Source organism: Acipenser ruthenus, chromosome 57 (genome assembly GCF_902713425.1).
Source record: "Acipenser ruthenus chromosome 57, fAciRut3.2 maternal haplotype, whole genome shotgun sequence".
In the NCBI taxonomy this organism is placed as follows: Eukaryota; Metazoa; Chordata; class Actinopteri; order Acipenseriformes; family Acipenseridae; genus Acipenser; species Acipenser ruthenus.
The window spans coordinates 3,753,774-3,897,188 of record NC_081245.1 but is presented as its reverse complement, the minus strand read 5'-3'; the positions used below and the strand labels follow the sequence as shown (position 1 = coordinate 3,897,188).

Here is a 143,415-nt window from a genome sequence, read left to right as displayed (position 1 = left end):
GATATTATATATACAACATTGTGAACGGTGCCTTCTTCAAGGAAACACAATCATTACAGTAGTGCTGTATTTAATTGTATTTTATTTTTAAATAACTGGAAGGCATACAAGAACCATAACATTATTAAACTCACCTTTAACTCTGGTGAATAACCCCTGGCTCTCAATCCTCGGATGGTTTTGTTTCTTACAGTCCGTGTTCATGTTTCCGAGGCCTTGTCTGATGTTTGCATCCGCAGCGCTGACACACAGACGCACCGCTTTCAACTCGCTCTCTGATATTTCCAATCTCAGCTTCAGACTTTCATTCTCTTTCTCCTTTCCAGCCATTTCCATTCGGAATTCAGTGAATTTGCCGCCGACAACTTTTGTGATTTGGCACAAGACGGTGTCTACAGCCGCTTTCACTGCGTGCTCGATGGTAGAGGCGAGCTCGTCTTGAAAGAACGACACGGAGACGCTGACGTCCATCTTCACTGACTGTTAGCTTGAGACTGATATCCTTTCTGTATTCACGCTTTTATTATGAATAATATTGGGAGCCTCTCTTTGTTATTCAGTCAGCACTTGACTTATTTAGCAAGTTTCTCTGCTGCTGCAGCTCAACAACCCCACGCAGTCCCACACACACAATGTAAACAAACCCGCACACACTTCCGCTTCCTCCCTGCTCCCATGGAGACGAGCGCGTCGTGACGTCACGTTAGCGGATTGGCGCCTCCTGCTGGAAGCACCCGGATGGAAGCTGACGGTCTCGTGCCAAATTTAACCCCCCCCCTGAGTCATGTGACATGTCAGCGTTCTGTTGCTATGCGCGTCACTGCTTTTGCTCCACAGATCTTGACAATGACAGTTGGAGTTCGTTGGCGCCGTCGTACAATTGTAATCAAATAATTTCTCTTTTTACAGGACAAATTTGTAATACTGTGTTTTTTTCCCCCTCAGAAAACTACATTTACCAATCGATATGGATCACTTGAGAGCGGTATATCGCTACCTCAGCACAGGTGAGTATCCTGAACAAGCCACCAAAGAGGAGAAGAGGGGTATCAGAAAGAAAGCCAGTACATTCGTTTTGAAAGGTAAAAAAAAATAGAGAGATATTGAAAATTAATATTAATACATTATAAGTTATTGAAGCCGCCCTGTATTTTTGAAGATGTACATCTAAATAAATGATAAACGTGTGTGTGTGTAATATATATATATATATATATATATATATATATATATATATATATATATATATATATATATATATATATATATATATAATTTTCATTTTTGATTGGTATGGTAGTCTTAGTTTCTGAACTACTGAATTACTGCCTGACTTGAGTATTTCCAGGGCAGAGATATCAAAAGTAAATTGGATGTCAGTTCTAACACCCACCTTGTTTAATGTAGTTATATTGAACCAGCTGGGGAGGGGCTGAATCACTGTATTGAAGTGATATTGTGCCAAATAAGGTGGGTGGAACATGATATAAAAGTACAGTAGATGTAATTCTGAAGTGATAAACAACTTCACATTTTACGTGTACATGTTTCAGACATTAATGCTTCAATTTCAAATTCGATTTCCATTCCTATTAACTGATATTAGACAATTACTTATTATAGAAGTTGAGAGTATGAAATGTCCATATGATTTACTGATAACACGTCACTATAAATTGGTGATGTCATTTTTAGATAGGCAGCCTCTTGAAAGTCCTTCTTTTTTTGTGGGTTATGTGAGAAGGCATTTTGAAGTTCTGTTAAACCTGCTCCTAACGCCCCACTCCATCGGTCAGGACCTTGACGTGGTGACGGGGCTTTTTACCAAAGCTGACCTGCAGTATAGTGTTTTTCTTTTTCACTAATGCTTACGCATTAAGTCCTGGATCGCACGTTACAATGGAAATATGCAATCTGATCATGTACTTGTTTTATTGTGAAGAATACAGAAAAAAAAGTTTGCTACATTTTTCAACATGTGCCTTTTTTGTGAATGTCTTTCTGGTTTGGACAACTACACCTGATACACAACCCACTAAAATGATTGAGTGCAGATTTCTGCTTGCCCTGCAGTGCTCTGTTAAGGGTTCCCCAGGACTAAGACTGGACAACTCGGATCTAGATTGACTTCTACTCGAGCATTTACACAAATCTGACATCTGTATGCTTCATTAGTTAAGAGCCTGAATTATACACACTAAAGTCAGGGACAATATGTTGTGGTTAACAATCATATTGCTTCTAGTTCCAAATTTGTACTTTTGAGTGTTTGAAGTTATGGAAGAAACATTCTTACTTTATAGCATATCATATAATTTGGCTTCATACATATTTAACAAATGCATATACAGTATTACTGATAACAAATGAACAACCACCAATCTGCAGACCTGCTTTGAGAATGACAGGCTCCATTCCAGGACGATGCCAATGATCTGACAAACACTGTAGGAAGTGGCAACACATACCATGAGGGTGTATTACTTCATTTTTTAATGACAAGTTATATGGTTAAACTAAGAGAAATGTGTTTGCAGATTTAGTGCAAGACCATGCATGAATAATGCTAAAGATTAAATCTTTTGACCTGTTCATTCCTTTAATTTTTGACATTCCCTAAATGTTTCTCACAATATACACTGAAGCTACTGTATAACCTATATTAATCATATTGGTGTAAATAACAATATTTGTTGATCACAAACTTATTGGCACATTTTCAATTAAAGTCTGTGCAAGTTAAGGTTAGTCTTAATTGAGTTAGTCACTATTAATCAATTAGAAACCACTACTTATCAATTTAGCAATATTATATATATATATATATATATATATATAAAAAAAACATTAATTGTAAAACACGCACAGAAATTGAAGCAAAGTAGTTTGTGCACTCAGCACAGCATGGTCAAAACAAAGGAGTTGGATCCAGATGCGAGAAAAGCACTTGTTACAGTAACTACTACAGCAGCAGGGGAATCGATAAAGAGTGTTGAGGGGAAAAAAATTGTAATACAAAAATCCACAATAATCAGGAAGTATTTGAAGACTAATTCAACTGAAAGGATGGAAAGAAATGGACGTCCCAGGAAAAGTACGACTATAGCATAAAGAACTGTTCGAGCAGCTCGCAAAAATCCACCATTAACAGCCAAGGATTTAAAGAAACATCTGGTATAGCAGTGTATGAAATAACTATACAAAGTCATCTAAACACAAAAGGCTTTTACGCGACCTTACCACATTTCACAACAATTAAAAAAATAAAAAGCGTCTTGAATGATCTTTAGTTAAGGGTGTCAATAATTTTGTCGGCAACTGTATGTGTAATCATGACAACTCCCTGATTGTGATCCATAAGTACAGCAAGACTATAAACATCAACATGACTACCCACAAATGAGTAGAAATTATTACCAGACTATACTTCTAACTTATTGTTTGTTATAAACATTTTTTTATTTGAAAAGTTACAATTGTAATATAACGTTTGCCAGTTGTGATCATTTAAGCTGTTCAACTTTATTATTATTATTATTATTATTTATTAGCATATATGTATATATATATATATGTAATTAAACAAGACTTAATGTATTTTATATTTACTGTAAAAGCTATTATGTAATCACGTGAAGAGCAATCAAATAAAATACACAACCATTTATGATACAAAAAACATTGATACAGATAAAAAAATTAATATAACAGGAATAAAAGCCAATAAAAAAGCAAACGTAACTTTCAGTAAGTAAAATGCCGATGTTTTACCCTATCATTTCTGCATCACGAAATCTGATCGTCACGTGACTCGTACGCTAATATGTCACATGACTCGGGTGGACAAATTTGGCAGGGGGGCGAAATTTGCCATGACAACGGCAATGGATTCCTTGACCAGGGTGACCAGACGCCCCGGTAAAGCCGGGCTTGCCAGTTTTCAGACTTCATGTTTTTGTCCCGGTCAGAAACAGTAACATTATCTTCCCGGTTTTGTTATTTTGTACTCACATTGCTTATAAGTACACAACTGTAGCGATGTGCTGAGCAAGTTCACAGCAGAGTGATTTTATTATACAATCAATCATGTGAATCACTTGTTTTCTGATTATGTGTTTAATAATTCATATTCTGTTTACGTCCTGGACCATGGCTATGTATTTAATTATTTATTTAATTGTATCTTGCCAGTGCCACAAGCTGTTCCTAAAATATACCTCCAATGAAGGCCGGATTAACCCATAATTAACTCTGACACTTTTGTAGTGAACATATGGCTCCCTCGATTTCCGTGTTAAATGAACACTTTGGAAAGTGTTAAGAAATTAACCCTGCTAGAGAGTAAAGTTTTCAACACTGTAGGAGTTTAAATGTCATCTCGTTCAGTGTAAGTTTAACTATATTGTGGTGTAAGTGTAAATGTCACACTGCTATTTAGTAATTTTAACTCACTCAGAAATATTCAGCTTCATAGATTAAATACTATGCTACAGGAATACTTGTAAGACAAAGCACTAATTAAATACACTTCATACAAATTCTAAAAAGGGATCCAGACACATGACTCTATTAAAACAAAGCATTTATTTCACAAAATACACCTTTTGGACACCAAGTACAGTTTATAATTTTTGGATGTCAGTTACTTTTAGAAAACAGTATTCATCCACAAGAATAACTGCTGGTAAAGGAAAAAAAAAGTACACTTGAATATCATTTTACAAATCAAAATGTCCTCACTGCCATCCTGGGTTATTTTGTACTATTTCTGTAGCCCAACTTGTAATTCACACAAATGCATTTAACTCCAGAACATCACATTGTGTTACTGTTTCACTTTAACTCAGGAGATTTTGATATCACAGTCAAAAGTTTGTGTCCACGGTGAGTGGTTTGGTTGCCTTTGGATCTCATATTTTGGACGTTCTTTGTGAACACACTTTTGGCTGCGATTTCTAAATCTCCTCAATTCAATGGAAGCAGTGACAAACCTGCACCTTCTGTGGAAGGAGTGATATTTACATCTTCCTTTATATCTCCATATTTATAGAAATTCCCATTGCATAACCAGCCTTCAAAGTGCCACGATACTTATTTCAATTCCAAAACTATAGAACTTAAAATCAAAATACAATGTTGTGGTTGGCATGTACATTAAATAACTCACTGGAACCGCATGCAAATCAGGTTCTTCAAAGCCCTATGAAGTCTGAAGATCAAATGGAACGTTTTTCCAAGTTCCTCTCGCATGAAATGTATGAAGATGTTCTACAAAACAATCTGTTTCAAATTCAGATGCCGCTAAAAAATTGTGTTCAGCTTCTCGAACAATTCCAGTTATTTTACTAAATACCGGCATTGGTGTTTTTGATCCAGTGATTTGGTAATAGTTTTGAAATTCTTGACACTGTTTTTAATAAACTTGTGCTTTGCCTCAAATCTCATTGCCCAGAAATGCAATAATGGATCTATTTCTCTGATGCATCTGGGATAATGGATCATGAAATGGTGCTTTGGAATCGAAATGCATTCTGGGTATAGCTCTCTGAAAAGCTTATGATGTTCTGCAATTAGGTGCTTGAGATACACTGTCATACCCTCAGCAATCACTGGTGAAAAAACAATATTGAAAATATTTAACAACATCAGAAGCAAGCTCCGATTTTTGTTTCCCTCGTTTACAATGTCTCCAAATATAAGAGGAATATTTTTAATTTAGCAGAATGTTTGAATATTATTACTTATTTCTTAGCAGACGCCCTTAACCAGGGCGACTTACAATTGTTACATGATAACACATTATTTTTTACATACAATTACCCATTTATACAGTTGGGTTTTTACTGGAGCAATCTAGGTAAAGTACCTTGCTCAAGGGTACAGCAGCAGTGTCCCCCCACCTGGGATTGAACCCACGACCCTCCGGTCAAGAGTCCAGAGCCCTAACCGCTACTCCACACTGCTGCCCGCATAGCATTGAGCTCTATCCCATTGCCAGACTGCTCTAGATTGAACCTTGGATGATTCATTCTCTCCAAGAAACCATAATTCTAAGAGTGAATTATATTAATGATGTCATGCTTGGAGATGACACTGTCAGAGAGAGAGCCAAAAAGCAACTTCATTTCATACTGGGGGATGCCTTCGAGGACATCGCGCATAATATCAAAAGCAAAATGATCAGAAATGAGAAAGAAACTGTAAGTCATTCAGCAAACAATATCGCTTCATTCCAAAGGAGGAGGGTCATGTAGGGTCTGCTAACAGATCATTGCAATGCTGTTCATGCAAAACTCTGTCACATAATATGATGTTAGAATCATCGTCGCTGAATACTGACTGAGACACATTCTTATCAATCAAGCAGAGTCGACAGAAAAAAACTGAACTGAAAAATTCCCTGAACCCCAGAAGTGTGTGCACCCCCAAGGTATCTCCTGTGAACTGAGCAACTGTGCCATCAATTGGTTCTTCAGAAAAAGGAACTTTAATTCCAGTACTTTCAAGAATGTTTTAATCATCAATGTGAAGTTGTAGTATAGCATTAAACCCATACTTTTTAATATCTTCTGTGTGGAACAGTGAAACAAGGTGAATATTCATTAGTGCTGAATTTACCTTTGGTGAAAGATTTCTAAGAATAAAATATAAGCTTCCAATTTGATGTATCCCTTGCTTGGATCCTAATGGGTTTGCAGTTTCAAAGTCATCCTAGTAAAGTTGTATTTGGAATGCATTTCTATGCCGAGAGAAAAGTGGATGATTTCTATAGCAGCTGCCGTCAACAAAAATCTTTATAAACCGCGTTTTGTTCACAGGGTTGTACAATAGGATTACAAATGTCTGGACTCCTAAATATGTACTTTAAAGTTTCTAACAATGGAATATAAATCCACTACACCTTGTTTTTCACTTAATTGTTTTTTCCATTTAGCTTCAGTATTAAAGTTTGTAAATGGATTTTCAAAGCTGTCGAAGCTTTTCTCCATCTTAGATCTGATGGTGTCATGAGAAGATACTAAGCTCATTACATCATCTTTTATATCTGAATGCAATTCATGCACAAGTTTTCAATGACATATTTCCAATGACAGATGTAAGTATCTCTGACCAGCAAAGTGACTTAAAAGATTTTTCTTTAGAATCACCGGGAACTTCACAAAGCTGCTACTTGACGAAGGAACTCACCCAAGAAATGTGTGCATCTGTAATTGCAAAACTGCAGGGTTGTTGTGTAGCTACTAATGTTCAAACATCTGTCATTGGAAATATGGACTCTTAAATTGTCAAGAAAATAGGAGGCGCTTTTTTTACACAGAGACTGGTGAGGGTCTGGAAGCCACACCCCAGTAATGTTGTTGAAGCTGACACCCTGGGATCCTTCCTCTCGTCTGCGGTACTTCGTGTGGCAGGAGGTGTCAGCAGTAGCATTTGTTTTAATATATATATACAGATTAAGATGTGTGCGGTCATTTCTACACGTTTCCCTGAGCTTTCTCAACCCCCCCCCCCCCCCCCGGATACATTCTGTGCCTCCCCAGTTTCAGAAGCACTGCTGTAGTAAACAGGGCTACAATCATTTGCATACACAGCAGGCTTGGGATTTTTTGAGTTGAATTTGTTTATTTTCACAGTTGCCTGCATTTGAAACCGACGAGAGAGACGCAGGTCTGCTTTGGTATTCTGGTGTGATTGAGATGCTTTCATTGAGTAAACTGAATTGTTTTTTTTTGTAAGTGTCCTACCTGACAACATCTCTGTGAACTAGACTGTGTTTCTTTAGTTTTTTTGACTCTACAAATCTCTTCCCACACTCACTACACTCAAAAGGTTTCACTCCAGTGTGGGTTATGTGGTGTGTTCTGAGGCTGTGTCTTCAACTGAAACTCTTCCCACATACTGGACTCACATACGGTTTCAATCCTGTGTGAGTTAGCTGGTGTTTTTGAAGGTTACATTTATGATCAAAACTCTTCCCACAATCAGCACAGTGAAACGGTTTCTCTCCCTTGTGAATTCGCTGGTGTGCTTGAAGTAAAGTTTTATGATTAAAACCCAAGAAATGTGTGCGTCTGTAATTGCAAAACTGCAGGGTTGTGGTGTAGCTACTAATGTTCTGACATCTGTCATTGGAAATATGGACCCTTAAATTGAGAAGAAAATATGAAGCACTTTTTTTACACAGAGAATTGTGAGGGTCTGGAAGCCACTCCCCAGTGATGTTGTTGAAGCTGATACCCTGGGACCCTTCCTCTCGTCTGCGGTACTTCATGTGGCAGGAGGTGTCAGCAGTAGCATTTGTTTTAATATATATACAGATTAAGATGTGTGCGGTCATTTCTACACATGTTTGCCTGAGCTTCCTCCCCCCAGGGTACATTCTGTGCCTCCACAGTTTCAGAAGCACTGCTGTAGGAAACAGGGCTACAATCATTTGCATACACAGCAGGATTGGGATATTTTGAGTTGAATTTGTTTATTTTCACAGTTAGCTGCATTTGAAACCGACGAGAGAGACGCAGGTCTGCTTTGGTATTCTGGTTTGATTGAGATGCTTTCCTTCAGAAAACTGAATTGTTTTTTTCTTTTTTTTGTAAGTGTCCTACCTCACTAAATCTCTGTGTGTTTCGTTAGTTTTTTTGAGTCTACAAATCTCTTCCCACAGTCACTACACTCAAAAGGTTTCTCTCTCGTGTGGATTTTTATGTGGTGTGTTCTCAGGTTGTCTTTCCGATTGAAACTTTTCCCACATACTGGACACACATACGGTTTCTCTCCTGTGTGAATCCGCTGGTGTGATTGAAGTACATGTTTATGATTAAAACTCTTCCCACAATCAGCACAGTGAAATGGTTTCTCCCCCGTGTGAATTCGCTGGTGTGTTTGAAGGTTACCTTTGTGATTAAAACTCCTCCCACAGTCAGGACACTCGTATGGTTTCTCTCCTGTGTGAATACTCTGGTGTGATTGAAGGTTACGTTTATGATTAAAACTCCTCCCACAGTCAGGACACTCGTATGGCTTCTCTCCTGTGTGACTACACTGGTGTCTTTTCAGCTTTCCCCGGTCACTGAAATTGGTGCCACATTCAGTACAGTGATACAAGATCTGCTCTGAAGGAATCTGCTGGGGAGTTTGTAGGGAAATGAAGTTGCCCTGGGTTGCAGAACTGTCGGGATGTGGAGTCGCTGTATATCCCACAGGAAGTGGACGCCCATCTTGTGCAGAAAGATTCTGAACCGAACGAGTTCTCAGTTTCTTCACATATTCATCTTGGGGTGTCGACTCTCTGTGTTTCTGCTTACGCTGCAGTTTCCCATCACAAGAGATTTTGCTCTGGGGTGCTGGAGTGGAGGTGCGTCTTCCTAGATCTGCTTTAGAAGCGCAGGAAACAGAAGCCAAGGTTACTGCACAGCATTGAATCACAGCCACTTTCCTGCAAGGCTTCACCTCACAGTCATCACTGTTAACAATCAGAACATTGAAAAGCAAGAAAGATGATAAACTCTTAATCCTTCACAAAACAATTGCAATTCTTATATAAACTGTATTTTTGACATTCTACTCACAGGCTGTGCTGCTCGTGGACGGCATCGCTCCTTCCTCCTTTCCATCTGCAGCTCTTTCCTGAGGGGGGTGATGTTTCCTCTGAATGGATCCCAGCACAGTGCCCTCTTCTCCAACACTAGAACCAGTGTCTTCAGAGACAGGCTGATTGGGTTTCATGCAGATCTGTTCAGGAGGATAATCTTCACAATGGCTAGATTCCAGCTTAACTATATTCTCCTCCAGTGTATCAAATTTATTTTCTTTACTAACTTCCTCTGTGATGTGATCACACTCCATCTCTACGGCCTCCTCTTTAATGTGGACAGGTTCAAGTTCAGGGATCTCTTTACTTTCTACAACTGTCAGGTCTGTAATCTCCATTATTCTTCCACACCACTCCTGATCACAGATTTCCTCTTTTGTGTAAACAGCTTCTATCACTGGCCCTTCCTCTGCTTCACTGAAAGCACGTCCCTCTCCAGAATCTGCGTGGAACAAAATTATACATGCTTTTAACTATCACTGTACAAATAAATACAATCATGTAATTCCGTGGAGTTTATAACTGTATGAAATAACACATCATGGATATTCATGCCAGAGAGAGTCGTTTTCAGATCCAGTTTCAAACGAGTCCCGTCAGTTACCTGGATATTACAAATCAGAATTTGGCCTGTGAATTGAAAATATTATTATTATTATTATTATTATTTATTTCTTAGCAGACGCCCTTATCCAGGGCGACTTACAATTGTTACAAGATATCACATTATTTTTACATACAATTACCCATTTTACAGTTAGGTTTTTACTGGAGCAATCTAGGTAAAGTACCTTGCTCAAGGGTACAGCAGCAGTGTCCCCACTGGGGATTGAACCCACAACCCTCCGGTCAAGAGTCCAGAGCCCTAACCACTACTCCACACTGCTGCCCCAAAATATGGTTAGGATAAAAAAAAAATGCTGATTGAGAGAAATTATTGATGACTAAAATTAACAGCCATATGTTAAATACAACACAACCCACACCCTGGCGTGTGTTATCTCTTACATGATACACACACACACACTGAGCATCAAAAGAAACGTATCACTTATATTTGGATAAAATTCACTAGATGTGATTGAAAAACGACAAACCCTGCAGTGACTTTTTATTGTGCTGATTAACAATTGACATCATGAAGATGCTGCAGAATGATCTGTCGATCTCGGGCAGGTGTTGTGACTCTTGGTCTCCCAGATGGTGGCGCTGTCATTGACAGAGTGTGTCTGGTTATACCGTCTCGCCAGGTTTGAAATCGCTGGCAGTGTGAGCACCCAAGATGGCGAGCCACAGCACGCTGCCCTAATCCAGCCTCCAACATGCCGATCGCACGAAGGCGCTGCTCTTGGCAGACGTGGCATATTGTTTTTTTTCTGTGATTTTCTTAATTACTTTTACTCAAGCTTGCAATTCAACAGCTGAAATCGCTCCATATCCAGTGTCCAATCAACTGTCTCACTAATTAGGTGATTAAGCGCATCTGCTTCAGTCACAGTCACTCAAGCGTGTCGTGGTCAAGGATGAATGATCGAGGGATTAAAAAGAAACGAAAAAACATGTTGTCAATGTCTATCATTTATATACCTTATTTTTTCGAAAATAAGAACATAAGAAAGTTTCCAAACGAGAGGAGGCCATTCAGCCCATCTTGCTCGTTTGGTTGTTAGTAGCTTATTGATCCCAGAATCTCATCAAGCAGCTTCTTGAAGGATCCCAGGGTGTCAGCTTCAACAACATTACTGGGGAGTTGGTTCCAGACCCTCAGAATTCTCTGTGTAAAAAAGTGCCTCCTATTTTGTGTTCTGAATGCCCCTTTATCTAATCTCCATTTGTGACCCCTGGTCCTTGTTTCTTTTTTCAGGTTAAAAAAGTACCCTGGGTCGACATTGTCCATACCTTTTAGGATTTTGAATGCTTGAATCAGATCGCCGCGTAGTCTTCTTTGTTCAAGACTGAATATTATTATTATTATTTATTTCTTAGCAGACGCCCTTATACAGGACGACTTATGATTGTAAGCAAATACATTTCTTTTAGATTCAATTCTTTTAGCTTCTCTGCATACGACATGCCTTTTAAACCCGGGATAATTCTGGTAGCTCTTCTTTGCACTCTTTCTAGAGCAGCAATATCCTTTTTGTAACGAGGTGACCAGAACTGAACACAATATTCTAGGTGAGGTCTTACTATTATTATTATTATTATTATTATTATTTATTTCTTAGCAGACGCCCTTATCCAGGGCGACTTACAATCGCAAGCAAATACAAATACTAATGCATTGTAAAGTTTCAACATTACTTCCCTTGATTTAAATTGAATGTGTTACAATAGTGATAAGTTTATTTTGTTGTTAATGTGTGTGTGTGTGTGTGTGTGTGTATATATATATATATATATATATATATATATATATATATATATATATATATATAAATAAAATAAATGCAAAACCAATGTGTTTTTTTTTTTTCAAAATCTCTTTGTAGATTTCCTCCTACAGAAGGAAACAAACACTAGGGACTGAAACCCTTCTTGCCGACTGCAGACATCCACATTTGAATTTCCTTCAGCCTCCCGCATTGTGAACACTTCTACCCAACCTTTTTTTTTTTCTTCTAAATTTCCAACCGCCCAAATGAAAAAGTTTATAAAATGTAAACAGGCATGCTGCTCATTTGGATAAGCCTCTGACGTAGTAGGACAAGGGACGCATCTCTCCCAGGAGGCAGAGCGCGTGGGGCATTTGGTATTCTACATTATTATTATTATTATTATTATTATTATTATTATTATTATTATTATTATTATTATTATTATTATTTGTTTATTTAGCAGTCACCTTTATCCAAGGCGACTTACAGAGACTGCTTGCGTGAGAAAACACGTCCAGGGCATATTATTATTACTACTACTACTAAAAATGATAATCACATATTTATGTATTAATGTATCTGGAAACATAATGTTGTGGGCAACTCGATACACGCGTTTATTATTAAGGAGTTGGCTTTAGTTACAGCTTTGCTAGCACGCTTCTCTCTCAGTTATGTTTCGTCCTCTCTAAACACTTTACTTCTGGCGTTACGACTCTCTGTTCCGTCCACAGCTGCGCCCCAATACAGAACAAATCTCAAAACAATATCTATATTTGACACACTTATGTTCCTCCTTACCGCTCTGTCAAAAAAAATAAAAAAATCTACAGAGCCACGTGAGGCAAAATTGACCTATTCTGTAATGGATTAAAAAAAAACAAGTATCCTAATTTTAAAATTGGTATGTTAGTGTTGTATTGTTATTTAATTTGTAATACACACAGTACATGGCGCTGTAGATTTTGTGACTAGAATGGAGAGGGTCTGAGGACGATCGGGTATGCTGTACTCGAGAAAGCCTCCCCTTCATAAAACAGCAAAATAACTTGCAGATTTTGTCAAATGTCCCAAACAAACGGCGGCCCCAATTCTGCTGGGGGTCCCTACGATATAGCGTTATCTGCGTGTAGATCAACCCGGCCCTGGGCAGCGGTGTATTTAATTGCATTTTTTAATGACTGGAAGGCATACAAGAACCATAACATTATTAATCTCACCTTGAACTCTGATGAATAATCCCTGGTTCTCGTTCCTCTGAAAGTCTTGTTCATTGCAGTCGGGGTTCATGTTTCTGAGAGGTTGTTTAATGTCTGCATCTGCAGCGTTCATGCATTCATGCACTGCTTTCAACTCGCTCTCTGATATTTCCAATCTCAGCTTCAGACTTTCATTCTCTTTCTCCTTTCCAGCCATTTCCATTTGGAATTCAGTGAATTTGCCGCCGACAACTTTTGTGATTTCGCACAAGACGGTGTCTACAGCCGCTTTCACTGCGTGCTCGATGGTAGAGGCGAGCTCGTCTTGAAAGAACGACACGGAGACACTGACGTCCATCTTCACTGACTGTTAGCTTGAGACTGATATCCTTTCTGTATTCACGCTTTTATTATGAATAATATTGGGAGCCTCTCTTTGTTATTCAGTCAGCACTTGACTTATTTAGCAAGTTTCTCTGCTGCTGCAGCTCAACAACCCCACGCAGTCCCACACACACAATGTAAACAAACCCGCACACACTTCCGCTTCCTCCCTGCTCCCATGGAGACGAGCGCGTCGTGACGTCACGTTAGCGGATTGGCGCCTCCTGCTGGAAACACCCGGATGGAAGCTGACGGTCTCGTGGCAAATTTGTCCCCTCCCCTGAGTCATGTGACATGTCAGCGTTCTGTTGCTATGCGCGTCACTGCTTTTGCTCCACAGATCTTGACACTGACAGTTGGAGTTCGTTGGCGCCGTCGTACAATTGTAATCAAATAATTTCTCTTTTTACAGGACAAATTTGTAATACTGTGTTTTTTTCCCCCTCAGAAAACTACATTTATCAATCGATATGGATCACTTGAGAGCGGTATATCGCTACCTCAGCACAGGTGAGTATCCTGAACAAGCCACCAAAGAGAAGAGGGGTATCAGAAAGAAAGCCAGTACATTCGTTTTGAAAGGTAAAAAAAAATAGAGAAATATTGAAAATTAATATTAATACATTATAAGTTATTGAAGCCGCCCTGTATTTTTGAAGATGTACATCTGAATAAATGATAAACGTGTGTGTGTAATATATATATATATATATATATATATATATATATATATATATATATATATATATATATATATATATATTTTTTTTTTTTTAATTTTCATTTTTAATTGGTATGGTAGTCTTAGTTTCTGAGCTACTGACTTACTGCCTGACTTGAGTATTTCCAGGGCAGAGATATCAAAAGTAAAGTCGATGTCAGTTCTAACACCCACCTTGTTTAATGTAGTTATATTGAACCAGCTAGGGAGGGGCTGATTCACTGTATTGAAGTGATATTGTGCCAAATAAGGTGGGTGTAACATGATATAAAAGTACAGTAGATGTAATTCTGAAGTGATAAACAACTTCACATTTTACGTGTACATGTTTCAGACATTAATGCTTCAATTTCAAATTCGATTTCCATTCCTATTAACTGATATTAGACAATTACATATTATAGAAGTTGAGAGCATGAAATGTCCGTATGATTTACTGATAACACACGTCACTATAAATTGGTGATGTAATTTTTAGACAGGCAGCTTCTTTAAAGTCCTTCTTTTTTTGAGGGTTATGTGAGAAGGCATTTTAAAGTTCTGTTAAACCTGCTCCTAACGCCCCACTCCATCGGTCAAGACCTTGACGTGGTGACGGGGCTTTTTACCAAAGCTGACCTGCAGTATAGTGTTTTTCTTTTTCACTAATGCTTACGCATTAAGTCCTGGATAGCACGTTACAATGGAAATATGCGATCTGATCATGTACTGTATGAAATATCACATCATGGATATTATATATGCAACATTGTGAACGGAGCCTTCTTCAAGGAAACACAATCATTACAGTAGTGCTGTATTTAATTGTATTTTATTTTTAAATGACCGGAAGGCATACAAGAACCACAACATTATTAAACTCACCTTGAACTCTGATGAATAATCCCTGGTTCTCGTTCCTCTGAAAGTCTTGTTCATTGCAGTCGGGGTTCATGTTTCTGAGAGGTTGTTTAATGTCTGCATCTGCAGCGTTCATGCATTCCCGCACTGCTTTCAACTCGCTCTCTGATATTTCCAATCTCAGCTTCAGACTTTCATTCTCTTTCTCCTTTCCAGCCATTTCCATTTGGAATTCAGTGAATTTGCCGCCGACAACTTTTGTGATTTGGCACAAGACGGTGTCTACAGCCGCTTTCACTGCGTGCTCGATGGTAGAGGCGAGCTCGTCTTGAAAGAACGACACGGAGACGCTGACGTCCATCTTCACATACTGTTAGCTTGAGACTGATATCCTTTCTGTATTCACGCTTTTATTATGAATAATATTGGGAGCCTCTCTTTGTTATTCAGTCAGCACTTGACTTATTTAGCAAGTTTCTCTGCTGCTGCAGCTCAACAACCCCACGCAGTCCCACACACACAATGTAAACAAACCCGCACACACTTCCGCTTCCTCCCTGCTCCCATGGAGACGAGCGCGTCGTGACGTCACGTTAGCGGATTGGCGCCTCCTGCTGGAAGCACCCGGATGGAAGCTGACGGCAATGGATTCCTTGACCAGGGTGACCAGACGCCCCGGTAAAGCCGGGCTTGCCAGTGTTCAGACTTCATGTTTTTGTCCCGGTCAGAAACAGTAACATTATCTTCCCGGTTTTGTTATTTTGTACTCACATTGCTTATAAATACACAACTGTAGCAATGTGCTGAGCAAGTTCACAGCAGAGTGATTTTATTATACAATTAATCATGTGAATCACTTGTTTTCTGATTATGTGTTTAATAATTGATATTCTGTTTAACGTCCTGGACCATGGCTATGTATTTATTTATTTAATTGTATCTTGCCAGTGCCACAAGCTGTTCCTAAAATATACCTTCAATCAAGGCCGGATTAACCCATAATTAACTCTGACAATTTTGTAGTGAACATATGGCTCCCTCGATTTCCGTGTTAAATGAACACTTTGGAAAGTGTTAAGAAATTAACCCTGCTAGAGAGAAAAGTTTTCAACACTGTAGGAGTTTAAATGTCATCTCGTTCAGTGTAAGTTTAACTATATTGTGGTGTAAGTGTAAATGTCACACTGCTATTTAGTAATTTTAAATCACTCATAAATATTCAGCTTCATAGATTAAATACTATGCTATAGGAATACTTGTAAGACAAAGCAGTAATTAAATACACTTCATACAAATTCTAAAAAGGGATCCAGACACATGACTCTATTAAATCAAAGCATTTATTTAACAAAATACACCTTTTGGACACCAAGTACAGTTTATAATTTTTGGATGTCAGTTACTTTTAGATAACAGTGTTCATCCACAAGAATAACTGCTGGTAAAGGAAAAAAAAAGTACACTTGAATATAATTTTACAAATCAAAATGTCCTCACTGCCATCCTGGGTTATTTTGTAATATTTCTGTAGCCCAATTAATAATTCACACAAATGCATTTAACTCCAGAACATGACATTTTGTTACTGTTTCACTTTAACTCGGGAGATTTTGACATCACAGCCAAAGGTTTGTGTTCACGGTGAGTGGTTTGGTTGCTTTGGATCTCATATTTTGGACGTTCTTTGTGAACACACTTTTGGCTGCAATTTCTAAATCTCCTCAATTCAATGGAAGCAGTGACAAACCTGCACCTTCTGTAGAAGGAGTGATATTTACATCTTCCTTTATATCTCCATATTTACAGAAATTCCTATTGCATAACCAGCCCTCAAAGTGCCACGATACTTATTTCAATTCCAAAACTATAGAACTTAAAATCAAAATACAATGTTGTGGTTGGCATGTACATTAAATAACTCACTGGAACCGCATGCAAATCAGGTTCTTCAAAGCCATAAGAAATCTGAAGATCAAATGGAACGTTTTTCCGAGTTCCTCTCGCATGAAATGAATGAAGATGTTCTACAAAACAAACTGTTTCACATTCAAAGGCCACTAAAAAATATTGTTCAGCTACTCAAACAATTCCAGTTATTTTACTAAATACCGGAATTTCGTCTTCTATTTTTATACAAATCAGACGGCCGGTCCGATATCCAGTTCCTGAGTATCTAATCCTAGAAGTAATATTAATGTCACAATCCAAACCAACTTGCAGTTTTTCTGCTATAATTTCACAGTCAGGAAAATCATTTAAAGCTCGTGTTTTAAGAGGTCCACATTCAATAGTCTTTATTGATAAAGACTCCCAGTGGCATGCTGTAGCTATTTGGTGTTTTTGGGCCAGTGATTTGGTAATAGTTTTGAAATTCTTGACACTGTTTTTAATAAACTTGTGCTTTGCCTCAAATCTCATTGCCCAGAAATGCAATAATGGACCTATTTTTCTGATGCATCTGGGATAATGAATCATGAAATGGTGTTTTGGAATCTAAATGCATTGTGGGTATAGCTCTCTGAAAAACTTATGATGTTCTGCAATTAGGTGCTTGAGATACACTGTCATACCCTCAGTAATCACTGGTGAAAAAACAATATTGAAAATATTTAATAACATGAGAAGCAAGCTCAGATTTTTGTTTCCCTCATTTACAATGTCTCCAAATACTAGGGAAATATTTTTAATTAAGCAGAATGTTTGAATATTATTTATTTCTTAGCAGACGCCCTTAACCAGGGCGACTTACAATTGTTAGAAGATAACACATTATTTTTTACATACAATTCCCCATTTATACAGTTGGGTTTTTTCTGGAGCAATCTAGGTAAAGTACCTTGCTCAAGGGTACACCAGCAGTGTCCCCCCACCTGGGATTGAACCCACGATCCTCTGGTCAGGAGTCCAGAGCCCTAACCACTACTCCACACTGCTGCCCGCATAGCATTGAGCTCTATCCCATTGCCAGACTGCTCTAGATTGAACCTTGGATGATTCTTTTTCTCCAAGAAACCATAATTCTAAGAGTGAATTCTATTAATGATGTCATGCTTGGAGATGACACTGTCAGAGAGAGAGCCAAAAAGCAACTTCATTTCATACTGGGGGACGCCTTCGAGGACATCGCGCATAATATCAAAAGCAAAATGATCAGAAATGTGAAAGAAACTGTAAGTCATTCAGCAAACAATATCGCTTCATTCCAAAGGAGGAGGGTCATGTAGGGTCTGGTAACAGATCATTGCAATGCTGTTCATGCAAAACTCTGTCACGTAATATGATGTTAGAATCATCCTCGCTGAATACTGACTGAGACGCATTCTTATCAATCAAGCAGAGTCGACAGAAAAAAAACTGAACTGAAAGATTCCCTGAACCCCAGAAGTGTGTGCACCCCTAAGGTATCTCCTGTGAACTGAGCTACTGCACCATCAATTGGTTCTTCATAAAAAGGAACTTTAACGCCCTCCTGGCCCGCGGGCGGAACATGGTACTGCAATTACACATTATATTTCATAAATCATTTGTAAAATTATTACAAAAGCAAAAGAGAAAAAAAAGCTGATTCAATATCAAAATCGTTGTTTCCCTACCGTCAAACAGCGAAGGAATTTTTCGAATCCGTCATTTCACCGCTGAGATATCCCCTTGGCAATGTGACTTGTATCACATGCTTCTAAAACAGCTGCTATCGACTAGCTGTGCGTTTTGCTGCTCTGGTCTTACAGCTGTCTGATGATGGTGAAACCTCCCTGATTACGTTGTAGGGGAGGTCACAAGCTGTCCAATGATACCTTGACTTTGTTTGTAGCCCAATCCATTACAGAGTAATCGATCTGCGCAGTAAACATACCCCTATCTATTGCAACCGAGCGCCCAGCGTTACGCACAATGGATCACGGTTTAATAACATTTTCTGATCATTTTTCAATTTATAAAATTTGTAAAATCGAACAAAATGTCGAGCAGTGTTCCAAAGCATCCTAAACAAAGTAGATTCAGTCTTTCTGAAGTTTTGGAAGAGATGGATAGGAGTGAAAGTGATTGCGAAAATGATCAACTTCCTGGTTTGGAGAGCGCTGATTCAGTGTCTGAAGCAGCATTTGAAGATGGATTGGAGCCTCTTCAGGATTTGTAAGTATAATGGATCCACACTACATATTATTATTATTATTATTATTATAATTTTATTTTTTTTTATTTATTTTTTTATTATTATTATTATTATTATTATTATGCATAATTTTCAATATGTATTTTTTACTGTATGTTATTAGAAAATGCAACCATTTGACTCTCAAGGGACACATAGAAATAACGTTTTTTTAATAATTTTTTATCAACACCATGTCTCAACTGTGCTGTGCTGCTCTATACAGTCTCTGATCTTTACATGCAATAAAGGTTGCAAGAAATAATTGTTGCTTCCTGACCGTTTTTATTATTTTCTCATTGATGTTCACTGATTTATTGCATGAGAGTGTTTAGCAAACTTTTTTATATATATATAATTCCATGATTACAAGGCGTGGTGTTACTCACCTAGAGACAGTGTAGGTTTTCTTATCCTTTCAAGATAAGCTGTGTGCCTCCCCCAACAGTCACTCACCCAGTTCCTTTGTTTGCCACATGTCAATCAAAGTAAAGATGAAAGGAACTGAGGTGTTTTTAGTCTGGCAGCTTGATTTGAGAGCAGCCAAGTTCTCTGCAATTTAATTATTATTAGTATTATTATTGTAGACATTTGGCAGACAACTTTATCCATATAATCAATGTTCACCTCTCAGCAGTGCAAATACTGTGCTTGAATCTGTTGCTCATTGATACTGATAATGGAAATGTTATTCTAATTTTCAATTCATTTCACTTTTTATTTTCAGTGAGGACACTGAAGAAAACCCTCCCCCCTCAACAAGTGAGAGTTTTGATGTTTCTCAGCAGAAAAGGCATACTCATCATGCATACTCATCATGGATACATTTCGGGCACCCCAAAGCTCTCCAAAAAGGCCACCTTTTTAATGAAATATTGGACAAAAAAAAGGGGGGGATTACAAAATCTAATTCATGTGGCAATGGATAGCATGTGAGGTGCCAGAAGTTCACATCCCTTTTAGAACTTGCTCAAGAAACTAGTGTATCACAGGACATAAAGATTTACACAATGTTCATTTTTGGAGAGGTTTGGGCACCCTTTGTAAACACTCCTGTAGAATTTGATCCCTTTATTCAAATAGTTCCAAATTTTTACCCAGTATAGTAGACATGTTGTTGAAGCACTGGAAAAAAATCTGGCTCTTTTCATATGCTACAAGTTGAAAAAATGACTATAGAACATAAAAAAAATGAAAAGCGTTTGTTGTTTTTTTATGTATTTTTTCTGGATATCTCCTTCCAGTGTGGTACTGAGTAAGACTTTTATCACACCTGAGGTTTTATTCTTGATGCCCAAGGGGTTACCTTGAATTCAAGCCCTGAACCATGCCTGTGCTGTCTATACTTTGGAAGATATTGTGATTTATTTAAGGGCACAGCCCCCCAGGCGGAAATTGTCTGTGAGGGGCTGGGGTTTTGAGAGGTTAATTCCAGTACTTTCAAGAATGTTTTAATCATCAATGTGAGGTTGTAGTACAGCATTAAATCCATACTTTTTAATATCTTGTGTGTGGAACATTGAAACAAGGTGAATATTCATTAGTGCTGAATTTACCTTTGGAGAAAGATTTCTAAGAATAAAATATAAGCTTCCAATTTGATGTATTCCTTGTTTGGATCTGTGACAGTCTGGCTCGCAGTGGTGTGGTGGATGACGTCACGGACCAGGAAGTAACTGACTCCAAACAGTGGATGGGCGGGTGAAACTGAGTGCAAAAGCACTCAGCGTATTTAATAACAAACAAACAAAATATTTAAACAAAATACAAACAAAAGGGCAAGAGGGCCAAACGAATAAATAAACAAACAAGTAAGTGCCGTGCTGGATTATCCAGCACGTATTAGCAATTGTTTTTTTAAATATTATTCCTTCTCTCCGCTCCCCGTACTCTCTACTCCAACACCCCAACATCAAGTGCAGAGAGCTGCAGGTTTATATACTCTGGCCGAGGGATTAACTAGTTGGCAATTATCTTATTATCCCCCGGCCAGAGTCTGCACGCGTTTGGTAAGGATGCATGACTGTCAGCTATTTAAGTAATCAGTAGCTGATCAGCCATGCATCCTCACGGGGTTTTTAAATAATAATAAAAGACGCGGCGCTTTTACCCGCGCCGCAAACAAAAATACAAATAATAATAAATAGGGGCGGGACACTCCGCCACAGGATCCTAATGGATTTGCAGTTTCAAAGTCATCCTAGTAAAGTTGTATTTGGAATGCATTTTTATGCCGAGAGAAAAGTGGATGATTTCTATAGCAGCTGGCGTCACCAAAAATCTTTATAAACCACGTTTTGTTCACAGGGTTGTACAATAGGATTACAAATGTCTGGACTCCTAAATATAAACTTTAAAGTTTCTAACAATGGAATATAAATACACTTGTCAGTTACAGGATCGTGATCATATGTGCCTGCATCCCGGTTTCTTCTGCTGTCAAATCTTACTCCTAGAGGGACCTCAACAGACTCCACTACACCTCGTTTTTCACTGAAATGTCTTTTCCATTTAGCTTCAGTATTAATGTTTGTAAATGGATTTTCAAAGCTGGCGGTTTCTATCCTGTGTGAGTTAGCTGGTGTTGTTGAAGGTCACATTTCTGATTAAAACGTTTCCCACAATCAGCACAGTGAAACGGTTTATCTGCAGTGTGAGTTAGCTGGTGGGTTTGAAGGTTTCCTTTCTGAGTAAAACGCCTCCCACAGTTAGGACACCCATACGGTTTCTCTCCTGTGTGAATTCGCTGGTGATTTTGAAGGACACATTTCTGATAAAAACCTTTCCCACAATTAGCACAGTGAAACGGTTTCTCTCCCGTGTGAATTCGCTGGTGTGATTGAAGGTTAGATTTCTGATTAAAACGCCTCCCACAATCGGCACATTGAAATGGTTTATCTGCAGTGTGAGTTAGCTGGTGTCTTTCAAAGCTTCCTTTCCGATTAAAACACCTCCCACAGTCAGGACACTCATATGGTTTCTCTCCCGTGTGAATTCGCTGGTGTTTTTGAAGGTTACATTTATGATTAAAACTCTTCCCACAATCTGCACAGTGATACGGTTTCTCTCCCGTGTGAATTCGCTGGTGTGATTGAAGGTTACATTTCTGAGTAAAACGCCTCCCACAGTCAGGACACTCATATGGTTTCTCTCCTGTGTGAATTCGCTGGTGTATTTTCAGCTTTCCCCGGTCACTGAAATTGGTGCCACATTCAGGACAGTGATACAAGATCTGCTCTGAAGGAATCTGCTGGGGAGTTTGGAGGGAAATGAAGTTGCCCTGGGTTGCAGAACTGTCGGGATGTGGAGTCGCTGTATATCCCACAGGAAGTGGTCGGCTATCTTGTGCAGAAAGATTCTGAACTGAGCGAGTTCTCAGTTTCTTCACATATTCATCTCGGGGTGTCGACTCTCTGTGTTTCTGCTTACGCTGCAGTTTCCCATCAGAAGAGATTTTGTTCTGGGGTGCTGGAGTGGAGGTGCGTCTTCCTAGATCTGCTTTAGAAGCACAGGAAACAGAAGCCAAGGTTACTGCACAGCATTGAATCACAGCCACTTTCCTGCAAGGCTTCACCTCACAGCCATCACTGTTAACAATTAGAACATTGAAAAGCAAGAAAGATGATAACGTCTTAATCCTTCACAAAACAATTGCAATTCTTATATAAACTGTATTTTTGACATTCTACTCACATGCTGTGCTGCTCGTGGACGGCATCGCTCCTTCCTCCTTTCCATCTGCAGCTCTTTCCTGAGGGGGGTGATGTTTCCTCTGAATGGACCCCAGCACAGTGCCCTCTTCTCCAACACTAGAACCAGTGTCTTCAGAGACAGGCTGATTGGGTTTCATGCAGATCTGTTCAGGAGGACAATCCTCACAGCAGCTAGATTCCATCTTCACTATATTCTCCTCCAGTGTATTGACTTTATTTTCTTTACTAACCTCCTCTGTGATGTGATCACACTCCAGCTCTACGGCCTCCTCTTTAATGTGGACAGGTTCAAGTTCAGGGATCTCTTCACTTTCTACAATTGTCAGGTCAGTAATCTCCATTATTCTTCCACACCACTCCTGATCACAGATTTCCTCTTTTGTGTAAACAGCTTCTATCACTGGCCCCTCCTCTGCTTCACTGAAAGCATGTCTCTCTCCGGAATCTGCATAAAACAAAATTATACATGCTTTTAACTCTCACTGTACAAATAAATACAATCATGTAATTCTGTGGAGTTTATAACTGTATTAAATAACACATCATGGATATTATATATGCAACATTGTGAACGGAGCCTTCTTCAAGGAATCACAATCATTACAGTAGTGCTGTATTTAATTGTATTTTTTAATGACTGTAAGGCATACAAGAACCATAACATTATTAAACTCACCTTGAACTCTGATGAATAACCCCTGGTTCTCGTTCCTCTGAAAGTCTTGTTCATTGCAGTCGGGGTTCATGTTTCTGAGAGGTTGTTTAATGTCTGCATCTGCAGCGTTCATGCATTCCCGCAATGCTTTCAACTCGCTCTCTGATATTTCCAATCTCAGCTTCAGACTTTCATTCTCTTTCTCCTTTCCAGCCATTTCCATTTGGAATTCAGTGAATTTGCCGCCGACAACTTTTGTGATTTGGCACAAGACGGTGTCTACAGCCGCTTTCACTGCGTGCTCGATGGTAGAGGCGAGCTCGTCTTGAAAGAACGACACGGAGACGCTGACGTCCATCTTCACTGACTGTTAGCTTGAGACTGATATCCTTTCTGTATTCACGCTTTTATTATGAATAATATTGGGAGCCTCTCTTTGTTATTCAGTCAGCACTTGACTTATTTAGCAAGTTTCTCTGCTGCTGCAGCTCAACAACCCCACGCAGTCCCACACACACAATGTAAACAAACCCGCACACACTTCCGCTTCCTCCCTGCTCCCATGGAGACGAGCGCGTCGTGACGTCACGTTAGCGGATTGGCGCCTCCTGCTGGAAACACCCGGATGGAAGCTGACGGTCTCGTGGCAAATTTGTCCCCCCCCTGAGTCATGTGACATGTCAGCGTTCTGTTGCTATGCGCGTCACTGCTTTTGCTCCACAGATCTTGACACTGACAGTTGGAGTTCGTTGGCGCCGTCGTACAATTGTAATCAAATAATTTCTCTTTTTACAGGACAAATTTGTAATACTGTGTTTTTTTCCCCCTCAGAAAACTACATTTATCAATCGATATGGATCACTTGAGAGCGGTATATCGCTACCTCAGCACAGGTGAGTATCCTGAACAAGCCACCAAAGAGGAGAAGCGGGGTATCAGAAAGAAAGCCAGCACATTCGTTTTGAAAGGTAAAAAAAAATAGAGAAATATTGAAAATTAATATTAATACATTATAAGTTATTGAAGCCGCCCTGTATTTTTGAAGATGTACATCTAAATAAATGATAAACGTGTGTGTGTGTGTAATATATATATATATATATATATATATATATATATATATATATATATATATATATATTTTTAATTTTCATTTTTAATTGGTATGGTAGTCTTAGTTTCTGAGCTACTGACTTACTGCCTGACTTGAGTATTTCCAGGGCAGAGATATCAAAAGTAAATTGGATGTCAGTTCTAACACCCACCTTGTTTAATGTAGTTATATTGAACCAGCTGGGGAGGGGCTGATTCACTGTATTGAAGTGATATTGTGCCAGATAAGGTGGGTGTAACATGATATAAAAGTACAGTAGATGTAATTCTGAAGTGATAAACAACTTCACATTTTACGTGTACATGTTTCAGACATTAATGCTTCAATTTCAAATTCGATTTCCATTCCTATTAACTGATATTAGACAATTACATATTATAGAAGTTGACAGCATGAAATGTCCGTATGATTTACTGATAACACACGTCACTATAAATTGGTGATGTCATTTTTAGACAGGCAGCTTCTTTAAAGTCCTTCTTTTTTTGAGGGTTATGTGAGAAGGCATTTTAAAGTTCTGTTAAACCTGCTCCTAACGCCCCACTCCATCGGTCAGGACCTTGACGTGGTGACGGGGCTTTTTACCAAAGCTGACCTCCAGTATAGTGTTTTTCTTTTTCACTAATGCTTACGCATTAAGTCCTGGATCACACGTTACAATGGAAATATGCGATCTGATCATGTACTTGTTTTATTGTGAAGAATACAGAAAAAGAAGTTTGCTGCATTTTTCAACATGTGCCTTTTTTGTGAATGTCTTTCTGGTTTGGACAACTACACCTGATACACAACCCACTAAAATGATTGAGTGCAGATTTCTGCTTGCCCTGCATTGCTCTGTTAAGGGTTCCCCAGGACTAAGACTGGACAACTCGGATCTAGATTGACTTCTACTCGAGCATTTACACAAATCTGACATCCTGTATGCTTCATTAGTTAAGAGCCTGAATTATACACACTAAAGTCAGGGACAATATGTTGTGGTTAACAATCATATTGCTTCTAGTTCCAAATTTGTACTTTTGAGCGTTTGAAGTTATGGAAGAAACATTCTTACTTTATAGCATATCATATAATTTGGCTTCATACATATTTAACAAATGCATATACAGTATTACTGATAACAAATGAACAACCACCAATCTGCAGACCTGCTTTGAGAATGACAGGCTCCATTCCAGGACGATGCCAATGATCTGACAAACAGTGTAGGAAGTGGCAACACATACCATGAGGGTGTATTACTTCATTTTTTAATGACAAGTTATATGGTTAAACTAAGAGAAATGTGTTTGCAGATTTAGTGCAAGACCATGCATGAATAATGCTAAAGATTAAATCTTTTGACCTGTTCATTCCTTTAATTTTTGACATTCCCTAAATGTTTCTCACAATATACACGGAAGCTACTGTATAACCTATATTAATCATATTGGTGTAAATAACAATATTTGTTAATCACAAACCTATTGGCACATTTTCAATTAGTCTGTGTAAGTTAAGGTTAGTCTTAATTGAGTTAGTCACTATTAATCAATTAGAAACCACTACTTATCAATTTAGCAATATTATATAAAAAAAAAACATTAGTTGTAAAACACGCACAGAAACTGAAGCAAAATAGTTTGTGCACTCACCACATCATGTTAAATCAAAGGAGTTGGATCCAGATGTGAGAAAAGCACTTGTTACAGTAACTACTACAACAGCAGGGGAATCGATAAAGAGTGTTGAGGGGAAAAAAATTGTAATACACAAATCCACAATAATCAGGAAGTATTTGAAGACTAATTCAACTGAAAGCATGGAAAGGAATGGACGTCCCAGGAAAAGTACGACTATAGCATAAAGAACTGTTCGAGCAGCTCGCAAAAATCCACCATTAACAGCCAAGGATCTAAAGAAACATCTGGTATAGCAGTGTATGAAATAACTATACAAAGTCATCTAAACACAAAAGGCTTTTACGCGACCTTACCACATTTCACAACAATTAAAAAAATAAAAAGCGTCTTGAATGATCTTTAGTTAAGGGTGTCAATAATTTTGTCGGCAACTGTATGTGTAATCATGACAACTCCCTGATTGTGATAAGTATAGCAAGACTATAAACATCAACATGACTACCCACAAATGTGTAGAAATTATTACCAGACTATACTTCTAACTTATTGTTTGTTATAAACATTTTTTTATTTGAAAAGTTACAATTGTAATATAACGTTTGCCAGTTGTGATCATTTAAGCTGTTCAACTTTATTATTATTATTATTATTATTATTATTATTATTATTATTTATTAGCATATATATATATATATATATATATGTAATTAAACAAGACTTAATGTATTTTATATTTACTGTAAAAGCTATTTTCTAATCACGTGAACAGCAATCAAATAAAATACACAACCATTTATGATACAAAAAACATTGATACATATAAAAAAATAAATATAATACGAATAAAAGCCAATAAAAAAGCAAACGTAACTTTCAGTAAGTAAAATGCCGATGTTTTACCCTATCCTTTCCGCATCACGAAATCTGATCATCACGTGACTCGTACACTAATATGTCACATGACTCAGGGGGGGGGGAGACAAATTTGGCAGGGGGGTGAAATTTAACATTCAATAGTCTTTAAAACCCTGTTTTTAATAAACTTGTGCTTTGCCTGAAATCTCATTGCCCAGAAATGCAATAATGGACCTATTTCTCTGATGCATCTGGGATAACGGATCATGAAATGGTGCTTTGGAATCGAATTGCATTGTGGGTATAGCTCTCTGAACAGCTTATGATGTTCTGCAATTAGGTGCTTGAGATACAGTGTCATACCCTCAGTAATCACTGGTGAAAAAACAATATTGAAAATATTTAACAACATCAGAAGCAAGCTCCGATTTTTGTTTACAATGTCTCCAAATATTACGGGAATATTTTTAATTAAGCAGAATGTTTGAATATTATTATTTATTTCTTAGCAGACTCCCTTATCCAGGGCGACTTACAATTGTTACAAGATATCACGTTATTTTTACATACAATTCCCCATTTATACAGTTTGGTTTTTACTGGAGCAATCTAGGTAAAGTACCTTGCTCAAGGGTACAGCAGCAGTGTCCCCCCACCTGGGATTGAACCCACGACCCTCCGGTCAAGAGTCCAGAGCCCTAACCACTACTCCACACTGCTGCCCCATAGTATTGAGCTCTATCCCATTGCCAGACTGCTCTAGATTGAACCTTGGACGATTCTTTCTCTCCAAGAAACCATAATTCTAAGAGTGAATTCTATTAATGATGTCATGCTTGGAGATGACACTGTCAGAGAGAGAGCCAAAAAGCAACTTCATTTCATACTGGGGGATGCCTTTGAGGACATCGCGCATAATATCAAAAGCAAAATGATCAGAAATGAGAAAGAAACTGTAAGTCATTCAGCAAACAATATCGCTTCATTCCAAAGGAGGAGGGTCATGTAGGGTCTGCTAACAGATCATTGCAATGCTGTTCATGCAAAACTCTGTCACGTAATATGATGTTAGAATCATCGTCGCTGAATACTGACTGAGACGCATTCTTATCAATCAAGCAGAGTCGACAGAAAAAAACTGAACTGAAAGATTCCCTGAACCCCAGAAGTGTGTGCACCCCTAAGGTAACTCCTGTGACCTGAGCAACTGTACCATCAATTGGTTCTTCAGAAAAAGGAACTTTAATTCCAGTACTTTCAAGAATGTTTTAATCATCAACGTGAGGTTGTAGTATAGTATTAATCCATACTTTTTAATATCTTCTGTGTGCAACAGTGAAACAAGGTGAATATTCATTAGTGTTGAATTTACTTTGGTGAAAGATTTCTAAGAATAAAATATAAGCTTCCAATTTGATGTATCCCTTGCTTGGATCCTAATGGGTTTGCAGTTTCAAAGTCATCCTAGTAAAGTTGTATTTGGAATGCATTTCTATGCCGAGAGAAAAGTGGATGATTTCTATAGCAGCTGCCGTCACCAAAAATCTTTAGAAACCGCGTTTTGTTCACAGGGTTGTACAATAGGATTACAAATGTCTGGACTCCTAAATATAAACTTTAAAGATTCTAACAATGGAATATAAATACACTTGTCAGTTACAGGATCGTGATCATATGTGCCTGTATCCCGGTTTCTTCTGCTGTCAAATCTTACTCCTAGAGGGACCTCAACAGACTCCACTACACCTCATCTTTCACTTAATTGTTTATTCCATTTAGCTTCAGTATTAAAGTTTGTAAATGGATTTTCAAAGCTGTCGAAGCTTTTCTCCATCTTAGATCTGATGGCGTCATGAGAAGATACGAAGCTCATTACATCATCTTTTATATCTGAATGCAATTCATGCACAAGTTTTCAATGACATATTCTCAATGACAGATGTAAGTACCTCTGACCAGCAAAGTGACTTGAAAGATTTTTCTTTAGAATCACCGGGAACTTCAGAAAGCTGCTACTTGACGAAGGAACTCGCCCAAGAAATGTGTGCGTCTGTAATTGCAAAAGTGCAGGGTTGCGGTACTTCGTGTGGCAGGAGGTGTCAGCAGTAGCATTTGTTTTAATATATATACAGGTTAAGATGTGCGCGGTCATTTCTACACGTTTCCCTGAGCTTTCTCAACCCCCCCAGGATACATTCTGTGCCTCCCAGTTTCAGAAGCACTGCTGTAGGAAACAGGGCTACAATCATTTGCATACACAGCAGGCTTGGGATTTTTTGAGTTGAATTCATTTATTTTCACAGCTCCCTGCATTTGAGACCGACGAGAGAGACGCAGGGTCTGCTTTGGTATTCTGGTGTGATTGAGATGCTTTCATTGAGTAAACTGAATTGTTTTTGTGTCCTGACTGACAACATCTCTGTGAACTAGACTGTGTTTCTTTAGTTTATTTGACTCTACAAATCTCTTCCCACACTCACTACACTCAAAAGGTTTCTCTCCCGTGTGGGTTATGTGGTGTGTTCTGAGGTTGTCCCTCCGACTGAAACTCTTCCCACATACTAGACACTCATACGGTTTCTCTCCTGTGTGAATTCGCTGGTGAGTTTGCAGTCTACGTTTCTGTTTAAAACACTTCCCACAGTCAGAACACACAAATGGTTTCTCTCCCGTGTGAATTCGCTGGTGTAACTGAAATTTACATTTCTGATTAAAACTCCTCCCACAATATGCACAGTGAAATGGTATCTCTCCTGTGTTATTACGTTGGTGTAGTTTTAATCCAGTTGGAAATCTGAATGTCTTCCCACAATCAGCACAGTTAAACGGTTTCTCTCCTGTGTGAATTCGCTGGTGTGTTTGAAGGTTACATTTCTGATTAAAACTCCTCCCACAATCAGCACAGTTAAACGGTTTCTCTCCTGTGTGAATACGCTGGTGTAGTTTTAATCCAATTGCAAATCTGAATGTCTTCCCACAATCAGCACAGTGAAATGGTTTCTCCCCCGTGTGAATACGCTGGTGTATTTTCAGCTTTCCCCGGTCACTGAAATTGGTGCCACATACAGTACAGTGATACAAGATCTGCTCTGAAGGAATCTGCTGGGGAGTTTGTAGGGAAATGAAGTTGCCCTGGGTTGCAGAGCTGTCGGGATGTGGAGTCGCTGTATATCCCACAGGAAGTGGTCGGCTATCTTGTGCAGAAAGATTCTGAACCGAGTCAGTTCTCAGTTTCTTCACATATTCATCTTGGGGTGTCGACTCTCTGTGTTTCTGCTTACGCTGCAGTTTCCCATCAGAAGAGATTTTGCTCTGGGGTGCTGGAGTGGAGGTGTGTCTTCCTAGATCTGCTTTAGAAGCGTAGGAAACAGAAGCCAAGGTTACTGCACAGCATTGAATCACAGCCACTTTCCTGCAAGGCTTCACCTCACAGCTATCACTGTTAACAATTAGAACATTGAAAAGCAAGAAAGATGATAAACTCTTAATCCTTCGCAAAACAATTGCAATTCTTATATAAACTGTATTTTTGACATTCTACTCACATGCTGTGCTGCTCGTGGACGGCATCGCTCCTTCCTCCTTTCCATCTGCAGCTCTTTCCTGAGGGGGTTGATGTTTCCTCTGAATGGATCCCAGCACAGTGCCCTCTTCTCCAACACTAGAACCAGTGTCTTCAGAGACAGGCTGATTGGATTTCATGCAGATCTGTTCAGGAGGACAATCCTCACAGCGGCTAGATTCCATCTTAACTATATTCTCCTCCAGTGTAATGACTTTATTTTCTTTATAAACTTCCTCTGTTATGTGAACACACTCCAGCTCTACGGCCTCCTTTTTAATGTGGACAGGTTCAAGTTCAGGGATCTCTTTACTTTCTACAATTGTCAGGTCTGTAATCTCCATTATTCTTCCACACCACTCCTGATCACAGATTTCCTCTTGTGTGTAAACAGCTTCTATCACTGGCCCCTCCTCTGCTTCACTGAAAGCACGTCTCTCTCCAGAATCTGCGTGAAACAAAATTATACATGCTTTTAACTCTCACTGTACAAATAAATACAATCATGTAATTCTGTGGAGTTTATAACTGTATGAAATAACACATCATGGATATTCATGCCATAGAGAGTCGTGTTCAGATCCAGTTTCAAACGAGTCCCGTCAGTTACCTGGATATTACAAATCAGAATTTGGCCTGTGAATTGAAAATATGGTTAGGATAAAAAAAAAAAATGCTGATTGAGAGAAATTATTGATGACTAAAATTAACAGCCATATGTTAAATACAACACAACCCACACCCTGGCGTGTGTTATCTCTTACATGATATACACACACACACACACACTGAGCATCAAAAGAAACGTATCACTTATATTTGGATAAAATTCACTAGATGTGATTGAAAAACGACAAACCCTGCAGTGACTTTTTATTGTGCTGATTAACAATTGACATCATGAAGATGCTGCAGAATGATCTGTCGATCTCGGGCAGGTGTTGTGACTCTTTGTCTCCCAGAAGGTGGCGCTGTCATTGACAGAGTGTGTCTGGTTATACCGTCTTGCCAGGTTTGAAATCGCAGGCAGTGTGAGCACCCAAGATGGCGAGCCACAGCACGCTGCCCTAATCCAGCCTCCAACATGCCGATCGCACGAAGGCGCTACTCTCGACAGACGTGGCATATTGTTTTTTTTCTGTGATTTTCTTAATTACTTTTACTCAAGCTTGCAATTCAACACCTGAAATCGCTCCATATCCAGTGTCCAATCAACTGTCTCACTAATTAGGTGATTAAGCGCATCTGCTTCAGTCACAGTCACTCAAGCGTGTCGTGGTCATGGATGAATGATCGAGGGATTAAAAAGAAACGAAAAAACATGTTGTCAATGTCTATCATTTATATACCTTATTTTTTTCGAAAATAAGAACATAAGAAAGTTTCCAAACGAGAGGAGGCCATTCAGCCCATCTTGCTCGTTTGGTTGTTAGTAGCTTATTGATCCCAGAATCTCATCAAGCAGCTTCTTCAAGGATCCCAGGGTGTCAGCTTCAACAACATTACTGGGGAGTTGGTTCCAGACCCTCAGAATTCTCTGTTTATAAAAGTGCCTCCTATTTTCTGTTCTGAATACCCCTTTACCTAATCTCCAATTGTGACCCCTGGTCCTTGTTTCTTTTTTCAAGTTAAAAAAGTCCCCTGGGTCGACATTGTCTATACCTTTTAGGATTCTGCTTGAATCAGATCACCGTGTAGTCTTCTTTGTTCAAAACTGAATAGATTCAATTCTTTTAGCCTGTCTGCATACGACATGCCTTTTAAACCGGGGATAATTCTGGTTGCTCTTCTTTGCACTCTTTCTAGAGCAGCAATATCCTTTTTGTAACGAGGTGACCAGAACTGAACACAATATTCTAGGTGAGGTCTTACTAATGCATTGTAGAGTTTTAACATTACTTCCCGTGATTTAAATTGAATGTGTTATAATAGTGATAAATTTATTTTGTTGTTAATGAATTTATATATATATATATATATATATATATATATATATATATATATATATATATATATATATATATATATATATATATAAATATAAAAGCAAAAACAGTCTTTGTTTTTTTCCAAACCTCTTTGTAGATTTTTTCCTACAGAAGGAAACAAACACTAGGGACTGAAACGCTTCTAGCCGACTGCAGACATCCACATCTGAATTTCCTTCAGCCTCCTGCATTGTGAACACCTCTACCCAACTTTTTTTTTTTTCCAACAATCCAAATGAAAAAGTCTAAAGAACGTCAGCTTTCTTCTACGTGTTTAAATTCCGCTTACTTTTCATAATGATGTGGGCAACTCGATACAACTTTAACAAAACAACACACGTTTATTATTCAGGAGTTGGCTTTAGTTACAGCTTTGCTAGCACGCTTCTCTCTCAGTTATGTTCCGTCCTCTCTAAACACTTTACTTCTGGCGTTAGGACTCTCTGTTCCGTCCACAGATGCGCCCCAATACAGAACTAATCTCAAAACAATATCTATATTTGACACACTTATGTTCCCCCTTACCGCTGTCAAAAAAAAAAAAAAAATCTACAGAGCCACGTGAGCCAAAATGGACCTTTTCTGTAATGGATTAAAAAAAAAAACAAGTATCCTAATGTTAAAATTGGTATGTTAGTGTTGTATTGTTATTTCATTTGTAATATACACAGTACATGGCGCTGTAGATTTTGTGACTAGAATGGAGAGGGTCTGAGGACGATCGGGTATGCTGTACTCGAGAAAGCCTCCCCTTCATAAACAGCAAAATAACATGCAGTTTTTGTCAAATGTTTCATACAAACGGTGGCCCCAATTCTGCTGGGGGTCCCTACGATATAGCGTTATCTGCGTATAGATCAACCCGGCCCTGGGCAGCGGTGTATTTGATTGCATTTATTTTTTTATGACAATCAATCGTGTGAATCACTTGTTTTCTGATTATGTGTTTAATAATTCATATTCTGTTTAACGTCCTGGACCATGGCTACGTATTTATTTATTTATTTATTTAATTGTATCTTGCCAGTGTCACAAGCTGTTCCTAAAATATAACTTCAAAAATCAAGGCCGGATTAACCCATAATTAACTCTGACACTTTTGTAGTGAACATATGGCTCCCTCGATTTCCGTGTTAAATGAACACTTTGGAAAGCGTTAAGAAATTAACCCTGCTAGAGAGTAAAGTTTTCAACACAGTAGGAGTTTAAATGTCATCTCATTCAGTGTAAGTTTAACTATATTGTGGTGTAAGTGTAAGTGTCACACTGCTATTTAGTAATTTTAACTCACTCATAAATATTCAGCTTCATAGATTAAATACTATGCTACAGGAATACTTGTAAGACAAAGCAGTAATTAAACACACTTCGTACAAATTCTAAAAAGAGATCCAGACACATGACTCTATTAAATCAAAGCATTTATTTCACAAAATACACCTTTTGGACACTAAGTACAGTTTATAATTTTTGGATGTCAGTTACTTTTAGACAACAGTGTTCATCCACAAGAATAACTGCTGGTAAAGGAAAAAAAGTACACTTGAATATCATTTTACAAATCGAAATGTCCTCACTGCCATCCTGGGTTATTTTGTAATATTTCTGTAGCCCAATTAATAATTTACACAAATGCATTTAACTCCAGAACATGACATTGTGTTACTGCTTCACTTTAACTCGGGAGATTTTGACATCACAGCCAAAAGTTTGTCTCCACGGTGAGTGGTTTGGTTGCCTTTCGATCTCATATTTTGGACATTCTTTGTGAACACACATTTGGCTGCAATTTCTAAATCTCCTCAATTCAATGGAAGCAGTGACAAACCTGCACCTTCTGTGGAAGGAGTGATATTTACATCTTCCTTTATATCTCCATATTTATAGAAATTCCCATTGCATAACCAGCCCTCAAAGTGCCACGATACTTATTTCAATTCCAAAACTATACAACTTAAAATCAAAATACAATGTTGTGGTTGGCATGTACATTAAATAACTCACTGGAACCGCATGCAAATCAGGTTCTTCAAAGCCCTATGAAGTCTGAAGATCAAATGGAACGTTTTTCCGAGTTCCTCTCGCATGAAATGAATGAAGATGTTCTACAAAACAAACTGTTTCAAATTCAGATGCCACTAAAAGATATTGTTCAGCTTCTCGAACAATTCCAGTTATTTTACTAAATACAGGCATTTTGTCTTCTATTTTTATACAAATCAGACGGCCGGTCCGATATTCAGTTCCTGAGTATCTAATCCTAGAAGTAATATTAATGTCACAATCCAAACCAACTTGCAGTTTTTCCGCTATAATTTCACAGTCAGGAAAATCATTTAAAGCTTGTGTTTTAAGAGGTCCACATTCAATAGTCTTTATTGATAAAGACTCCCAGTGGCATGCTGTAGCTATTTGGTGTTTTTGGGCCAGTGATTTGGTAATAGTTTTGAAATTCTTGACACTGTTTTTAATAAACTTGTGCTTTGCCTCAAATCTCATTGCCCAGAAATGCAATAATGGATCTATTTCTCTGATGCATCTGGGATAATGAATCATGAAATGGTGCTTTGGAATCGAAATGCATTGTGGGTATAGCTCTCTGAAAAGCTTATGATGTTCTGCAATTATTATTATTTATTTCTTAGCAGACGCCCTTATCCAGGGTGACTTACAATTGTTACAAGATATCACATTATACATTATTTCACATTATACAGATATCACATTATTTTACATACAATTACCCATTTATATAGTTGGGTTTTTACTGGAGCAATCTAGGTAAAGTACCTTGCTCAAGGGTACAACAGCAGTGTCCCCCACTGGGGATTGAACCCACAACCCTCCGGTCAAGAGTCCAGAGCCCTAACCACTACTCCACACTGCTGCCCGCATAGCGTTGAGCTCTATCCCATTGCCAGACTGCTCTAGATTGATCCTTGGACGATTCATTCTCCCCAACAAACCATAATTCTAAGAGTGAATTCTATCAATGATGTCATGCTTGGAGATGACACTGTCAGAGAGAGAGCCAAAAAGCAACTTCATTTCATACTGGGGGACGCCTTCGAGGACATCGCGCATAATATCAAAAGCAAAATGATCAGAAATGAGAAAGAAACTGTAAGTCATTCAGCAAACAATATCGCTTCATTCCAAAGGAGGAGGGTCATGTAGGGTCTGCTAGCAGATCATTGCAATGCTGTTCATGCAAAACACTGTCACGTAATATGATGTTAGAATCATCATCGCTGAATACTGACTGAGACGCATTCTTATCAATCAAGCAGAGTCTACAGAAAAAAAACTGAACTGAAAGATTCCCTGAACCCCAGAAGTGTGTGCACCCCTAAGGTAACTCCTGTGAACTGAGCAACTGTACCATCAATTGGTTCTTCAGAAAAAGGAACTTTAATTCCAGTACTTTCAAGAATGTTTTAATCATCAATGTGAAGTTGTAGTATAGCATTAAATCCATACTTTTTAATATCTTCTGTGTGCAACAGTGAAACAAGGTGAATATTCATTAGTGCTGAATTTACCTTTGGTGAAAGATTTCTAAGAATAAAATATAAGCTTCCAATTTGATGTATCCCTTGCTTGGATCCTAATGGGTTTGCAGTTTCAAAGTCATCCTAGTAAAGTTGTATTTGAAATGCATTTCTATGCCGAGAGAAAAGTGGATGATTTCTATAGCAGCTGCCGTCACCAGAAATCTTTATAAACCGTGTTTTGTTCACAGGGTTGTACAATAGGATTACAAATGTCTGGACTCCAAAATATAAACTTTAAAAGATTCTAACAATGGAATATAAATACACTTGTCAGTTACAGGATCGTGATCATATGTGCCTGTATCCCGGTTTCTTCTGCTGTCAAATCTTACTCCTAGAGGGACCTCAACAGGCTACACTACACCTCGTTTTTCACTGAAATGTCTCTTCCATTTAGCTTCAGTATTAATGTTTGTAAATGGATTTTCAAAGCTGTCGGTTTCTATTCTGTGTGAGTTAGCTGGTGTTTTTCAAGGTCACATTTCTGATTAAAACGCCTCCCACAATCAGCACAGTGAAACAGATTCTCTCCCTTGTGAATTCGCTGGTGTGCTTCAAGTAAAGTTTTACGATTAAAACCTTTCCCACAATCAGCACAGTGAAACGGTTTATCTGTACTGTGAGTTAGCTGGTGTGATTGAAGGTTAGATTTGTGAGTAAAACGCCTCCTACAGTCAGGACACTCATACGGTTTCTCTCCTGTGTGAATTCGCTGGTGTGATTGAAGGTAATATTTCTGATTAAAACTCTTCCCACAATCAGCACATTGAAATGGTTTCTCTCCCTTGTGAATTCGCTGGTGTGTTTGAAGGTTATATTTCTGATTAAAACTCTTCCCACAATCAGCACAGTGAAACGGTTTCTCTCCCTTGTGAATTCGCTGGTGTGCTTCAAGTAAAGTTATACAATTAAAACCTTTCCCACAATCAGCACAGTGAAATGGTTTATCTGTACTGTGAGTTAGCTGGTGTGATTGAAGGTTAGATTTCTGAATAAAACGCCTCCCACAGTCAGGACACTCATACGGTTTCTCTCCTGTGTGAGTTCGCTGGTGTGTTTGAAGGTTACCTTTATTATTAAAATGCCTCCCACAGTCAGGACACTCATACGGTTTCTCTCCTGTGTGAGTTTGCTGGTGTTTTTGAAGGTGACATTTCTGATTAAAACTCTTCCCACAATCAGCACATTGAAACGGTTTCTCTCCCTTGTGAATTCGCTGGTGTGTTTGAAGGTTACATTTCTGATTAAAACTCTTCCCACAATCAGCACAGTGAAACGGTTTATCTGTACTGTGAGTTAGCTGGTGTGCTTGAACGTTACTTTTCTCAATAAAACTCTTCCCACAGTCAGGACACTCGTATGTTTTATCTCCTGTGTGAATACGTTGGTGTAGTTTTAATCCAGTTGTAAGTCTGAATGTCTTTCCACAATCAGCACAGTGAAATGGTTTATCTGTACTGTGAGTTAGCTGGTGTTTTTGAAGAGAAACTTTCTGATTAAAATGCCTCCCACAATCTGCACAGTGAAACGGTTTCCCTCCTGTGTGAATTCGCTGGTGTGTTTGGAGGTTACATTTCTGATTAAAACTCCTCCCACAGTCAGGACACTCGTATGGTTTCTCTCCTGTGTGAGTTTGCTGGTGTAGTTTTAATCCAGTTGCAAATCTGAATGTCTTCCCACACTCTATACAGTGATTGGGTTTGTCTCCTGTGTGAATACGCTGGTGTGGAGTCACTGTAAATCCCACAGGAAGTGGTCGGCTATCTTGTGCAGAAAGATTCTGAACAGAGTCAGTTCTCAGTTTCTTCACATATTCATCGTGGGGTGTCGACTCTCTGTGTTTCTGCTTACGCTGCAGTTTCCCATCAGAAGAGATTTTGCTCTGGGGTGCTGGAGTGGAGGTGCGTCTTCCTAGATCTGCTTTAGAAGCGCAGGAAACAGAAGCCAAGGTTACTGCACAGCATTGAATCACAGCCACTTTCCTGCAAGGCTTCACCTCACAGCCATCACTGTTAACAATTAGAACATTGAAAAGCAAGAAAGATGATAAACTCTTAATCCTTCGCAAAACAATTGCAATTCTTATATAAACTGTATTTTTGACATTCTACTCACATGCTGTGCTGCTCGTGGACGGCATCGCTCCTTCCTCCTTTCCATCTGCAGCTCTTTCCTGAGGGGGGTGATGTTTCCTCTGAATGGACCCCAGCACAGTGCCCGCTTCTCCAACACTAGAACCAGTGTCTTCAGAGACAGGCTGATTGGGTTTCATGCAGATCTGTTCAGGAGGACAATCCTCACAGCGGATAGATTCCATCTTAACTATATTCTCCTCCAGTGTATTGACTTTATTTTCTTTACTAACCTCCTCTGTGATGTGATCACACTCCAGCTCTACGGCCTCCTCTTTAATGTGGACAGGTTCAAGTTCAAGGATCTCTTTACTTTCTATAATTGTCAGGTCTGTAATCTCCATTATTCTTCCACACCACTCCTGATCACAGATTTCCTCTTTTGTGTAAACAGCTTTTATCACTGGCCCCTCCTCTGCTTCACTGAAAGCACGTCTCTCTCCAGAATCTGCGTGAAACAAAATTATACATGCTTTTAACTCTCACTGTACAAATAAATACAATCATGTAATTCTGTGGAGTTTATAACTGTATGAAATAACACATCATGGATATTATATATGCAACATTGTGAACGGAGCCTTCTTCAAGGAAACACAATCATTACAGTAGTGCTGTATTTAATTGTATTTTTTAATGACTGTAAGGCATACAAGAACCATAACATTATTAAACTCACCTTGAACTCTGATGAATAACCCCTGGTTCTCGTTCCTCTGAAAGTCTTGTTCATTGCAGTCGGGGTTCATGTTTCTGAGAGGTTGTTTAATGTCTGCATCTGCAGCGTTCATGCATTCCCGCACCGCTTTCAACTCGCTCTCTGATATTTCCAATCTCAGCTTCAGACTTTCATTCTCTTTCTCCTTTCCAGCCATTTCCATTTGGAATTCAGTGAATTTGCCGCCGACAACTTTTGTGATTTGGCACAAGACGGTGTCTACAGCCGCTTTCACTGCGTGCTCGATGGTAGAGGCGAGCTCGTCTTGAAAGAACGACACGGAGACGCTGACGTCCATCTTCACTGACTGTTAGCTTGAGACTGATATCCTTTCTGTATTCACGCTTTTATTATGAATAATACTGGGAGCCTCTCTTTGTTATTCAGTCAGCACTTGACTTATTTAGCGAGTTTCTCTGCTGCTGCAGCTCAACAACCCCACGCAGTCCCACACACACAATGTAAACAAACCCGCACACACTTCCGCTTCCTCCCTGCTCCCATGGAGACGAGCGCGTCGTGACGTCACGTTAGCGGATTGGCGCCTCCTGCTGGAAACACCCGGATGGAAGCTGACGGTCTCGTGCCAAATTTGACCCCCCCCCTGAGTCATGTGACATGTCAGCGTTCTGTTGCTATGCGCGTCACTGCTTTTGCTCCACAGATCTTGACACTGACAGTTGGAGTTCGTTGGCGCCGTCGTACAATTGTAATCAAATAATTTCTCTTTTTACAGGACACATTTGTAATACTGTGTTTTTTCCCCCTCAGAAAACTACATTTATCAATCGATATGGATCACTTGAGAGCGGTATATCGCTACCTCAGCACAGGTGAGTATCCTGAACAAGCCACCAAAGAGGAGAAGAGGGGTATCAGAAAGAAAGCCAGTACATTCGTTTTGAAAGGTAAAAAAAAATAGAGAAATATTGAAAATTAATATTAATACATTATAAGTTATTGAAGCCGCCCTGTATTTTTGAAGATGTACATCTAAATAAATGATAAACGTGTGTGTGTGTGTAATTATATATATATTTTTAATTTTCATTTTTAATTGGTATGGTAGTCTTAGTTTCTGAACTACTGAATTACTGCCTGACTTGAGTATTTCCAGGGCAGAGATATCAAAAGTAAATTGGATGTCAGTTCTAACACCCACCTTGTTTAATGTAGTTATATTGAACCAGCTGGGGAGGGGCTGATTCACTGTATTGAAGTGATATTGTGCCAAATAAGGTGGGTGTAACATGATATAAAAGTACAGTAGATGTAATTCTGAACTGATAAACAACTTCACATTTTACGTGTACATGTTTCAGACATTAATGCTTCAATTTCAAATTCGATTTCCATTCCTATTAACTGATATTAGACAATTACATATTATAGAAGTTGAGAGCATGAAATGTCCGTATGATTTACTGATAACACACGTCACTATAAATTGGTGATGTAATTTTTAGACAGGCAGCTTCTTTAAAGTCCTTCTTTTTTTGAGGGTTATGTGAGAAGGCATTTTAAAGTTCTGTTAAACCTGCTCCTAACGCCCCACTCCATCGGTCAAGACCTTGACGTGGTGACGGGGCTTTTTACCAAAGCTGACCTGCAGTATAGTGTTTTTCTTTTTCACTAATGCTTACGCATTAAGTCCTGGATCGCACGTTACAATGGAAATATGCGATCTGATCATGTACTTGTTTTATTGTGAAGAATACAGAAAAAAAAGTTTGCTACATTTTTCAACATGTGCCTTTTTTGTGAATGTCTTTCTGGTTTGGACAACTACACCTGATACACAACCCACTAAAATGATTGAGTGCAGATTTCTGCTTGCCCTGCAGTGCTCTGTTAAGGGTTCCCCAGGACTAAGACTTCTACTCTAGGATTTACACAAATCTGACATTCTGTATGCTTCATTAGTTAAGAGCCTGAATTATACACACTAAAGTCAGGGACAATATGTTGTGGTTAACAATCATATTGCTTCTAGTTCCAAATTTGTACTTTTGAGTGTTTGAAGTTATGGAAGAAACATTCTTACTTTATAGCATATGATATAATTTGGCTTCATACATATTTAACAAATGCATATACAGTATTACTGATAACAAATGAACAACCACCAATCTGCAGACCTGCTTTGAGAATGACAGGCTCCATTCCAGGACGATGCCAATGATCTGACAAACACTGTAGGAAGTGGCAACACATACCATGAGGGTGTATTACTTCATTTTTTAATGACAAGTTATATGGTTAAACTAAGAGAAATGTGTTTGCAGATTTAGTGCAAGACCATGCATGAATAATGCTAAAGATTAAATCTTTTGACCTGTTCATTCCTTTAATTTTTGACATTCCCTAAATATTTCTCACAATATACACTGAAGCTACTGTATAACCTATATTAATCATATTGGTGTAAATAACAATATTTGTTGATCACAAACTTATTGACACATTTTCAATTAAAGTCTGTGTAAATTAAGGTTAGTCTTAATTGAGTTAGTCACTATTAATCATTTAGAAACCACTACTTATCAATTTAGCAATATTATATATATAAAAAAAACATTAGTTGTAAAACACGGACAGAAACTGAAGCAAAATAGTTTGTGCACTCAGCACAGCATGGTAAAAACAAAGGAGTTGGATCCAGATGCGAGAAAAGCACTTGTTACAGTAACTACTACAGCAGCAGGGGAATCGATAAAGAGTGTTGAGGGGAAAGAAATTGTAATACAAAAATCCACAATAATCAAGAAGTATTTGAAGTCTAATTCAACTGAAAGCATGGAAAGAAATGGACGTCCCAGGAAAAGTACGACTATAGCATAAAGAACTGTTCGAGCAGCTCGCAAAAATCCACCATTAACAGCCAAGGATCTAAAGAAACATCTGGTATAGCAGTGTATGAAATAACTATACAAAGTCATCTAAACACAAAAGGCTTTTACGCGACCTTACCACATTTCACAACAATTAAAAAAATAAAAAGCGTCTTGAATGATCTTTAGTTAAGGGTGTCAATAATTTTGTCGGCAACTGTATGTGTAATCATGACAACTCCCTGATTGTGATCCATAAGTACAGCAAGACTATAAACATCAACATGACTACCCACAAATGTGTAGAAATTATTACAAGAATCTACTTCTAACTTATTGTTTGTTATAAACATTTTTTTATTTGAAAAGTTACAATTGTAATATAACGTTTGCCAGTTGTGATCATTTAAGCTGTTCAACTTTATTATTATTATTATTATTATTATTATTATTATTATTATTATTATTATTTACTTATTAGCATATATATATATGTAATTAAACAAGACTTAATGTATTTTATATTTACTGTAAAAGCTCTTATGTAATCACGCGAAGAGTAATCAAATAAAATACACAACCATTTATGATACAAAAAACATTGATACATATAAAAAAATAAATATAATACGAATAAAAGCCAATAAAAAAGCAAACGTAACTTTCAGTAAGTAAAATGCCGATGTTTTACCCTATCCTTTCCGCATCACGAAATCTGATCGTCACGTGACTCGTATGCTAATATGTCACATGACTCAGGGGGGGACAAATTTGGCAGGGGGGCGAAATTTGCCATGACAACGGCAATGGATTCCTTGACCAGGGTGACCAGACGCCCCGGTAAAGCCGGGCTTGGCAGTTTTCAGACTTCATGTTTTTGTCCCGGTCAGAAACAGTAACATTATCTTCCCGGTTTTGTTATTTTGTACTGATATTGCTTATAAATACACAACTGTAGCAATGTGCTGAGCAAGTTCACAGCAGAGTGATTTTATTATACAATCAATCATGTGAATCACTTGTTTTCTGATTATGTGTTTAATAATTGATATTCTGTTTAACGTCCTGGACCATGGCTATGTATTTATGTACTTATTTATTTAATTGTATCTTGCCAGTGCCACAAGCTGTTCCTAAAATATACCTTCAATCAAGGCTGGATTAACCCATAATTAACTCTGACACTTTTGTAGTGAACATATGGCTCCCTCGATTTCCGTGTTAAATTAACACATTGGAAAGTGTTAAGAAATTAACCCTGCTAGAGAGTAAAGTTTTCAACACTGTAGGAGTTTAAATGTCATCTCGTTCAGTGCAAGTTTAACTATATTGTGGTGTAAGTGTAAATGTCACACTGCTATTTAGTAATTTTAACTCACTCATAAATATTCAGCTTCATAGATTAAATATTATGCTACAGGAATACTTGTAAGACAAAGCAGTAATTAAATAAACTTCATACAAACTCTAAAAAGGGATCCAGACACATGACTCTATTAAATCAAAGCATTTATTTCACAAAATACACCTTTTGGACACCAAGTACAGTTTATAATTTTTGGATGTCAGTTACTTTTAGACAACAGTGTTCATCCACAAGAATAACTGCTGGTAAAGGAAAAAAACTACACTTGAATACCATTTTATGAATCAAAATGTCCTCACTGCCATCCTGGGTTATTTTGTAATATTTCTGTAGCCCAATTAATAATTTACACAAATGCATTTAACTCCAGAACATGACATTTTGTTACTGTTTCACTTTAACTCGGGAGATTTTGACATCACAGCCAAAAAATTGTGTCCACGGTGAGTGGTTTGGTTGCCTTTGGATCTCATATTTTGGACGTTCTTTGTGAACACACTTTTGGCTGCGATTTCTAAATCTCCCCAATTCAATGGAAGCAGTGACAAACCTGCACCTTCTGTGGAAGGAGTGATATTTACATCTTCCTTTATATTTTCATATTTATAGAAATTCCCATTGCATAACCAGCCCTCAAAGTGGCACGATACTTATTTCAATTCCCAAACTATAGAACTTAAAATCAAAATAAAATGTTGTGGTTGGCATATACATTAAATAACTCACTGGAACCGCATGCAAATCAGGTTCTTCAAAGCAATATGAAGTCTGAAGATCAAATGGAACCTTTTTCCAAATTCCTCTCGCATGAAATGAATGAAGATGTTCTACAAAACAAACTGTTTCAAATTCAGATGCCACTAAAAGATATTGTTCAGCTTCTCGAACAATTCCAGTTATTTTACTAAATACCGGAATTTCGTCTTCTATTTTTATACAAATCAGACGGCCAATCCGAAATTCAGTTCCTGAGTATCTAATCCTAGAAGTAATATTAATGTCAGAATCCAAACCAACTTGCAGTTTTTCTGCTATAATTTCACAGTCAGGAAAATCATTTAAAGCTCGTGTTTTAAGAGGTCCACATTCAATAGTCTTTATTGATAAAGACTCCCAGTGGCATGCTGTAGCTATTTGGTGTTTTTGGGCCAGTGATTTGGTAATAGTTTTGAAATTCTTAACCCTGTTTTTAATAAACTTGTGCTTTGCCTCAAATCTCATTGCCCAGAAATGCAATAATGGATTTATTTCTCTGATGCATCTGGGATAATGGATCATGAAATGGTGCTTTGGAATCGAATTGCATTGTGGGTATAGCTCTCTGAAAAGCTTATGATGTTCTGCAATTAGGTGTTTGAGATACACTGTCATACCCTCAGTAATCACTGGTGAAAAAACAATATTGAAAATATTTAACAACATCAGAAGCAAGCTCCGATTTTTGTTTCCCTCATTTACAATGTCTCCAAATATTAGAGGAATATTTTTAATTAAGCAGAATGTTTGAATATTATTATTTATTTCTTAGCAGACGCCCTTAACCAAGGTGACTTACAATTGTTACAAGATAACACAGTATTTTTAACATACAATTCCCCATTCATACAGTTGGGTTTTTACTGGAGCAATTTAGGTAAAGTACGTTGCTCAAGGGTACAGCAGCAGTGTCCCCCCACCTGGGATTGAACCCACGACCCTCCGGTCAAGAGTCCAGAGCCCTAACCACTACTCCACACTGCTGCCCACATAGCATTGAGCTCTATCCCATTACCAGACTGCTCTAGATTGAAACTTGGACGATTCTTTCTCTCCAACAAACCATAATTCTAAGAGTGAATTCTATTAATGATGTCATGCTTGGAGATGACACTGTCAGAGAGAGAGCCAAAAAGCAACTTCATTTCATACTGGGGGACGCCTTCGAGGACATCGCGCATAATATCAAAAGCAAAATGATCAGAAATGAGAAAGAAACTGTAAGTCATTCAGCAAACAATATCGCTTCATTCCAAAGGAGGAGGGTCATGTAGGGTCTGCTAGCAGATCATTGCAATGCTGTTCATGCAAAACTCTGTCACGTAATATGATGTTAGAATCATCGTCGCTGAATACTGACTGAGACGCATTCTTATCAATCAAGCAGAGTCGACAGAAAAAAACTGAACTGAAAGATTCCCTGAACCCCAGAAGTGTGTGCACCCCCAAGGTATCTCCTGTGACCTGAGCAACTGTACCATCAATTGGTTCTTCAGAAAAATGAACTTTAATTCCAGTACTTTCAAGAATGTTTTAATCATCAACGTGAGGTTGTGGTATAGCATTAAATCCATACTTTTTAATATCTTGTGTGTGGAACAGTGAAACAAGGTGAATATTCATTAGCGCTGAATCTACCTTTGGTGAAAGATTTCTAAGAATAAAATATAAGCTTCCAATTTGATGTATCCCTTGCTTGGATCCTAATGGGTTTGCAGTTTCAAAGTCATCCTAGTAAAGTTGTATTTGAAATGCATTTCTATGCCGAGAGAAAAGTGGATGATTTCTATAGCAGCTGCCGTCACCAAAAATCTTTATAAACCGCGTTTTGTTCACAGGGTTGTACAATAGGATTACAAATGTCTGGACTCCTAAATATAAACTTTAAAGTTTCTAACAATGGAATATAAATACACTTGTCAGTTACAGGATTGTGATCATATGTGCCTGCATCCCGGTTTCTTCTGCTGTCAAATCTTACTCCTAGAGGGACCTCAACAGGCTCCACTACACCTCGTTTTTCACTGAAATGTCTTTTCCATTTAGCTTCAGTATTTATGTTTGTAAATGGATTTTCAAAGCTGTCGGTTTCTATCCTGTGTGAGTTAGCTGGTGTTGTTGAAGGTCACATTTCTGATTAAAACCTTTCCCACAATCAGCACAGTGAAACGGTTTATCTGTACTGTGGGTTAGCTGGTGTGATTGAAGGTTAGATTTCTGATGAAAACGGCTCCCACAGTCAGGACACTCATACGGTTTCTCTCCCGTGTGAATTCGCTGGTGTGTTTGAAGGTTACATTTGTGATTAAAACGCCTCCCACAGTCAGGACACTCATACGGTTTCTCTCCTGTGTGAATTCGCTGGTGTGTTTGAAGGTTATATTTCTGATTAAAAGTCTTCCCACAATCAGCACATTGAAACGGTTTCTCTCCTGCGTGAATTCGCTGGTGTTGTTGAAGGTCACATTTCTGATTAAAACTCTTCCCACAATCAACACATTGAAACGGTTTCTCTCCCTTGTGAATTCGCTGGTGTGCTTCAAGTAAAGTTTTATGATTAAAACCTTTCCCACAATCAGCACAGTTAAATGGTTTATCTGTACTGTGAGTTCGCTGGTGTCTTTGAAGATCACCTTTCTGATTAAAACTCCTCCCACAATCTGCACAGTGAAACGGTTTCTCTCCCTTGTGAATTCGTTGGTGTGTTTGAAGGTTACCTTTGTGATTAAAACGCCTTCCACAGTCAGAACACTGATACGGTTTCTCTCCTGTGTGAATTCGCTGGTGTTTTTGAAGAGCACCTTTCTGATTAAAACTCTTCCCACAATCAGCACAGTGAAACGGTTTATCTGTACTGTGGGTTAGCTGGTGTTTTTGAAGATAACCTTTCTGATTAAAACGCCTCCCACAATCAGCACAGTGAAATGGTTTCTCTCCCTTGTGAATTCGCTGGTGTGTTTGAAGGTTACCTTTGTGATTAAAACGCCTCCCACAGTCAGAACACTGAAACAGTTTCTCCCCCGTGTGAATACGCTGGTGTCTTTTCAGCTTTCCCCGGTCACTGAAATTGGTGCCACATTCAAGACAGTGATACAAGATCTGCTCTGAAGGAATCTGCTGGGGAGTTTGTAGGGAAATGAAGTTGCCCTGGGTTGCAGAACTGTCAGGATGTGGAGTCGCTGTATATCCCACAGGAAGTGGTCGGCTATCTTGTGCAGAAAGATTCTGAGCCGAGCGAGTTCTCAGTTTCTTCACATATTCATCTTGGGGTGTCGACTCTCTGTGTTTCTGCTTACGCTGCAGTTTCCCATCAGAAGAGATTTTGCTCTGGGGTGCTGGAGTGGAGGTGCGTCTTCCTAGATCTGCTTTAGAAGCGCAGGAAACAGAAGCCAAGGTTACTGCACAGCATTGAATCACAGCCACTTTCCTGCAAGGCTTCACCTCACAGCCATCACTGTTAACAATTAGAATATTGAAAAGCAAGACAAATTATAAAACTCTTAATCCTTCACAAAACAATTGCAATTCTTATATAAACTGTATTTTTGACATTCTACTCACATGCTGTGCTGCTCGTGGACGGCATCGCTCCTTCCTCCTTTCCATCTGCAGCTCTTTCCTGAGGGGGGTGATGTTTCCTCTGAATGGACCCCAGCACAGTGCCCTCTTCTCCAACACTAGAACCAGTGTCTTCAGAGACAGGCTGATTGGGTTTCATGCAGATCTGTTCAGGAGGACAATCCTCACAGCGGCTGGATTCCAGCTTAACTATATTCTCCTCCAGTGTATCAACTTTATTTTCTTTACTAACTTCCTCTGTGATGTGATCACACTCCAGCTCTACAGCCTCCTCTTTAATGTGGACAGGTTCAAGTTCAGGGATCTCTTTACTTTCTACAATTGTCAGGTCTGTAATCTCCATTATTCTTCCACACCACTCCTGATCACAGATTTCCTCTTGTGTGTAAACAGCTTCTATCACTGGCCCCTCCTCTGCTTCACTGAAAGCACGTCTCTCTCCAGAATCTGCATGAAACAAAATTATACATTTATTTGTACAAATAAATACAATCATGTAATTCTGTGGAGGTTATAACTGTATGAAATAACACATCATGGATATTCATCCCATAGAGAGACAGTTACCTGGATACTGCACATCAGAATTTGGCCTGCGAGTAATCATTTGGTTATTTATTTAGCAGACGCCTTTATCCAAGGCGACTTACAGAGACTAGGGTGTGTGAACTATGCATCAGCTGCAGAGTCACTTACAACTACGTCTCACCGAAAGACGGAGCACAAGGAGGTTAAGTGACTTGCTCAGGGTCACACAATGAGTCAGTGGCTGAGGAGGGATTTTAACCGGGGACCTCCTGGTTACAAGCCCTTTTCTTTAACTACTGGACCACACAGCCTCCGTGTTGAAAGTTGAAAATGTGTAAAATATGGTTTCTTTTTAATTATATATCCATTCCACCCACCCCCAAAATAATTGAAACATGATTACTTGTTTGTGGGATTCTAAACAGCTACTGTATCATAAATGAAGCACGTAGCGTTTTAACCACGATGCTACCATGCGTGCTGACGTAAAAGCGTTCTCACGGTGTAAATATTATGGGATGAACGGCGCCTTCTTAAGTATTAACGTTTTGACGCTCCTATTACGTACAGTACGGTAACCGTGTATTTAATTATAAATATTTTTTTAAATGACCGGAAGGCATACAAGAACCATAACATTATTAATCTCACCTTCAACTCTGATGAATAATCCCTGGTTCTCGTTCCTCTGAAAGTCTTGTTCATTGCAGTCGGGGTTCATGTTTCTGAGAGGTTGTTTAATGTCTGCATCTGCAGCGTTCATGCATTCCCGCACTGCTTTCAACTCGCTCTCTGATATTTCCAATCTCAGCTTCAGACTTTCATTCTCTTTCTCCTTTCCAGCCATTTCCATTCGGAATTCAGTGAATTTGCCGCCGACAACTTTTGTGATTTGGCACAAGACGGTGTCTACAGCCGCTTTCACTGCGTGCTCGATGGTAGAGGCGAGCTCGTCTTGAAAGAACGACACGGAGACGCTGACGTCCATCTTCACTGACTGTTAGCTTGAGACTGATATCCTTCCTGTATTCACGCTTTTATTATGAATAATATTGGGAGCCTCTCTTTGTTATTCAGTCAGCACTTGACTTATTTAGCAAGTTTCTCTGCTGCTGCAGCTCAACAACCCCACGCAGTCCCACACACACAATGTAAACAAACCCGCACACACTTCCGCTTCCTCCCTGCTCCCATGGAGACGAGCGCGTCGTGACGTCACGTTAGCGGATTGGCGCCTCCTGCTGGAAGCACCCGGATGGAAGCTGACGGCAATGGATTCCTTGACCAGGGTGACCAGACGCCCCGGTAAAGCCGGGCTTGCCAGTTTTCAGACTTCATGTTTTTGTCCTGGTCAGAAACAGTGACATTATCTTCCCGGTTTTGTTATTTTGTACTCACATTGCTTATAAGTACACAACTGTAGCGATGTGCTGAGCAAGTTCACCGCAGAGTGATTTTATTACACAATCAGTCGTGTGAATCACTTGTTTTCTGATTATGTGTTTAATGATTGATATTTTGTTTAACGTCCTGGACCATGGCTATGTATTTATTTATTTATTTAATTGTATCTTGCCAGTGCCACAAGCTGTTCCTAAAATATACCTTCAATCAAGGCCGGATTAACCCATAATTAACTCTGACACTTTTGTAGTGAACATATGGCTCCCTCGATTTCCGTGTTAAATGAACACTTTGGAAAGTGTTAAGAAATTCACCCTGCTAGAGAGTAAAGTTTTCAACACTGTAGGAGTTTAAATGTCATCTCATTCAGTGTAAGTTTAACTATATTGTGGTGTAAGTGTAAATGTCACACTGCTATTTAGTAATTTTAACTCACTCATAAATATTCAGCTTCATAGATTAAATACTATGCTACAGGAATACTTGTAAGACAAAGCAGTAATTAAACACACTTCGTACAAATTCTAAAAAGTGATCCAGACACATGACTCTATTAAATCAAAGCATTTATTTCACAAAATACACCTTTTGGACACTAAGTAGAGTTTATAATTTTTGGATGTCAGTTACTTTTAGACAACAGTGTTCATCCACAAGAATAACTGCTGGTAAAGGAAAAAAAGTACACTTGAATATCATTTTACAAACCAAAATGTCCTCACTGCCATCCTGGGTTATTTTGTACTATTTCTGTAGCCCAACTTGTAATTCACACAAATGCATTTAACTCCAGAACATGACATTGTGTTACTGCTTCACTTTAACTCAGGTGATTTTGACATCACAGCCAAAAGTTTGTGTCCACGGTGAGTGGTTTGGTTGCCTTTGGATCTCATATTTTGGATGTTCTTTGTGAACACACTTTTAGCTGTGATTTCTAAATCTCCTCAATTCAATGGAAGCAGTGACAAACCTGCACCTTCTGTGGAAGGAGTGATATTTACATCTTCCTTTATATCTCCATATTTATAGAAATTCCCATTGCATAACCAGCCCTCAAAGTGCCACGATACTTATTTCAATTCCAAAACTATAAAACTTAAAATCAAAATACAATGTTGTGGTTGGCATGTACATTAAATAACTCACTGGAACCGCATGCAAATCAGGTTCTTCAAAGCCATATGAAGTCTGAAGATCAAATGGAACGTTTTTCCGAGTTCCTCCTGCATGAAATGAATGAAGATGTTCTACAAAACAAACTGTTTCAAATTCAGATGCCACTAAAAGATATTGTTCAGCTTCTCAAACAATTCCAGTTATTTTACTAAATACAGGCATTTTGTCTTCTATTTTTATACAAATCAGACGGCCGGTCCGATATTCAGTTCCTGAGTATCTAATCCTAGAAGTAATATTAATGTCACAATCCAAACCACCTTGCAGTTTTTCCGCTATAATTTCACCCTACTTAGCTCAATCCAGACGGTTGTCATGCTGATGCGCTGGGGAGGCCGCACTTTGGTTGATCCCCGGAGCCAGCATCGCAGCCGTTGTGTGTGCTGATGCGCCAGGGAGGCAAAATAAGCTGATCCCTGGAGCCAGCATTACACTTCAGCCATTAACACCAGACAGAAGGATATCTACATCATCATATGGAAGGAAACGTAAATGGATGGAGACACATATGGATCACATTAGCTTACTGTAAAGCTACGTCTTAGTTGGTGCTTATCTTGGCGAGAGCCGAGTTCAAATCAGCATGAAGTTTTAACATCTACTCTCGTGTAATGGAAATCATGAAGATCTGGATACGTCCAGTGACTGCTGTGAATAGTGCAGCTGGCAACAAGGGAAAGACCTTGTGACAGCCTGGAGAGACAGCTGACAGGAGGAAAGAGACCCCATTGGGGCTGGTAAGGGTTAGCTACCCTTGTCGGCAGTATCCAGCTCTGTGTTTACAGGATGCTGGAGACACCCGCCCAAGGCTTCTAAGAAATTAAAGAGAAAAATACCCCTAGAGTCTGCGAGAGCGGGGGCGGAAGATGACTCAACGTTGGACAACACGGTTAACGACTTAGGAACGGAAACGGATATGAGTATGGAGAGTACTTCACAAAAGACTAGTTCAAGATCTGCAGTTAACAAAGACATGGAACTCCAGGTTTGTGTCTGCGGCTGGAGCAAGGCGACAACGGTCAGGGGTTTGAAGATTCATCAAGGGAGAATGAAATGCTTGAGGGAGAAGGGACAAGGGCCTCACATTGATCAGTACTTCTTACGAAGTCAGTCAAGTCAGTCGAATGAAATCCAGCGACAGGAAGCAAACCACAGTTCGCAGGATATCAGCACCCCTGTCATAGATGTGAGGAGGACTTGCATGGACACAGTTAGTGATGAACCTAATGATCCTTGTGAACCCGGTCAGACAAACCAGCATAAGAGAGAACCTCAACGGGCACAAGCCTGGAGTTAAATGGCCAAGAGCTTGTGAGAAAACTGCATGGGACACAGTAAACACAGATCTCTGCGTTGCATTGGAAAGATTAAGTGGAACAGTTGAAAAGAAGCTGGATAAATTTGGGGACATCATCTACGCATATGGAAGTGAGAGGTTTGGAGTTGAAAAAAGGAAGGAAAAAGTACAAACTATTCCTGGAAAGTCTAGACGGCAGCAGGAGATTGAACGCTTAGTTAGAGAAAGGAGACAGCTGAGGAACCAATGGAGAAGAGCAGAACAAAGTCAGAAGGAGGGACTCAATCTCTTACAAAAGGTCATAAAAGATAAGCTTGCAACATTGCGCAGAGCTGAGCGCCTACGGAAACGCTACAAAAAGAAGGAGCGTGCGAGAGCTAACTTTTATAAAGACCCATTCAAATTTGTAAAGAAGTTATTCACCAGTGAGAAGAATGGCACACTAAAAGCATCTAAGGTTGAGCTGGAGAGATATTTGGAGGAAACACATACAGATTCAAAAAGGCAGGAGCCTATGTCAATTCCATCAGACATCCCACCTATCAATCCACCAGAATACCAAATGGAGGACTGTGCACCTAAGTGGAAAGAAATAGAGCAAGCTGTGAAAAAAGCAAGGGCTTCATCATCTCCAGGGCCTAATGGAGTTCCGTACAGAGTGTACAAGAGTGCTTCAGGAGTTCTACGAATTCTATGGAAATTGATGAAAGTGGCATGGGAAAAACAGGTTGTACCAAGAGCATGGCGCCGAGCAGGTGGAGTCTTTATACCTAAAGAAAAAGATTCTACAAGCATCAGTCAGTTTCGTCCCATTTCCCTATTAAACGTAGAAGGCAAGATTTTCTTCAGCATTATTGCTCAGAGATTGTCAGCTTACCTATTAAAGAACTGCTTCATTGACACTTCAATACAAAAAGCGGGCATTCCAGGTTTCCCAGGTTGCTTAGAACACATCAATGTGATCTGGCAACAAATTCAATCAGCTAAAAAGGAGAGGAAGGAGCTCCATGTGACATTCCTGGATTTGGCTAATGCATATGGTTCAGTGCCACATGAACTACTTTGGGCAGCATTTGATTTTTTCAGTGTACCGATGACAATAACAAATTTAGTGAAAGCCTATTTTGGAGATTTGCAATTCAGTTTTTCAACTTCAGAATTCAGCACTACATGGCAATGCCTAGAGGTTGGAATAATGGCAGGATGCACCATTTCTCCACTGGCTTTTACCATGGCAATGGAAGTAATCATTAGGGCATCAAAATGGGTAGTAGGAGGAGAGCGCTTGGCTTCTGGAATGCGACTACCACCAATTCGAGCATATATGGATGACATGACAACCATGACTACAACAGTAGCCTGCACTAATCGATTATTGGGCAAATTAACCAATAACATTGAATGGGCACGAATGCAATTCAAGCCCACTAAATCAAGGAGCATCTCTATAATTAAAGGCAAAGTAGTAGATAAAACATTCTTCATTAATGGTGAGGCAATACCAACAGTGTCTGAGAAGCCAGTGAAGAGTCTTGGGAGATGGTACGACGGGGATCTAAAGGACACAGTTCGTGTGGGAGAAGTTAGACAACAAGCAGTGGAAGGGTTGAAGAGCATAGACAGCTGCGCTCTACCAGGTAAACTAAAACTCTGGTGCTTTCAGTTTGGTCTACTGCCGAGGTTGCTGTGGCCACTGACTGTGTACGAGGTTTCTTTGACAACAGTAGAGAAGCTGGAAGCTTTAATCAGTTCATACATCAGGAAGTGGTTGGGAGCGGCAAAGAAAGCTGTGGAAGATGCAAAGGCTGCCCTTCGAATTGGTGATATCATGGGGCAAGTTCAGCATGGAAGAGGGGGTCTTGGTTTCAGTTCAACTCCTCCTACATGGCACAAGGCGGCCCCAGCTCAAAGGAGGAAGCTGGTAGTCAACGAGGTGCAAAAGCAGGAGGAGAGGATGAGGTGTATAAAGGCCATTTCCCAGGCCAAACAGGGAGAATGGATGAGATGGGAGAGTGTGGAACAACGCAAGATTGGCTGGCAAGACCTATGGTCAATGGAACAGAGCAGGATCAGTTTCCTCATCAGGTCAACATATGATGTTCTCCCATCACCACAGAACCTAAACCTCTGGGTAGGAGAGGATCCCTCATGTCCTTTGTGTTCATCACCTGCAACATTAAGGCACATTTTGACAGGATGTAAGGTGGCTCTTAGCCAAGGACGGTTTACTTGGTGCCATGACCAGGTGCTGCGATGTTTGGCCTTAGCATTGGAAGACAAGCGTAACAAGACCAATAAGTTGCCACCTGTTCCATCAAAACATTACACACAAAAGACAACATTCCTCCGCCCAGGAGAGCAACCACCAAGAAAAGGTGTTAAAACCAATCCTCGCCCAGGACAACTGGAAGCTGCTAGAGACTGGAATATGCTGGCAGATGTTGGTCAACGGCTTATTTTTCCACCTGAGATTGCCACCACTAACCTTCGACCAGATATTGTCTTGTGGTCTGGATCAGCACGCCTTGTTCACCTGGTAGAGTTAACAGTGCCATGGGAGGACGCTGTAGATGAGGCGTATGAGAGGAAGAAACTGCGGTATGCTCAACTAGCCACTGAAGCGGAACAGCGAGGATGGAGAGTTCGGGTTTACCCAGTGGAAGTGGGTTGTCGAGGATTTGTGGCACACTCTACAACCCGGTTTCTCAGAGACGTCGGATTCAGTGGCCAAGAGTTGCGTCGCACAGTGAAGAACTTATCTGAAGCAGCAGAGAGGAGCAGCAACTGGCTGTGGTTGAGACGGAAAGATTCTGGCTGGGGACAGGTAAGTAAGCTGGGCTGAGTTGAGTGGGGGACGGAGGGGGGTGATGCTGGGACGCCAGAATCACCGTCGAGCCCTCTTGAGGTGTCGTGGGCTAGTCGACGAAACACTGAGGATGGAAGGTGCCCACTTGAAAACCCCAGAGATGTACCCTACTTAGCTCAATCCAGACGGTTGTCATGCTGATGCGCTGGGGAGGCCGCACTTTGGTTGATCCCCGGAGCCAGCATCGCAGCCGTTGTGTGTGCTGATGCGCCAGGGAGGCAAAATAAGCTGATCCCTGGAGCCAGCATTACACTTCAGCCATTAACACCAGACAGAAGGATATCTACATCATCATATGGAAGGAAACGTAAATGGATGGAGACACATATGGATCACATTAGTTTACTGTAAAGCTACGTCTTAGTTGGTGCTTATCTTGGCGAGAGCCGAGTTCAAATCAGCATGAAGTTTTAACATCTACTCTCGTGTAATGGAAATCACAGTCAGGAAAATCATTTAAAGCTTGTGTTTTAAGAGGTCCACATTCAATAGTCTTTATTGATAAAGACTCCCAGTGGCATGCTGTAGCTATTTGGTGTTTTTGGGCCAGTGATTTGGTAATAGTTTTGAAATTCTTAACACTGTTTTTAATAAACTTGTGCTTTGCCTCAAATCTCATTGCCCAGAAATGCAATAATGGATCTATTTCTCTGATGCATCTGGGATAATGTATCATGAAATGGTGCTTTGGAATCGAAATGCATTGTGGGTATAGCTCTCTGAAATGCTTATGATGTTCTGCAATTATTATTATTTATTTCTTAGCAGACGCCCTTATCCAGGGTGACTTACAATTGTTACAAGATATCACATTATACATTATTTCACATTATACAGATATCACATTATTTTACATGCAATTACCCATTTATATAGTTGGGTTTTTACTGGAGCAATCTAGGTAAAGTACCTTGCTCAAGGGTACAGCAGCAGTGTCCCCCCACCTGGGATTGAACCCACGACCCTCCGGTCAAGAGTCCAGAGCCCTAACCACTACTCCACACTGCTGCCTAATTAGGTGCTTGAGCTACACTGTCATACCCTCAGTAATCACTGGTGAAAAAACAATATTGAAGATATTTAATAACATCAGAAGCAAGCTCAGATTTTTGTTTCCCTCATTTACAATGTCTCCAAATACTAAGGCAATATTTTTAATTAAGCAGAATGTTTGAATATAATTATTTATTTCTTAGAAGACGCCCTTAACCAGGGCAACTTACAATTGTTACAAGATAACACATTATTTATTACATACAATTCCCCATTTATACAGTTGGGTTTTTACTGGAGCAATCTAGGTAAAGTACCTTGCTCAAGGGTACAGCAGCAGTGTCTCCCCACCTGGGATTGAACCCACGACCCTCCGGTCAAGAGTCCAGAGCCCTAACCACTACTCCACACTGCTGCCCGCATAACGTTGAGCTCTATCCCAATGCCAGACTGCTCTAGATTGAACCTTGGACGATTCTTTCTCCCCAACAAACCATAATTCTATTAATGATGTCATGCATGGAGATGACACTGTCAGAGAGAGAGCCAAAAAGCAACTTCATTTCATACTGGGGGATGCCTTCGAGGACATCGCGCATAATATCAAAAGCAAAATGATCAGAAATGAGAAAGAAACTGTAAGTCATTCAGCAAACAATATCGCTTCACTCCAAAGGAGGAGGGTCATGTAGGGACTGCTAACAGATCATTGCAATGCTGTTCATGCAAAACTCTGTCACGTAATATGATGTTAGAATCATCGTCGCTGAATACTGACTGAGACGCATTCTTATCAATCAAGCAGAGTCGACAGAAAAAAACTGAACTGAAAGATTCCCTGAACCCCAGAAGTGTGTGCACCCCTAAGGTATCTCCTGTGACCTGAGCAACTGTACCATCAATTGGTTCTTCAGAAAAAGGAACTTTAATTCCAGTACTTTCAAGAATGTTTTAATCATCAATGTGAAGTTGTAGTATAGCATTAAATCCATACTTTTTAATATCTTGTATGTGAAACAGTGAAACAAGGTGAATATTCATTAGTGCTGAATTTACCTTTGGTGAAAGATTTCTAAGAATAAAATATAAGCTTCCAATTTGATGTATCCCTTGTTTGGATCCTAATGGGTTTGCAGTTTCAAAGTCATCCTAGTAAAGTTGTATTTCAAATGCATTTCTATGCCGAGAGAAAAGTGGATGATTTCTATAGCAGCTGCCGTCACCAGAAATCTTTATAAACCGCGTTTTGTTCACAAGGTTGTACAATAGGATTACAAATGTCTGGACTCCAAAATATAAACTTTAAAGATTCTAACAATGGAATATAAATACACTTGTCAGTTACAGGATCGTGATCATATGTGCCTGTATCCCGGTTTCTTCTGCTGTCAAATCTTACTCCTAGAGGGACCTCAACAGGCTACACTACACCTCGTTTTTCACTGAAATGTCTCTTCCATTTAGCTTCAGTATTAATGTTTGTAAATGGATTTTCAAAGCTGTCGGTTTCTATTCTGTGTGAGTTAGCTGGTGTTTTTCAAGGTCACATTTCTGATTAAAACGCCTCCCACAATCAGCACAGTGAAACAGATTCTCTCCCTTGTGCATTCGCTGGTGTGCTTCAAGTAAAGTTTTACGATTAAAACCTTTCCCACAATCAGCACAGTGAAACGGTTTATCTGTACTGTGAGTTAGCTGGTGTGATTGAAGGTTAGATTTGTGAGTAAAACGCCTCCCACAGTCAGGACACTCATACGGTTTCTCTCCTGTGTGAATTCGCTGGTGTGATTGAAGGTAATATTTCTGATTAAAACTCTTCCCACAATCAGCACATTGAAATGGTTTCTCTCCCTTGTGAATTCGCTGGTGTGTTTGAAGGTTATATTTCTGATTAAAACTCTTCCCACAATCAGCACAGTGAAACGGTTTCTCTCCCTTGTGAATTCGCTGGTGTGCTTCAAGTAAAGTTATACAATTAAAACCTTTCCCACAATCAGCACAGTGAAATGGTTTATCTGTACTGTGAGTTAGCTGGTGTGATTGAAGGTTAGATTTCTGAATAAAACGCCTCCCACAGTCAGGACACTCATACGGTTTCTCTCCTGTGTGAGTTCGCTGGTGTGTTTGAAGGTTACCTTTATTATTAAAACGCCTCCCACAGTCAGGACACTCATACGGTTTCTCTCCTGTGTGAGTTTGCTGGTGTTTTTGAAGGTGACATTTCTGATTAAAACTCTTCCCACAATCAGCACATTGAAACGGTTTCTCTCCCTTGTGAATTCGCTGGTGTGTTTGAAGGTTACATTTCTGATTAAAACTCTTCCCACAATCAGCACAGTGAAACGGTTTATCTGTACTGTGAGTTAGCTGGTGTGCTTGAACGTTACTTTTCTCAATAAAACTCTTCCCACAGTCAGGACACTCGTATGTTTTATCTCCTGTGTGAATACGTTGGTGTAGTTTTAATCCAGTTGTAAGTCTGAATGTCTTCCCACAATCAGCACAGTGAAATGGTTTATCTGTACTGTGAGTTAGCTGGTGTTTTTGAAGAGAAACTTTCTGATTAAAATGCCTCCCACAATCTGCACAGTGAAACGGTTTCTCTCCTGTGTGAATTCGCTGGTGTGTTTGGAGGTTACATTTCTGATTAAAACTCCTCCCACAGTCAGGACACTCGTATGGTTTCTCTCCTGTGTGAGTTTGCTGGTGTAGTTTTAATCCAGTTGCAAATCTGAATGTCTTCCCACACTCTATACAGTGATTGGGTTTGTCTCCTGTGTGAATACGCTGGTGTGGAGTCACTGTAAATCCCACAGGAAGTGGTCGGCTATCTTGTGCAGAAAGATTCTGAAGAGAGTCAGTTCTCAGTTTCTTCACATATTCATCGTGGGGTGTCGACTCTCTGTGTTTCTGCTTACGCTGCAGTTTCCCATCAGAAGAGATTTTGCTCTGGGGTGCTGGAGTGGAGGTGCGTCTTCCTAGATCTGCTTTAGAAGCACAGGAAACAGAAGCCAAGGTTACTGCACAGCATTGAATCACAGCCACTTTCCTGCAAGGCTTCACCTCACAGCCATCACTGTTAACAATTAGAACATTGAAAAGCAAGAAAGATGATAAACTCTTAATCCTTCGCAAAACAATTGCAATTCTTATATAAACTGTATTTTTGACATTCTACTCACATGCTGTGCTGCTCGTGGACGGCATCGCTCCTTCCTCCTTTCCATCTGCAGCTCTTTCCTGAGGGGGGTGATGTTTCCTCTGAATGGACCCCAGCACAGTGCCCTCTTCTCCAACACTAGAACCAGTGTCTTCAGAGACAGGCTGATTGGGTTTCATGCAGATCTGTTCAGGAGGATAATCTTCACAGCGGCTAGATTCCATCTTAACTATATTCTTCTCCAGTGTATCGACTTTATTTTCTTCACTAACTTCCTCTGTGATGTGATCACACTCCAGCTCTACGGCCTCCTCTTTAATGTGGACAGGTTCAAGTTCAGGGATCTCTTTACTTTCTACAATTGTCAGGTCTGTAATCTCCATTATTCTTCCACACCACTCCTGATCACAGATTTCCTCTTTTGTGTAAACAGCTTCTATCACTGGCCCCTCCCCTGCTTCACTGAAAGCACGTCTCTCTCCAGAATCTGCACGAAACAAAATTATACATGCTTTTAACTCTCACTGTATAAATAAATACAACATTATTATTATTTATTTCTTAGCAGACGCCCTTATCCAGGGCTTAATCATAAGCAAATACATTTCAAGAATCACAGTACAAGTAATAATACAATTAAGAGCAAGATAAATACGATGACTTTGGTTCAAGCAAGTACAATCATGTAATTCTGTGGAGTTTATAACTGTATGAAATAACACATCATCGCGAGAGACGTGTTCAGATCCAGTTTCAAACAAGTCCTGTCATACACAGTGGCTATGTCAGTGTATAATCACCTGTACCTGTTCACACAGTGGCTGTGTCAATGTATAATCACCTGTACCTGTTCACACAGTGGCCGTGTCAGTGTATAATCACCTGTACCTGTTCACACAGTGGCTGTGTCAGTGTATAATCACCTGTACCTGTTCACACAGTGGCTGTGTCAGTGTATAATCACCTGTACCTGTTCACACAGTGGCCGTGTCAGTGTATAATCACCTGTACCTGTTCACACAGTGGCTGTGTTAATGTATAATCACCTGTACCTGTTCACACAGTGGCCGTGTCAGTTTATAATCACCTGTACCTGTTCACACAGTGGCTGTGTCAGTGTATGATCACCTGTACCTGTTCACACAGTGGCTGTGTCCGTGTATAATAACCTGTACTCGTTGTTACACGCCAAGTTAAACAGGTACTTTGTCATAAATGAAGCACACAGCCTTTTAACCACGCTGCTGCCAGGCGTGTTGAGGTCAAAGTGTTGTCACGGTGTAAAAACAATAGGATATATTCAACATTGTGAACGGTGCCTTCATAACAGTATTACCATCATTGCGGTCAGCGAGGTTGTTTGTATTTTTTTTTAAATAACTGGAAGGCATAGAAGAACCATAACATTATTAAACTCACCTTGAACTCTGATGAATAATCCCTGGTTCTCATTCCTCTGAAAGTCTTGTTCATTGCAGTCGGGGTTCATGTTTCTGAGAGGTTGTTTAATGTCTGCATCTGCAGCGTTCATGCATTCCCGCACTGCTTTCAACTCGCTCTCTGATATTTCCAATCTCAGCTTCAGACTTTCATTCTCTTTCTCCTTTCCAGCCATTTCCATTCGGAATTCAGTGAATTTGCCGCCGACAACTTTTGTGATTTGGCACAAGACGGTGTCTACAGCCGCTTTCACTGCGTGCTCGATGGTAGAGGCGAGCTCGTCTTGAAAGAACGACACGGAGACGCTGACGTCCATCTTCACTGACTGTTAGCTTGAGACTGATATCCTTTCTGTATTCACGCTTTTATTATGAATAATATTGGGAGCCTCTCTTTGTTATTCAGTCAGCACTTGACTTATTTAGCAAGTTTCTCTGCTGCTGCAGCTCAACAACCCCACGCAGTCCCACACACACAATGTAAACAAACCCGCACACACTTCCGCTTCCTCCCTGCTCCCATGGAGACGAGCGCGTCGTGACGTCACGTTAGCGGATTGGCGCCTCCTGCTGGAAGCACCCGGATGGAAGCTGACGGCAATGGATTCCTTGACCAGGGTGACCAGACGCCCCGGTAAAGCCGGGCTTGCCAGTTTTCAGACTTCATGTTTTTGTCCCGGTCAGAAACAGTAACATTATCTTCCCGGTTTTGTTATTTTGTACACACATTGCTTATAAGTACACAACTGTAGCGATGTGCTGAGCAAGTTCACAGCAGAGTGATTTTATTATACAATCAATCGTGTGAATCACTTGTTTTCTGATTATGTGTTTAATAATTCATATTCTGTTTAACGTCCTGGACCATGGCTACGTATTTATTTATTTATTTATTTAATTGTATCTTGCCAGTGTCACAAGCTGTTCCTAAAATATAACTTCAAAAATCAAGGCCGGATTAACCCATAATTAACTCTGACACTTTTGTAGTGAACATATGGCTCCCTCGATTTCCGTGTTAAATGAACACTTTGGAAAGCGTTAAGAAATTAACCCTGCTAGAGAGTAAAGTTTTCAACACAGTAGGAGTTTAAATGTCATCTCATTCAGTGTAAGTTTAACTATATTGTGGTGTAAGTGTAAGTGTCACACTGCTATTTAGTAATTTTAACTCACTCATAAATATTCAGCTTCATAGATTAAATACTATGCTACAGGAATACTTGTAAGACAAAGCAGTAATTAAACACACTTCGTACAAATTCTAAAAAGAGATCCAGACACATGACTCTATTAAATCAAAGCATTTATTTCACAAAATACACCTTTTGGACACTAAGTACAGTTTATAATTTTTGGATGTCAGTTACTTTTAGACAACAGTGTTCATCCACAAGAATAACTGCTGGTAAAGGAAAAAAAGTACACTTGAATATCATTTTACAAATCGAAATGTCCTCACTGCCATCCTGGGTTATTTTGTAATATTTCTGTAGCCCAATCAATAATTTACACAAATGCATTTAACTCCAGAACATGACATTGTGTTACTGCTTCACTTTAACTCGGGAGATTTTGACATCACAGCCAAAAGTTTGTGTCCACGGTGAGTGGTTTGGTTGCCTTTCGATCTCATATTTTGGACATTCTTTGTGAACACACATTTGGCTGCAATTTCTAAATCTCCTCAATTCAATGGAAGCAGTGACAAACCTGCACCTTCTGTGGAAGGAGTGATATTTACATCTTCCCTTATATCTCCATATTTATAGAAATTCCCATTGCATAACCAGCCCTCAAAGTGCCACGATACTTATTTCAATTCCAAAACTATAGAACTTAAAATCAAAATACAATGTTGTGGTTGGCATGTACATTAAATAACTCACTGGAACCGCATGCAAATCAGGTTCTTCAAAGCCCTATGAAGTCTGAAGATCAAATGGAACGTTTTTCCGAGTTCCTCTCGCATGAAATGAATGAAGATGTTCTACAAAACAAACTGTTTCAAATTCAGATGCCACTAAAAGATATTGTTCAGCTTCTCGAACAATTCCAGTTATTTTACTAAATACAGGCATTTTGTCTTCTATTTTTATACAAATCAGACGGCCGGTCCGATATTCAGTTCCTGAGTATCTAATCCTAGAAGTAATATTAATGTCACAATCCAAACCACCTTGCAGTTTTTCCGCTATAATTTCACAGTCAGGAAAATCATTTAAAGCTTGTGTTTTAAGAGGTCCACATTCAATAGTCTTTATTGATAAAGACTCCCAGTGGCATGCTGTAGCTATTTGGTGTTTTTGGGCCAGTGATTTGGTAATAGTTTTGAAATTCTTGACACTGTTTTTAATAAACTTGTGCTTTGCCTCAAATCTCATTGCCCAGAAATGCAATAATGGATCTATTTCTCTGATGCATCTGGGATAATGAATCATGAAATGGTGCTTTGGAATCGAAATGCATTGTGGGTATAGCTCTCTGAAAAGCTTATGATGTTCTGCAATTATTATTATTTATTTCTTAGCAGACGCCCTTATCCAGGGTGACTTACAATTGTTACAAGATATCACATTATACATTATTTCACATTATACAGATATCACATTATTTTACATACAATTACCCATTTATATAGTTGGGTTTTTACTGGAGCAATCTAGGTAAAGTACCTTGCTCAAGGGTACAACAGCAGTGTCCCCCACCTGGGATTGAACCCACAACCCTCCGGTCAAGAGTCCAGAGCCCTAACCACTACTCCACACTGCTGCCCGCATAGCGTTGAGCTCTATCCCATTGCCAGACTGCTCTAGATTGATCCTTGGACGATTCATTCTCCCCAACAAACCATAATTCTAAGAGTGAATTCTATCAATGATGTCATGCTTGGAGATGACACTGTCAGAGAGAGAGCCAAAAAGCAACTTCATTTCATACTGGGGGACGCCTTCGAGGACATCGCGCATAATATCAAAAGCAAAATGATCAGAAATGAGAAAGAAACTGTAAGTCATTCAGCAAACAATATCGCTTCATTCCAAAGGAGGAGGGTCATGTAGGGTCTGCTAGCAGATCATTGCAATGCTGTTCATGCAAAACACTGTCACGTAATATGATGTTAGAATCATCATCGCTGAATACTGACTGAGACGCATTCTTATCAATCAAGCAGAGTCTACAGAAAAAAAACTGAACTGAAAGATTCCCTGAACCCCAGAAGTGTGTGCACCCCTAAGGTAACTCCTGTGAACTGAGCAACTGTACCATCAATTGGTTCTTCAGAAAAAGGAACTTTAATTCCAGTACTTTCAAGAATGTTTTAATCATCAATGTGAAGTTGTAGTATAGCATTAAATCCATACTTTTTAATATCTTGTGTGTGGAACAGTGAAACAAGGTGAATATTCATTAGTGCTGAATTTACCTTTGGTGAAAGATTTCTAAGAATAAAATATAAGCTTCCAATTTGATGTATCCCTTGCTTGGATCCTAATGGGTTTGCAGTTTCAAAGTCATCCTAGTAAAGTTGTATTTGAAATGCATTTCTATGCCGAGAGAAAAGTGGATGATTTCTATAGCAGCTGCCGTCACCAGAAATCTTTATAAACCGTGTTTTGTTCACAGGGTTGTACAATAGGATTACAAATGTCTGGACTCCAAAATATAAACTTTAAAGTTTCTAACAATGGAATATAAATACACTTGTCAGTTACAGGATCGTGATCATGTGTGCCTGTATCCCGGTTTCTTCTGCTGTCAAATCTTACTCCTAGAGGGACCTCAACAGGCTACACTACACCTCGTTTTTCACTGAAATGTCTCTTCCATTTAGCTTCAGTATTAATGTTTGTAAATGGATTTTCAAAGCTGTCGGTTTCTATTCTGTGTGAGTTAGCTGGTGTGTTTGGAGGTCACATTTCTGATTAAAACGCCTCCCACAATCAGCACAGTGAAACAGATTCTCTCCCTTGTGAATTCGCTGGTGTGCTTCAAGTAAAGTTTTACGATTAAAACCTTTCCCACAATCAGCACAGTGAAACGGTTTATCTGTACTGTGAGTTAGCTGGTGTGATTGAAGGTTAGATTTGTGAGTAAAACGCCTCCTACAGTCAGGACACTCATACGGTTTCTCTCCTGTGTGAATTCGCTGGTGTGATTGAAGGTAATATTTCTGATTAAAACTCTTCCCACAATCAGCACATTGAAATGGTTTCTCTCCCTTGTGAATTCGCTGGTGTGTTTGAAGGTTATATTTCTGATTAAAACTCTTCCCACAATCAGCACAGTGAAACGGTTTCTCTCCCTTGTGAATTCGCTGGTGTGCTTCAAGTAAAGTTATACAATTAAAACCTTTCCCACAATCATCACAGTGAAATGGTTTATCTGTACTGTGAGTTAGCTGGTGTGATTGAAGGTTAGATTTCTGAATAAAACGCCTCCCACAGTCAGGACACTCATACGGTTTCTCTCCTGTGTGAGTTCGCTGGTGTGTTTGAAGGTTACCTTTATTATTAAAACGCCTCCCACAGTCAGGACACTCATACGGTTTCTCTCCTGTGTGAGTTTGCTGGTGTTTTTGAAGGTGACATTTCTGATTAAAACTCTTCCCACAATCAGCACATTGAAACGGTTTCTCTCCCTTGTGAATTCGCTGGTGTGTTTGAAGGTTACATTTCTGATTAAAACTCTTCCCACAATCAGCACAGTGAAACGGTTTATCTGTACTGTGAGTTAGCTGGTGTGCTTGAACGTTACTTTTCTCAATAAAACTCTTCCCACAGTCAGGACACTTGTATGTTTTATCTCCTGTGTGAATACGTTGGTGTAGTTTTAATCCAGTTGTAAGTCTGAATGTCTTCCCACAATCAGCACAGTGAAATGGTTTATCTGTACTGTGAGTTAGCTGGTGTTTTTGAAGAGAAACTTTCTGATTAAAATGCCTCCCACAATCTGCACAGTGAAACGGTTTCTCTCCTGTGTGAATTCGCTGGTGTGTTTGGAGGTTACATTTCTGATTAAAACTCCTCCCACAGTCAGGACACTCGTATGGTTTCTCTCCTGTGTGAGTTTGCTGGTGTAGTTTTAATCCAGTTGCAAATCTGAATGTCTTCCCACACTCTATACAGTGATTGGGTTTGTCTCCTGTGTGAATACGCTGGTGTGGAGTCGCTGTAAATCCCACAGGAAGTGGTCGGCTATCTTGTGCAGAAAGATTCTGAACAGAGTCAGTTCTCAGTTTCTTCACATATTCATCGTGGGGTGTCGACTCTCTGTGTTTCTGCTTACGCTGCAGATTCCCATCAGAAGAGATTTTGCTCTGGGGTGCTGGAGTGGAGGTGCGTCTTCCTAGATCTGCTTTAGAAGCGCAGGAAACAGAAGCCAAGGTTACTGCACAGCATTGAATCACAGCCACTTTCCTGCAAGGCTTCACCTCACAGCCATCACTGTTAACAATTAGAACATTGAAAAGCAAGAAAGATGATAAACTCTTAATCCTTCACAAAACAATTGCAATTCTTATATAAACTGTATTTTTGACATTCTACTCACAGGCTGTGCTGCTCGTGGACGGCATCGCTCCTTCCTCCTTTCCATCTGCAGCTCTTTCCTGAGGGGGGTGATGTTTCCTCTGAATGGACCCCAGCACAGTGCCCTCTTCTCCAACACTAGAACCAGTGTGTTCAGAGACAGGCTGATTGGGTTTCATGCAGATCTGTTCAGGAGGACAATCCTCACAGCAGCTAGATTCCATCTTAACTATATTCTCCTCCAGTGTATTGACTTTATTTTCTTTACTAACCTCCTGTGTGATGTGATCACACTCCAGCTCTACAGCCTCCTCTTTAATGTGGACAGGTTCAAGTTCAGGGATCTCTTTACTTTCTACAGTTGTCAGGTCTGTAATCTCCATTATTCTTCCACACCACTCCTGATCACAGATTTCCTCTTTTGTGTAAACAGCTTCTATCACTGGCCCCTCCTCTGCTTCACTGAAAGCACGTCTCTCTCCAGAATCTGCGTGAAACAAAATTATACATGCTTTTAACTCTCACTGTACAAATAAATACAATCATGTAATTCTGTGGAGTTTATAACTGTATGAAATAACACATCATGGATATTATATATGCAACATTGTGAACGGAGCCTTCTTCAAGGAAACACAATCATTACAGTAGTGCTGTATTTAATTGTATTTTTTAATGACTGGAAGGCATACAAGAACCATAACATTATTAATCTCACCTTGAACTCTGATGAATAATCCCTGGTTCTCGTTCCTCTGAAAGTCTTGTTCATTGCAGTCGGGGTTCATGTTTCTGAGAGGTTGTTTAATGTCTGCATCTGCAGCGTTCATGCATTCCCGCACCGCTTTCAACTCGCTCTCTGATATTTCCAATCTCAGCTTCAGACTTTCATTCTCTTTCTCCTTTCCAGCCATTTCCATTCGGAATTCAGTGAATTTGCCGCCGACAACTTTTGTGATTTGGCACAAGACGGTGTCTACAGCCGCTTTCACTGCGTGCTCGATGGTAGAGGCGAGCTCGTCTTGAAAGAACGACACGGAGACGCTGACGTCCATCTTCACTGACTGTTAGCTTGAGACTGATATCCTTTCTGTGTTCACGCTTTTATTATGAATAATATTGGGAGCCTCTCTTTGTTATTCAGTCAGCACTTGACTTATTGAGCAAGTTTCCCTGCTGCTGCAGCTCAACAACCCCACGCAGTCCCACACACACAATGTAAACAAACCCGCACACACTTCCGCTTCCTCCCTGCTCCCATGGAGACGAGCGCGTCGTGACGTCACGTTAGCGGATTGGTGCCTCCTGCTGGAAACACCCGGATGGAAGCTGACGGTCTCGTGCCAAATTTGTCCCCCCCTGAGTCATGTGACATGTCAGCGTTCTGTTGCTAAGCGCGTCACTGCTTTTGCTCCACAGATCTTGACAATGACAGTTGTAGTTCGTTGGCGCCGTCGTGCAATTGTAATCAAATAATTTCTCTTTTTACACGACAAATTTGTAATACTGTGTTTTTTTCCCCCTCAGAAAACTACATTTATCAATCGATATGGATCACTTGAGAGCGGTATATCGCTACCTCAGCAGAGGTGAGTATCCTGAACAAGCCACCAAAGAGGAGAAGAGGGGTATCAGAAAGAAAGCCAGTACATTCGTTTTGAAAGGTAAAAAAAAATAGAGAAATATTGAAAATTAATATTAATACATTATAAGTTTTTGAAGCCGCCCTGTATTTTTGAAGATGTACATCTAAATAAATGATAAACGTGTGTGTGTGTAATATATATATATATATATATATATATATATATATATATATATATATATATATATATATATATATATATTTTAATTTTAATTTTAATTTTTGATTGGTATGGTAGTCTTAGTTTCTGAGCTACTGACTTACTGCCTGACTTGAGTATTTCCAGGGCAGAGATATCAAAAGTAAAGTCGATGTCAGTTCTAACACCCACCTTGTTTAATGTAGTTATATTGAACCAGCTAGGGAGGGGCTGATTCACTGTATTGAAGTGATATTGTGCCAAATAAGGTGGGTGTAACATGATATAAAAGTACAGTAGATGTAATTCTGAAGTGATAAACAACTTCACATTTTACGTGTACATGTTTCAGACATTAATGCTTCAATTTCAAATTCGATTTCCATTCCTATTAACTGATATTAGACAATTACATATTATAGAAGTTGAGAGCATGAAATGTCCGTATGATTTACTGATAACACACGTCACTATAAATTGGTGATGTAATTTTTAGACAGGCAGCTTCTTTAAAGTCCTTCTTTTTTTGAGGGTTATGTGAGAAGGCATTTTAAAGTTCTGTTAAACCTGCTCCTAACGCCCCACTCCATCGGTCAAGACCTTGACGTGGTGACGGGGCTTTTTACCAAAGCTGACCTGCAGTATAGTGTTTTTCTTTTTCACTAATGCTTACGCATTAAGTCCTGGATAGCACGTTACAATGGAAATATGCGATCTGATCATGTACTTGTTTTATTGTGAAGAATACAGAAAAAAAAGTTTGCTACATTTTTCAACATGTGCCTTTTTTGTGAATGTCTTTCTGGTTTGGACAACTACACCTGATACACAACCCACTAAAATGATTGAGTGCAGATTTCTGCTTGCCCTGCAGTGCTCTGTTAAGGGTTCCCCAGGACTAAGACTTCTACTCTAGGATTTACACAAATCTGACATCCTGTATGCTTCATTAGTTAAGAGCCTGAATTATACACACTAAAGTCAGGGACAATATGTTGTGGTTAACAATCATATTGCTTCTAGTTCCAAATTTGTACTTTTGAGTGTTTGAAGTTATGGAAGAAACATTCTTACTTTATAGCATATGATATAATTTGGCTTCATACATATTTAACAAATGCATATACAGTATTACTGATAACAAATGAACAACCACCAATCTGCAGACCTGCTTTGAGAATGACAGGCTCCATTCCAGGACGATGCCAATGATCTGACAAACACTGTAGGAAGTGGCAACACATACCATGAGGGTGTATTACTTCATTTTTTAATGACAAGTTATATGGTTAAACTAAGAGAAATGTGTTTGCAGATTTAGTGCAAGACCATGCATGAATAATGCTAAAGATTAAATCTTTTGACCTGTTCATTCCTTTAATTTTTGACATTCCCTAAATATTTCTCACAATATACACTGAAGCTACTGTATAACCTATATTAATCATATTGGTGTAAATAACAATATTTGTTGATCACAAACTTATTGACACATTTTCAATTAAAGTCTGTGTAAATTAAGGTTAGTCTTAATTGAGTTAGTCACTATTAATCAATTAGAAACCACTACTTATCAATTCAGCAATATTATATATAAAAAAAAACATTAGTTGTAAAACACGGACAGAAACTGAAGCAAAATGGTTTGTGCACTCAGCACAGCATGGTAAAACAAAGGAGTTGGATCCAGATGCGAGAAAAGCACTTGTTACAGTAACTACTACAGCAGCAGGGGAATAGATAAAGAGAGTTGAGGGGAAAAAAATTGTAATACAAAAATCCACAATAATCAAGAAGTATTTGAAGACTAATTCAACTGAAAGCATGGAAAGAAATGGACGTCCCAGGAAAAGTACGACTATAGCATAAAGAACTGTTCGAGCAGCTCGCAAAAATCCACCATTAACAGCCAAGGATCTAAAGAAACATCTGGTATAGCAGTGTATGAAATAACTATACAAAGTCATCTAAACACAAAAGGCTTTTACGCGACCTTACCACATTTCACAACAATTAAAAAAATAAAAATCGTCTTGAATGATCTTTAGTTAAGGGTGTCAATAATTTTGTCGGCAACTGTATGTGTAATCATGACAACTCCCTGATTGTGATCCATAAGTACAGCAAGACTATAAACATCAACATGACTACCCACAAATATGTAGAAATTATTACCAGACTATACTTCTAACTTATTGTTTGTTATAAACATTTTTTCATTTGAAAAGTTACAATTGTAATATAACGTTTGCCAGTTGTGATCATTTAAGCTGTTCAACTTTATTATTATTATTATTATTATTATTATTATTATTATTATTTACTTATTAGCATATATATATATGTAATTAAACAAGACTTAATGTATTTTATATTTACTGTAAAAGCTCTTATGTAATCACGTGAAGAGTAATCAAATAAAATACACAACCATTTATGATACAAAAAACATTGATACATATAAAAAAATAAATGTAATACGAATAAAAGCCAATAAAAAAGCAAACGTAACTTTCAGTAAGTAAAATGCCGATGTTTTACCCTATCCTTTCCGCATCACGAAATCTGATCGTCACGTGACTCGTACGCTAATATGTCACATGACTCGGGGGGACAAATTTGGCAGGGGGGCGAAATTTGCCATGACAACGGCAATGGATTCCTTGACCAGGGTGATCAGACGCCCCGGTAAAGCCGGGCTTGGCAGTTTTCAGACTTCATGTTTTTGTCCCGGTCAGAAACAGTATCATTATCTTCCCGGTTTTGTTATTTTGTACTCACATTGCTTATAAGTACACAACTGTAGCGATGTGCTGAGCAAGTTCACAGCAGAGTGATTTTATTATACAATCAATCGTGTGAATCACTTGTTTTCTGATTATGTGTTTAATAATTCATATTCTGTTTAACGTCCTGGACCATGGCTATGTATTTATTTATTTAATTGTATCTTGCCAGTGCCACAAGCTGTTCCTAAAATATACCTTCAATCAAGGCTGGATTAACCCATAATTAACTCTGACTTTTGTAGTGAACATATGGCTCCCTCGATTTCCGTGTTAAATGAACACTTTGGAAAGTGTTAAGAAATTAACCCTGCTAGAGAGTAAAGTTTTCAACACTGTAGGAGTTTAAATGTCATCTCATTCAGGGTAAGTTTAACTATATTGTGGTGTAAGTGTAAATGTCACACTGCTATTTAGTAATTTTAACTCACTCATAAATATTCAGCTTCATAGATTAAATACTATGCTACAGGAATACTTGTAAGACAAAGCAGTAATTAAATACACTTCATACAAATTCTAAAAAGGTATCCAGACACATGACTCTATTAAATCAAAGCATTTATTTCACAAAATACACCTTTTGGACACCAAGTACAGTTTATAATTTTTGGATGTCAGTTACTTTTAGACAACAGTGTTCATCCACAAGAATAACTGCTGTTAAAGGATAAAAAGTACACTTGAATATCATTTTATGAATCAAAATGTCCTCACTGCCATCCTGGGTTATTTTGTAATATTTCTGTAGCCCAATTAATAATTTACACAAATGCATTTAACTCCAGAACATGACATTTTGTTACTGTTTCACTTTAACTCGGGAGATTTTGACATCACAGCCAAAAGTTTGTGTCCACGGTGAGTGGTTTGGTTGCCTTTGGATCTCATATTTTGGACGTTCTTTGTGAACACACTTTTGGTTGCGTTTTCTAAATCTCCTCAATTCAATCGAAGCAGTGACAAACCTGCACCTTCTGTGGAAGGAGTGATATTTACATCTTTCTTTATATCTCCATATTTATAGAAATTCCCATTGCATAACCAGCCCTCAAAGTGCCACAATACTTATTTCAATTCCAAAACTATAGAACTTAAAATCAAAATACAATGTTGTGGTTGGCATGTACATTAAATAACTCACTGGAACCGCATGCAAATCAGGTTCTTCAAAGCCATATGAAGTCTGAAGATCAAATGGAACATTTTTCCGAGTTCCTCCTGCATGAAATGAATGAAGATGTTCTACAAAACAAACTGTTTCAAATTCAGATGCCACTAAAAAATACTGTTCAGCTTCTCAAACAATTCCAGTTATTTTACTAAATACTGCGTCATTTCGTCTTCTATTTTTATACAAATCAGACGGCCGGTCCGATATTCAGTTCCTGAGTATCTAATCCTAGAAGTAATATTAATGTCACAATCCAAACCAATTTGCAGTTTTTCTGCTATAATTTCACAGTCAGGAAAATCATTTAAAGCTCGTGTTTTAAGAGGTCCACATTCAATAGTCTTTATTGATAAAGACTCCCAGTGGTATGGTGTAGCTATTTGGTGTTTTTGGGGCAGTGATTTGGTAATAGTTTTGAAATTCTTGACACTGTTTTTAATAAACTTGTGCTTTGCCTCAAATCTCATTGCCCAGAAATGCAATAATGGACCTATTTTTCTGATGCATCTGGGATAATGAATCATGAAATGTTGCTTTGGAATCGAATTGCATTCTGGGTATAGCTCTCTGAAAAGCTTATGATGTTCTGCAATTAGTTGCTTGAGATACACTGTCATACCCTCAGCAATCACTGGTGAAAAAACAATATTGACAATATTTAATAACATCAGAAGCAAGCTCCGATTTTTATTTTCCTCGTTTACAATGTCTCCAAATACTAGGGAAATATTTTTTATTAAGCAGAATGTTTGAATATTATTATTTATTTCTTAGCAGACGCCCTTAACCAGGGCGACTTACAATTGTTACAAGATAACACATTATTTTTTACATACAATTCCCCATTTATACAGTTGGGTTTTTTCTGGAGCAATCTAGGTAAAGTACCTTGCTCAAGGGTACAGCAGCAGTGTCCCCCACCTGGGACTGAACCCAAGACCCTCCGGTCAAGAGTCCAGAGCCCTAACCACTACTCCACACTGCTGCCCGCATAGCATTGAGCTCTATCCCATTGCCAGACTGCTCTAGATTGAACCTTGGACGATTCTTTCTCTCCAACAAACCATAATTCTAAGAGTGAATTCTATTAATGATGTCAAGCTTAGGGATGACATTGTCAGAGAGAGAGCCAAAAAGCAACTTCATTTCATACTGGGGGACGCCTTCGAGGACATCGCGCATAATATCAAAAGCAAAATGATCACAAATGAGAAAGAAACTGTAAGTCATTCAGCAAACAATATCGCTTCATTCCAAAGGAGGAGGGTCATGTAGGGTCTGCTAACAGATCATTGCAATGCTGTTCATGCAAAACTCTGTCACATAATATGATGTTAGAATCATCGTCGCTGAATACTGACTGAGACGCATTCTTTTCTTATCAATCAAGCAGAGTCGACAGAAAAAAACTGAACTGAAAGATTCCCTGAACCCCAGAAGTGTGTGCACCCCTAAGGTATCTCCTATGACCTGAGCAACTGTACCATCAATTGGTTCTTCAGAAAAGGGAACTTTAATTCCAGTACTTTCAAGAATTTTTAAATCATCAACGTGAGGTTGTAGTATAGCATTAAATCCATACTTTTTAATATCTTGTGTGTGCAACAGTCAAACAAGGTGAATATTCATTAGTGCTGAATTTACATTTGGAGAAAGATTTCTAAGAATAAAATATAAGCTTCCAATTTGATGTATCCCTTGCATGGATCCTAATGGGTTTGCAGTTTCAAATTTATCCTAGTAAAGTTGTATTTGAAATGCATTTTTATGCCGAGAGAAAAGTGGATGATTTCTATAGCAGCTGCCGTCACCAAAAATCTTTATAAACAGCTTTTTGTTCACAGGGTTGTACAATAAGATTACAAATGTCTGGAATCCTAAATATAAACTTTAAAGTTTCTAACAATGGAATATAAATACACATATCAGTTACAGGATCGTGATCATATGTGCCTGTATCCCGGTTTCTTCTGCTGTCAAATCTTACTCCTAGAGGGACCTCAACAGGCTCCACTACACCTCGTCTTTCACTTAATTGTTTATTCCATTTAGCTTCAGTATTAAAGTTTGTAAATGGATTTTCAAAGCTGTCGAAGCTTTTCTCCATATTAGATCTGATGGCGTCATGAGAAGATACGAAGCCCATTACATCATCTTTTATATCTGAATGCAATTCATGCACAAGTTTTCAATGACATATTCTCAATGACAGATGTAAGTATCTCTGACCAGCAAAGTGACTTGAAAGATTTTTCTTTAGAATCACCGGGAACTCCACAAAGCTGCTACTTGACGAAGGAACTCGCCCAAGAAATGTGTGCGTCTGTAATTGCAAAAGTGCAGGGTTGTTGTGTAGCTACTAATGTTCTAACATCTGTCATTGGAAATGTGAACCCTTAAATTGACAAGAAAATAGGAGGCACTTTTTTTACACAGAGACTGGTGAGGGTCTGGAAGCCACTCCCCAGTAATGTTGTTGAAGCTGACACCCTGGGATCCTTCCTCTCGTCTGCGGTACTTCGTGTGGCAGGAGGTGTCAGCAGTAGCATTTGTTTTAATATATATACAGGTTAAGATGTGCGTGGTCATTTCTATACGTTTCCCTGAGCTTTCTCACCCCCCCCCCCCCAGAGTACATTCTGTGCCTCCCAGTTTCAGAAGCACTGCTGTAGGAAACAGGGCTACAATCATTTGCATACACAGCAGGCTTGGGATTTTTTGAGTTGAATTTGTTTATTTTCACAGCTCCCTGCATTTGAGACCGACGAGAGAGACGCAGGGTCTGCTTTGGTATTCTGGTGTGATTGAGATGCTTTCATTGAGTAAACTGAATTGTTTTTGTGTCCTGACTGACTGAATCTCTGTGAACTAGACTGTGTTTCTTTAGTTTATTTGACTCTACAAATCTCTTCCCACACTCACTACACTCAAAAGGTTTCTCTCCCGTGTGGGTTATGTGGTGTGTTCTGAGGTTGTCCTTCCGACTGAAACTCTTCCCACATACTAGACACTCATACGGTTTCTCTCCTGTGTGAATTCGCTGGTGAGTTTGCAGTCTACGTTTCTGTTTAAAACACTTCCCACAGTCAGAACACACAAATGGTTTCTCTCCCGTGTGAATTCGCTGGTGTAACTGAAATTTACATTTCTGATTAAAACTCCTACCACAATCTGCACAGTGAAACGGTTTCTCTCCTGTGTTATTACGTTGGTGTAGTTTTAATCCAGTTGGAAATCTGAATGTCTTCCCACAATCAGCACAGTTAAACGGTTTCTCTCCTGTGTGAATTCGCTGGTGTGTTTGAAGGTTACATTTCTGATTAAAACTCCTCCCACAATCTGCACAGTGAAACGGTTTCTCTCCTGTGTGAATACGTTGGTGTAGTTTCAATCCAATTGCAAATCTGAATGTCTTACCACACTCTGTACAGTGAAACGGTTTCTCTCCTCTGTGACTACGCTGGTGTATTTTCAGCTTTCCCCGGTCACTGAAATTGGTGCCACATTCAGGACAGTGATACAAGATCTGCTCTGAAGGAATCTGCTGGGGAGTTTGTATGGAAATGAAGTTGCCCTGGGTTGCAGAACTGTCGGGATGTGGAGTCACTGTATATCCCACAGGAAGTGGTCGGCTATCTTGTGCAGAAAGATTCTGAACAGAGTCAGTTCTCAGTTTCTTCACATATTCATCTTGGGGTGTCGACTCTCTGTGTTTCTGCTTACGCTGCAGTTTCCCATCAGTAGAGATTTTGCTCTGGGGTGCTGGAGTGGAGGTGTGTCTTCCTAGATCTGCTTTAGAAGCGCAGGAAACAGAAGCCAAGGTTACTGCACAGCATTGAATCACAGCCACTTTCCTGCAAGGCTTCACCTCACAGCCATCACTGTTAACAATTAGAACATTGAAAAGCAAGACAAATGATAAACTCTTAATCCTTCACAAAAACAATTGCAATTCTTATATAAACTGTATTTTTGACATTCTACTCACATGCGGTGCTGCTTGTGGACGGCATCGCTCCTTCCTCCTTTCCATCTGCAGCTCTTTCCTGAGGGGGGTGATGTTTCCTCTGAATGGACCCCAGCACAGTGCCCTCTTCTCCAACACTAGAACCAGTGTCTTCAGAGACAGGCTGATTGGGTTTCATGCAGATCTGTTCAGGAGGATAATCTTCACAATGGCTAGATTCCATCTTAACTATATGTTCCTCCAGTGTATTGACTTTATTTTCTCTACTAATATCCTCTGTGATGTGATCACACTCCAGCTCTACGGCCTCCTCTTTAATGTGGACAGGTTCAAGTTCAGGGATCTCCTTACTTGCTACAATTGTCAGGTCTGTAATCTCCATTATTCTTCCACACCACTCCTGATCACAGATTTCCTCTTGTGTGTAAACAGCTTCTATCGCTGGCCCCTCCTCTGCTTCACTGAAAGCACGTCTCTCTCCAGAATCTGCGTGAAACAAAATTATACATGCTTTTAACTCTCACTGTACAAATAAATACAATCATGTGATTCCGTGGAGTTTATAACTGTAAGAAATAACACATCATGGATATTCATGCCACAAAGAGTTGTGTTCAGATCCAGTTTTAAACGAGTCCCGTCAGTTACCTGGATAATATAGATCAGAATTTGGCCTGTGAATTGAAAAATGCTGATTGAGAGAAATTATTGATGACTAAAATTAACAGCCGTATGTTAAATACAACACAACCCACACCCTGGCGTGTGTTATCCCTTACATGATATACACACACACACACACACACACACACACTGAGCATCAAAAGAAACGTATCACTTATAGTTGGATAAAACTCACTAGATGTGATTGAAAAACGACAAACCCTGCAGTGACTTTTTATTGTGCTGATTAACAATTGACATCACGAAGATGCTGCAAAATGATCTGTCGATCTCGGGCAGGTGTTGTGACTCTTGCTCTCCCAGTTGGTGGTGCTGTCATTGACAGAGTGTGTCTGGTTATACCGTCTTGCCAGGTTTGAAATCGCTGGCAGTGTGAGCACCCAAGACGGCGAGCCACAGCACGCTGCCCTAGTCCAGCCTCCAACATGCCGATCGCACGAAGGCGCTGCTCTCGACAGACGTGGCATATTGTTTTTTTTCTGTGATTTTCTTAATTGCTTTTACTCAAGCTTGCAATTCAACACCTGAAATCGCTCCATATCCAGCATCCAATCAACCGTCTCACTAATTAGGTGATTAAGTGCATCTGCTTCAGTCACTCAAGCGTGTCGTGGTCATGGATGAATGATCGAGGGATTAAAAAGAAACGAAAAAACATGTTGTCAATGTCTATCATTTATATACAGTACCTTATTTTTTTTCAAAAATAAGAACATAAGAAAGTTTCCAAACAAGAGGAGGCCATTCAGCCCATCTTGCTCGTTTGGTTGTTTGTAGCTTATTGATCCCAGAATCTCATCAAGCAGCTTCTAGAAGGATCCCAGGGTGTCAGCTTCAACAACATTACTGGGGAGTTGGTTCCAGACCCTCACAATTCTCTGTGTAAAAAAGTGCCTCCTATTTTGTGTTTTGAATGCCCCTTTATCTAATCTCCATTTGTGACCCCTGGTCCTTGTTTCTTTTTTCAGGTTAAAAAAGTCCCCTGGGTCGACATTGTCTATACCTTTTAGGATTTTGAATGCTTGAATCAGATCACCGCGTAGTCTTTTCTGTTCAAGACTGAATATTATTATTATTATTATTATTATTGATTTCTTAGCAGACGCCCTTATACAGGACGACTTACAATTGTAAGCAAATACATTTCTTTTAGATTCAATTTTTTTAGCTTGTCTGCATACGACATGCCTTTTAAACCTGGGATAATTCTGGTTGCTCTTCTTTGCACTCTTTCTAGAGCAGCAATATCATTTTTGTAACGAGGTGACCAGAACTGAACACAATATTCTAGGTGAGGTCTTACTAATGCATTGTAAAGTTTCAACATTACTTCCCTTGATTTAAATTGAATGTGTTACAATAGTGATAAGTTTATTTTGTTGTTAATGTGTAAATATATATAAAATAAAATAAATGCAAAACCAATGTGTTTTTTTTTCAAAATCTCTTTGTAGACTTCCTCCTACAGAAGGAAACAAACACTAGGGACTGAAACCCTTCTAGCCGACTGCAGACATCCACATTTGAATTTCCTTCAGCCTCCCGCATTGTGAACACCTCTACCCAACCTTTTTTTTTCTTCTAAATTCCAACCGCCCAAATGAAAAAGTTTCTAAAATGTAAACAGGCATGCTGCACATTTGGATAAGCCTCTGACGTAGTAGGACAAGGGACGCATCTCTCTCAGGAGGCAGTGCGCGTGGGGCATTTGGTATTCTACATTATTATTATTATTATTATTATTATTATTTGTTTATTTAGCAGTCGCCTTTATCCAAGGCGACTTACAGAGACTGCTTGCGTGAGAAAACACGTCCAGGGCATATTATTATTACTACTACTACTAAAAATGATAATCACATATTTATGTATTAATGTATCTGGAAACATAATGATGTGGGCAACTCGATACACGCGTTTATTATTCAGGAGTTGGCTTTAGTTACAGCTTTGCTAGCACGCTTCTCTCTCAGTTATGTTTCGTCCTCTCTAAACACTTTACTTCTGGCGTTACGACTCTCTGTTCCGTCCACAGCTGCGCCCCAATACAGAATAAATCTCAAAACATTATCTATATTTGACACACTTATGTTCCTCCTTAACGCTCTGTCAAAAAAGATAAATAAAATCTACAGCGCCACGTGAGCCAAAATGGACCTATTCTGTAATGGATTAAAATAACAAGTATCCTAATGTTAAAATTGGTATGTTAGTGTTGTATTGTTATTTCATTTGTAATACACACAGTACATGGCGCTGTAGATTTTGTGACTGGAATGGAGAGGGTCTGAGGACGATCGGGTATGCTGTACTCGAGAAAGCCTACCCGTCATAAAACAGCAAAATAACATGCAGTTTTTGTCAAATGCCCCAAACAAACGGCGGCCCCAATTCTGCTGGGGGTCCCTACGCTATAGCGTTATCTGCGTGTAGATCAATCCGGCCCTGGGCAGCGGGTGTATTTAATTTATTTTTTTTAATGACTGGAAGGCATACAAGAACCATAACATTATTAAACTCACCTTGAACTCTGATGAATAATCCCTGGTTCTCGTTCCTCTGAAAGTCTTGTTCATTGCAGTCGGGGTTCATGTTTCTGAGAGGTTGTTTAATGTCTGCATCTGCAGCGTTCATGCATTCCCGCACTGCTTTCAACTCGCTCTCTGATATTTCCAATCTCAGCTTCAGACTTTCATTCTCTTTCTCCTTTCCAGCCATTTCCATTCGGAATTCAGTGAATTTGCCGCCGACAACTTTTGTGATTTGGCACAAGACGGTGTCTACAGCCGCTTTCACTGCGTGCTCGATGGTAGAGGCGAGCTCGTCTTGAAAGAACGACACGGAGACGCTGACGTCCATCTTCACTGACTGTTAGCTTGAGACTGATATCCTTTCTGTATTCACGCTTTTATTATGAATAATATTGGGAGCCTCTCTTTGTTATTCAGTCAGCACTTGACTTATTGAGCAAGTTTCTCTGCTGCTGCAGCTCAACAACCCCACGCAGCCCCACACACACAATGTAAACAAACCCGCACACACTTCCGCTTCCTCCCTGCTCCCATGGAGACGAGCGCGTCGTGACGTCACGTTAGCGGATTGGCGCCTCCTGCTGGAAACACCCGGATGGAAGCTGACGGCAATGGATTCCTTGACCAGGGTGACCAGACGCCCCGGTAAAGCCGGGCTTGCCAGTTTTCAGACTTGATGTTTTTGTCCCGGTCAGAAACAGTAACATTATCTTCCCGGTTTTGTTATTTTGTACTCACATTGCTTATAAGTACACAACTGTAGCGATGTGCTGAGCAAGTTCACAGCAGAGTGATTTTATTATACAATCAATCATGTGAATCACTTGTTTTCTGATTATGTGTTTAATAATTGATATTCTGTTTAACGTCCTGGACCATGGCTATGTATTTATTTATTTAATTGTATCTTGCCAGTGCCACAAGCTGTTCCTAAAATATACCTTCAATCAAGGCTGGATTAACCCATAATTAACTCTGACAATTCCCCATTTATACAGTTGGGTTTTTACTGGAGCAATCTAGGTAAAGTACGTTGCTCAAGGGTACAGCAGCAGTGTCCCCCCACCTGGGACTAAACCCACGACCCTCCGGTCAAGAGTCCAGAGCCCTAACCACAACTCCACACTGCTGCCCGCATCGCATTGAGCTCTATCCCATTGCCAGACTGCTCTAGATTGAACCTTGGACGATTCTTTCTCTCCAAGAAACCATAATTCTAAGAGTGAATTCTATTAATGATGTCATGCTTGGAGATGACACTGTCAGAGAGAGAGCCAAAAAGCAACTTCATTTCATACTGGGGGATGCCTTTGAGGACATCGCGCATAATATCAAAAGCAAAATGATCAGAAATGAGAAAGAAACTGTAAGTCATTCAGCAAACAATATCGCTTCATTCCAAAGGAGGAGGGTCATGTAGGGTCTGCTAACAGATCATTGCAATGCTGTTCATGCAAAACTCTGTCACGTAATATGATGTTAGAATCATCGTCGCTGAATACTGACTGAGACGCATTCTTATCAATCAAGCAGAGTCGACAGAAAAAAACTGAACTGAAAGATTCACTGAACCCCAGAAGTGTGTGCACCCCTAAGGTATCTCCTGTGACCTGAGCAACTGCACCATCAATTGGTTCTTCAGAAAAAGGAACTTTAATTCCAGTACTTTCAAGAATGTTTTAATCATCAACGTGAGGTTGTAGTATAGCATTAAACCCATACTTTTTAATATCTTCTGTGTGGAACAGTGAAACAAGGTGAATATTCATTAGTGCTGAATTTACCTTTGGTGAAAGATTTCTAAGAATAAAATATAAGCTTCCAATTTGATGTATCCCTTGCTTGGATCCTAATGGGTTTGCAGTTTCAAAGTCATCCTAGTAAAGTTGTATTTAAAATGCATTTCTATGCCGAGAGAAAAGTGGATGATTTCTATAGCAGCTGCCGTCACCAAAAATTTTTATAAACCGTGTTTTGTTCACAAGGTTGTACAATAGGATTACAAATGTCTGGACTCCTAAATATGAAGTTTAAAGATTCTAACAATGGAATATAAATACACTTGTCAGTTACAGGATCGTGATCATATGTGCCTGTATCCCGGTTTCTTCTGCTGTCAAATCTTACTCCTAGAGGGACCTCAACAGACTCAACTACACCTCGTTTTTCACTGAAATGTCTTTTTCATGTAGTTTCAGTATTAATGTTTGTAAATGGATTTTCAAAGCTGTCGGTTTCTATCCTGTGTGAGTTCGCTGGTGTTGTTGAAGGTCACATTTCTGATTAAAACTCTTCCCACAATCAGCACATTGAAACTGATTCTCTCCCTTGTGAATTAGCTGGTGTGCTTCAAGTAAAGTTTTACGATTAAAACCTTTCCCACAACCAGCACAGTGAAACGGTTTATCTGTACTGTGAGTTAGCTGGTGTGATTGAAGGTTAGATTTCTGATGAAAACGCCTCCCACAGTCAGGACACTCGTATGGTTTCTTTCCCGTATGAATTCGCTGGTGTGCTTGAAGGTTACATTTATGACTAAAACGCCTCCCACAGTCAGGACACTCATACGGTTTCTCTCCTGTGTGAGTTCGCTGGTGTTTTTTAAGGTCACATTTCTGTTTAAAACTCTTCCCACAATCAGCACAGTGAAACGGTTTCTCTCCCGTGTGAATTCGCTGGTGTTTTTTAAGGTCACATTTCTGTTTAAAACTCTTCCCACAATCAGCACAGTGAAACGGTTTCTCTCCCGTGTGAATTCGCTGGTGTTTTTGAAGGTCACATTTGTGATTAAAATTCTTCCCACAATCAGTACAGTGAAACGGTTTCTCTCCTGTGTGAATTCGCTGGTGTGCTTGAAGTAAAGTCTTACGATTAAAACCTTTCCCACAATCAGCACAGTGAAACGGTTTCTCTCCTGTGTGAATTCGCTGGTGTTTTTTAAGGTTACTTTTGAGATTAAAACTCCTCCCGCAGTCAGGACACTCATGCGGTTCCTCTCCCTTGTGAGTTCTTTGGTGTTTTTGAAGGTTATATTTATGATTAAAACTCTTCCCACAATCAGTACAGTGAAACGGTTTCTCTCCTGCGTGAATATGCTGGTGTATTTTCAGCTTTCCCCGGTCACTGAAATTGGTGCCACATTCAGGACAGTGATACAAGATCTGCTCTGAAGGAATCTGCTGGGGAGTTTGTATGGAAATGAAGTTGCCCTGGGTTGCAGAACTGTCGGGATGTGGAGTTGCTGTATATCCCACAGGAAGTGGTCGGCTAGGTTGTGCAGAAAGATTCTGAACAGAGCGAGTTCTCAGTTTCTTCACATATTCATCTCGGGGTGTTGACTCTCTGTGTTTCTGCTTACGCTGCAGTTTCCCATCAGAAGAGATTTTGCTCTGGGGTGCTGGAGTGGAGGTGCGTCTACCTGGATCTGCTTTAGAAGAGCAGGAAACAGAAGCCAAGGTTACTGCACAGCATTGAATCACAGCCACTTTCCTGCAAGGCTTCACCTCACAGCCATCACTGTTAACAATTAGAACATTGAAAAGCAAGAAAGATGATAAACTCTTAATCCTTCACAAAACAATTGCAATTCTTATATAAACTGTATTTTTGACATTCTACTCACATGCTGTGCTGCTCGTGGACGGCATCGCTCCTTCCTCCTTTCCATCTGCAGCTCTTTCCTGAGGGGGGTGATGTTTCCTCTGAATGGACCCCAGCACAGTGCCCTCTTCTCCAACACTAGAACCAGTGTCTTCAGAGACAAGCTGATTGGGTTTCATGCAGATCTGTTCAGGAGGATAATCTTCACAATGGCTAGATTCCATCTTAACTATATTCTCCTCCAGCGTATTGACTTTATTTTCTTCACTAACTTCCTCTGTGATGTCATCACACTCCAGCTCTACAGCCTCCTCTTTAATGTGGACACTATCAAGTTCAGGGATCTCTTTACTTTCTACAATTGTCAGGTCTGTAATCTCCATTATTCTTCCACACCACTCCTGATCACAGATTTCCTCTTTTGTGTAAACAGCTTCTATCACTGGCCCCTCCTCTGCTTCACTGAAAGCACGTCTCTCTCCAGAATCTGCGTGAAACAAAATTATACATGCTTTTAACTCTCACTGTACAAATAAATACAATCATGTAATTCTGTGGAGTTTATAACTGTATGAAATAACAAATCATGGATATTATATTTGCAACATTGTGAACGGTGCCTTCTTCAAGGAAACACAATCATTACAGTAGTGCTGTATTTAATTGTATTTTTTTAATGAATGGAAGGCATACAAGAATCATAACATTATTATGGAATTCTAACAAACTTTATATCTTATGTGTTATGTGAGTATCTTGTATTTCTATATAATGTGAGGTGCCTTTGAGACTGTAGCAAGCAGTGATTGCATCAGCTGCAGCTGGCCCTTCGGGCTTGTGAACTCCATCCCCAGGACACTACCCTTGATAACTCTGATAAACACCGGCTCTGTTTTGATCTTATCTTGTGCTACTGGCCATCCCATTGTTCTATTGAACTTTCAGGTAACACAAACACCAGTCACACCCTACTTTCCAGCTTGTACAAACTGTATAAATATCAACTGTAAACCCACTTGTGTTAACAGCCTCTTGTAGACTCTTCCCTTGTATACATTGATTAAAATACCTGGATAATCAACCTGAATCCTGAGTCTCTTTGGAAAGAGGAGAGTAAATCCACTACACTCACCTTGAACTCTGATGAATAATCCCTGGTTCTCGTTCCTCTGAAAGTCTTGTTCATTGCAGTCGGGGTTCATGTTTCTGAGAGGTTGTTTAATGTCTGCATCTGCAGCGTTCATGCATTCTCGCACTGCTTTCAACTCGCTCTCTGATATTTCCAATCTCAGCTTCAGACTTTCATTCTCTTTCTCCTTTCCAGCCATTTCCATTTGGAATTCAGTGAATTTGCCGCCGACAACTTTTGTGATTTCGCACAAGACGGTGTCTACAGCCGCTTTCACTGCGTGCTCGATGGTAGAGGCGAGCTCGTCTTGAAAGAACGACACGGAGACGCTGACGTCCATCTTCACTGACTGTTAGCTTGAGACTGATATCCTTTCTGTATTCACGCTTTTATTATGAATAATATTGGGAGCCTCTCTTTGTTATTCAGTCAGCACTTGACTTATTTAGCAAGTTTCTCTGCTGCTGCAGCTAAACAACCCCACGCAGTCACGTACGCATATTTTCCTAATGCTGCGCAGATTGTGTAAAACCTGTCCAAGTTCGCCATCTGCGTGAACTCATCCGGAAAAGACGTCACCAGATCACGCATCTCCCGAGCGCAGATTCTGCGCAGATCGCGCATCTCCTGACAGGTTCTGCGCAGGAGCAGCCGCGGCTCAAAACAATAGACGAGCGTTGGCTGACAAAGAAGCGTGTAGGCAAGCAGATCCAATCCTCACTCCATGTGCTACTGCCACCTAGCCAGGGGGTGTGAATCACCTTCCAGTCATGTCATTAATTATCTTATGAATGATTTGTAATACAAATTAAAATGATTTGACTCTTTTTCCACACAGTTATTTTACTTTTCAAATATTCAGATATTTATTCTAAAGGTTTAAACATGTAAAATAATGCTAAACGGTTGAAATGAACCTAAAACCGCTCTGTTATTTTCAGCAGGTGTAATTGGTTATTGATGAAAGGCGATCAGGGACAGGGAATAACCTGCTTTGAATTAAGGAGAATAAACCAGCTTTAATAGCAGGTAGTTGAAGTGAGATATGTGATCATATGTGCAAGTATTTGAACTATTTTTGTCCCAGATCAAAATACAGTACTGTCTAACAACCCCTTTGTGAGAGGGCGGGGAGGAATCATGTCCGTTATAATACTCATTAATTTGTCTCACATCACAAAACATACGTTTATATAGCCGTTTTCAGACTTCATGTTTTTGTCCCGGTCAGAAACAGCAACAATTTCTTCCCGGTTTTGCTATGTTGTGTTGAACTTCTTTATAAGGGGAGCAGTGTGGAGTAGTGGTTAGGGCTCTGGACACTTGACCGGAGGGTCGTGGGTTCAATCCCAGGTGGGGGGACACTGTTGCTGTATTCTTGAGCAAGGTACTTTACCTAGATTGCTCCAGTAAAAACCCAACTGTATAAATGGGTAATTGTATGTCAAAAATAATGTGATATATTGTAACAATTGTAAGTCGCCCTGGATAAGGGCGTCTCCTAAGGAATAAGTTGATAACTGTAGCGAGTTAACCGGAGAGTAATTTTATTACAAAATTTAAAAAATGAATTACTTATTTTCTGATTATTTGTTTAAAATTAATATTTAACTTCCTGGACCATGGCTTTTTTTATTTTTTATAATATTATCTTGCTGGTTACACGAAGCCGTTCCCAACACAGAGCCTTCAATAGCTCAGCCAATCAGGTGTCAGTATTGTGAAAATGAGGGCTGCCACCTGGACCTATAATTCCGGGACACTTTGGGACGGGTCTCGGTTTTTAAGTTGCCCTGAAACCGAAAGAAAAAAACACGCGAATTGAGCGTTAAACACGTGCTTAATTTATACTGCTTTTTAATGATCCGAATCACTGTGATAATATAATTCTTACAAAATAATAATAATAATAATAATAATAATAATAATAATAATAATAATAATAATAATAATAATAATAATAAAACATCTTGAGTAAACCTGTGTAGGTATTCAAGATACTTTTTTATTTTGTAAAATTCGTTTTTCAGTTCTAAATATTTAAAAAAGTTGCTATTTATGTCCTGTTAATCAGTCGTTAATTAATGTTATATCCTGTTAATAAGTTTCAGTATAAAGAAACTTATATATATATAACTATAATTAAAATAAATAAACATTGATGATGGTACTTTGTTTATTTAATTTGTTAAAAGCTATTATTGTATTGTCATGCTGCCTCGAGATAATTAATTAACAGAATCAATTTAGCAAAGGTTTAACGCTCAATTAAAGGCAACTTCAAAATCTCGTTCTGTCACACAGTGTTCTGGAATTATGGGGACAGGTGTTATTATTATTATTATTATTATTATTATTATTATTATTATTATTATTAGTTTATTATTCAGACGCCTTTATCCAAGGTGACTTACAGAGACTAGGGTGTGTGAACTATGCATCAGCTGCAGAGTCACTTACAACTACGTCTCACCCGAAAGACAGAGCACAAGGAGGTTCAGTGACTTGATCAGGGTCACACAATGAGTCAGTGGCTGAGGTGGGATTTGAACCGGGGACCTCCTGGTTACAAGCCCTTTTATTGAACCCTATTTCTGGGACGTCAGTTATGGTCAAGGAACACTTGCCGTGAGCTTTCATCCGGGTGTTTCAAGCACAGCACACAGGAACATCTCTTAGAAAGTGTCCAGAGGGCATGAGATGGTTTTTAAGGGTTAGTTTTAGGGTTAGGTATTGGGTTTGAGTTCAGGTTTTAGGGTTGGGGTTGTTTGAGGATCCTTTACGTTGCGTTTCCAGCAGGAGGCGCCAAACTGATAACGTGACGTCACGATGCGCTCGTCTCCATGGGAGCAGGAAGGAAGCGGAAGTGTGTGCGTGGTGTTCAGCTGTAGCCTCAGAGAAGTTGAATTTGTCTGTTTGATTTGTTTACGGAGCAAGTGAAGCAGATATCGCAGCTCTGTCTTTTAGGTTACTCAAAGGACCAGCGTGCGAGTTTTGGAGTTTATTTTTTTTCCCTGATGGCGTCTGAACGCTGTGTACGGATTGTATTGTTACAGTAACGCTGCTACTTGATACCTAAGTCAAGTGCTGACTGAATAACAAAGAGAGGCTCCCAATATTATTCATAATAAAAGCGTGAATACAGAAAGGATATCAGTCTCAAGCTAACAGTCAGTGAAGATGGACGTCAGCGTCTCCGTGTCGTTCTTTCAAGACGAGCTCGCCTCTACCATCGAGCACGCAGTGAAAGCGGCTGTAGACACCGTCTTGTGCCAAATCACAAAAGTTGTCGGCGGCAAATTCACTGAATTCCGAATGGAAATGGCTGGAAAGGAGAAAGAGAATGAAAGTCTGAAGCTGAGATTGGAAATATCAGAGAGCGAGTTGAAAGCAGTGCGAGAATGCATGAACGCTGCAGATGCAGACATTAAACAACCTCTCAGAAACATGAACCCCGACTGCAATGAACAAGACTTTCAGAGAAACGAGAACCAGAGATTATTCATCAGAGTTCAAGGTGAGTTTAATAATGTTATGGTTCTTGTATGCCTTCCAGTTATTAAAAAAAAAAAATACAAACAACCTCGCTGACCGTAATGACGGTAATACTGTTATGAAGGCACCGTTCACAATGTTGAATATATCCTATTGTTTTTACACCGTGACAACACTTTGACCTCAACACGCCTGGCAGCAGCGTGGTTAAAAGGCTGTGTGCTTCATTTATGACAAAGTAGCTGTTTAACTTGGCGTGTAACAACAAGTACAGGTTATTATACACGGTCACAGCCACTGTGTGAACAGGTACAGGTGATCATACACTGACACAGCCACTGTGTGAACAGGTACAGGTGATTATACACTGACACAGCCACTGTGTGAACAGGTACAGGTGATTATACACTGACACAGCCACTGTGTGAACAGGTACAGGTGATTATACACTGACACGGCCACTGTGTGAACAGGTACAGGTGATCATACACTGACACAGCCACTGTGTGAACAGGTACAGGTGATCATACACTGACACAGCCACTGTGTGAACAGGTACAGGTGATTATACACTGACACGGCCACTGTGTGAACAGGTACAGGTGATCATACACTGACACAGCCACTGTGTGAACAGGTACAGGTGATCATACGCTGACACAGCCACTGTGTGAACAGGTACAGGTGATTATACACTGACACAGCCACTGTGTGAACAGGTACAGGTGATTATACATTGACACAGCCACTGTGTGAACAGGTACAGGTGATTATACACGGACACAGCCACTGTGTGAACAGGTACAGGTGATTATACGCTGACACAGCCACTGTGTGAACAGGTACAGGTGATCATACGCTGACACAGCCACTGTGTGAACAGGTACAGGTGATTATACGCTGACACAGCCACTGTGTGAACAGGTACAGGTGATTATACGCTGACACAGCCACTGTGTGAACAGGTACAGGTGATCATACACTGACACAGCCACTGTGTGAACAGGTACAGGTGATTATACACTGACACAGCCACTGTGTGAACAGGTACAGGTGATCATACGCTGACACAGCCACTGTGTGAACAGGTACAGGTGATTATACGCTGACACAGCCACTGTGTGAACAGGTACAGGTGATTATACACTGACACAGCCACTGTGTGAACAGGTACAGGTGATTATACACTGACACAGCCACTGTGTGAACAGGTACAGGTGATTATACACTGACACAGCCACTGTGTGAACAGGTACAGGTGATTATACACGGACACAGCCACTGTGTGAACAGGTACAGGTGATCATACGCTGACACAGCCACTGTGTGAACAGGTACAGGTGATTATACATTGACACAGCCACTGTGTGAACAGGTACAGGTGATCATACACTGACACAGCCACTGTGTGAACAGGTACAGGTGATTATACGCTGACACAGCCACTGTGTGAACAGGTACAGGTGATTATACACTGACACAGCCACTGTGTGAACAGGTACAGGTGATTATACACTGACACAGCCACTGTATGAACAGGTACAGGTGATTATACACTGACACAGCCACTGTGTGAACAGGTACAGGTGATTATACATTAACACAGCCACTGTGTGAACAGGTACAGGTGATTATACACTGACACGGCCACTGTGTGAACAGGTACAGGTGATTATACATTGACATAGCCACTGTGTATGACAGGACTTGTTTGAAACTGGATCTGAACACGTCTCTCGCGATGATGTGTTATTTCATACAGTTATAAACTCCACAGAATTACATGATTGTACTTGCTTGAACCAAAGTCATTGTATTTATCTTGCTCTTAATTGTATTATTACTTGTACTGTGATTCTTGAAATGTATTTGCTTACGATTGTAAGTCGCCCTGGATAAGGGCGTCTGCTAACAAATAAATAATAATAATGTTGTATTTATTTATACAGTGAGAATTAAAAGCATGTATAATTTTGTTTCACGCAGATTCTGGCGAGAGACCTGCTTTCAGTGAAGCAGAGGAGGGGCCAGTGATAGAAGCTGGACAAGAGGACATCTTTGATCAGGAGTGGTGTGGAAGAATAATGGAGATCACAGACCTGACAATTGTAGAAAGTATAGAGATCCCTGAACTTGAACCTGTCCACATTAAAGAGGAGGCCGTAGAGCTGGAGTGTGATCACATCACAGAGGAAGTTAGTAAAGAAAATAAAGTCGATACACTGGAGGAGAATATAGTTAAGATGGAATCTAGCCGCTGTGAAGATTATCCTCCTAAACATATCTGCATGAAACCCAATCAGCCTGTCTCTGAAGACACTGGTTCTAGTGTTGGAGAAGAGGGCACTGTGCTGGGGTCCATTCAGGGGAAACATCACCCCCCTCAGGAAAGAGCTGCAGATGGAAAGGAGGAAGGAGCGATGCCGTCCACGAGCAGCACAGCATGTGAGTAGAATGTCAAAAATACAGTTTATGTAAGAATTGCAATTGTTTTGTGAAGGATTAAGAGTTTATCATCTTTCTTACTTTTCAATGTTCTAATTGTTAACAGTGATGGCTGTGAGGTGAAGCCTTGCAGGAAAGTGGCTGTGATTCAATGCTGTGCAGTAACCTTGGCTTCTGTTTCCTGCGCTTCTAAAGCAGATCTAGGAAGACGCACCTCCACTCCAGCACCCCAGAGCAAAATCTCTTCTGATGGGAAACTGCAGCGTAAGCAGAAACACAGAGAGTCGACACCCCAAAATGAATATGTGAAGAAACTGAGAACTGACTCTGTTCAGAATCTTTCTGCACAAGATAGCCGACCACTTCCTGTGGGATATACAGCGACTCCACATCCCGACAGTTCTGCAACCCAGGGCAACTTCATTTCCCTACAAACTCCCCAGCAGATTCCTTCAGAGCAGATCTTGTATAACTGTACTGAATGTGGCACCAATTTCAGTGATCGGGGAAAGCTGAAAATACACCAGCGAGTTCACACAGGAGAGAAACCCAATCACTGTACGGAGTGTGGGAAGACATTCAGATTTGCAACTGGATTAAAACTACACCAGCTAACTCACACAGGAGAGAAACCATATGAGTGTCCAGACTGTGGGAGGAGTTTTAATCAGAAAGGAAGCCTTCAAAGACACCAGCAAATTCACAAGGGGGAGAAACCGTACGAGTGTCCTGACTGTGGGAGGAGTTTTAATCAGAAAGGTGACCTTCAAAGACACCAGCGAATTCACAAGGGAGAGAAACCGTTTCACTGTGCTGATTGTGGGAAGAGTTTTAATCAGAAAGGTGATCTTCAAAAACACCAGCGAATTCACACGGGAGAGAAACCATTTCACTGTGCTGATTGTGGGAAGACATTCAGACTTACAACTGGATTAAAACTACACCAACGTATTCACACAAGAGTGAAAACATACGAGTGTCCTGACTGTGGGAAGAGTTTTATTGAGAAAAGTAACGTTCAAGCACACCAGCGAATTCACACGGGAGAGAAACCGTTTCACTGTGCTGATTGTGGGAAGAGTTTTAATCAGAAATGTAACCTTCAAACACACCAGCGAATTCACAAGGGAGAGAAACCGTTTCAATGTGCTGATTGTGGGAAGAGTTTCAATCAGAAATGTGACCTTCAAAAACACCAGCGAACTCACACAGGAGAGAAACCGTATGAGTGTCCTGACTGTGGGAGGCGTTTTAATCATAAAAGTAACCTTCAAACACACCAGCGAACTCACACCGGAGAGAAACCGTATGAGTGTCCTGACTGTGGGAGGCGTTTTACTCAGAAATCTAACCTTCAATCACACCAGCTAACTCACAGTACAGATAAACCATTTCACTGTGCTGATTGTGGGAAAGGTTTTAATCAGAAATGTGACCTTCAACAACACCAGCTAACTCACACAGGATAGAAACCGATAGCTTTGAAAATCCATTTACAAACATTAATACTGAAACTAAATGAAAAAGACATTTCAGTGAAAAACGAGGTGTAGTGGAGTCTGTTGAGGTCCCTCTAGGAGTAAGATTTGACAGCAGAAGAAACCGGGATACAGGCACATGATCACGATCCTGTAACTGACAAGTGTATTTATATTCCATTGTTAGAATCTTTTAAGTTTATATTTAGGAGTCCAGACATTTGTAATCCTATTGTACAACCCTGTGAACAAAACGCGGTTTATAAAGATTTTTGGTGAAAAGTGGAAATCATCCACTTTTCTCTCGGCATAGAAATGCATTCCAAATACAACTTTACTAGGATGACTTTGAAACTGCAAACCCATTAGGATCCAAGCAAGGGATACATCAAATTGGAAGCTTATATTTTATTCTTAGAAATCTTTCACCAAAGGTAGATTCAGCGCTAATGAATATTCACCTTGTTTCACTGTTCCACACAGAAGATATTAAAAAGTAAGGATTTAATGCTATACCACAACCTCACGTTGATGATTAAAAACATTTTGAAAGTACTGGAATTAAATTTCCTTTTTCTGAAGAACCAATTGATGGTACAGTTGCTCAGGTCACAGGAGATACCTTAGGGGTGCACACACTTCTGGGGTTCAGGGAATCTTTCAGTTCAGTTTTTTTCTGTCGACTCTGCTTGATTGATAAGAATGCGTCTCAGTCAGTATTCAGCGATGATGATTCTAACATCATATTACGTGACAGAGTTTTGCATGAACAGCATTGCAATGATCTGTTAGCAGACCCTACATGACCCTCCTCCTTTGGAATGAAGCGATATTGTTTGCTGAATGACTTACAGTTTCTTTCTCATTTCTGATCATTTTGCTTTTGATATTATGCGCGATGTCCTCGAAGGCATCCCCCAGTATGAAATGAAGTTGCTTTTTGGCTCTCTCTCTGACAGTGTCATCTCCAAGCATGACATCATTAATAGAATTCACTCTTAGAATTATGGTTTCTTGGAGAGAAAGAATTGTCCAAGGATCAATCTAGAGCAGTCTGGCAATGGGATAGAGCTCAATGCTATGCGGGCAGCAGTGTGGAGTAGCGGTTAGGGCTCTGGACTCTTGACCGGAGGGTCGTGGGTTCAATCCCAGGTGGGGGGACACTGCTGCTGTACCCTTGAGCAAGGTACTTTACCTAGATTGCTCCAGTAAAAACCAAACTGTATAAATGGGGAATTGTATGTAAAAATAACGTGATATCTTGTAACAATTGTAAGTCGCCCTGGATAAGGGAGTCTGCTAAGAAATAAATAATAATATTCAAACATTCTGCTTAATTAAAAATATTCCCGTAATATTTGGAGACATTGTAATCAAAAATCGGAGCTTGCTTCTGATGTTGTTAAATATTTTCAATATTGTTTTTTCACCAGTGATTACTGAGGGTATGACACTGTATCTCAAGCACCTAATTGCAGAACATCATAAGCTGTTCAGAGAGCTATACCCATAATGCAATTCGATTCCAAAGCACCATTTCATGATCCGTTATCCCAGATGCATCAGAGAAATAGGTCCATTATTGCATTTCTGGGCAATGAGATTTCAGGCAAAGCACAAGTTTATTAAAAACAGGGTTTTAAAGACTATTGAATGTTAAATTTCACCCCCCTGCCAAATTTGTCCCCACCCCTGAGTCATGTGACATATTAGCGTACGAGTCACGTGACGATCAGATTTCGTGATGCAGAAATGATAGGGTAAAACATCGGCATTTTACTTACTGAAAGTTACGTTTGCTTTTTTATTGGCTTTTATTCGTATTATATTTATTTTTTTATATGTATCAATGTTTTTTGTATCATAAATGGTTGTGTATTTTATTTGATTGCTGTTCACGTGATTACATAATAGCTTTTACAGTAAATATAAAATACATTAAGTCTTGTTTAATTACATATATATATATGCTAATAAGTAAATAATAATAATAATAATAATAATAATAATAATAATAAAGTTGAACAGCTTAAATGATCACAACTGGCAAACGTTATATTACAATTGTAACTTTTCAAATAAAAAAATGTTTATAACAAACAATAAGTTTGAAGTATAGTCTGGTAATAATTTCTACACATTTGTGGGTAGTCATGTTGATGTTTATAGTCTTGCTGTACTTATGGATCACAATCAGGGAGTTGTCATGATTACACATACAGTTGCAGACAAAATTATTGACACCCTTAACTAAAGATCATTCAAGACGCTTTTTATTTTTTTAATTGTTGTGAAATGTGGTAAGGTCGCGTAAAAGCCTTTTGTGTTTAGATGACTTTGTATAGTTATTTCATACACTGCTATACCAGATGTTTCTTTAAATCCTTGGCTGTTAATGGTGGATTTTTGCGAGCTGCTCGAACAGTTCTTTATGCTATAGTCGTACTTTTCCTGGGACGTCCATTCCTTTCCATGCTTTCAGTTGAATTAGTCTTCAAATACTTCCTGATTATTGTGGATTTTTGTATTACAATTTTTTTCCCCTCAACTCTCTTTATCGATTCCCCTGCTGCTGTAGTAGTTACTGTAACAAGTGCTTTTCTCACATCTGGATCCAACTCCTTTGTTTTACCATGCTGTGCTGAGTGCACAAACTATTTTGCTTCAGTTTCTGTGCGTGTTTTACAACTAATGTTTTTTTTTTATATAATATTGCTAAATTGATAAGTAGTGGTTTCTAATTGATTAATAGTGACTAACTCAATTAAGACTAACCTTAACTTACACAGACTTTAATTGAAAATGTGCCAATAAGTTTGTGATTAACAAATATTGTTATTTACACCAATATGATTAATATAGGTTATACAGTAGCTTCAGTGTATATTGTGAGAAACATTTAGGGAATGTCAAAAATTAAAGGAATGAACAGGTCAAAAGATTTAATCTTTAGCATTATTCATGCATGGTCTTGCACTAAATCTGCAAACACATTTCTCTTAGTTTAACCATATAACTTGTCATTAAAAAATGAAGTAATACACCCTCATGGTATGTGTTGCCACTTCCTACAGTGTTTGTCAGATCATTGGCATCGTCCTGGAATGGAGCCTGTCATTCTCAAAGCAGGTCTGCAGATTGGTGGTTGTTCATTTGTTATCAGTAATACTGTATATGCATTTGTTAAATATGTATGAAGCCAAATTATATGATATGCTATAAAGTAAGAATGTTTCTTCCATAACTTCAAACACTCAAAAGTACAAATTTGGAACTAGAAGCAATATGATTGTTAACCACAACATATTGTCCCTGACTTTAGTGTGTATAATTCAGGCTCTTAACTAATGAAGCATACAGGATGTCAGATTTGTGTAAATGCTAGAGTAGAAGTCAATCTAGATCCGAGTTGTCCAGTCTTAGTCCTGGGGAACCCTTAACAGAGCACTGCAGGGCAAGCAGAAATCTGCACTCAATCATTTTAGTGGGTTGTGTATCAGGTGTAGTTGTCCAAACCAGAAAGACATTCACAAAAAAGGCACATGTTGAAAAATGTAGCAAACTTTTTTTTCTGTATTCTTCACAATAAAACAAGTACATGATCAGATTGCATATTTCCATTGTAACGTGCGATCCAGGACTTAATGCGTAAGCATTAGTGGAAAAAAAAACACTAGACTGCAGGTCAGCTTTGGTAAAAAGCCCCGTCACCACGTCAAGGTCCTTACCGATGGAGTGGGGCGTTAGGAGCAGGTTTAACAGAACTTTAAAATGCCTTCTCACATAACCCTCAAAAAAAGAAGGACTTTAAAGAAGCTGCCTGTCGAAAAATGACATCACCAATTTATAGTGACGTGTGTTATCAGTAAATCATACGGACATTTCATGCTCTCAACTTCTATAATATGTAATTGTCTAATATCAGTTAATAGGAATGGAAATCGAATTTGAAATTGAAGCATTAATGTCTGAAACATGTACACGTAAAATGTGAAGTTGTTTATCACTTCAGAATTACATATACAGTACTTTTATATCATGTTACACCCACCTTATTTGGCACAATATCACTTCAATACAGTGAATCAGCCCCTCCCCAGCTGGTTCAATATAACTACATTAAACAACGTGGGTGTTAGAACTGACATCCAATTTACTTTTGATATCTCTGCCCTGGAAATACTCAAGTCAGGCAGTAATTCAGTAGTTCAGAAACTAAGACTACCATACCAATCAAAAATTAAAATTAAATATATATATATATATATATATATATATATATATATATATATATATATATATATATATATATATATATATATATAATTACACACACACACACGTTTATCATTTATTTAGATGTACATCTTCAAAAATACAGGGCGGCTTCAATAACTTATAATGTATTAATATTAATTTTCAATATTTCTCTATTTTTTTTTACCTTTCAAAACGAATGTACTGGCTTTCTTTCTGATACCCCTCTTCTCCTCTTTGGTGGCTTGTTCAGGATACTCACCTGTGCTGAGGTAGCGATATACCGCTCTCAAGTGATCCATATCGATTGATAAATGTAGTTTTCTGAGGGGGAAAAAAACACAGTATTACAAATTTGTCCTGTAAAAAGAGAAATTATTTGATTACAATTGTACGACGGCGCCAACGAACTCCAACTGTCAGTGTCAAGATCTGTGGAGCAAAAGCAGTGACGCGCATAGCAACAGAACGCTGACATGTCACATGACTCAGGGGGGGACAAATTTGGCACGAGACCGTCAGCTTCCATCCGGGTGTTTCCAGCAGGAGGCACCAATCCGCTAACGTGACGTCACGCCGCGCTCGTCTCCATGGGAGCAGGGAGGAAGCGGAAGTGTGTGCGGGTTTGTTTACATTGTGTGTGTGGGACTGCGTGGGGTTGTTGAGCTGCAGCAGCAGAGAAACTTGCTCAATAAGTCAAGTGCTGACTGAATAACAAAGAGAGGCTCCCAATATTATTCATAATAAAAGCGTGAATACAGAAAGGATATCAGTCTCAAGCTAACAGTCAGTGAAGATGGACGTCAGCGTCTCCGTGTCGTTCTTTCAAGACGAGCTCGCCTCTACCATCGAGCACGCAGTGAAAGCGGCTGTAGACACCGTCTTGTGCCAAATCACAAAAGTTGTCGGCGGCAAATTCACTGAATTCCGAATGGAAATGGCTGGAAAGGAGAAAGAGAATGAAAGTCTGAAGCTGAGATTGGAAATATCAGAGAGCGAGTTGAAAGCAGTGCGGGAATGCATGAACGCTGCAGATGCAGACATTAAACAACCTCTCAGAAACATGAACCCCGACTGCAATGAACAAGACTTTCAGAGGAACGAGAACCAGGGATTATTCATCAGAGTTGAAGGTGAGTTTAATAATGTTATGGTTCTTGTATGCCTTCCAGTCATTAAAAAAAAATACAATTAAATACAGCACTACTGTAATGATTGTGTTTCCTTGAAGAAGGCTCCGTTCACAATGTTGCATATATAATATCCATGATGTGTTATTTCATACAGTTATAATTAAAAACTAATAATAATAATAATAATAATGTAGAATGCCAAATGCCCCACGCGCTCTGCCTCCTGAGAGAGATGCGTCCCTTGTCCTACTACGTCAGAGGCTTATCCAAATGCGCAGCATGCCTGTTTACATTTTAGAAACTTTTTCATTTGGGCGGTTGGAAATTTAGAAAAAAAAAAGTTTGGGTAGAGGTGTTCACAATGCGGGAGGCTGAAGGAAATTCAAATGTGGATGTCTACAGTTGACTAGAACGGTTTCAGTCCCTAGTGTTTGTTTCCTTCTGTAGGAGGAAATCTACAAAGAGGTTTGGAAAAAAAAAAAAAACACTGTTTTTGCTTTTATTTTATATATATATGTATATATATATATATATATATATATATATATAAAATTCATTAACAACAAAAGAAACTTATCACTATTATAACACATTCAATTTAAATCACGGGAAGTAATGTTAAAACTTTACAATGCATTAGTAAGACCTCACCTAGAATATTGTGTTCAGTTCTGGTCACCTCGTTACAAAAAGGATATTGCTGCTCTAGAAAGAGTGCAAAGAAGAGCAACCAGAGTTATCCCGAGTTTAAAAGGCATGTCGTATGCAGACAGGCTAAAAGAATTGAATCTATTCAGTCTTGAACAAAGAAGACTACACAGCGATCTGATTCAAGCATTCAAAATCCTAAAAGGTATAGACAGTGTCGACCCAGGGGACTTCTTTGACCTGAAAAAAGAAACAAGGTCCAGGGGTCACAAATGGAGATTAGATAAAGGGGCATTCAGAACAGAAAATAGGAGGCACTTTTTTACACAGAGAATTATGAGGGTCTGGAACCATCTCCCCAGTAATGTTGTTGAAGCTGACACCCTGGGATCCTTCAAGAAGCTGCTTGATGAGATTCTGGGGATCAATAAGCTACTAACAACCAAACGAGCAAGATGGGCTGAATGGCCTCCTCTCATTTGGAAACTTTCTTATGTTCTTATTTTCGAAAAAAATAAGGTATATAAATGATAGACATTGACAACATGTTTTTTTGTTTCTTTTTAATCACTCGATCATTCATCCATGACCACGACACTCTTGAGTGACTGTGAATGAAGCAGATGCACTTAATCACCTAATTAGTGAGACAGTTGATTGGACGCTGGATATGGAGCGATTTCAGCTGTTGAATTGCAAGCTTGAGTAAAAGCAATTAAGAAAATCACAGAAAAAAACAATATGCCACGTCTGTCAAGAGAGCAGCGCCTTCGTGCGATCGGCATGTTGGAGGCTGGACTAGGGCAGCGTGCTGTGGCTCGTCGTCTTGGGTGCTCACACTGCCAGCGATTTCAAACCTGGCGAGACGGTATAACCAGACACACTCTGTCAATGACAGCGCCACCAACTGGGAGAGCAAGAGTCACAACACTGCCCGAGATCGACAGATCATTTTGCAGCATCTTCATGATGTCAATTGTTAATCAGCACAATAAAAAGTCACTGCAGGGTTTGTCGTTTTTCAATCACATCTAGTGAGTTTTATCCAAAATATAAGTGATACGTTTCTTTTGATGCTCAGTGTGTGTGTTTGTGTGTTTATCATGTAAGAGATAACACACGCCAGGGTGTGGGTTGTGTTGTATTTAACATACGGCTGTTAATTTTTGTCATCAATAATTTCTCTCAATCAGCATTTTTATTTTTTAATCCAAACCATATTTTCAATTCACAGGCCAAATTCTGATCTATATTATCCAGGTAACTGACGGGACTCGTTTAAAACTGGATCTGAACACAACTCTTTGTGGCATAAATATCTATGATGTGTTATTTCATACAGTTATAAACTCCACGGAATTACATGATTGTATTTATTTGTACAGTGAGAGTTAAAAGCATGTATCATTTTGTTTCACGCAGATTCTGGAGAGAGACGTGCTTTCAGTGAAGCAGAGGATGGGCCAGTGATAGAAGCTGTTTACACACAAGAGGAAATCTGTGATCAGGAGTGGTGTGGAAGAATAATGGAGATTACAGACCTGACAATTGTAGAAAGTAAAGAGATCCCTGAACTTGAACCTGTCCACATTAAAGAGGAGGCCGTAGAGCTGGAGTGTGTTCACATCACAGAGGAAGTTAGTGAAGAAAATAAAGTCGATACACTGGAGGAGAATATAGTTAAGATGGAATCTAGCCATTGTGAAGATTATCCTCCTGAACAGATCTGCATGAAACCCAATCAGCTTGTCTCTGAAGACACTGGTTCTAGTATTGGAGAAGAGAGCACTGTGCTGGGGTCCATTCAGAGGAAACATCACCCCCCTCAGGAAGGAGCGATGCCGTCCACGAGCAGCACAGCCTGTGAGTAGAATGTCAAAAATACAGTTTATATAAGAATTGCAATTGTTTTGTGAAGGATTAAGAGTTTATCATCTTTCTTGCTTTTCAATGTTCTAATTGTTAACAGTGATGGCTGTGAGGTGAAGCCTTGCAGGAAAGTGGCTGTGATTCAATGCTGTGCAGTAACCTTGGCTTCTGTTTCCTGCACTTCTAAAGCAGATCTAGGAAGACGCACCTCCACTCCAGCACCCCGGAGCAAAATCTCTACTGATGGGAAACTGCAGCGTAAGCAGAAACACAGAGAGTCAACACCCCGAGATGAATATGTGAAGAAACTGAGAACTCGTTCGGTTCAGAATCTTTCTGCACAAGATAGCCGACCACTTCCTGTGGGATTTACAGCGACTCCACATCCCGACAGTTCTGCAACCCAGGGCAACTTCATTTCCCTACAAACTCCCCAGCAGATTCCTTCAGAGCAGATCTTGTATCACTGTACTGAATGTGGCACCAATTTCAGTGACCGGGAAAAGCTGAAAATACACCAGCGTATTCACACAGGAGAGAAACCGTTTCACTGTGCTGATTGTGGGAGGAGTTTTAGTCATAAACAAGGACTTCAAAGACACCAGGTAACTCACAGTACAGGTAAACCATTTCACTGTGCTGATTGTGGGAAAGGTTTTAATCTTAAAACTTTACTTCAAGCACACCAGCGAATTCACACGGGAGAGAAACCGTTTCACTGTGCTGATTGTGGGAGGAGTTTTAATCAGAAAGGAAACCTTCAATCACACCAGCTAACTCACACAGGAGAGAAACCGTACGAGTGTCCTGACTGTGGCAAGAGTTTTAATCATAAATGTAACCTTCAAAAACACCAGCTAACTCACACAGGAGAGAAACCATTTGTGTGTTCTAACTGTGGGAGGTGTTTTAATCAGAAATGTAACCTTAAAAATCACCAGCGAATTCACAGAGGAGAGAAACCGTTTCACTGTGCTGATTGTGGGAGGAGTTTTAATCAGAAAGGTGACCTTCAAAAACACCAGCGAATTCACACAGGAGAGAAACCGTATGAGTGTCCTGACTGTGGGAGGCGTTTTCATCAGAAAGGAACCCTTCAATCACACCAGCTAACTCACTGTACAGATAAACTATTTCTTTGTGCTGATTGTGGGAGGAGTTTCAGTCAGAAACAAGGACTTCAAAGACACCAGCTAACTCACAGTACAAATAAACCATTTCACTGTGCTGATTGTGGGAAAGGTTTTAATCTTAAAACTTTACTTCAAGCACACCAGCGAATTCACACGGGAGAGAAACCATTTCACTGTGCTGATTGTGGGAGGAGTTTTAATCAGAAAGGAAACCTTCAATCACACCAGCTAACTCACACAGGAGAGAAACCGTACGAGTGTCCTGACTGTGGGAGGCGTTTTCATCAGAAATGTAACCTTAAAAAACACCAGCGAATTCACAGAGGAGAGAAACCGTTTCACTGTGCTGATTGTGGGAAGAGTTTTAATCATAAATGTAACCTTCAAAAACACCAGCTAACTCACACAGGAGAGAAACCATTTTTGTGTTCTGACTGTGGGAGGTGTTTTAGTCAGAAATGTAACCTTAAAAAACACCAGCGAATTCACAGAGGAGAGAAACCGTTTCACTGTGCTGATTGTGGGAGGAGTTTTAATCAGAAAGGTGACCTTCAAAAACACCAGCGAATTCACACAGGAGAGAAACCGTATGAGTGTCCTGACTGTGGGAGGCGTTTTAATCAGAAATCTAACCTTCAATCACACCAGCTATCTCACAGTACAGATAAACCGTTTCACTGTGCTGATTGTGGGAAAGGTTTTAATCAGAAATGTGACCTTCAACAACACCAGCTAACTCACACAGGATAGAAACCGATAGCTTTGAAAATCCATTTACAAACATTAATACTGAAGCTAAATGGAAAAGACATTTCAGTGAAAAATGAGGTGTAGTGGAGTCTGTTGAGGTCCCTCTAGGAGTAAGATTTGACAGCAGAAGAAACCGGGATACAGGCACATATGATCACGATCCTGTAACTGACAAGTGTATTTATATTCCATTGTTAGAATCTTTAAAGTTTATATTTTGGAGTCCAGACATTTGTAATCCTATTGTACAACCCTGTGAACAAAACGCGGTTTATAAAGATTTTTGGTGACGGCAGCTGCTATTGAAATCATCCACTTTTCTCTCGGCATAGAAATGCATTTCAAATACAACTTTACTAGGATGACTTTGAAACTGCAAACCCATTAGGATCCAAGCAAGGGATACATCAAATTGGAAGCTTATATTTTCTTCTTAGAAATCTTTCACCAAAGGTAAATTCAGCACTAATGAATATTCACCTTGTTTCACTGTTCCACACAGAAGATATTAAAGATAGTATGGGTTTAATGCTACACTACAACCTCACGTTGATGATTAAAAACATTTTGTAAGTACTGGAATTAAAGTTACTTTGTCTGAATAACCAATTGATGGTACAGTTGCTCAGTTCACAGGAGATACCTTAGGGGTGCACACACTTCTGGGGTTCAGGGAATCTTTCAGTTCAGTTTTTTTTCTGTCGACTCTGCTTGATTGATAAGAATGCGTCTCAGTCAGTATTCAGCGACGATGATTCTAACATCATATTACATGACAGAGTTTTGCATGAACAGCATTGCAATGATCTGTTAGCAGACCCTACATGACCCTCCTCCTTTGGAATGAAGCGATATTGTTTGCTGAATGACTTACAGTTTCTTTCTCATTTCTGATCACTTTGCTTTTGATATTATGCGCGATGTCCTCGAAGGCGTCCCCCAGTATGAAATGAAGTTGCTTTTTGGCTCTCTCTCTGACAGTGTCATCTCCAAGCATGACATCATTAATAGAATTCACTCTTAGAATTATGGTTTGTTGGAGAGAAAGAGTTGTCCAACGTTCAATCTAGAGCAGTCTGGCAATGGGATGGAGCTCAATGCGATGCGGGCAGCAGTGTGGAGTAGCGGTTAGGGCTCTGGACTCTTGACCGGAGGGTCGTGGGTTCAGTCCCAGGTGGGGGGACACTGCTGCTGTACCCTTGAGCAAGGTACTTTACATAGATTGCCCCAGTAAAAACCCAACTGTATAAATGGGTAATTGAATGTAAAAATAAGGTGATATCTTGTAACAATTGTAAGTCACCTTGGTTAAGGGCGTCTGCTAAGAAATATATAATAATATTCAAACATTCTGCTTAATTAAAAATATTCCTCTAATATTTGGAGACATTGTAAATGAGGGAAACAAAAATCTGAGCTTGCTTCTGATGTTATTAAATATCTTCAATATTGTTTTTTCACCAGTGATTACTGAGGGTATGACAGTGTATCTCAAGCACCTAATTGCAGAACATCATAAGCTTTTCAGAGAGCTATACCCACAATGCAATTCGATTCCAAAGCACCATTTCATGATCCATTATCCCAGATGCATCAGAAAAATAGATCCATTATTGCATTTCTGGGCAATGAGATTTGAGGCAAAGCACAAGTTTATTAAAAACAGTGTCAAGAATTTCAAAACTATTACCAAATCACTGGCCCAAAAACACCAAATAGCTACAGCATATTGTATAAAAATAGAAGACGAAATGCCGGTATTTAGTAAAATAACTGGAATTGTTCGAGAAGCTGAACAATATTTTTTAGTGGCATCTGAATTTGAAACCGTTTGTTTTGTAGAACATCTTCATTCATTTCATGCGACAGGAACTTGGAAAAACGTTCCATTTGATCTTCAGACTTCATATGGCTTTGAAGAACCTGATTTGCATGCGGTTCCAGTGAGTTATTTAATGTACATGCCAACCACAACATTGTATTTTGATTTGAAGTTCTATAGTTTGGGAATTGAAATAAGTATCGTGGCACTTTGAGGGCTGGTTATGCAATGGGAATTTCTATAAATATGGAGATATAAAGGAAGATGTAAATATCACTCCTTCCACAGAAGGTGCAGGTTTGTCACTGCTTCCATTGAATTGAGGAGATTTAGAAATCGCAGCTAAAAGTGTGTTCACAAAGAACGTTTAAAATATGAGATCCAAAGGCAACCAAACCACTCACCGTGGACACAAACTTCTAGCTGTGATGTCAAAATCTCCTGAGTTAAAGTGAAACAGTAACAAAATGTCATATTCTGGAGTTAAATGCATTTGTGTGAATTACAAGTTGGGCTACAGAAATAATACAAAATAACCCAGGATGGCAGTGAGGACATTTTGATTTGGAAAATGATATTCAAGTGTACTTTTTATTTCCTTTACCAGCAGTTGTTCTTATGGATGAACACTGTTGTCTAAAAGTATAAATGGGTAATTGTATGTAAAAATAAATAATGTGATATCTGTATAATGTGAAATAATGTATAATGTGATATCTTGTAACAATTGTAAGTCGCACTGGATAATTGCCTGCTAAGAAAATAAATAAATAATAATAATAATAATAATAATATAAACTGTACTTGGTGTCCAAAAGGTGTATTTTGTGAAATAAATGCTTTGATTTAAGAGAGTCATGTGTCTGGATCCCTTTTTAGAATTGGTATGAAGTGCATTTAATTACTGCTTTGTCTTACAAGTATTCCTGTAGCATAGTATTTAATCTATGAAGCTGAATATTTATGAGTGAGTTAAAATTACTAAATAGCAGTGTGACATTTACACTTACACCACAATATAGTTAAACTTACACTGAATGAGATGACATTTAAACTCCTACAGTGTTGAAAACTTTACTCTCTAGCAGGGTTAATTTCTTAACACTTTCCAAAGTGTTCATTTAACACGGAAATCGAGGGAGCCATATGTTCACTACAAAAGTGTCAGAGTTAATTATGGGTTAATCCGGCCTTGATTGAAGGTATATTTTAGGAACAGCTTGTGGCACTGGCAAGATACAATTAAATAAATAAATAAATACACAGCCATGGTCCAGGACGTTAAACAGAATATCAATTATTAAACACATAATCAGAAAACAAGTGATTCACACGATTGATTGTATAATAAAATCACTCTGCTGTGAACTTGCTCAGCACATCGCTACAGTTGTGTACTTATAAGCAATGTGAGTACAAAATAACAAAACCGGGAAGATAATGTTACTGTTTCTGACCGGGACAAAAACATGAAGTCTGAAAACTGGCAAGCCCGGCTTTACCGGGGCGTCTGGTCACCCTGGTCAAGGAATCCATTGCCGTCAGCTTCCATCCGGGTGTTTCCAGCAGGAGGCGCCAATCCGCTAACGTGACGTCACGACGTGCTCGTCTCCATGGGAGCAGGGAGGAAGCGGAAGTGTGTGCGGGTTTGTTTACATTGTGTGTGTGGGACTGCGTGGGGTTGTTGAGCTGCAGCAGCAGAGAAACTTGCTAAATAAGTCAAGTGCTGACTGAATAACAAAGAGAGGCGCCCAATATTATTCATAATAAAAGCGTGAATACAGAAAGGATATCAGTCTCAAGCTAACAGTCAGTGAAGATGGACGTCAGTGTCTCCGTGTCGTTCTTTCAAGACGAGCTCGCCTCTACCATCGAGCACGCAGTGAAAGCGGCTGTAGACACCGTCTTGTGCCAAATCACAAAAGTTGTCGGCGGCAAATTCACTGAATTCCAAATGGAAATGGCTGGAAAGGAGAAAGAGAATGAAAGTCTGAAGCTGAGATTGGAAATATCAGAGAGCGAGCTGAAAGCAGTGCGGGAATGCATGAACGCTGCAGATGCAGACATTAAACAACCTCTCAGAAACATGAACCCCGACTGCAATGAACAAGACTTTCAGAGGAATGAGAACCAGGGATTATTCATCAGAGTTCAAGGTGAGATTAATAATGTTATGGTTCTTGTATGCCTTCCAGTCATTAAAAAAATACAATTAAATACAGCACTACTGTAATGATTGTGTTTCCTTGAAGAAGGCACCGTTCACAATGTTGCATATATAATATCCATGATGCATTATTTCATACAGTTATAAATTCCACATAATTACATGATTGTATTTATTTGTAAAGTGAGAGTTAAAAGCATGTATAATTTTTTTTCACGCAGATTCTGGAGAGAGACGTGGTTTCAGTGAAGCAGAGGAGCAGCCAGTGATGGAAGCTGTTTACACAAATGAGGAAATCTGTGATCAGGAGTGGTGTGGAAGAATAATGGAGATTACAGACCTGACAATTGTAGAAAGTAAAGAGATCCCTGAACTTGAACCTGTCCACATTAAAGAGGAGGCCGTAGAGCTGGAGTGTGATCACATCACAGAGGAAGTTAGTAAAGAAAATAAAGTCAATACACTGGAGGAGAATATAGTTAAGATGGAATCTAGCTGCTGTGAGGATTGTCCTCCTGAACAGATCTGCATGAAACCCAATCAGCCTGTCTCTGAAGACACTGGTTCTAGTGTTGGAGAAGAGGGCACTGTGCTGGGGTCCATTCAGAGGAAACATCACCCCCCTCAGGAAAGAGCTGCAGATGGAAAGGAGGAAGGAGCGATGCCGTCCACGAGCAGCACAGCCTGTGAGTAGAATGTCAAAAATACAGTTTATATAAGAATTGCAATTGTTTTGTGAAGGATTAAGAGTTTAGCATTTTTCTTGCTTTTCAATGTTCTGCTTGTTAACAGTGATGGCTGTGAGGTGAAGCCTTGCAGGAAAGTGGCTGTGATTCAATGCTGTGCAGTAACCTTGGCTTCTGTTTCCTACGCTTCTAAAGCAGATCTAGGAAGACGCACCTCCACTCCAGCACCCCAGAGCAAAATCTCTACTGATGGGAAACTGCAGCGTAACCAGAAACACAGAGAGTCAACACCCCAAGATGAATATGTGAAGAAACTGAGAACTCGCTCGGTTCAGAATCTTTCTGCACAAGATAGCCGACCACTTCCTGTGGGATATACAGCGACTCCACATCCTGACAGTTCTGCAACCCAGGGCAACTTCATTTCCCTACAAACTCCCCAGCAGATTCCTTCAGAGCAGATCTTGTATAACTGTACTGAATGTGGCACCAATTTGAGTGATCTGGGAAAGCTGAAAATACACCAGAGAAGTCACACAGCAGAGAAACCCTATCACTGTACAGAGTGTGGGAAGACATTCAGAGGTGCAACTGGATTAAAACTACACCAGCGAATTCACACGGGAGAGAAACCATATGAGTGTCCTGACTGTGGGAGGAGTTTTAATCAGAAATGTAACCTGAGAACACACCAGCAAATTCACACAGGGGAGAAACCATACAAGTGTCCTGACTGTGGGAGGAGTTTTAATCAGAAAGGTGACCTTCAAAGACACCAGCTAACTCACAGTAGAAATAAACCGTTTCACTGTGCTGATTGTGGGAAATGTTTTAATCGTGAATATAGACTTCAAGCACACCAGCGAATTCACACGGGAGAGAAACTGTTTCACTGTGCAGATTGTGGGAGGAGTTTTAATCGGAAAGGTGACCTTCAAAGACACCAGCTAACTCACAGTAGAAATAAACCGTTTCACTGTGCTGATTGTGGGAAAGGTTTTAATCGTAAATACAGACTTCAAGCACACCAGCAAATTCACACGGGAGTGAAACCGTATGAGTATTTTGAGTGTGGGAGGAGTTTTAATCAGAAAGGTAACCTTCAAGAACACCAGCTAACTTTCACAGGATAGAAACCGTATGAGTGTCCTGACTGTGGGAGGCGTTTTAATCAGAAAGGTAACCTTCAAAATCACCAGTGAATTCACACAGGAGAGAAACCGTATGAGTGTCCAGTACGTAAGAAGAGTTTCAGTCGAAGACACAGCCTCAGAACACACCACATAACCCACACGGGACAGAAACCTTTTGAGTGTAGTGACTGTGGGAAGAGATTTGTAGAGTCAAAAAAACTAAAGAAACACAGTCTAGTTCACAGAGATTCAGTCAGTCAGGACACTTAAAAACAAAACAAAAACAATTCAGTTTACTCAATGAAAGCATCTCAATCATACCAGAATACCAAAGCAGACCCTGCGTCTCTCTCGTCGGTTTCAAATGCAGGCAACTGTGAAAATAAACAAATTCCCAAGCCTGCTGTGTATGCAAATGATTGTAGCCCTGTTTCCTACAGCAGTGCTTCTGAAACTGGGGAGGCACAGAATGTATCCTGGGGGGGGGGCGGGTGAGAAAGGTCAGGCAAACATGTGTAGAAATGACCGCACACATCTTAACCTGTATATATATTAAAACAAATGCTACTGCTGACACCTCCTGCCACACGAAGTACTGCAGACGAGAGGAAGGATCCCAGGGTGTCAGCTTCAACAACATCACTGGGGAGTGGCTTCCAGACCCTCACAATTCTCTGTGTAAAAAAAAGTGCCTCCTATTTTGTTCTCAGTTTAAGGGTCCATAATTCCAGTGGCAGATGTTAGAACATTAGTAGCTATACCATACCCCTGCAGTTTTGCAATTACAGACGCACACATTTCTTGGGCGAGATCCTTCGTCACGTAGCAGCTTTGTGAAGTTCACAGTGATTCTAAAGAAAAATCATTCAAGTCGCCTTGCCGGTCAGAGATACTTGCATCTGTCATTGGAAATATGGAGGAACTTGTGCATGAATTGCATTCAGATATAAAAGATGATGTAATGAGCTTAGTATCTTCTCACGACACCATCAGATCTAAGATGGAGAAAAGCTTTGACAGCTTTGAAAATCCATTTACAAACTTTAATACTCAAGCTAAATGGAAAAAAAAAACATTTCAGTGAATAATGGGGTGTTTTTATATTTTGATTTTAAGTTCTATAGTTTTAGAATTGAAATAAGTATTGTGGCATTTTGAGGGCTGGTTATGCAATGGGAATTTCTATAAATATGAAAATATAAAGGAAGATGTAAATATCACTCCTTCCACAGAAGGTGCAGGTTTGTCACTGCTTCCATTGAATTGAGGAGATTTAGAAATCGCAGCCAAAAGTGTGTTCACAAAGAACATCCAAAATATGAGATCGAAAGGCAACCAAACCACTCACCGTGGACACAAACTTTTGGCTGTGATGTCAAAATCTCCCGAGTTAAAGTGAAAGAGTAACAAAATGTCATGTTCTGGAGTTAAATGCATTTGTGTAAATTACAAGTTGGGCTAAGAAATATTACAAAATAACCCAGGATGGCGGTGAGGACATTTTGATTTGTAAAATGATATTCAAGTGTACTTTTTTTTTTTCCTTTATCAGCAGTTATTCTTGTGGATGAACACTGTTGTCTAACAGTAACTGACATACAAATATTATAAACTGTACTTGGTGTCCAAAAGGTGTATTTTGTGAAATAAATGCTTTGATTTAATAGAGTCATGTGTCTGGATCACTTTTTAGAATTTGTATGAAGTGTATTTAATTACTGCTTTGTCTTACAAGTATTCCTGTAGCATAGTATTTAATCTATGAAGCTGAATATCTATGTGTGAGTTAAAATTACTAAATAGCAGTGTGACATTTACACTTACACCACAATATAGTTAAACTTACCCTGAATGAGATGACATTTAAACTCCTACAGTGTTGAAAACTTTACTCTCCAGCAGGGTTAATTTCTTAACACTTTCCAAAGTGTTCATTTAACACGGAAATCGAGGGAGCCATATGTTCACTACAAAAGTGTCAGAGTTAATTATGGGTTAATCCGGCCTTGATTGAAGGTATATTTTAGGAACAGCTTGTGGCACTGGCAAGATACAATTCAATAAAAAAATAAATAAATACATAGCCATGGTCCAGGACGTTAAACAGAATATCAATTATTAAACACATAATCAGAAAACAAGTGATTCACACGATTGATTGTATAATAAAATCACTCTGCTGTGAACTTGCTCAGCACATCGCTACAGTTGTGTACTTATAAGCAATGTGAGTACAAAATAAGAAAACCGGGAAGATAATGTTACTGTTTCTGACCGGGACAAAAACATGAAGTCTGAATACTGGCAAGCCCGGCTTTACCGGGGCGTCTGGTCACCCTGGTCAAGGAATCCATTGCCGTCAGCTTCCATCCGGGTGCTTCCAGCAGGAGGCGCCAATCCGCTAACGTGACGTCACGACGCGCTCGTCTCCATGGGAGCAGGGAGGAAGCGGAAGTGTGTGCGGGTTTGTTTACATTGTGTGTGTGGGACTGCGTGGGGTTGTTGAGCTGCAGCAGCAGAGAAACTTGCTAAATAAGTCAAGTGCTGACTGAATAACAAAGAGAGGCTCCCAGTATTATTCATAATAAAAGCGTGAATACAGAAAGGATATCAGTCTCAAGCTAACAGTCAGTGAAGATGGACGTCAGCGTCTCCGTGTCGTTCTTTCAAGACGAGCTCGCCTCTACCATCGAGCACGCAGTGAAAGCGGCTGTAGACACCGTCTTGTGCCAAATCACAAAAGTTGTCGGCGGCAAATTCACTGAATTCCAAATGGAAATGGCTGGAAAGGAGAAAGAGAATGAAAGTCTGAAGCTGAGATTGGAAATATCAGAGAGCGAGTTGAAAGCGGTGCGTCTGTGTGTCAGCGCTGCGGATGCAAACATCAGACAAGGCCTCGGAAACATGAACACGGACTGTAAGGAACAAAACCATCCGAGGATTGAGAGCCAGAGGTTATTCACCAGAGTTAAAGGTGATTTTTAATAATGTTATGGTTCTTGTATGCCTTCCAGTCATTTAAAAAAAATACAATTAAATACAGCTCTACTGTAATGATTGTGTTTCCTTGAAGAAGGCATCGTTCACAATGTTGCATATATAATATCCATGATGTGTTATTTCATACATTTATAAACTCCACAGAATTACATGATTGTATTTATTTGTACAGTGAGTGTTAAAAGCATGTATAATTTTGTTTCACGCAGATTCTGGAGAGAGTCCTGCTTTCAGTGAAGCAGGGGAGGGGCCAGTGATAGAAGCTGTTTACACAAAAGAGGAAATCTGTGATCAGGAGTGGTGTGGAAGAATAATGGAGATTACAGAGCTGACAAGTGCTGAAAGTAAAGACGTCCCTGAACTTGAACCTGTCCACATTAAAGAGGGGGCCGCAGAGCTGGAGTGTGATCACATCACAGAGGAAGTTAGTAAAGAAAATAAAGTCAATACGCTGGAGGAGAATATAGTTAAGATGGAATCTAGCCATTGTGAAGATTATCCTCCTGAACAGATCTGCATGAAGCCCAATCAGCCTGTCTCTGAAGACACTGGTTCTAGTGTTGGAGAAGAGGGCACTGTGCTGTGGTCCATTCAGAGGAAACATCACCCCCCTCAGGAAAGAGCTGCAGATGGAAAGGAGGAAGGAGCGATGCCGTCCACGAGCAGCACAGCCTGTGAGTAGAATGTCAAAAATACAGTTTATATAAGAATTGCAATTGTTTTGTGAAGGATTAAGAGTTTATCATTTGTCTTGCTTTTCAATGTTCTAATTGTTAACAGTGATGGCTGTGAGGTGAAGCCTTGCAGGAAAGTGGCTGTGATTCAATGCTGTGCAGTAACCTTGGCTTCTGTTTCCTGCGCTTCTAAAGCAGATCTAGGAAGACGCACCTCCACTCCAGCACCCCAGAGCAAAATCTCTTCTGATGGGAAACTGCACCGTAAGCAGAAACACAGAGAGTCGACACCCCAAGATGAATATGTGAAGAAACTGAGAACTCGCTCGGTTCAGAATCTTTCTGCACGACATAGCCGACCACTTCCTGTGGGATATACAGCGACTCCACATCCCGACAGTTCTGCAACCCAGGGCAACTTCATTTCCCTACAAACTCCACAGCAGATTCCTTCAGAGCAGATCTTATATCACTGTTCTGAATGTGGCACCAATTTCAGTGACCGGGGAAAGCTGAAAATACACCAGCGTATTCACACAGGGAAGAAACCCAATCACTGTACAGAGTGTGGGAAGACATTCAGATTTGCAACTGGATTAAAACTACACCAACGTATTCACACAGGAGATAAATCATATGTGTGTCCTGACTGTGGGAGGAGTTTTAATCAGAAATCTAACCTTCAAGCACACCAGCGGATTCACACAGGAGAGAAACCATATGTGTGTCCAGTATGTGGGAGGGGTTTCAATCGGAAAGACAGCCTGAGAATACACCACAATACCCACACGCGAGACAAACCATTTCACTGTGCTGATTGTGGGAAAGGTTTTAATCGTAAAGATAGACTTCAAGCACACCAGCGGATTCACACAGGAGAGAAACCATATGTGTGTCCTTTATGTGGGAGGAGTTTCAATTGGAAAGACAGCCTGAGAATACACCACAATACCCACACGCGAGACAAACCGTTTTACTGTGCTGATTGTGGGAAAGGTTTTAATCGTAAAGATAGACTTCAAGCACACCAGCGAATTCACACGGCGTTGAAAATGTTTAACTGTGCTGATTGTGGGAAGAGTTTTAATCAGAAATGTAACCTTGAAAAACACCAGCTAACTCACACAGGATTGAAACCGTATGTGAGTCCAGTATGTGGGAAGAGTTTCAGTCGAAGACACAGCCTCAGAACACACCACATAATCCACACGGGAGAGAAACCTTTTGATTATAGTGACTGTGGGAAGAGATTTGTAGAGTCAAAAAAACTAAAGAAACACAGGCTAGTTCACAGAGCTGTAGTGAGGTAGGACACTTACAAAAAAAAAAAAAAAAAATTCAGTTTTCTCAATGAAAGCATCTCAATCACACCAGAATACCAAAGCAGACCCTGCGTCTCTCTCGTCAGTTTCAGATGCAGGGAACTGTGAAAATAAACAAATTCAACTCAAAAAATCCTAAGCCTGCTGTGTATGCAAATGATTGTAGCCCTGTTTCCTACAGCAGTGCTTCTGAAACTGGGGAGGCACAGGATGTATCCGGGGGGGGGGGGGGGGAGCTCAGGCAAACATGTGTAGAAATGACCGCGCACATATTAATCTGTATATATATTAAAACAAATGCTACTGCTGACACCTCCTGCCACACGAAGTACCGCAGACGAGAGGAAGGGTCACAGGGTGTCAGCTTCAACAACATTACTGGGGAGTGGCTTCCAGACCCTCACAATTCTCTGTGTAAAAAAAGTGCCTCCTATTTTATTCTCAATTTAAGGGTCCATATTTCCAATGACAGATGTTAGAACATTAGTAGCTACACCACAACCCTGCAGTTTTGCAATTACAGACGCACACATTTTTTGGGCGAGATAGGGCAGCAGTGTGGAGTAGTGGTTAGGGCTCTGGACTCTTGACCGGAGGGTCGTAGGTTCAATCCCAGGTGGGGGACGCTGCTGCTGTACCCTTGAGCAAGGTACTTTACCTAGATTTCTCCAGTAAAAACCCAACTGTATCAATGGGTAATTGTATGTAAAAATAACGTGATATCTTGTAACAATTGTAAGTTGCCCTGGATAAGGGCGTCGGCTAAGAAATAAATAATAATAATAATCTTTGTCACATAGCAGCTTTGTGAAGTTCCCGGTGATTCTAAAGAAAAATCATTCAAGCCACTTTGCTGGTCAGAGATACTTCCATCTCTCATTGGAAATATGGAGGAACTTGTGCATGAATTGCATTCAGATATAAAAGATGATGTAATGGGCTTCGTATCTTCTCACCACACCATTAGATCTAAGATGGAGAAAAGCCTCGACAGCTTTGAAAATCCATTTACAAACTTTAATACTGAAGCTAAATGGAAAAAAACATTTCAGTGAATAATGGGGTGTATTTGTATTTTGATTTTAAGTTCTATAGTTTTGGAATTGAAATAAGTATCGTGGCACTTTGAGGGCTGGTTATGCAATGGGAATTTCTATAAATATGGAGATATAAAGGAAGATGTAAATATCACTCCTTCCACAGAAGGTGCAGGTTTGTCACTGCTTCCATTGAATTGAGGAGATTTAGAAATCGCAACCAAAAGTGTGTTCACAAAGAACGTCCAAAATATGAGATCGAAAGGCAACCAAACCACTCACCGTGGACACAAACTTTTTGCTGTGATGTCAAAATCTCCCGAGTTAAAGTGAAACAGTAACACAATGTCATGTTCTGGAGTTAAATGCATTTGTGTGAATTACAAGTTGGGCTACAGAAATAGTACAAAATAACCCAGGATGGCAGTGAGGACATTTTGATTTGTAAAATGATATTCAAGTGTACTTTTTTTTCTTCCTTTACCAGCAGTTATTCTTGTGGATGAACACTGTTGTCTAAAAGTAACTGACATCCAAAAATTATAAACTGTACTTGGTGTCCAAAAGATGTATTTTGTGAAATAAATGCTTTGATTTAATAGAGTCATGTGTCTGGATCCCTTTTTAGAATTTGTATGAAGTGTATTTAATTACTGCTTTGTCTTACAAATATTCCTGTAGCATAGTATTTAATCTATGAAGCTGAATATTTATGAGTGAGTTAAAATTACTAAATAGCAGTGTGACATTTACACTTACACCACAATATAGTTAAACTTACACTGAACGAGATGACATTTAAACTCCTACAGTGTTGAAAACTTTACTCTCTAGCAGGGTTAATTTCTTAACACTTTCCAAAGTGTTCATTTAACACGGAAATCGAGGGAGCCATATGTTCACTACAAAGGTGTCAGAGTTAATTATGGGTTAATCCGGCCTTCATTGGAGGTATATTTTAGGAACAGCTTGTGGCACTGGCAAGATACAATTAAATAAATACATAAATACATAGCCATGGTCCAGGACGTTAAACAGAATATGAATTATTAAACACATAATCAGAAAACAAGTGATTCACATGATTGATTGTATAATAAAATCACTCTGCTGTGAACTTGCTCAGCACATCGCTACAGTTGTGTACTTATAAGCAATGTGAGTACAAAATAAGAAAACCGGGAAGATAATGTTACTGTTTCTGACCGGGACAAAAACATGAAGTCTGAAAACTGGCAAGCCCGGCTTTACCGGGGCGTCTGGTCACCCTGGTCAAGGAATCCATTGCCGTCAGCTTCCATCCGGGTGCTTCCAGCAGGAGGCGCCAATCCGCTAACGTGACGTCACGACGCGCTCGTCTCCATGGGAGCAGGGAGGAAGCGGAAGTGTGTGCGGGTTTGTTTACATTGTGTGTGTGGGACTGCGTGGGGTTGTTGAGCTGCAGCAGCAGAGAAACTTGCTAAATAAGTCAAGTGCTGACTGAATAACAAAGAGAGGCTCCCAATATTATTCATAATAAAAGCGTGAATACAGAAAGGATATCAGTCTCAAGCTAACAGTCAGTGAAGATGGACGTCAGTGTCTCCGTGTCGTTCTTTCAAGACGAGCTCGCCTCTACCATCGAGCACGCAGTGAAAGCGGCTGTAGACACCGTCTTGTGCGAAATCACAAAAGTTGTCGGCGGCAAATTCACTGAATTCCGAATGGAAATGGCTGGAAAGGAGAAAGAGAATGAAAGCCTGAAGCTGAGATTGGAAATATCAGAGAGCGAGTTGAAAGCAGTGCGGGAATGCATGAACGCTGCAGATGCAGACATTAAACAACCTCTCAGAAACATGAACCCCGACTGCAATGAACAAGACTTTCAGAGGAACGAGAACCAGGGATTATTCATCAGAGTTCAAGGTGAGTTTAATAATGTTATGGTTCTTGTATGCCTTCCAGTCATTAAAATAAATACAATTAAATACAGCACTACTGTAATGATTGTGTTTCCTTGAAGAAGGCACCGTTCACAATGTTGCATATATAATATCCATGATGTGTTATTTCATACAGTTATAAACTCCTCAGTATTACAATGCTGTATTTATTTGTACAGTGAGGGTTAAAAGCATGTATAATTTGGTTTCACGCAGATTCTGGAGAGAGACGTGCTTTCAGTGAAGCAGAGGAGGGGCCAGTGATAGAAGCTGTTTACACACAAGAGGAAATCTGTGATCAGGAGTGGTGTGGAAGAATAATGGAGATTACAGACCTGACAATTGTAGAAAGTAAAGAGATCCCTGAACTTGAACCTGTCCACATTAAAGAGGAGGCCGTAGAGCTGGAGTGTGTTCACATCACAGAGGAAGTTAGTAAAGAAAATAAAGTCGATACACTGGAGGAGAATATAGTTAAGATGGAATCTAGCCATTGTGAAGATTATCCTCCTGAACATGCCTGCATGAAACCCAATCAGCCTGTCTCTGAAGACACTGGTTCTAGTGTTGGAGAAGCGGGCACTGTGCTGGGGTCCATTCAGAGGAAACATCACCCCCCTCAGGAAAGAGCTGCAGATGGAAAGGAGGAAGGAGCGATGCCGTCCACGAGCAGCACAGCATGTGAGTAGAATGTCAAAATTACAGTTTATATAAGAATTGCAATTGTTTTGTGAAGGATTAAGAGTTTATCATCTTTCTTGCTTTTCAATGTTCTAATTGTTAACAGTGATGGCTGTGAGGTGACGCCTTGCAGGAAAGTGGCTGTGATTCAATGCTGTGCAGTAACCTTGGCTTCTGTCTCCTGCGCTTCTAAAGCAGATCTAGGAAGATGCACCTCCACTCCAGCACCCCAGAGCAAAATCTCTTCTGATGGGAAACTGCAGCGTAAGCAGAAACACAGAGATTCGACACCCCAAGATGATTATGTGAAGAAACTGAGAACTCGCTCGGTTCAGAATCTTTCTACACAAGATAGCCGACCACTTTCTGTGGGATATACAGCGACTCCACATCCCGACAGTTCTGCAACCCAGGGCAACTTCATTTCCCTACAAACTCCCCAGCAGATTCCTTCAGAGCAGATCTTGTATCACTGTTCTGAATGTGGCACCAATTTCAGTGACCGAGGAAAGCTGAAAATACACCAGCGTAGTCACACAGGAGAGAAACCAAATAACTGTACAGAGTGTGGGAAAACATTCAGAGGTGCAACTGGATTAAAACTCCACCAGCGAATTCACACGGGGGAGAAACTGATTCACTGTGCAGATTGTGGTAAGAATTTTAATCATAAAGGTAACCTTCAAAAACACCAGCTAACTCACACAGGGGAGAAACCTCATGAGTGTCCTGACTGTGGGAGGAGTTTTAATCTCAAAAGTAACCTTAAAAAACACCAGCAAATTCACAGAGGAGAGAAACCGTTTCACTGTGCTGATTGTGGGAGGAGTTTTAATCAGAAAATTGACCTTCAAAGACACCAGCTAACTCACAGTACAGATAAACCGTTTCACTGTGCTGATTGTGGGAAAGGTTTTAATCGTAAAACTTTACTTCAAACACACCAGCAAATTCACACGGGAGAGAAACCGTTTCACTGTGCTGATTTTGGGAAGAGATTTTATCAGAAACTTGGACTTCAGTTACACCAGCGAATTCACACAGGGGAGAAACAGTTTCACTGTGCAGATTGTGGGAGGAGTTTTTATCAGAAAGGTGATCTTCAAAGACACCAGCTAACCCACACAGGAGAGAAACCGTTTCAGTGTGCTGATTGTGGGAAACGTTTTAATCGTAAATATATACTTCAAGCACACCAGCAAATTCACACAGGAGAGAAACCGTATGTGAGTCCAGTATGTGGAGAAGTTTCAATCGGAAAGACAACCTCAGAACACACCACATAACCTACCCGGTAGAGAAACCTTTTGAGTGTAGTGAGTGTGGGAAGAGATTTGTAGAGTCAAATAAACTAAAGAAACACAGTCTAGTTCACAGAGATTGTCAGTCAGGACACTTAAAAACAAAACAAAAACAATTCAGTTTACTCAATGAAAGCATCTCAATCACACCAGAATACCAAAGCAGACCCTGCGTCTCTCTCGTCGGTTTCAAATGCAGAGAGCTGTGAAAATAAACAAATTCAACTAAAAAAATCTCAAGCCTGCTGTGTATGCAAATGATTGTAGCCCTGTTTCCTACAGCAGTGCTTCTGAAACTGGGGAGGCACAGAATGTATCCTGGGGGGGGGGTGAGGTGTGAGAAAGCTCAGGGAAACGTGTAGAAATGACCGCACACATCTTAATCTGTATAGATATTAAAACAAATGCTACTGCTGACACCTCCTGCCACACGAAGTACCGCAGACGAGAGGAAGGGTCCCAGGGTGTCAGCTTCAACAACATTACTGGGGAGTGGCTTCCAGACCCTCACCAGTCTCTGTGTAAAAAAAGTGCCTCCTATTTTGTTCTCACTTTAAGGGTACATATTTCCAGTGACAGATGTTAGAACATTAGTAGCTACACCATACCCCTGCAGTTTTGCAATTACAGACGCACACATTTCCTGGGCGAGATCCTTCGTCACGTAGCAGCTTTGTGAAGTTCCCGGTGATTCTAAAGAAAAATAATTCAAGTCACTTTGCCGGTCAGAGATGCTTCCATCTGTCATTGGAAATATGGAGGAACTTGTGCATGAATTGCATTCAGATATAAAAGATGATGTAATGGGCTTCGTATCTTCTCATGACACCATTAGATCTAAGATGGAGAAAAGCTTTGACAGCTTTGAAAATCCATTTACAAACTTTAATACTGAAGCTAAATGGAAAAAACATTTTGGTGAATAATGGGGTGTATTTGTATTTTGATTTTAAGTTCTATAGTTTTGGAATTGAAATAAGTATCGTGGCACTTTGAGGGCTGGTTATGCAATGGGAATTTCTATAAATATGAAAATATAAAGGAAGATGTAAATATCACTCCTTCCACAGAAGGTGCAGGTTTGTCACTGCTTCGATTGAATTGAGGAGATTTAGAAATCGCAGCCAAAAGTGTGTTCACAAAGAACGTCCAAAATATGAGATCCAAAGGCAACCAAACCACTCACCGTGGACACAAACCTTTGGCTGTGATGTCAAAATCTCCCGAGTTAAAGTGAAACAGTAACAAAATGTCATGTTCTGGAGTTAAATGCATTTGTGTAAATTAAAAGTTGGGCTACAGAAATAATACAAAATAACCCAGGATGGCAGTGAGGACATTTTGATTTGGAAAATGATATTCAAGTGTACTTTTTTATTTCCTTTACCAGCAGTTATTCTTATGGATGAACACTGTTGTCTAAAAGTATAAATGGGTAATTGTATGTAAAAATAAATAATGTGATATCTGTATAATGTGAAATAATGTATAATGTGATATCTTGTAACAATTGTAAGTCGCACAGGATAATTGCCTGCTAAGAAAATAAATAATAATAATAATAATAATAATAATAATATAAACTGTACTTGGTGTCCAAAAGGTGTATTTTGTGAAATAAATGCTTTGATTTAATAGAGTCATGTGTCTGGATCCCTTTTTAGAATTTGTATGAAGTGTATTTAATTAGTGCTTTGTCTTACAAGTATTCCTGTAGCATAGTATTTAATCTATGAAATATTTATGAGTGAGTTAAAATTACTAAATAGCAGTGTGACATTTACACTTACACCACAATATAGTTAAACTTACACTGAATGAGATGACATTTAAACTCCTACCGTGTTGAAAACTTTACTCTCTAGCAGGGTTAATTTCTTAACACTTTCCAAAGTGTTCATTTAACACGGAAATCGAGGGAGCCATATGTTCACTACAAAAGTGTCAGAGTTAATTATGGGTTAATCCGGCCTTCATTGAAGGTATATTTTAGGAACAGCTTGTGGCACTGGCAAGATACAATTAAGTAAATAAATACTTAGCCATGGTCCAGGACGTTAAACAGAATATGAATTATTAAACACATAATCAGAAAACAAGTGATTCACACGATTGATTGTATAATAAAATCACTCTGCTGTGAACTTGCTCAGCACATTGCTACAGTTGTGTACTTATAAGCAATGTGAGTACAAAATAACAAAACCGGGAAGATAATGTTACTGTTTCTGACCGGGACAAAAACATGAAGTGTGTAAACTGCCAAGCCCGGCTTTACCGGGGCGTCTGGTCACCCTGGTCAAGGAATCCATTGCCGTCAGCTTCCATCCGGGTGCTTCCAGCAGGAGGCGCCAATCCGCTAACGTGACGTCACGACGCGCTCGTCTCCATGGGAGCAGGGAGGAAGCGGAAGTGTGTGCGGGTTTGTTTACATTGTGTGTGTGGGACTGCGTGGGGTTGTTGAACTGCAGCAGCAGAGAAACTTGCTAAATAAGTCAAGTGCTGACTGAATAACAAAGAGAGGCTCACAATATTATTCATAATAAAAGCGTGAATACAGAAAGGATATCAGTCTCAAGCTAACAGTCAGTGAAGATGGACGTCAGCGTCTCCGTGTCGTTCTTTCAAGACGAGCTCGCCTCTACCATCGAGCACGCAGTGAAAGCGGCTGTAGACACCGTCTTGTGCCAAATCACAAAAGTTGTCGGCGGCAAATTCACTGAATTCCGAATGGAAATGGCTGGAAAGGAGAAAGAGAATGAAAGTCTGAAGCTGAGATTGGAAATATCAGAGAGCGAGTTGAAAGCGGTGCGGGAATGCATGAACGCTGCAGATGCAGACATTAAACAACCTCTCAGAAACATGAACCCCGACTGCAATGAACAAGACTTTCAGAGGAATGAGAACCAGGGATTATTAATCAGAGTTAAAGGTGAGATTAATAATGTTATGGTTCTTGTATGCCTTCCAGTCATTAAAAAAATACAATTAAATACAGCACTACTGTAATGATTGTGTTTCCTTGAAGAAGGCACCGTTCACAATGTTGCATATATAATATCCATGATGCGTTATTTCATACAGTTATAAACTCCACAGAATTACATGATTGTATTTATTTGTACAGTGAGAGTTAAAAGCATGTATAATTTTGTTTCACTCAGATTCTGGAGAGAGACGTGCTTTCAGTGAAGCAGAGGAGGGGCCAGCGATAGAAGCTGTTTACACAAAAGAGGAAATCTGTGATCAGGAGTGGTGTGGAAGAATAATGGAGATTACAGACCTGACAATTGTAGCAAGTAAAGAGATCCCTGAACTTGAACCTGTCCACATTAAAGAGGAGGCCGTAGAGCTGGAGTGTGATCACATCACAGAGGAAGCTTATAAAGAAAATAAAGTCAATACGCTGGAGGAGAATATAGTTAAAATGGAATCTAGCCGCTGTGTAGATTATCCTCCTGAACAGATCTGCATGAAACCCAATCAGCCTGTCTCTGAAGACACTGGTTCTAGTGTTGGAGAAGAGGGTACTGTGCTGGGGTCCATTCAGAGGAAACATCACCCCCCTCAGGAAAGAGCTGCAGATGGAAAGGAGGAAGGAGCGATGCCGTCCACGAGCAGCACAGCATGTGAGTAGAATGTCAAAAATACAGTTTATATAAGAATTGCAATTGTTTTGTGAAGGATTAAGAGTTGATCATCTTTCTTGCTTTTCAATGTTCTAATTGTTAACAGTGATGGCTGTGAGGTGAGGCCTTGCAGGAAAGTGGCTGTGATTCAATGCTGTGCAGTAACCTTGGCTTCTGTTTCCTGCGCTTCTAAAGCAGATCTAGGAAGACGCACCTCCACTCCAGCACCCCAGAGCAAAATCTCTACTGATGGGAAACTGCAGCGTAAGCAGAAACACAGAGAGTCGACACCCCAAGATGAATATGGGAAGAAACTGAGAACTGACTCTGTTGAGAATCTTCCTGCAGAAGATATCCGACCACTTCCTGTGGGATATACAGCGACTCCACATCCCGACAGTTCTGAAACCCAGGGCAACTTAATTTCCCTACAGACTCCCCAGCAGATTCCTTCAGAGCAGATCTTGTATAACTGTTCTGAATGTGGCACCAATTTGAGTGATCTGGGAAAGCTGAAAATACACCAGAAAAGTCACACAGCAGAGAAACCCTATCACTGTACAGAGTGTGGGAAGACATTCAGAGGTGCAACTGGATTAAAACTACACCAGCGAATTCACACGGGAGAGAAACCATATGAGTGTCCTGACTGTGGGAGGAGTTTTAATCAGAAATGTAACCTGAGAACACACCAGCGAATTCACACAGGAGAGAAACCATACAAGTGTCCTGACTGTGGGAGGAGTTTTAATCAGAAAGGTGACCTTCAAAGACACCAGCTAACTCACAGTAGAAATAAACCGTTTCACTGTGCTGATTGTGGGAAATGTTTTAATCGTGAATATAGACTTCAAGCACACCAGCAAATTCACACAGGAGAGAAACTGTTTCATTGTGCTGATTGTGGAAGGAGTTTTTATCGGAAAGGTGATCTTGAAAGACACCAGCTAACTCACACTGCAGATAAACCATTTCACTGTGCTGATTGTGGGAAAGGTTTTAATCGTAAATATAGACTTCAAGCACATCAGCAAATTCACAAGGGAGTGAAACCGTATGAGCATTTTTAGTGTGGGAGGAGTTTTAATCAGAAAGGTAACCTTCAAGAACACCAGCTAACTTTCACAGGATAGAAACCGTATGAGTGTCCTGACTGTGGGAGGCGTTTTAATCAGAAAGGTAACCTTCAAAATCACCAGTGAATTCACACAGGAGAGAAACCGTATGTGTGTCCAGTACGTAAGAAGAGTTTCAGTTGAAGACACAGCCTCAGAACACACCACATAACCCACACGGGAGAGAAACCTTTTGAGTGTAGTGAGTGTGGGAAGAGATTTGTAGAGTCAAAAAAACTAAAGAAACACAGTCTAGTTCACAGAGAATCAGTCAGTCAGGACACTTAAAAACAAAACAAAAACAATTCAGTTTACTCAATGAAAGCATCTCAATCACACCAGAATACCAAAGCAGACCCTGCGTCTCTCTCGTCGGTTTCAAATGCAGAGAGCTGTGAAAATAAATGAATTCAACTCAAAAAATCCCAAGCCTGCTGTGTATGCAAATGATTGTAGCCCTGTTTCCTACAGCAGTGCTTCTGAAACTGGGAGGCACAGAATGTATCCTGGGGGGGGGGTGAGGAAGCTCATGCAAACATGTGTAGAAATGAACGCACACATATTAACCTGTATATATATTAAAACAAATGCTACTGCTGACACCTCCTGCCACACGAAGTACTGCAGACGAGAGGAAGGATCCCAGGGTGTCAGCTTCAACAACATCACTGGGAGTGGCTTCCAGACCCTCACAATTCTCTGTGTAAAAAAAAAGCGCCTCCTACTTTCTTCTCAATTGAAGGGTTCATATTTCCAGTGGCAGATGTTAGAACATTAGTAGCTATACCATACCCCTGCAGTTTTGCAATTACAGACGCACACATTTCCTGGGCGAGATCCTTCGTCACGTAGCAGCTTTGTGAAGTTCACGGTGATTCTGAAGAAAAATCATTCAAGTCGCCTTGCTGGTCAGAGATACTTACATCTGTCATTGGCAATATGTCATTGAAAACTTGTGCATGAATTGCATTCAGATATAAAAGATGATGTAATGAGCTTAGTATCTTCTCATGACGCCATCAGATCTAAGATGGAGAAAAGCTTCGACAGCTTTGAAAATCCATTTAGAAACTTTAATACTCAAGCTAAATGGAAAAAAAAACATTTCAGTGAATAATGGGGTGTTTTTATATTTTGATTTTAAGTTCTATAGTTTTAGAATTGAAATAAGTATTGTGGCATTTTGAGGGCTGGTTATGCAATGGGAATTTCTATAAATATGGAAATATAAAGGAAGATGTAAATATCACTCCTTCCACAGAAGGTGCAGGTTTGTCACTGCTTCCATTGAATTGAGGAGATTTAGAAATCGCAGCCAAAAGAATGTCCAAAATATGAGATCCAAAGGCAACCAAACCATTCACCGTGGACATAAACTTTTGGCTGTGATGTCAAAATCTACCCAGTTAAAGTGAAACAGTAACAAAATGTCATGTTCTGGAGTTAAATGCATTTGTGTAAATTACAAGTTGGGTTACAGAAATAGTACAAAATAACCCAGGATGGCAGTGAGGACATTTTGATTTGTAAAATGATATTCAAGTGTACTTTTTATTTTTTCCTTTACCAGCAGTTATTCTTGTGGATGAACACTGTTGTCTAAAAGTATAAATGGGCAATTGTATGTAAAAATAAATAATGTGATATCTGTATAATGTGAAATAATGTATAATGTGATATCTTGTAACAATTGTAAATCGCACTGGATAATTGCATCTGCTAAGAAAATAAATAATAATAATAATAATAATATAAACTGTACTTGGTGTCCAAAAGGTGTATTTTGTGAAATAAATGCTTTGTTTTAATAGAGTCATGTGTCTGGATCCCTTTTTAGAATTTGTATGAAGTGTATTTAATTAGTGCTTTGTCTTACAAGTATTCCTGTAGCATAGTATTTAATCTATGAAGCTGAATATTTCTGAGTGAGTTAAAATTACTAAATAGCAGTGTGACATTTACACTTAGTGTCCAAATTCTTCACTGAGAGAGTTTTTTCTTTACAGCACAATATAGTTAAACTTACACTGAATGAGATGACATTTAAACTCCTACAGTGTTGAAAACTTTACTCTCTAGCAGGGTTAATTTCTTAACACTTTCCAAAGTGTTCATTTAACACGGAAATCGAGGGAGCCATATGTTCACTACAAAAGTGTCAGAGTTAATTGTGGGTTAATCCGGCCTTCATTGGAGGTATATTTTAGGAACAGCTTGTGGCACTGGCAAGATACAATTAAATAAATAAATAAATCCATACCCATGGTCCAGGACGTTAAACAGAATATTAATTATTAAACACATAATCAGAAAACAAGTGATTCACATGATTGATTGTATAATAAAATTACTCTGCTGTGAACTTGCTCAGCACATCGCTACAGTTGTGTACTTATAAGCAATGTGAGTACAAAATAACAAAACCGGGAAGATAATGTTACTGTTTCTGACCGGGACAAAAACATGAAGTCTGAAAACTGGCAAGCCCGGCTTTCCCGGGGCGTCTGGTCACCCTGGTCAAGGAATCCATTGCCGTTGTCATGGCAAATTTCGCCCCCCTGCCAAATTTGTCCCCCCCTGAGTCATGTGACATATTAGCGTACGAGTCACGTGACGATCAGATTTCGTGATGCAGAAATGATAGGGTAAAACATCGGCATTTTACTTACTGAAAGTTACGTTTGCTTTTTTATTGGCATTTATTCGTGTTATATTAATTTTTTTATATGTATCAATGTTTTTTGTATCATAAATGGTTGTGTATTTTATTTGATTACTCTTCACGTGATTACATAATAGCTTTTACAGTAAATATAAAATACATTAAGTCTTGTTTAATTACATATATGTATATATATATATATATATATATATATATATATATATATGCTAATTAATAATAATAATAATAATAATAATAATAATAATAATAATAATTAATAATAATAATAATAAAGTTGAACAGCTTAAATGATATTACAATTGTAACTTTTCAAATAAAAAAATGTTTATAACAAACAATAAGTTAGAAGTATAGTCTGGTAATAATTTCTACACATTTGTGGGTAGTCATGTTGATGTTGCTGTACTTGCTGTACTTATGGATCACAATCAGGGAGTTGTCATGATTACACATACAGTTGCAGACAAAATTATTGACACCCTTAACTAAAGATCATTCAAGACGCTTTTTATTTTTTTAATTGTTGTGAAATGTGGTAAGGTCGCGTAAAAGCCTTTTGTGTTTAGATGACTTTGTATAGTTATTTCATACACTGCTATACCAGATGTTTCTTTAAATCCTTGGCTGTTAATGGTGGATTTTTGCGAGCTGCTCAAACAGTTCTTTATGCTATAGTCGTACTTTTCCTGGGACGTCCATTCCTTTCCATCCTTTCAGTTGAATTAGTCTTCAAATACTTCCTGATTATTGTGGATTTTTGTATTACAATTTTTTTCCCCTCAACGCTCTTCATCGATTCCCCTTCTGCTGTAGTAGTTACTGTAACAAGTGCTTTTCTCACATCTGGATCTAACTCCTTTGTTTTACCATGCTGTGCTGAGTGCACAAACTATTTTGCTTCAGTTTCTGTGCGTGTTTTACAACTAATGGTTTTTTTTATATATAATATTGCTAAATTGATAAGTAGTGGTTTCTAATTGATTAATAGTGACTAACTCAATTAAGACTAACCTTAACTTACACAGACTTTAATTGAAAATGTGCCAATAAGTTTGTGATCAACAAATATTGTTATTTACACCAATATGATTAATATAGGTTATACAGTAGCTTCAGTGTATATTGTGCGAAACATTTAGGGAATGTCAAAAATTAAAGGAATGAACAGGTCAAAAGATTTAATCTTTAGCATTATTCATGCATGGTCTTGCACTAAATCTGCAAACACATTTCTCTTAGTTTAACCATATAACTTGTCATTAAAAAATGAAGTAATACACCCTCATGGTATGTGTTGCCACTTCCTACAGTGTTTGTCAGATCATTGGCATCGTCCTGGAATGGAGCCTGTCATTCTCAAAGCAGGTCTGCAGATTGGTGGTTGTTCATTTGTTATCAGTAATACTGTATATGCATTTGTTAAATATGTATGAAGCCAAATTATATGATATGCTATAAAGTAAGAATGTTTCTTCCATAACTTCAAACACTCAAAAGTACAAATTTGGAACTAGAAGCAATATGATTGTTAACCACAACATATTGTCCCTGACTTTAGTGTGTATAATTCAGGCTCTTAACTAATGAAGCATACAGGATGTCAGATTTGTGTAAATGCTAGAGTAGAAGTCAATCTAGATCCGAGTTGTCCAGTCTTAGTCCTGGGGAACCCTTAACAGAGCACTGCAGGGCAAGCAGAAATCTGCACTCAATCATTTTAGTGGGTTGTGTATCAGGTGTAGTTGTCCAAACCAGAAAGACATTCACAAAAAAGGCACATGTTGAAAAATGTAGCAAACTTTTTTTTCTGTATTCTTCACAATAAAACAAGTACATGATCAGATTGCATATTTCCATTGTAACGTGCGATCCAGGACTTAATGCGTAAGCATTAGTGAAAAAGAAAAACACTATACTGCAGGTCAGCTTTGGTAAAAAGCCCCGTCACCACGTCAAGGTCCTGACCGATGGAGTGGGGCGTTAGGAGCAGGTTTAACAGAACTTTAAAATGCCTTCTCACATAACCCACAAAAAGAGAAGGGCTTTCAAGAGGCTGTCTGTCTAAAAATGACATCACCAATTTATAGTGACGTGTGTTATCAGTAAATCATATGGACATTTCATGCTCTCAACTTCTATAATAAGTAATTGTCTAATATCAGTTAATAGGAATGGAAATCAAATTTGAAATTGAAGCATTAATGTCTGAAACATGTACACGTAAAATGTGAAGTTGTTTATCACTTCAGAATTACAGCTAAGGTACTTTTATATCATGTTACACCCACCTTATTTGGCACAATATCACTTCAATACAGTGAATCAGCCCCTCCCCAGCTGGTTCAATATAACTACATTAAACAAGGTGGGTGTTAGAACTGACATCCAATTTACTTTTGATATCTCTGCCCTGGAAATACTCAAGTCAGGCAGTAATTCAGTAGTTCAGAAACTAAGACTACCATACCAATCAAAAATGAAAATTATATATATATATATATATTACACACACACACGTTTATCATTTATTTAGATGTACATCTTCAAAAATACAGGGCGGCTTCAATAACTTATAATGTATTAATATTAATTTTCAATATTTCTCTATTTTTTTTACCTTTCAAAACGAATGTACTGGCTTTCTTTCTGATACCCCTCTTCTCCTCTTTGGTGGCTTGTTCAGGATACTCACCTGTGCTGAGGTAGCGATATACCGCTCTCAAGTGATCCATATCGATTGATAAATGTAGTTTTCTGAGGGGGAAAAAAACACAGTATTACAAATTTGTCCTGTAAAAAGAGAAATTATTTGATTACAATTGTACGACGGCGCCAACGAACTCCAACTGTCAGTGTCAAGATCTGTGGAGCAAAAGCAGTGAAGCGCTTAGCAACAGAACGCTGACATGTCACATGACTCAGGGGGGGACAAATTTGGCACGAGACCGTCAGCTTCCATCCGGGTGTTTCCAGCAGGAGGCGCCAATCCGCTACCGTGACGTCACGACGCGCTCGTCTCCATGGGAGCAGGGAGGAAGCGGAAGTGTGTACGGGTTTGTTTACATTGTGTGTGTGTGGGACTGCGTGGGGTTGTTGAGCTGCAGCAGCAGAGAAACTTGCTAAATAAGTCAAGTGCTGACTGAATAACAAAGAGAGGCTCCCAATATTATTCATAATAAAAGCGTGAATACAGAAAGGATATCAGTCTCAAGCTAACAGTCAGTGAAGATGGTCGTCAGTGTCTCCGTGTCGTTCTTTCAAGACGAGCTCGCCTCTACCATCGAGCACGCAGTGAAAGCGGCTGTAGACACCGTCTTGTGCCAAATCACAAAAGTTGTCGGCGGCAAATTCACTGAATTCCAAATGGAAATGGCTGGAAAGGAGAAAGAGAATGAAAGTCTGAAGCTGAGATTGGAAATATCAGAGAGCGAGTTGAAAGCAGTGCGGGAATGCATGAACGCTGCAGATGCAGACATTAAACAACCTCTCAGAAACATGAACCCCGACTGCAATGAGCAAGACTTTCAGAGGAACGAGAACCAGGGATTATTCATCAGAGTTCAAGGTGAGTTTAATAATGTTATGGTTCTTGTATGCCTTCCGGTCATTTTAAAAAAATACAATTAAATACAGCACTAATGTAATGTTTGTGTTTCCTTGAAGAAGGCATCGTTCACAATGTTGCATATATAATATCCATGATGTGTTATTTCATACAGTTATAAACTCCACAGAATTACATGATTGTATTTATTTGTACAGTGAGAGTTAAAAGCATGTATAATTTTGTTTCACGCAGATTCTGGAGAGAGACGTGCTTTCAGTGAAGCAGAGGAGGGGCCAGTGATAGAAGCTGTTTACACACAAGAGGAAATCTGTGATCAGGAGTGGTGTGGAAGAATAATGGAGATTACAGAGCTGACAATTGTAGAAAGTAAAGAGATCCCTGAACTTGAACCTGTCCACATTAAAGAGGAGTCCGTAAAGCTGGAGTGTGATCACATCACAGAGGAAGTTAGTGAAGAAAATAAAGTCGATACGCTGGAGGAGAATATAGTTAAGATGGAATCTAGCCGCTGTGAGGGTTGTCCTCCTGAACAGATCTGCATGAAACCCAATCAGCCTGTCTCTGAAGACACTGGTTGTTCTAGTGCTGGAGAAGCGGGCACTGTGCTGAGGTCCATTCAGAGGAAACATCACCCCCCTCAGGAAAGAGCTGCAGATGGAAAGGAGGAAGGAGCGATGCCGTCCACGAGCAGCACAGCCTGTGAGTAGAATGTCAAAAATACAGTTTATATAAGAATTGCAATTGTTTTGTGAAGAATTAAGAGTTTTATAATTTGTCTTGCTTTTCGATGTTCTAATTGTTAACAGTGATGGCTGTGAGGTGAAGCCTTGCAGTAAAGTGGTTGTGATTCAATGCTGTGCAGTAACCTTGGCTTCTGTTTCCTGCGCTTCTAAAGCAGATCTAGGAAGACGCACCTCCACTCCAGGACCCCAGAGCAAAATCTCTTCTGATGGGAAACTGCAGCGTAAGCAGAAACACAGAGAGTCGACACCCCAAGATGAATATGTGAACAAACTGAGAACTTACTCGGTTCAGAATCTTAGCCGACCACTTCCTGTGGGATATACAGCGACTCCACATCCCGACAGTTCTGCAACCCAGGGCAACTTCATTTCCCTACAAACTCCCCAGCAGATTCCTTCAGAGCAGATCTTGTATCACTGTACTGAATGTGGCACCAATTTCAGTAACCGAGGAAAGCTGAAAATACACCAGCGTATTCACACAGGAGAGAAACCGTTTTGCTGTACAGAGTGTGGGAAGAATTTTAATCAGAAAGGACACCTTCAAAGACACCAGCGAATTCACAAGGGAGAGAAACCGTACGAGTGTCCTGACTGTGGGAGGAGTTTTAATCAGAAAGGACACCTTCAAAAACACCAGCGAACTCACACAGGAGAGAAACCGTATGAGTGTCCTGACTGCAGGAGGCGTTTTACTCGGAAAGAAAGCCTTCAATTACACCAGCGAATTCACACAGGAGAGAAACCGTATGAGTGTCCTGACTGTGGGAGGCGTTTTACTCGGAAAGAAAGCCTTCAATTACACCAGCGAATTCACACATGAGAGAAACTGTACGAGTGTCCTGACTGTGGGAGGCGTTTTAATCAGAAAGGAAACCTTCAAACACACCAGCTAACTCACAGTACAGATAAACCATTTCACTGTGCTGATTGTGGGAAAGATTTTAATCATAAAACTTTACTTAACCCTTTGCGGTCCATTTATTAACTGCGCGTCAGGCACGCCAGGTCTAATTAATTTTCACACGCGCAGTTAATTTTATACGCGCTGTTTAAAAGTATTTTTTTTCACAGTCAAACGGGTTTAAATGGCCCTGCATATCAACAAAGCACTCAGTAGGCATCTCCAGCACCGCCCCACCCTTTTGTTTGCTATAGCGTTCAGCTATGTAAGAAATAAATAATAATAATAATAATAGTCGTACATACCGATCGATCATCTCCGGATCACTCGTTTTATCACCAAACTCCTCAATAATGCGATCCAAGTCGTTATTTTATTATTATAACATCTGACAAAAGCTCTGCAAATGTCCATGATAGTCTCTCTGCGCTGACGCACTCAGCCAGCTTGTTTACTATGAACGCCCCGTTATCTGATACCTGATACCATGTATCACTATTCATGAGATACGCCTTTTTTTTTTTTTTTTTTTTTTTTTTTCCCCCCGACTTGTCTCGGCTCCTATCGCTCCCACTCGGCAATTGAATGGTTTTCTCGGCTTTTTCCGGAGAAAAAACGACTAAACACCCGTTTATTGCGTTGCTATAATGATGTCGGACCCAGTCCGACAAAGGACCTGTGAGGAATAATTGCAATGTCGGACCCAGTCCGACAATGGACCGCAAAGGGTTAAAGCACACCAGCAAATTCACAAGGGAGAGAAACTGTTTCACTGTACTGATTGTGGGAAGAGTTTTAATCATAAACGTAAGCTTCAAAAACACAAGCGAATTCACACGGGAGAGAAACCGTACGAGTGTCCTGACTGTGGGAGGTGTTTTACTCAGAAATATAACCTTCAATCACACCAGCGAATTCACACGGGAGAGAAACCATATTACTGTACTGATTGTGGGAAGAGTTTTAATCATAAATGTAACCTTCAAACACACCAGCGAATTCACACGGCAGAGAAACCGTTTCAATGTCCTGACTGTGGGAGGTGTTTTAATCGGAAAGTATACCTTCAATCACACCAGCTAACTCACAGTACAGGTAAACCATTTCAGTGTGCTGATTGTGGGAAAGGTTTTAATCAGAAATATAGACTTCAAGTACACCAGCGAATTCACACGGGGGAGAAACCGTTTCACTGTGCTGATTGTGGGAAGAGTTTTAATCATAAATGTAACCTTCAAAGACACCAGCTAACTCACAGTACAGATAAACCATTTCACTGTGCTGATTGTGGGAAAGGTTTTAATCAGAAATGTGACCTTCAACAACACCAGCTAACTCACACAGGATAGAAACCGATAGCTTTGAAAATCCATTTACAAACATTAATACTGAAGCTAAATGGAAAAGACATTTCAATGAAAAACAAGGTGTGGTGGAGCCTGTTGAGGTCCCTCTAGGAGTAAGATTTGACAGCAGAAGAAACCGGGATACAGGCACATATGATCACGATCCTGTAACTGACAAGTGTATTCATATTCCATTGTTAGAAACTTTAAAGTTTATATTTAGGAGTCCAGACATTTGTAATCCTATTGTACAACCCTGTGAACAAAACACGGTTTATAAAGATTTCTGGTGACGGCAGCTGCTATAGAAATCATCCACTTTTCTCTCGGCATAGAAATGCATTTCAAATACAACTTTACTAGGATGACTTTGAAACTGCAAACCCATTAGGATCCATGCAAGGGATACATCAAATTGGAAGCTTATATTTTATTCTTAGAAATCTTTCACCAAAGGTAAATTCAGCACTAATGAATATTCACCTTGTTTCACTGTTCCACACACAAGATATTAAAAAGTATGGATTTAATGCTATACTACAACCTCACGTTGATGATTAATAAATTCATGTAAGTACTGGAATTAAAGTTCCTTTTTCTGAAGAACCAATTGATGGTACAGTTGCTCAGGTCACAGGAGATACCTTGGGGGTGCACACACTTCTGGGGTTCAGGGAATCTTTCGGTTCAGTTTTTTTTTCTGTCGACTCTGCTTGATTGATAAGAATGCGTCTCAGTCAGTATTCAGCGACGATGATTCTAACATCATATTACGTGACAGAGTTTTGCATGAACAGCATTGCAATGATCTGCTAGCAGACCCTACATGACCCTCCTCCTTTGGAATGAAGCGATATTGTTTGCTGAATGACTTACAGTTTCTTTCTCATTTGTGATCATTTTGCTTTTGATATTATGCGCGATGTCCTCGAAGGCGTCCCTCAGTATGAAATGAAGTTGCTTTTTGGCTTTCTCTCTGACAGTGTCATCTCCAAGCATGACATCATAGAATTCACTCTTAGAATTATGGTTTCTTGGAGAGAAAGAATCGTCCAAGGTTCAATCTAGAGCAGTCTGGCAATGGGATAGAGCTCAATGCGATGTGGGCAGCAGTGTGGAGTAGTGGTTAGGGCTCTGGACTCTTGACTGGAGGGTCGTGGGTTCAATCCCAGGTGGGGGGACACTGCTGCTGTACCCTTGAGCAAGGTACTGTACCTAGATTGCTCCAGTAAAAACCCAACTGTATAAATGGGTAATTGTACGTAAAAATAATGTGATATCTTGTAACAATTGTAAGTCGCCCTGGATAAGGGCGTCAGCTAAGAAATAAATAATAATAATTCAGACATTCTGCTTAATTAAAATATTTCCCTAGCATTTGGAGACATTGTAAACGAGGGAAACAAAAATCGGAGCTTGCTTCTGATGTTATTAAAAATTGTCAATATTGTTTTTTCACCAGTGATTACTGAGGGTATGACAGTGTATCAGGGCAGCAGTGTGGAGTAATGTAGAACATCTTCATTCATTTCATGCGAGAGGAACTCGGAAAAACGTTCCATTTGATCTGCAGACTTCATATGGCTTTGAAGAACCTGATTTGCATGCGATTCCAGTGAGTTATTTAATGTAGATGCCAACCACAACATTGTATTTTGATTTGAAGTTCTATAGTTTTGGAATTGAAATAAGTATCGTGGCACTTTGAGGGCTGGTTATGCAATGGGAATTTCTATAAATATGAAAATATAAAGGAAGATGTAAATATCACTCCTTCCACAGAAGGTGCAGGTTTGTCACTGCTTCCATTGAATTGAGGAGATTTAGAAATCGCAGCCAAAAGTGTGTTCACAAAGAACGTCCAAAATATGAGATCCAAAGGCAACCAAACCACTCACCATGGACACAGACATTTAAACTCCTACAGTGTTGAAAACTTTACTCTCTAGCAGGGTTAATTTCTTAACACTTTCCAAAGTGTTCATTTAACACGGAAATCGAGGGAGCCATATGTTCACTACAAAAGTGTCAGAGTTAATTATGGGTTAATCCGGCCTTGATTGGAGGTATATTTTAGGAACAGCTTGTGGCACTGGCAAGATACAATTAAATAAATGAATAAATCCATAGCCATGGTCCAGGACGTTAAACAGAATATGAATTATTAAACACATAATCAGAAAACAAGTGATTCACATGATTGATTGTATAATAAAATTACTCTGCTGTGAACTTGCTCAGCACATCGCTACAGTTGTGTACTTATAAGCAATGTGAGTACAAAATAACAAAACCGGGAAGATAATGTTACTGTTTCTGACCGGGACAAAAACATGAAGTCTGAAAACTGGCAAGCCCGGCTTTCCCGGGGCGTCTGGTCACCCTGGTCAAGGAATCCATTGCCGTTGTCATGGCAAATTTCGCCCCCCTGCCAAATTTGTCCCCCCCTGAGTCATGTGACATATTAGCGTACGAGTCACGTGACGATCAGATTTCGTGATGCAGAAATGATAGGGTAAAACATCGGCATTTTACTTACTGAAAGTTACGTTTGCTTTTTTATTGGCATTTATTCGTGTTATATTAATTTTTTTATATGTATCAATGTTTTTTGTATCATAAATGGTTGTGTATTTTATTTGATTACTCTTCACGTGATTACATAATAGCTTTTACAGTAAATATAAAATACATTAAGTCTTGTTTAATTACATATATGTATATATATATATATATATATATATATATATGCTAATTAATAATAATAATAATAATAATAATAATAATAATAATAATAATCATCCAGAACTCTGCTGCTCGCCTGGTGTTCTCTCTACCTCGCTTCGCCCACGCTACTCCACTACTCCGCTCGCTCCACTGGCTCCCGATCACCGCTCGCATCCAGTTCAAGACTCTTGTACTAGCCTACAGATGCCTTGATCAGACTGCACCCAGCTACCTCCAGACCCTCATCTCTCCCTACACCCCCACTCGACCTCTCCGCTCCGCCTGCACTAGAAGACTGGCTCTACCTCCGCTACGCTCCCCTGCCTCCCGAGCCCGCTCCTTCTCCACCCTTGCTCCGCAGTGGTGGAACGACCTTCCTACAGATGTCAGGACTGCCCAGTCCCTGACCACATTCCGGCGCCTCCTTAAGACTCACCTCTTCAAACAGCACCTGTAGCTCCTCTGTTGTATCCTGGGACACTATCACCCTTCATTTAAATATGCTTTATTTTGCTCTTACCTGCCCCCTATTTTACTGCATTTAATCCTGTACCTCAGAATATTGTAATCTCCCAAGTGTTTAATCTGTAGTATTTTGTACTTAATCATATCCTGATGTAACTATCACTACTTAATCATATCCTGATGTAACTTTCACTATTATCTGCTGTATTATTGAATTGTGGTTTGTCACACTTGAGAATTATTGTATTTCTTGTTCTTATTGTATGACTTATATTGTAACACTTGAATGTATTTGTATTTGCTTGCGATTGTAAATCGCCCTGGATAAGGGCGTCTGCTAAGAAATAAATAATAATACATTTCATGCTCTCAACTTCTATAATAAGTAATTGTCTAATATCAGTTAATAGGAATGGAAATCGAATTTGAAATTGAAGCATTAATGTCTGAAACATGTACACGTAAAATGTGAAGTTGTTTATCACTTCAGAATTACAGCTAAGGTACTTTTATATCATGTTACACCCACCTTATTTGGCACAATATCACTTCAATACAGTGAATCAGCCCCTCCCCAGCTGGTTCAATATAACTACATTAAACAAGGTGGGTGTTAGAACTGACATCCAATTTACTTTTGATATCTCTGCCCTGGAAATACTCAAGTCAGGCAGTAATTCAGTAGTTCAGAAACTAAGACTACCATACCAATCAAAAATGAAAATTATATATATATATATATATATTACACACACACACGTTTATCATTTATTTAGATGTACATCTTCAAAAATACAGGGCGGCTTCAATAACTTATAATGTATTAATATTAATTTTCAATATTTCTCTATTTTTTTTACCTTTCAAAACGAATGTACTGGCTTTCTTTCTGATACCCCTCTTCTCCTCTTTGGTGGCTTGTTCAGGATACTCACCTGTGCTGAGGTAGCGATATACCGCTCTCAAGTGATCCATATCGATTGATAAATGTAGTTTTCTGAGGGGGAAAAAAACACAGTATTACAAATTTGTCCTGTAAAAAGAGAAATTATTTGATTACAATTGTACGACGGCGCCAAAGAACTCCAACTGTCAGTGTCAAGATCTGTGGAGCAAAAGCAGTGACGCGCTTAGCAACAGAACGCTGACATGTCACATGACTCAGGGGGGGACAAATTTGGCACGAGACCGTCAGCTTCCATCCGGGTGTTTCCAGCAGGAGGCGCCAATCCGCTACCGTGACGTCACGACGCGCTCGTCTCCATGGGAGCAGGGAGGAAGCGGAAGTGTGTACGGGTTTGTTTACATTGTGTGTGTGTGGGACTGCGTGGGGTTGTTGAGCTGCAGCAGCAGAGAAACTTGCTAAATAAGTCAAGTGCTGACTGAATAACAAAGAGAGGCGCCCAATATTATTCATAATAAAAGCGTGAATACAGAAAGGATATCAGTCTCAAGCTAACAGTCAGTGAAGATGGTCGTCAGTGTCTCCGTGTCGTTCTTTCAAGACGAGCTCGCCTCTACCATCGAGCACGCAGTGAAAGCGGCTGTAGACACCGTCTTGTGCGAAATCACAAAAGTTGTCGGCGGCAAATTCACTGAATTCCAAATGGAAATGGCTGGAAAGGAGAAAGAGAATGAAAGTCTGAAGCTGAGATTGGAAATATCAGAGAGCGAGTTGAAAGCAGTGCGGGAATGCATGAACGCTGCAGATGCAGACATTAAACAACCTCTCAGAAACATGAACCCCGACTGCAATGAACAAGACTTTCAGAGGAACGAGAACCAGGGATTATTCACCAGAGTTCAAGGTGAGTTTAATAATGTTATGGTTCTTGTATGCCTTCCGGTCATTTAAAAATAAAATACAATTAAATACAGCACTACTGTAATGATTGTGTTTCCTTGAAGAAGGCACCGTTCACAATGTTGCATATATAATATCCATGATGTGTTATTTCATACAGTTATAAACTCCTCAGAATTACATGATTGTATTTATTTGTACAGTGAGAGTTAAAAGCATGTATAATTTTGTTTCACACAGATTCTGGAGAGAGACGTGCTTTCAGTGAAGCAGAGGAGGGGCCAGTGATAGAAGCTGTTTACACAAAAGAGGAAATCTGTGATCAGGAGTGGTGTGGAAGAATAATGGAGATTACAGACCTGACAATTGTAGAAAGTAAAGAGATCCCTGAACTTGAACCTGTCCACATTAAAGAGGAGGCCGTAGAGCTGGAGTGTGATCACATCACAGAGGAAGTTAGTAAAGAAAATAAAGTCAATACACTGGAGGAGAATATAGTTAAGATGGAATCTAGCCGCTGTGAGGATTATCCTCCTGAACAGATCTGCATGAAACCCAATCAGCCTGTCTCTGAAGACACTGGTTCTAGTGTTGGAGAAGAGGGCACTGTGCTGGGGTCCATTCAGAGGAAACATCACCCCCCTCAGGAAAGAGATGCAGATGGAAAGGAGGAAGGAGCGATGCCGTCCACGAGCAGCACAGCCTGTGAGTAGAATGTCAAAAATACAGTTTATATAAGAATTGCAATTGTTTTGTGAAGGATTAAGAGTTTATCATCTTTCTTGCTATTCATTGTTCTAATTGTTAACAGTGATGGATGTGAGGTGCAGCCTTGCAGGAAAGTCGACTCCCCAAGATGATTATGTGAAGAAACTGAGAACTCGCTCGGTTCAGAATCTTTCTGCACAAGATAGCCGACCACTTCCTGTGGGATATACAGCGACTCCACATCCTGACAGTTCTGCAACCCAGGGCAACTTCATTTCCTTACAAACTCCACAGCAGGTTCCTTCAGAGCAAATTTTGTATCACTGTTCTGAATGTGTCACCAATTTCAGTGATCGGGAAAAGCTGAAAACACACCAGCGAATTCACACGGGAGAGAATCCGTTTCACTGTGCTGATTGTGGGAAGAGTTTTAATGAGAAATGTAAACTTCCGTTACACCAGCAAATTCACACAGGAGAGAAACCATTTGTGTGTTCTGACTGTGGAAGGAGTTTTAAACAGAAACGTAGACTGCAAACACACCAGTTAACTCACACAGGAGAGAAGCCGTATGTGTGTCCAGTATGTGGGAAGAGTTTCAATCGGAAAGACAGCCTCAGAACACACCACATAAAAATCCACATGGGAGAGAAACCATACGAGTGTCCTGACTGTGGGAGGCATTTTAATCACAAATGTAACCTTCAAAGACACCAGCGAATTCACAGAGGAGAGAAACCGTTTCACTGTGCTGATTGTGGGAGGTGTTTTAATCACAAACGTAACCTTCACAGACACAAGCGAATTCACACAGGAGAGAAACCGTTTCACTGTGCTGATTGTGGGAGGAGTTTTAATCAGAAAATTGACCTTCAAAGACACCAGCTAACTCACAGTACAGATAAACTGTTTCAATGTGCTGATTGTGGGAAAGGTTTTAATCGTAAACATAGACTTAAAGCACACCAGCGAATTCACACGGGAGAGAAACCGTTTCACTGTGCTGATTGTGGGAATAGTTTTAATCAGAAATGTAAATTTCAGTTACACCAGCGAATTCACACGGGAGAGAAACCATTTGTGTGTTCTGACTGTGGGAAGAGTTTTAAACAGAAACGTAGACTGCAAACTCACCAGCGAATTCACACAGGAGAGAAACCGTATGAGTGTCCAGTATGTGGGAAGAGTTTGAGTCGGAAGGACAACCTCAGAACACACCTCATAACCCACACGGGAGAGAAACCTTTTGAGTGTAGTGAGTGTGGGAAGAGATTTGCAGAGTCAAAAAAACTAAAGAAACACAGTCTAGTTCACAGAGATGTTGTCAGGTAGGACACTTACAAAAAAAAAAAAATTCAGTTTTCTTAATGAAAGCATCTCAATCACACCAGAATACCAAAGCAGACCCTGCGTCTCTCTCGTCGGTTTCAAATGCAGAGAGCTGTGAAAATAAATGAATTCAACTCAAAAAACCCCAAGCCTGCTGTGTATGCAAATGATTGTAGCCCTGTTTCCTACAGCAGTGCTTCTGAAACTGGGGAGGCACAGAATGTATCCTGGGGGGGTTGAGAAAGCTCAGGCAAACATGTAGAAATGACCGCGCACATCTTAACCTGTATATATATTAAAACAAATGCTACTGCTGACACCTCCTGCCACACGAAGTACCGCAGACGAGAGGAAGGGTCAGGGTGTCAGCTTCAACAACATTACTGGGGAGTGGCTTCCAGACCCTCACAATTCTCTGTGTAAAAAAAGTGCCTCCTATTTTATTCTCAATTTAAGGGTCCATATTTCCAATGACAGATGTTAGAACATTAGTAGCTACACCACAACCCTGCAGTTTTGCAATTACAGACGCACACATTTTTTGGGCGAGATAGGGCAGCAGTGTGGAGTAGTGGTTAGGGCTCTGGACTCTTGACCGGAGGGTCGTAGGTTCAATCCCAGGTGGGGGACGCTGCTGCTGTACCCTTGAGCAAGGTACTTTACCTAGATTTCTCCAGTAAAAACCCAACTGTATCAATGGGTAATTGTATGTAAAAATAACGTGATATCTTGTAACAATTGTAAGTTGCCCTGGATAAGGGCGTCGGCTAAGAAATAAATAATAATAATAATCTTTGTCACATAGCAGCTTTGTGAAGTTCCCGGTGATTCTAAAGAAAAATCATTCAAGCCACTTTGCTGGTCAGAGATACTTCCATCTCTCATTGGAAATATGGAGGAACTTGTGCATGAATTGCATTCAGATATAAAAGATGATGTAATGGGCTTCGTATCTTCTCACCACACCATTAGATCTAAGATGGAGAAAAGCCTCGACAGCTTTGAAAATCCATTTACAAACTTTAATACTGAAGCTAAATGGAAAAAAACATTTCAGTGAATAATGGGGTGTATTTGTATTTTGATTTTAAGTTCTATAGTTTTGGAATTGAAATAAGTATCGTGGCACTTTGAGGGCTGGTTATGCAATGGGAATTTCTATAAATATGGAGATATAAAGGAAGATGTAAATATCACTCCTTCCACAGAAGGTGCAGGTTTGTCACTGCTTCCATTGAATTGAGGAGATTTAGAAATCGCAACCAAAAGTGTGTTCACAAAGAACACCCAAAATATGAGATCGAAAGGCAACCAAACCACTCACCGTGGACACAAACTTTTTGCTGTGATGTCAAAATCTCCCGAGTTAAAGTGAAACAGTAACACAATGTCATGTTCTGGAGTTAAATGCATTTGTGTGAATTACAAGTTGGGCTACAGAAATAGTACAAAATAACCCAGGATGGCAGTGAGGACATTTTGATTTGTAAAATGATATTCAAGTGTACTTTTTTTTCTTCCTTTACCAGCAGTTATTCTTGTGGATGAACACTGTTGTCTAAAAGTAACTGACATCCAAAAATTATAAACTGTACTTGGTGTCCAAAAGATGTATTTTGTGAAATAAATGCTTTGATTTAATAGAGTCATGTGTCTGGATCCCTTTTTAGAATTTGTATGAAGTGTATTTAATTACTGCTTTGTCTTACAAATATTCCTGTAGCATAGTATTTAATCTATGAAGCTGAATATTTATGAGTGAGTTAAAATTACTAAATAGCAGTGTGACATTTACACTTACACCACAATATAGTTAAACTTACACTGAACGAGATGACATTTAAACTCCTACAGTGTTGAAAACTTTACTCTCTAGCAGGGTTAATTTCTTAACACTTTCCAAAGTGTTCATTTAACACGGAAATCGAGGGAGCCATATGTTCACTACAAAAGTGTCAGAGTTAATTATGGGTTAATCCGGCCTTGATTGGAGGTATATTTTAGGAACAGCTTGTGGCACTGGCAAGATACAATTAAATAAATGAATAAATCCATAGCCATGGTCCAGGACGTTAAACAGAATATGAATTATTAAACACATAATCAGAAAACAAGTGATTCACATGATTGATTGTATAATAAAATTACTCTGCTGTGAACTTGCTCAGCACATCGCTACAGTTGTGTACTTATAAGCAATGTGAGTACAAAATAACAAAACCGGGAAGATAATGTTACTGTTTCTGACCGGGACAAAAACATGAAGTCTGAAAACTGGCAAGCCCGGCTTTCCCGGGGCGTCTGGTCACCCTGGTCAAGGAATCCATTGCCGTTGTCATGGCAAATTTCGCCCCCCTGCCAAATTTGTCCCCCCCTGAGTCATGTGACATATTAGCGTACGAGTCACGTGACGATCAGATTTCGTGATGCAGAAATGATAGGGTAAAACATCGGCATTTTACTTACTGAAAGTTACGTTTGCTTTTTTATTGGCATTTATTCGTGTTATATTAATTTTTTTATATGTATCAATGTTTTTTGTATCATAAATGGTTGTGTATTTTATTTGATTACTCTTCACGTGATTACATAATAGCTTTTACAGTAAATATAAAATACATTAAGTCTTGTTTAATTACATATATGTATATATATATATATATATATATATATATATATATGCTAATTAATAATAATAATAATAATAATAATAATAATAATAATAATAATTAATAATAATAATAATAAAGTTGAACAGCTTAAATGATATTACAATTGTAACTTTTCAAATAAAAAAATGTTTATAACAAACAATAAGTTAGAAGTATAGTCTGGTAATAATTTCTACACATTTGTGGGTAGTCATGTTGATGTTGCTGTACTTGCTGTACTTATGGATCACAATCAGGGAGTTGTCATGATTACACATACAGTTGCAGACAAAATTATTGACACCCTTAACTAAAGATCATTCAAGACGCTTTTTATTTTTTTAATTGTTGTGAAATGTGGTAAGGTCGCGTAAAAGCCTTTTGTGTTTAGATGACTTTGTATAGTTATTTCATACACTGCTATACCAGATGTTTCTTTAAATCCTTGGCTGTTAATGGTGGATTTTTGCGAGCTGCTCAAACAGTTCTTTATGCTATAGTCGTACTTTTCCTGGGACGTCCATTCCTTTCCATCCTTTCAGTTGAATTAGTCTTCAAATACTTCCTGATTATTGTGGATTTTTGTATTACAATTTTTTTCCCCTCAACGCTCTTCATCGATTCCCCTTCTGCTGTAGTAGTTACTGTAACAAGTGCTTTTCTCACATCTGGATCTAACTCCTTTGTTTTACCATGCTGTGCTGAGTGCACAAACTATTTTGCTTCAGTTTCTGTGCGTGTTTTACAACTAATGGTTTTTTTTATATATAATATTGCTAAATTGATAAGTAGTGGTTTCTAATTGATTAATAGTGACTAACTCAATTAAGACTAACCTTAACTTACACAGACTTTAATTGAAAATGTGCCAATAAGTTTGTGATCAACAAATATTGTTATTTACACCAATATGATTAATATAGGTTATACAGTAGCTTCAGTGTATATTGTGCGAAACATTTAGGGAATGTCAAAAATTAAAGGAATGAACAGGTCAAAAGATTTAATCTTTAGCATTATTCATGCATGGTCTTGCACTAAATCTGCAAACACATTTCTCTTAGTTTAACCATATAACTTGTCATTAAAAAATGAAGTAATACACCCTCATGGTATGTGTTGCCACTTCCTACAGTGTTTGTCAGATCATTGGCATCGTCCTGGAATGGAGCCTGTCATTCTCAAAGCAGGTCTGCAGATTGGTGGTTGTTCATTTGTTATCAGTAATACTGTATATGCATTTGTTAAATATGTATGAAGCCAAATTATATGATATGCTATAAAGTAAGAATGTTTCTTCCATAACTTCAAACACTCAAAAGTACAAATTTGGAACTAGAAGCAATATGATTGTTAACCACAACATATTGTCCCTGACTTTAGTGTGTATAATTCAGGCTCTTAACTAATGAAGCATACAGGATGTCAGATTTGTGTAAATGCTAGAGTAGAAGTCAATCTAGATCCGAGTTGTCCAGTCTTAGTCCTGGGGAACCCTTAACAGAGCACTGCAGGGCAAGCAGAAATCTGCACTCAATCATTTTAGTGGGTTGTGTATCAGGTGTAGTTGTCCAAACCAGAAAGACATTCACAAAAAAGGCACATGTTGAAAAATGTAGCAAACTTTTTTTTCTGTATTCTTCACAATAAAACAAGTACATGATCAGATTGCATATTTCCATTGTAACGTGCGATCCAGGACTTAATGCGTAAGCATTAGTGAAAAAGAAAAACACTATACTGGAGGTCAGCTTTGGTAAAAAGCCCCGTCACCACGTCAAGGTCCTGACCGATGGAGTGGGGCGTTAGGAGCAGGTTTAACAGAACTTTAAAATGCCTTCTCACATAACCCACAAAAAGAGAAGGGCTTTCAAGAGGCTGTCTGTCTAAAAATGACATCACCAATTTATAGTGACGTGTGTTATCAGTAAATCATATGGACATTTCATGCTCTCAACTTCTATAATAAGTAATTGTCTAATATCAGTTAATAGGAATGGAAATCGAATTTGAAATTGAAGCATTAATGTCTGAAACATGTACACGTAAAATGTGAAGTTGTTTATCACTTCAGAATTACAGCTAAGGTACTTTTATATCATGTTACACCCACCTTATTTGGCACAATATCACTTCAATACAGTGAATCAGCCCCTCCCCAGCTGGTTCAATATAACTACATTAAACAAGGTGGGTGTTAGAACTGACATCCAATTTACTTTTGATATCTCTGCCCTGGAAATACTCAAGTCAGGCAGTAATTCAGTAGTTCAGAAACTAAGACTACCATACCAATCAAAAATGAAAATTATATATATATATATATATATTACACACACACACGTTTATCATTTATTTAGATGTACATCTTCAAAAATACAGGGCGGCTTCAATAACTTATAATGTATTAATATTAATTTTCAATATTTCTCTATTTTTTTTACCTTTCAAAACGAATGTACTGGCTTTCTTTCTGATACCCCTCTTCTCCTCTTTGGTGGCTTGTTCAGGATACTCACCTGTGCTGAGGTAGCGATATACCGCTCTCAAGTGATCCATATCGATTGATAAATGTAGTTTTCTGAGGGGGAAAAAAACACAGTATTACAAATTTGTCCTGTAAAAAGAGAAATTATTTGATTACAATTGTACGACGGCGCCAAAGAACTCCAACTGTCAGTGTCAAGATCTGTGGAGCAAAAGCAGTGACGCGCTTAGCAACAGAACGCTGACATGTCACATGACTCAGGGGGGGACAAATTTGGCACGAGACCGTCAGCTTCCATCCGGGTGTTTCCAGCAGGAGGCGCCAATCCGCTACCGTGACGTCACGACGCGCTCGTCTCCATGGGAGCAGGGAGGAAGCGGAAGTGTGTACGGGTTTGTTTACATTGTGTGTGTGTGGGACTGCGTGGGGTTGTTGAGCTGCAGCAGCAGAGAAACTTGCTAAATAAGTCAAGTGCTGACTGAATAACAAAGAGAGGCTCCCAATATTATTCATAATAAAAGCGTGAATACAGAAA

At 39.5% G+C, this 143,415-nt stretch overlaps 14 protein-coding genes across 20 annotated transcripts in view; 7 read left to right on the top strand and 7 right to left on the bottom strand.

Annotated features, from left to right (window-relative positions):
• Positions 1-665, bottom strand: part of LOC117967258 (zinc finger protein ZFP2-like) — a 4,194-nt gene extending 3,529 nt beyond the window's left edge. The window contains exon 1 of the mRNA XM_059017688.1: positions 135-665. Within this exon, the coding sequence (XP_058873671.1) occupies positions 135-471 (337 nt within the window). The 5' untranslated portion in view covers positions 472-665. The remainder of the gene's footprint in view (positions 1-134) is intronic.
• A 28,620-nt stretch (positions 666-29,285) lies between these two features.
• LOC131724848 (zinc finger protein 79-like) lies at positions 29,286-31,235 on the bottom strand. Its single transcript, XM_059017786.1, has 2 exons — positions 30,775-31,235; positions 29,286-30,576 (listed from the first exon to the last, which is right to left on the bottom strand). Exons 1-2 carry the CDS (start codon positions 31,133-31,135, stop codon positions 29,603-29,605), a joined length of 1,335 nt encoding a protein of 444 aa, XP_058873769.1. The 5' UTR covers positions 31,136-31,235; the 3' UTR covers positions 29,286-29,602.
• Positions 31,236-34,191: 2,956 nt separating this feature from the next.
• On the bottom strand, positions 34,192-50,831 carry LOC131724786 (zinc finger protein 585A-like). Its single transcript, XM_059017539.1, has 3 exons — positions 50,797-50,831; positions 46,235-47,590; positions 34,192-38,342 (listed from the first exon to the last, which is right to left on the bottom strand). The coding sequence occupies exons 1-3, from the start codon at positions 50,829-50,831 to the stop codon at positions 36,776-36,778; spliced, it is 2,958 nt and encodes a 985-aa protein (XP_058873522.1). The 3' UTR covers positions 34,192-36,775.
• A 4,894-nt stretch (positions 50,832-55,725) lies between these two features.
• LOC131724831 (gastrula zinc finger protein XlCGF26.1-like) lies at positions 55,726-59,636 on the bottom strand. Its single transcript, XM_059017710.1, has 2 exons — positions 59,165-59,636; positions 55,726-58,966 (listed from the first exon to the last, which is right to left on the bottom strand). The coding sequence occupies exons 1-2, from the start codon at positions 59,523-59,525 to the stop codon at positions 57,492-57,494; spliced, it is 1,836 nt and encodes a 611-aa protein (XP_058873693.1). The 5' UTR covers positions 59,526-59,636; the 3' UTR covers positions 55,726-57,491.
• A 2,242-nt stretch (positions 59,637-61,878) lies between these two features.
• On the bottom strand, positions 61,879-66,595 carry LOC131724830 (gastrula zinc finger protein XlCGF26.1-like). Of its 2 annotated transcripts, none has more exons than XM_059017708.1 (2): positions 66,135-66,595; positions 61,879-65,939 (listed from the first exon to the last, which is right to left on the bottom strand). In XM_059017708.1, exons 1-2 carry the CDS (start codon positions 66,493-66,495, stop codon positions 64,462-64,464), a joined length of 1,839 nt encoding a protein of 612 aa, XP_058873691.1. In that variant the 5' UTR covers positions 66,496-66,595; the 3' UTR covers positions 61,879-64,461. The 2 variants fall into 2 exon arrangements, with proteins under 2 accessions (XP_058873691.1, XP_058873692.1); XM_059017709.1 differs by having other exon boundaries at positions 61,879-65,936.
• A 4,630-nt stretch (positions 66,596-71,225) lies between these two features.
• On the bottom strand, positions 71,226-76,551 carry LOC131724847 (zinc finger protein 382-like). 2 transcript variants are annotated; one of them, XM_059017784.1, is made up of 2 exons: positions 75,845-76,551; positions 71,226-75,648 (listed from the first exon to the last, which is right to left on the bottom strand). In XM_059017784.1, exons 1-2 carry the CDS (start codon positions 76,203-76,205, stop codon positions 74,672-74,674), a joined length of 1,338 nt encoding a protein of 445 aa, XP_058873767.1. In that variant the 5' UTR covers positions 76,206-76,551; the 3' UTR covers positions 71,226-74,671. The 2 variants fall into 2 exon arrangements, with proteins under 2 accessions (XP_058873767.1, XP_058873768.1); XM_059017785.1 differs by having other exon boundaries at positions 71,226-75,645.
• Positions 76,552-77,286: 735 nt separating this feature from the next.
• LOC117407639 (zinc finger protein OZF-like) lies at positions 77,287-83,121 on the bottom strand. Of its 2 annotated transcripts, none has more exons than XM_034918996.2 (2): positions 82,661-83,121; positions 77,287-82,465 (listed from the first exon to the last, which is right to left on the bottom strand). In XM_034918996.2, the coding sequence occupies exons 1-2, from the start codon at positions 83,019-83,021 to the stop codon at positions 81,276-81,278; spliced, it is 1,551 nt and encodes a 516-aa protein (XP_034774887.2). In that variant the 5' UTR covers positions 83,022-83,121; the 3' UTR covers positions 77,287-81,275. The 2 variants fall into 2 exon arrangements, with proteins under 2 accessions (XP_034774887.2, XP_058873730.1); XM_059017747.1 differs by having other exon boundaries at positions 77,287-82,462.
• Positions 83,122-86,596: 3,475 nt separating this feature from the next.
• LOC131724785 (zinc finger protein OZF-like) lies at positions 86,597-92,510 on the top strand. Its single transcript, XM_059017538.1, has 3 exons — positions 86,597-86,633; positions 89,249-89,333; positions 89,814-92,510. The coding sequence occupies exons 1-3, from the start codon at positions 86,597-86,599 to the stop codon at positions 91,174-91,176; spliced, it is 1,485 nt and encodes a 494-aa protein (XP_058873521.1). The 3' UTR covers positions 91,177-92,510.
• A 6,144-nt stretch (positions 92,511-98,654) lies between these two features.
• On the top strand, positions 98,655-103,651 carry LOC131724826 (oocyte zinc finger protein XlCOF6-like). 2 transcript variants are annotated; one of them, XM_059017694.1, is made up of 2 exons: positions 98,655-99,086; positions 99,285-103,651. In XM_059017694.1, the coding sequence occupies exons 1-2, from the start codon at positions 98,750-98,752 to the stop codon at positions 100,973-100,975; spliced, it is 2,028 nt and encodes a 675-aa protein (XP_058873677.1). In that variant the 5' UTR covers positions 98,655-98,749; the 3' UTR covers positions 100,976-103,651. The 2 variants fall into 2 exon arrangements, with proteins under 2 accessions (XP_058873677.1, XP_058873676.1); XM_059017693.1 differs by having other exon boundaries at positions 99,282-103,651.
• A 5,575-nt stretch (positions 103,652-109,226) lies between these two features.
• Positions 109,227-113,417, top strand: LOC131724828 (zinc finger protein 660-like). Of its 2 annotated transcripts, none has more exons than XM_059017703.1 (3): positions 109,227-109,757; positions 109,993-110,457; positions 110,656-113,417. In XM_059017703.1, the coding sequence occupies exons 1-3, from the start codon at positions 109,421-109,423 to the stop codon at positions 111,765-111,767; spliced, it is 1,914 nt and encodes a 637-aa protein (XP_058873686.1). In that variant the 5' UTR covers positions 109,227-109,420; the 3' UTR covers positions 111,768-113,417. The 2 variants fall into 2 exon arrangements, with proteins under 2 accessions (XP_058873686.1, XP_058873684.1); XM_059017701.1 differs by having other exon boundaries at positions 110,653-113,417.
• A 1,541-nt stretch (positions 113,418-114,958) lies between these two features.
• On the top strand, positions 114,959-118,353 carry LOC117407688 (zinc finger protein 501-like). Of its 2 annotated transcripts, none has more exons than XM_034914651.2 (2): positions 114,959-115,419; positions 115,618-118,353. In XM_034914651.2, exons 1-2 carry the CDS (start codon positions 115,059-115,061, stop codon positions 116,703-116,705), a joined length of 1,449 nt encoding a protein of 482 aa, XP_034770542.2. In that variant the 5' UTR covers positions 114,959-115,058; the 3' UTR covers positions 116,706-118,353. The 2 variants fall into 2 exon arrangements, with proteins under 2 accessions (XP_034770542.2, XP_058873753.1); XM_059017770.1 differs by having other exon boundaries at positions 115,615-118,353.
• A 1,535-nt stretch (positions 118,354-119,888) lies between these two features.
• Positions 119,889-123,276, top strand: LOC131724855 (zinc finger protein 2-like). The gene is made up of 2 exons (XM_059017808.1): positions 119,889-120,349; positions 120,548-123,276. The coding sequence occupies exons 1-2, from the start codon at positions 119,989-119,991 to the stop codon at positions 121,417-121,419; spliced, it is 1,233 nt and encodes a 410-aa protein (XP_058873791.1). The 5' UTR covers positions 119,889-119,988; the 3' UTR covers positions 121,420-123,276.
• A 5,247-nt stretch (positions 123,277-128,523) lies between these two features.
• LOC131724784 (gastrula zinc finger protein XlCGF7.1-like) lies at positions 128,524-133,371 on the top strand. Its single transcript, XM_059017537.1, has 2 exons — positions 128,524-128,534; positions 130,057-133,371. The coding sequence occupies exons 1-2, from the start codon at positions 128,524-128,526 to the stop codon at positions 130,709-130,711; spliced, it is 666 nt and encodes a 221-aa protein (XP_058873520.1). The 3' UTR covers positions 130,712-133,371.
• Positions 133,372-136,517: 3,146 nt separating this feature from the next.
• On the top strand, positions 136,518-139,384 carry LOC131724783 (zinc finger protein OZF-like). Its single transcript, XM_059017536.1, has one exon. It carries the CDS (start codon positions 136,518-136,520, stop codon positions 137,742-137,744), a length of 1,227 nt encoding a protein of 408 aa, XP_058873519.1. The 3' UTR covers positions 137,745-139,384.
• The last annotated feature ends 4,031 nt before the right edge of the window (positions 139,385-143,415 follow it).

Coding starts and splice junctions, on each gene's coding strand:
- LOC131724783 (XM_059017536.1), top strand. CDS start 136,518: ATGGATGTGAGGTGCAGCCTTGCAGGAAAGTCGACTCCCCAAGATGAT.
- LOC131724826 (XM_059017693.1), top strand. CDS start 98,750: ATGGAGATTACAGACCTGACAATTGTAGAAAGTAAAGAGATCCCTGAA. Junction 99,087..99,281: donor GTCCACGAGCAGCACAGCCT/GTGAGTAGAATG, acceptor GCACTTCTAAAG/CAGATCTAGGAAGACGCACC.
- LOC131724855 (XM_059017808.1), top strand. CDS start 119,989: ATGGAGATTACAGACCTGACAATTGTAGCAAGTAAAGAGATCCCTGAA. Junction 120,350..120,547: donor GTCCACGAGCAGCACAGCAT/GTGAGTAGAATG, acceptor CTTCTAAAGCAG/ATCTAGGAAGACGCACCTCC.
- LOC117407639 (XM_034918996.2), bottom strand. CDS start 83,021: ATGGAGATTACAGACCTGACAATTGTAGAAAGTAAAGAGATCCCTGAA. Junction 82,466..82,660: donor GTCCACGAGCAGCACAGCAT/GTGAGTAGAATG, acceptor GCTCTTCTAAAG/CAGATCCAGGTAGACGCACC.
- LOC131724828 (XM_059017701.1), top strand. CDS start 109,421: ATGGACGTCAGCGTCTCCGTGTCGTTCTTTCAAGACGAGCTCGCCTCT. Junction 109,758..109,992: donor GTTATTCACCAGAGTTAAAG/GTGATTTTTAAT, acceptor TGTTTCACGCAG/ATTCTGGAGAGAGTCCTGCT. Junction 110,458..110,652: donor GTCCACGAGCAGCACAGCCT/GTGAGTAGAATG, acceptor GCGCTTCTAAAG/CAGATCTAGGAAGACGCACC.
- LOC117407688 (XM_059017770.1), top strand. CDS start 115,059: ATGGAGATTACAGACCTGACAATTGTAGAAAGTAAAGAGATCCCTGAA. Junction 115,420..115,614: donor GTCCACGAGCAGCACAGCAT/GTGAGTAGAATG, acceptor GCGCTTCTAAAG/CAGATCTAGGAAGATGCACC.
- LOC131724786 (XM_059017539.1), bottom strand. CDS start 50,831: ATGGCTTTGAAGAACCTGATTTGCATGCGGTTCCA. Junction 47,591..50,796: donor CTGATTTGCATGCGGTTCCA/GTGAGTTATTTA, acceptor AATTGTTAACAG/TGATGGCTGTGAGGTGAAGC. Junction 38,343..46,234: donor CAACACCAGCTAACTCACAC/AGGATAGAAACC, acceptor AATTGTTAACAG/TGATGGCTGTGAGGTGAAGC.
- LOC131724830 (XM_059017708.1), bottom strand. CDS start 66,495: ATGGAGATTACAGACCTGACAACTGTAGAAAGTAAAGAGATCCCTGAA. Junction 65,940..66,134: donor GTCCACGAGCAGCACAGCCT/GTGAGTAGAATG, acceptor GCGCTTCTAAAG/CAGATCTAGGAAGACGCACC.
- LOC131724785 (XM_059017538.1), top strand. CDS start 86,597: ATGCGCTCGTCTCCATGGGAGCAGGAAGGAAGCGGAA. Junction 86,634..89,248: donor GGAGCAGGAAGGAAGCGGAA/GTGTGTGCGTGG, acceptor TGTTTCACGCAG/ATTCTGGCGAGAGACCTGCT. Junction 89,334..89,813: donor GACATCTTTGATCAGGAGTG/GTGTGGAAGAAT, acceptor AATTGTTAACAG/TGATGGCTGTGAGGTGAAGC.
- LOC131724848 (XM_059017786.1), bottom strand. CDS start 31,135: ATGGAGATTACAGACCTGACAATTGTAGAAAGTAAAGAGATCCCTGAA. Junction 30,577..30,774: donor GTCCACGAGCAGCACAGCAT/GTGAGTAGAATG, acceptor CTTCTAAAGCAG/ATCTAGGAAGACACACCTCC.
- LOC131724847 (XM_059017784.1), bottom strand. CDS start 76,205: ATGGAGATTACAGACCTGACAATTGTAGCAAGTAAGGAGATCCCTGAA. Junction 75,649..75,844: donor GTCCACAAGCAGCACCGCAT/GTGAGTAGAATG, acceptor GCGCTTCTAAAG/CAGATCTAGGAAGACACACC.
- LOC131724831 (XM_059017710.1), bottom strand. CDS start 59,525: ATGGAGATTACAGACCTGACAATTGTAGAAAGTAAAGAGATCCCTGAA. Junction 58,967..59,164: donor GTCCACGAGCAGCACAGCAT/GTGAGTAGAATG, acceptor CTTCTAAAGCAG/ATCTAGGAAGACGCACCTCC.